This window comes from Acomys russatus, chromosome 25, assembly GCF_903995435.1.
Source record: "Acomys russatus chromosome 25, mAcoRus1.1, whole genome shotgun sequence".
Classification (NCBI taxonomy): Eukaryota; Metazoa; Chordata; class Mammalia; order Rodentia; family Muridae; genus Acomys; species Acomys russatus.
Window position 1 is genome coordinate 52,454,040 of NC_067161.1, and position 142,658 is coordinate 52,596,697.

The 142,658-nt window shown below is 50.3% G+C and overlaps 3 protein-coding genes and 1 non-coding gene across 5 annotated transcripts; 2 read left to right on the forward strand and 2 right to left on the reverse strand.

Moving 5' to 3' along the window:
* Positions 1 to 15,422: 15,422 nt before the first annotated feature.
* Positions 15,423 to 15,548, forward strand: LOC127208878 (U6atac minor spliceosomal RNA). Its single transcript, XR_007833142.1, has one exon. It is a non-coding gene; the product is annotated as a U6atac minor spliceosomal RNA (small nuclear RNA).
* A 7,719-nt stretch (positions 15,549 to 23,267) lies between these two features.
* On the reverse strand, positions 23,268 to 32,931 carry Aipl1 (aryl hydrocarbon receptor interacting protein like 1). The gene is made up of 6 exons (XM_051168076.1): positions 32,836 to 32,931; positions 31,612 to 31,791; positions 25,623 to 25,811; positions 24,631 to 24,807; positions 24,416 to 24,557; positions 23,268 to 23,474 (listed from the first exon to the last, which is right to left on the reverse strand). The coding sequence occupies exons 1-6, from the start codon at positions 32,929 to 32,931 to the stop codon at positions 23,272 to 23,274; spliced, it is 987 nt and encodes a 328-aa protein (XP_051024033.1). The 3' UTR covers positions 23,268 to 23,271.
* A 6,120-nt stretch (positions 32,932 to 39,051) lies between these two features.
* On the forward strand, positions 39,052 to 42,305 carry Pimreg (PICALM interacting mitotic regulator). The gene is given in 5 exon segments (XM_051167305.1): positions 39,052 to 39,367; positions 40,943 to 40,994; positions 40,997 to 41,222; positions 41,599 to 41,694; positions 42,272 to 42,305. Coding segments are annotated over 5 exon segments (693 nt in total). The 5' UTR covers positions 39,052 to 39,082.
* A 4,102-nt stretch (positions 42,306 to 46,407) lies between these two features.
* On the reverse strand, positions 46,408 to 117,289 carry Pitpnm3 (PITPNM family member 3). 2 transcript variants are annotated; one of them, XM_051167597.1, is made up of 20 exons: positions 117,170 to 117,289; positions 116,036 to 116,131; positions 107,262 to 107,369; positions 89,067 to 89,114; positions 71,407 to 71,483; positions 70,838 to 71,073; positions 67,792 to 67,981; positions 67,268 to 67,390; positions 66,702 to 66,886; positions 63,479 to 63,651; positions 61,841 to 62,011; positions 60,444 to 60,638; positions 59,522 to 59,670; positions 57,794 to 57,910; positions 55,136 to 55,252; positions 54,666 to 54,814; positions 54,300 to 54,449; positions 52,285 to 52,468; positions 47,932 to 48,060; positions 46,408 to 47,456 (listed from the first exon to the last, which is right to left on the reverse strand). In XM_051167597.1, exons 3-20 carry the CDS (start codon positions 107,329 to 107,331, stop codon positions 47,151 to 47,153), a joined length of 2,769 nt encoding a protein of 922 aa, XP_051023554.1. In that variant the 5' UTR covers positions 107,332 to 107,369; positions 116,036 to 116,131; positions 117,170 to 117,289; the 3' UTR covers positions 46,408 to 47,150. The 2 variants fall into 2 exon arrangements, with proteins under 2 accessions (XP_051023554.1, XP_051023555.1); XM_051167598.1 differs by lacking the exons at positions 116,036 to 116,131; positions 117,170 to 117,289 and adding an exon at positions 107,774 to 107,881.
* Positions 117,290 to 142,658: the final 25,369 nt, after the last annotated feature.

Below are 142,658 nucleotides of genomic sequence, written 5' to 3' on the forward strand. Positions count from 1 at the left end.
CTCTCTCTCTCTTCTCTCTCTTCTCTCTCTCTCTCTCTCTCTCTCTCTCTCTCTCTCTCTCTCTCTCTCTCTCTTTCTCTCTCTCTCTCTATGTGCCCAAAGTGGACTCGGTCATTTTAACAACAAACTGTCTCCCTGGTTGTCTTTTAGACACATATAATTCTAAGATTAGCAGAGTGGACGGGACTCTACTGCCTTGGAAAGAGAGGACTAGAGCCAAGAGTCTCTCTCCTACTCAAATGGGGGTGGAGGATGGCAGCTCTGAGACATCCCACTCCCTCTCTCCCCCTCCTCCTCCTCCTTCAACTAAGTCTTACTATGTGTTTATATCCAGCCTGGGAGTGGGGAGGAAGAGGGAGGAGGAAGGAAAAAATGAAAGAAGGAAGAAGGAGGGAAGGAAGGAACAGAAGGGAAAAGTGGGGGTGGGGGGTGAGGAAAGCCAGGTTGCTCTGAAAGAGAAAAGTACAAAAACACAGTCAGAGGGGGCAGGGCTTGTGGCCACCAGTGAAAGACGGTGGCTCTGCCCAGGATGGCTTTGAGGCAAGGAAGGGTGAACCGGCTTGTATCTGGAAGGAACATCACTCTGGGTTTTTCCAGAATCCGACACTGTCTGTGTAAATTTCAAAACATCAAGGAAGGACCGAAACGTTGGTCCTTCAGCCAGACTCCAGACCGGCCTGAGGAGTTCTAGTTCCCTTGAGAGCTAGGAGACCTAACTCTGTGTCAACAGTAGCCACAGGGCATTTGATATGATTCTCTATTGCTTTCCCGTGCGTCTGTGATCATAAGCTCATGTGAAACCTTGTGGATGATCCGAGGTAGACCAGACAGGTCCTCCGTGTTCATTGCTTTCACGTCACTGGGACCGCAATGCCTGAGAGAAACAACTTCGGGTTTATGGTTTCAAAGGAGCCCAGGTTCATCCTGGATGGCAAAGCGTGGTGGAGTTAGTGAGTGTGGAAGTGTGGGACCATGCAGGGCTAGGTCTATGTCAACTTGAGACAAGCTAGAGACATCTAGGTAGAAAGAACATCAGTTGAGAAAAGACCGCCACTAGACTGATGTACGGACAAGCCTGTGGTGCATTTTCTTGACTGGTGGTTGATGTGGGAGGGCCCTGCTCACTCTCAGGGTGCCACCCCCGGGGCTGGTGATCCTGAGTGCTGTAATAAAGTCGGCTGGGCAAGTTGGTAAGCAGTGTTCCTCCATGGCCACTGCATCAGCTCTCGCCTCCAGGGTTCTTGAGTTCCTGCCTTGACTTTACTGTATGCTGAACTACAAGCTGTAAGACAAAATAAACCCTTTCCTCCCCACTTTACAGTGAGGAAGCAGAGAATGCAACCCCCAAAGACCCACCCCTAGATATCTACTTCTACCAGGTAGTGAAGGAGAGAAAAACATGGTTTTTGTTTAGATCACAAGTGGGGGGGATGAGAAAAGACTTGTGAGAGAGCAGGTGATGTTTATCCCCTTAGAAATCAAACTACCATGTGGGGGAGATTGGTTATTAACCAGATGAAAAACATCCTTGAACAAATGCTGAGAGGAGGTATAAATGTGAGCCAAAAACAAGAAGCGGGGCCTTTGGAGACTTGGGATAGTTTTAGCTGTTCATTGCTCCACTTCGAGCTGCTCCTAGAGAGAACCGCTCGAGGGAAGGCTTCAGGGCTCCGGGGCTCTAGCTGAGGTTCCAGGTTCTGGTTGCTCTAAGTTCCAGCAGAAGAAATGCTGCTGACTACACCAGGAGAATTGTTCCTCAGAACCGATATCCTTACGGTTTCATAATTGTATTCTTTAATCTTCTTTTCCTATTGCTTAGGTTAGTCAGGTTATAAGTGAGGTACTCTCGGTTAATAAGTTTGTACTAAAATATGTTTGTTAAGAAAATTGAGCCTACCAGGTAAGCCCCGACATCCCAGAGAATCCTCAACCTCTCATAGCATCATCATTATCAGGGTGACTAATGTCCACACACATAAGCCTGTGGGGCACCTTTCACATTCAAGGCACCCACTGTCTCCACAGTACAGAACATAACCAGAGGTCTGAGACCTGGTGATCCCTCTAGATGGCACCACTAGAGGACGCTAGAACCAGACCTAGAGATCGGAGCTATTTTGAAATCAAGGAGATTTCAACTTTCCCCTGGCCTGTGGTGCTAGCGTGAGAACACTGCAGCCATTCAGTATGCATTTCTAGAATTTAACGCACATTGAACCAGTTTGTGCTTTCTCTAAAGAGACATGATATGAGGCATGTGTGGGTTTCGGGTAAAAAGCAGCTGCAGTTTTTCAGGATTTATGAAATGAAGTACCCTGAGGCATGTCTTGCAATGAGGTTGGATTTACAGAAAGCAGGCTGCCAGGGACAGGAGACACTCTCTTATCCCCTGACCTCTGGCAAGTCCCTTCCTCGCCCAATAGTTTATTCTTAGCTGTTACACACCGGAGTGAGATCAATGCTCGCTGGAGTCTCTCTCTACTCGAAGAAAAATGCTTTAATCAATTAGGTCTGGGCATTAGGCCAACATTTTCACATTCTCACCATAAACCATTCTGTAAGCTGTAAGAGAAGACAGGGGTATTCGGGGCCACTGAAAGGAGGCTGAAGTAATCTCCCTCTAGACTCTGGAGCCTTTGGATCACAAGGCCAGCAGGAGCCAAAAGATGGACAGGCTGCTGCCGTAACTTTGCAGGTGGTCAGAAGCCACCCCCTCCCCCCCGAAGATATCACACACTTCTCAGACCTACATGCTAAGGACTGCTGGTCCCCAACCCATCATTTCACAAGGGCACGCTAGCCCTGGACAGCATCTCTCTTCCTTCAGGGAGTGATCATAGCTGAGGCGATGAGCAGCTAGTACAACTTCCGTGAGAAGCCGGGGAGATGGCTCAGTGGATAAAGCACGTGACGCACAAGTGTGGAGAGCTGGGTTTGAATCTCCAGAGTCTCCATAAAATCCCGAGCGATAGGTCACATGTGTGACCCCAGCCCTCCTACAATGAGATGGGAACAGAGACAGGAGGGTCCTCAGAAGCCGGAGGACCAGAAAGCCTGGAACACACAGCACAGAACAAAAGAGAGACCCTGCCTCAAGCAAGACAGAAAGCAAAGTCCAACTCCCAAGGTTATCCTCCACACAGGTGCTGTGGCAAGCGCTTGCCTGTGCTCACACACTCACACACAGGTACACGACCATACACACTTAAAGGTAAAAATGTTAAACTAATGTCCACAACCTGGAGGAGCTACAGTAACCCCTTGCATCTCCATCACCCCTTGAGGGAAGCTGGGTAGCCAGTTCCTCACCAGCACTGGGTCCCCAGCCAGCCCAGCATCCACCCTGCTTGATGATGCTCGGAGTACATGGCAGAGCCACCTGGTTAAAGGGGAGGAAAGAGAGCATCAGAAATGAGGCTGGTGGGAATTTCAGAGCATGTGCTGGGAAGGAAGCAGTTTTTACGGAACTTCCTGGTTTGCTCTGAATAGTAATGAGTGGTGTACAGAAGTCAAGATTTTTATTTCTTGTTTTTCAAAAGCCACATTTGATGGGAGCCGGCTCACAATACAAACAGTGGTGATTGCAATCACTTGCCGTTCCCATGGCAACAGACAAGATTAAAAGGGCAAACAACAGAGCTGGAACTCTCTTCAGATTAAACTCTCCCGGATTTTAATTGCCAGGCAGCACGCTGACACATGAAATCCCAGACTCTGTTTAACAAAATCAAAACCTCCCCTCCATGACTGAATGGACTAATTCAGGATGACCGGACTAGTCCTCACTCTCCCCGCTCAGGGCTTGAAGGACCACAAAAAGTCAATCCTTGAATACCTCCAGCACAGAGACTTCATTACCTGCAGCAGAGAATCCCCCTGTGTTGTTCCAGTTGCTGGACTCCATTAACGGCCTCCTGCCCTCACAGCCACCAGCACCAAGCATGTGTGTGCTTCCTGCCTTGCAGGTGAGGGCACTGGAGCTTGGAGAGAGTTAAAGTTATATGCAGAACCAAAAAATGGCAATCAGTTCCGTCCCATCTGGACCCAAAACCCAGATACTTTGCCACCCCTCTGCCCCTCGAGGAAGGAACGAAAAAGCTTAGAGATGGTTGCCTTCCAGGGGTGACATAAAAATAGGAGGGTGAGAGACAGCTGGGCAGTAGACACCTGGTCCTGACCAAACAGTTCTCTGTTAGCCTGGGTCCCTCCCCAGAGAGGCTGGAGTCCTGACTCAGCTCTCCCTCAGCTCAGCTCTTCTTCAGAGCCGCTCAGCAGGACAGCATTGCTGCTGTGGTATTCTTGGGTTTTCTTGGGGGGGGGGGAGCTGGAGGGGGGAGGGAGAGGGGGTGCGGGTGGAGTGGGGGGAGGCTGTCTGTTTTCCCTGGCTACAGCTTCTTTCTCCCCTGGGCAATGAGTTTTCAACTCCACACAGCTGCTTGGAGTTTGATCAAGCTGGTTCAAAGCCACCTCCGCACATACCTAGGGATGAGCAGCCTTACAGAAAAACAATGCTGAAATAAAACAGCAAAGACCTCACTGGGAAATGACAGTTGAACAAGCCACACAGGGCATCCACTCCCCAGCTCCAGATAAACAAAGTCTATCTCTACACCACCACGCAGTCAGACGTTATTTACTGCTCAACTTCTTATTGGGTGCCTACTGTATTCAAAGGTAAATTGCAACATCATTCAGCCCAGAGTCATGCAGCGTGGGGGCCATGCAGCAGCTGCTGCCACCGGCAACCACATAGCAAGATACATAGTACATGGTGCTGGACCACTGATGCTGAGACATCATCCTAGAGGGCTTAGGAAAGGGGCCTTCCCATCACTCGCTCAGAGTAGCAACTTACTAAGCCTCCACAGACACTGCGAGGGTAAGTAGAAGCCAGCCTGGTGGAGGAGATAGTAAAAGATTAAATATATACCCCCCGTGTCACCCCAAACTCCCTGGAGGGGTAAGAAGAGGAGAAATAATACAACATGGAAAGTGAATAACATTGTTCTTTGGGGATAACACCTGAGCTAAGATGGAAGGAAGAAGGAGTCAGGAGGATAGAGGGTCACTGAGGGTGAGGGGGTCTCCCTCAGAAACAAATAGTCCAAGCAAAAGGGAGGCAACAGCCCCAGATCAGCATGCCTATACAAAGATGTGGGAGGGACTCCCCGCCAGTCAGTCCCAGGGGTTGCCCTTGCTTTCTTGATACTGGAAGAGAAAGAACATGGTGGCAACGGGTGAGGTGGGGAGAAGGGAGACAGGGCTGTAAGCCAAGCCAATAGATCCAACAGCTGGCCCAAGGCAATGAGGAGAAGAAGCTAATGGGCTGGGGGGGGGGGCGGGGCGGTGACCAAGCTTCTCTAGTTTCCACCTCTGAAAGCCTCGGTCTAGCCAAACCGGAAGTCAGAACGTCTTGGGACATAGAGAAAGGCAGCTAGTAAGGCAATCAGAAAGGCAACGACAGTCCAGCCTGGAGGGAAGTGTCTCAGGGACACACTTATCCCACAGAACCTTCCCTGCCGCCCCCCAAACCTGAAACCTGCGGGCAGTCCATGAGGAAGGTGACACTGAGAGAAGGCAGGCAGTTTGAAGCAGTAAGGTGGCTACGAGCTGCCCAGGAAGTAGGATGCAGATGGTGGGTGCCCCAGAGAGTGCATCAGGGGCACCCAGAACTAGGGACTGAGTGGGCTGCACACTATGCCCACACCCAAGAAGTTTCGGGAACTAGACACACTAGAGGACTTTGGTCATCTGAATCACCCTAGATCAGGCATGGGTAGTGGACAAGGTCAGGATGTCCAGGCCTACCAGGGCCCCCCTTTATCCGCAGGTAGGACTGGTTCGTTATGCACACAAAAGACCACCTGACCTAGGGACACCAGGAACAGCTGCTGGTCAGAGACTGGGAGGCCATTCAGTAAATGCCAAGCAAGGTCTTGTCCCACTGCCCCAATTGCTGCCAGCCACACACATGCTTTCAGGAAGGGCTCTGCATAAACTGAAAGGCCCAGGCAGGATGCCTCTGAGATGCAGACATTGGAGGACCCCCCAACTCTAACCCCATTCTATAGTTATTCTACGGCTAAGGCCCTGTTCCTGATTCTCTGGTCACTGTGAGCTTCCTGCATCTGCAGAGACATAGTCAATGGTTTAGACTTCATCCAGTGGCTGGAGCGATGGCTCGGTGGTGCATCACGCAGTGAGAGATGCTGCCCTTGTAGAGAATGTGGGTTTGATTCCAACCCCCCACACCAGGGGGTTCACAACTGCTTGTAACTCCAGCTCCGATGGATACAACACATTCTTCTGGCCTCTGCAGGCACTGCACTCACACTCACAGAGACAACAAATATACACACAGAATGAAAGAGGTTTTTAATATATATATATCGCACTCTTGGAGCTGGGGAAATAGCTTGGTGGCCAAGAGCACTGGCTGCTCTTCCAGGGGGCCCAGGTTCTATTCTCAGTACCCAAGCATCGGTTCACAACCGTCTGTAACTCTAGTTCCAGGGGATCTTGTTGGAGGTTGGTCTGGTGTGTTTTGATGCTAATTACTGCTTGCTGTCTCTGTGCCCCACCTGTACCTTGCGTAAGAGCCTAACCTGTTTGACCAATAAAAGGCCATCACACCTGGGCAGGGTAAATGGGATGGGCATGGCTAAGGTTCCAGGGCTTGGGAGAGACAAAGAAAATCTTAGGAAGAAGAGAGACCGGAGGAGAGAAGAGGAAGAAGAAGGCTGCGCCATCATGGGTTGGATGAAGGAGAAGCGCATGGCTGGCGTGGATGGAGACTTGGCCCAGACGATGATAGTTAACAAGTATTTGGGATTATGGATAGGAGGTAGCTTGACAGAAATTATTAGAGGCAGACAGCATGGGAGTGGGGCAGTTCCATACCTGTCCCACCATGGGAAGTAGTTTAGGGGATTACTATCTGCCCTGTCCCATGTTAACTAAGGCTATTTTAAAAGATATCAGGTGTCTGTGTCTTGATTGATTGCTAGTAGGTTAGAAAATACTGTCATAATAATCATTATAAGCCTAATAATAAACATTATTAGGTCATATGGTAAAATAACTGCAAAAGAATCTGATGCCCTTTTCTGGCTTCTGAGGGCATTGTACCCACAAGGTGCCAGACATACATGTAGGCAAAACACCCATGCACACAAATAAATAGAAATAAAATAAATCATATATGTGTGTGATTTATATATACATATATGCATATACATAATTATCAGACTCCATCATACATAAGTCGGGGGAATCTTTAGATAGCTAGGGGGTGCCCATTATATGAGAAAGAGAAAAAAGGGGACAGATGAAATAGAGCCAACACAGGGAGAAAAGGAAAGCCCTTATCGTTAAAATCACCAGGGAGATAAGAGCTGTCAGTTCCCATAAAAAGAGAAGAAACAAATTTTTAATGGATAGATTACTTAATTGCTGAATATGCTGGAAATCACATTGGGTTTTCTCAGTGTAGAGTATTTAGAAGTATTTGGTAAGAGTTGCCGATAGATTGTCTCCATGCTTGGGAAATCCTTTCTTGGCCATCATTTGCTGACTTCATCCTAGGTACGACAACATGGCAGTAAACAAAGCAAAAATGCCTCTATATCATGAGGAAACTGGGCAGTAATGGAAGCCAGCAAGATCTGCTGCATGTCAGAGCAGGGCACTTAACTTCTTCCTACACATGGCTCCTGTTCACCCAGGAAACTTTCATAAAACCCAGATACATAGGCATATAAACATTTACGCAAATTGAGCATTTAATGATAGTAAATTATAAAGAAATTTATTCTAAAACAGCTCACTGGTATCTACAATTTAACTACTTAGTGACTGACACAAAAGCAAGTTTGCACACTGAGATGGATGTGTGGCTTATTTTCAGACAAAGAAGTCTTAGCTGGGTGTTTGACAGTGCGGGACACAGAGCATCTTCAAGAGTCTCCAGAGTGAGTCAGTGTTTTACAGTCAACACTAAGAATGTCACGTTGCATAAATATATAGCCCAAAGTGGCAGAAATATGCTTAGGGCCACTTCAAAGACTGTTGGGAATTTTGTCCTAATTTGATGCCAATCTTCCTCTGGCAACTTCTTTTTAGCAGATTTCAACTCAACCACTCAGAGATTTTTTTTTTAAGTTAAGCATTCTAACTTCATACACAGTCATCTGCGTATGACCCTCCCCTTACACTGCCTCTGACCAGCACCGGGGTTCTTGAACTGTGGTTGTGCCATGTGGGGTCCCGTAACCAAATGTGGCTCAGGGGTTTCACCACACTGCTTTGACACATGCTGAGGAATGAGGACTGGAAAATGTGAAAAGCCTCTGTTCTATGAGCAAACCACTGTGTTTCTGTAAGAGCAAAACCTTTATTATGTACAGCTAAGACACTGAAGTCCAGAACATACCGTAGTCTCAAATCTGAGCCAAGGGTGCAGAAGAGTGTCGTGGGATGTGACCACACTGGAGTGTGAGCGGGCATCTTATATGTTCAGAGCCAGTGCTGCTGGGAAATCATGTGTTACAATGTGGCTGAGCACTGGCAGAAACACCTCAGATTCAATGAGCATTTGATTTTTAACTAATTTTGACCATTGGGTATTCAAAGAAATTTTTTTTATTGTCGCCAAATTCTTTGCAGACCCCGCTCGCATTCAGTTACAGGACCCCACTTGGCATGACCCACACAGTTCAGGAACCTGGGTGCTGGTTGGGGACAGTGTTAGGGGACAATCTTATACGGATGGACGTGCTTCGAGGAAGGTGCTCAGGAAAGACAGGACAGCTAGAAAAGTCCTGAAAGAGGGACGGGAACCCATGTGGGTGTCTGGGATCAGCAGGGCAGAATGACCGAGGAGGTTCTGAGAAGAAAAGTGCATATTTTGGACTTTTAAACAGTGCTTAGGCTGTGATAGACTGTATGAGTTTTTGAAGTCAAGCTGAGTGCATTTTTTGCATTCTGATATGGCTACAAGCCTACACGGGCCAGGGAGCAGAATATGATGGGTTGTACAGGAACGCCCCCGGCCCATAGGCTCATATATTTAAATACATGGGCATTGGGCAGTAGCACTATTTGAGAGGAGGTGAGGCCTTGATGGAGTAGGTGTGGCCTTGGGGCTTCAAATGCTCAAGCCAGACCTAGCGTCTCTCTCGCTGGCAGATCCATATGCTAACTCTCAGCTAGCTCTCCAGCAGCATGCCTACCTGTGGCCTGTGTGCCCGCCTGCCCGCGTGCCCGCCTGCCTGCCTGCCCGCGTGCCCGCCTCCCTGCGTGCCCGCCTCCCTGCGTGCCTGCCTGCCTGCACTCCCTGTCATGAAACTGTAAGCATACCCCTACTTGAATGCTCTCCTTTATAATAGTTGCTGTTGTCATGGTGTCTCTTCACAGCAATAGAAACCCTCACTAAGATAGGAGGGCACCCAGCGGGTCAGGAAGCCCCCTCTGGCCTTGTGTGTCAGCCTGGAGACTCACAGCCACAGAGACCTAAAGGAGCAGCTAAACTTGAACTCATAGTCAGAAAGAACTGCTCAGCTGCTGTCTTGACACAGAAGGTCAGGGAACAGTGGTGAAGGGAACAGTCAACTATGGGGCACACTATGACACCCTTTGAGGAGCCAATGGGACATGAACTGAGGGGCCAGCATGGAGAGGTTGTGACAGTCAGATCATTTGCAGATCATGTGTCAGGGTGGAGGGGGCAGTGAGGCGGTGGGGTGGGGGCGGCGAAGGTAGCAGGGGGAGGAGCAGGGGGTGGAGAAAGAGCCTCCCTCCTCCCCGCCATGCCTCTGTACAATCAACAAGTGGAGCCCTGGGAACCGGGGTGAGGAGAAACAATTTGGGGATGAAGGAGGATAAAGGGTTGTAGGAGTCTTGAGGTCGGGAACTGATTAGGTGGCCTGGAGGAAGATGATGATGGAAGAGACATGCAGTCTGGAGACAGGAGGAGGACCCCGGGATGGAGCAGGAATGTAGGAATCATCATTGTATCCCTGCTGTTCAAAGCCACAGACACACAATGAGATCAGACAAAACAGAAGAAAGCCCCAACACAGACAGGCAAAGGAGAAGGGTCACCCTGCATCTCAGGCCCGGCAATGAGTCCAAACGGCACAAACTGGAAGCACCAACAGACAAAATGGTGATTTAACTGTGCCAGGTGGATAGCAATGTGCAGGAGAAGCTAGGAAGTGAGATCTGGGAACAAAGTCCTTTCACAGCACGTGAAATCTGCAGCTCCAGGCTTAGTAAAGTGGACGTCTGGTTTGGAGTAGGCTAAAATGGTGCTCTGTAGGAAAGCTCTGACTCTTTACCCCCGTGTGCAGCTATATGGCCTGTGCAGCCCTTCTCACAGCATTAGTTGGCCGGAGCCCCAGGAGAAGCCTGGGAGCTTGAACCTGGCAATGAGTACGTTATTGGAGGTAGGGTGGCATGTACATCAACCCCTCAGCCAAGGCAGCCCTTGGCACGCTGTTCAACTAAACGCACAGAGAGATGGTGCTTCTTCTGTGGTCTGTAATCGCCACTGTGCCCACAGCGAAGCAATTAAGTTGGAATGTTTGAGTATCTGTTTACAGAGCTGCTTCGGTTTTTAAAACGCCCTTTCTTTTATTGCACGTTAATTGCCAGGTGGGATATTTTAGAAAGAAAAATAGTATTTATTTATTTATTTATTGCAATTCTGCGCTTTTTCAACAACAAAGATTTCTTGTGACTCTCTCTTTCTCTCTCTCTCTCTCTCTCTCTCTCTCTCTCTCTCTCTCTCTCTCTCCCCACTCCCTTTATCCCTCCCTGTGTGTGTGTGTGTGTGTGTGTGTGTCTGTGTGTGGCCACAAACCCCCCCAAAAAAACCCAGCGATTCTCCTATCTCCCCCTCCCCAACACTGGGGTTACAGACACATGCTGCCACACCTGACTTATTAGTGGCCTCTGAGGCCTGAACTCAGGGTTCAAGCCTTACACGGCAAGCCCATGTGTGGCTTCAGGTTCAGACGTCCAAAAGCATGCCTTGTAGGAATTTCTGCAGGAGACACAGACCTGTGATCTGCCAAGCTGTAACAAGCAGCAGGTAACCAGGTTCCTTCCTTCTGTTCCAGCTTCGCCTCGCTCTAAATGGTTTGCGCTGTACTTAGTCATTTCAGTTTTTCTTCACACAAAACCTGAATGCACATTCCCTCCCTGGGTGGATTTTTTTTAACATGGCTGCAGCAGACTGAGAGAGAAAAGCCCACTGGCGACGGATGCTCCCTTACAGAGAGATTGAAGCCAAAATTGAAAATTGAGGGCTGATCTTTATGTACCTTTGAAATGGATGTTTTTAAATTGGCAATTTGAAAAATAAAATCAGTCTGAACAATACAGCCCAAAGGCGAGCGAACTGGGGGGTGTCGTTACAATTCTAATTAGATGCTTCCTCCCTCTCCACTCAGACTTACTTACAGAGCATCTTGGTTTTAACCAGAAGGTGCCTTACTTCTCTAGAGGCTCTTCCTGCTGAGCCAACTCTCCCCAGGCCCTATAGCTATGAATAGCCTCAACAAACAAACTTTACAACCACACAATGCAAAAATCACTGGTATGGCTCTGACCTTCATCCAAACAAGAGGCCATGAACACTTCTGTGGAGTTTTGCTTACCTTGTGATGGTCTGCCAGGCCCTGGGAAGATGTCCTTTGACCCTGGGAGAGTAGGGGGCTTGGTGGAAGGTGATGTTCTTAAGTAACTTGGGTTAAAACCAGATGGAGGGGCTGAGTCAGAGGCCAGAATGCCACCAACTCACCACAGTGTATAGCATCCAAATTCACTCTTAGGAACCCAAGAGGCCTTCTCTTGGGTTCGCCCTCCTCAGAAGGGAGCACAATGGATGATGTTGGAAACCTGGTACTCCTCCAGGGCGGGGACTCAAGGCACTCACCTTGATCCTTCGCCAGGGCACCAGGGTCTGTGATGAGTCGAGGAAACACAGCTCACCCTTGTGGAGCCTGCAGGAGTCTGAGTCCAGCTGTACAGCGTTGTGGGGTGTTTGTCAGACTCTGAGGGGCCCCCTTGCATCTGTGTAAGCTCACTGTCCCTGGAGCGGTTGAATGCACCCCTTCAGAATCCAAGCACTGGCACTGAATGCCCAGCATCCCAGCACTAAGAGGTGCGACCTTCCGCAGGCAAGAGGTGCCTGACGTGGGCTTCTCCAGGCTGGAATTGGATGTCCCAAAGAGCTTGGCAGGGAATCACCCTTTCTCTATCTTCCCCAACAAGATCAGTGTTCTTTCTGGAGGACACAATGCTCAAGCCACCATTTTGGAAGAGGAGACAAGACCCTCAACAGACAGCCAACACCTTGACTTTAGGTCTTCTAGCCTCCAGAATTGAGAAAGAAGAAAAAAATTCACCTCTCCATAAGTTCCTGTCTGTGGTATTTTGTTATAGCAGCATACACAGGTGTGCCTGGTAGTTTTGCGTCAACTCAACACAGGCTTAGAGTCATTGGAGAGGACAGAACATCAATTAAGAAAATGTCTCCACAAGATCAGGCTGCAGGCAAGCCTGTAGGGCATTTTCTTTTTCCTTTTTTTTTTTTTTTTTTCCTTTTACTTTTTATTAATTTTTCTGTGAGTTTCATATCATGCACCTCAGTCCTTCTCATCTTCCCCGTCCCCTCATAGCTATCTTTTGCTCTTGCAACTTCCCTTCAACACACACACACACACACACACACACACACACACACACACACACACACACACCATAGAAAAACATCTCATAGTGAAAGCTGTAGTCTGTCAGTGTGCCCCATAGTATATCCCTCTGTTCAAACATCTTCACTCTTTACTTGCAAATGTTCATCGCAATGAGTCATTGGTCTGGTTCGATGTCTCTGGCTTCTCAGACACCGTCAATATCGGATCCTCACCTGGACTCCTCCCAGTTATCCTGTTGTTGCCCGGTGTCATGGAGATCCTACATCTTTGGATCAGCAAAACTGGCCTTTTCACACATCCCAACCATTCACAGATGATATAGATTTTGGGGTGGACCAGCTCAGAACCCTGGTTCTGACACTGGGTGGTAGCTCAGCTGGTCAGCAAGCCGCCTCTCCCTTACCTGCACCACCAGGACTAGTTAGTTCTCCAGCACTGCTCAGGCTACGCCACCCAATGTCACCATGGACAAGAGGCAGGGTCAGCTCCCCTGCTCGCATGCCCTTAGGGCCAGCTCACCCAGAGTCAGCTCCACTGTGCTGCCCAGTCACTGTCCTAAGTGCTGCAGCCTACCTGGGGCTAGGACAGCTCTCCTACTGTCACACCCTCAGGGCTGGCTCACCTGTGCTTTTGTCATCAGTGTCAGATCCACTGTGCTGCCCAGGCAGGTGCAGAGCCAGCTCTCTCCCAATTACTACAGCCAGTGAGGGGTCACACAGCAGGCAGGCCCCTGGGTGATGTCCTCAGTCTGAGCTGTGTGGCATGATGGCAAGTGGGTATCTACAACCTACGTCTGCTGTGCACCAGAGGGTAGGTCTGAGGGTGGCATGGCAGTCAGCAGGTCATTGGGTCTGTCTTCTTCCTCCCTCAATGCACTGCATAGTGGTAGGCAGGTCTCTGTGTGTCCATGGCCCTCCTGTGCCTTGGGGTGGAGGGCAGGTCTCTGGGCATCTTCCTCCACCAGCACTGTGTGGCATGGCTGAAAACAGGTGTCCATCTTTCTTTATTTGATTTGATTTTTACGTGTCCCAGGCATAAAACAGCTTTGGCCACCAAGCCAGGTGTCAAGCTAGGATGAACAAAGGACTGCCCTTAACTGATATAAGAGGCTTTTTTTTTAATTAGTGGTTGATGGGGGGGGGGGGGCACTTAGCCTATTGTGGGTGGTGCCATCTCTGGCCTGGTGGTCCTGGGGTCTATAAGAAAGCAGGCTGAGCAGCCATGAGGAGCAATCCAATAAGCAGCACCCTCCATGGCCTCTATATCAGCTCCTGCCTCCAAGTCCCTGTGCTGTGTGCGTTCCTGCCCTCACCACTTTTGATGGTGAACTGCTATATGGAACTGTGAGTCCAATAAACCCTCTCCTCTCCGCGTTGCTTTTGGCTGTGGTGTTTCATCACAGCAACAGAAACTCTAAGAAAGCAGACTGAAAACACCATGGTGTCCTCAATTTAAAAAAAAAAAAAAAAAAAAAAAAAAAGCCTGGGAAGACACAAGGCAAAGACGCCACGGGCGTATATCCGACAGTTGTAAGGAGCATCTTCCAGGCCTGGCTTTCTGTGCACCCAGGCTCCACCTCTCCCCAGGAGCCTCCTAGACACTGCTACCTTTTGGCGAGCAGAGAAGGCGTTTGTCTCATGAGGGTCCTCTAAGCCAAGGCTAGAAGTGGTTTGCATGCGTCCAAACTGTTCCACCAGCCAGGGTAAAGGTCATGGGAGCCAAAAGCACAGAGCAGCTGCCAGGGGTGAGGGGAACAGCTTTGTGGCCACCCACTCAGCCTCCCGTAGGTTTCTTTCCACCGGGGTTCTAGGTTCTCAATTTGCTTTCAACTCTCCCAGAAATAACCAAGTTCATTTACTCATCCTTAATAATGGAGACCCTCTCCAAAGAAAACGTCTTCGCACATAGACCTAGAATTCACACACACACACACACACACACACCTTCCTGTACCATCTACCGCATAGCCAGACACAGGTGCCCGCTGAGGGCAAGGTTGGGTGGGTTGGAAGAAGCAATTGTAGGGAGGTCTGCAGCTCAGTGGAATGAGGAAAGCCCCCTGCTGCTGTCACCAGCCTCCACCAAGCCTCCTACTCTCCCAGGGCCAAAGGACATCCTCCAGGATCTTCCCTCTGAACTTCAGGCCAGTTGCACACCCCAGGACAGCAGAGGGCAGCTCCTGCACAGCCTGGAGGGGTCAGTCAGAGAGCTTCGACTTCATAGGACAGGAAATAGTGGCATTTTTAAGAGACTGATGTGAAGTTACAAGCAGGACAAACACCAGGATAGGAGGCTGTGTCACTTGCCTTGCTTCGAATTCCTCGAAGGGATTCTTAAAAAAAAGAAGCTGTGAAAGAACTGAAGACTGCACTGGCCATTTAGAATATTTATCACAGAAAAGGAACACAAGTGAAAGGTTTACCCTAACAGAGCAGGCGGCAGCAGGCGGCAGCTGGATGTGCCTCACTACAGAGCTGGCAGAGCAGGGAAGCTGCCGTGTTTACTCCCAACTAAAGCTAGGGAGTAGGGAATACAGAGGCCACCTGGGACCATAGCGAGCTAGGATGCTGGGTGTGGCAGGGTGAGCTCACAAGTGACTCCAGGGTGTTGTGCATAACTGAAGCAGACACAGCTAACTGTAACATAAACTCGGGCAACCATTATGGACACTAATGTGAAAGTTTCAGGGGGGACTAAAAATATATGTCGTATGAAAGGAGAGAAGGTCAGCACGTCCCTTCACAAGGATGGAAGAGGCCGCTAGGCCTAATAACATGCATACAGCTAAGGCATTGCTAACTGCCTTGTGGCATCTAACCACTGTGTTTTGGAAGGAGAGAAGCAACCTCCACAAGTTGTCCTGGATGTCACATGTGTTTGTGGCAAATTCCTTCTCCCACCTTAAATAAATACATGGTTTTTTTTTTTTTAATGCTAAATATAGAACTATCTTAAGACCCAGCTATGCCACTGGGTAAACACACACCACAACACACTGCAAAGACCCCTACTCACTCGTGTTCATTACTGCTCTAGTCAAGAAAAGGAACCAACTTAGATGTGCATCAGCAGATGACTGGGTGGAGATAATGTGGCCCATATGCACCATGCAATTTTATCCGACTATAAAGAAAAACGAAATCACGACATTCTCGGAAAAATGGGTGGAACTAGAGGTCATTATGTTAACCAAAGTAAGCCAGACTTGGAAAGACAAACATCACATCATGCTCTTTCAGCTGCAGACTCTAGATTTAAAATTGTATGTATGGTGCGTGCGTGCGTGCGTGCGTGCGTGCGTGCGTGCGTGCGTGTGTGTGTGTGTAAACAGTCATACAGATTGTTTCAGACTGTCCAGAACTGGTTAGGAACCAAGGCCTGCCTGACTGTCCCTGGCCCCAGATGTGGAGACAGAAGGACAGGTGTCTCTGAGATGGCATCTGAGGGGGCTCCTGACTGGTCATTATCACCAGTGAGTTATAGCCAACATAACGTAGACCGGCAAAAGTGACCCCCATGGCAAGGGGACAGCAAAGGGAACCAAAAAGGAACAGTTACACATAGTTTTTGAAAATCACTGGTGTGTCACCATGCAAAGGGACAATGTTTCACAGAATGCTGCAGGTCAAGTTGTGAGATTGCAGGGACACCAGGAATGGCAGCTTAAGTCTGAAGCCAGTGAGTCCACTTGCTGTGAACTCTGGCTCTGGACATGTTACCCTCAATTTCTCTAACCATAATGTGGGAGATACATTGTAAAAATTGCTGAAAAGATTAAATCAGCTGAGCAAGGGACAGACAGTCTAGGATTCATAAAGGTCCAAAGCGACAGCATGCAACAGTGCCCTCTGCAGGCTACTTGAGGAACGTGGCGGGGGGAGGGGCCACTTAGCAGAAATAAAGCTCCAGAAACACAAACATCCCATGAACAAACAAGCTGCTGAAAAGAGGAACCTCGAATGGTCCATGACTATTGAAATGCGTTCAGCATCCTCAGCCACTAGGAAAACGATCATTAAAACTGCCTCCTCGAGAATCCTTGCCTCAGTCAGAATGACTGTCATCAACCAATGCTGGAAAGGGTGTGGAGAAAGGGGGCCCTTACTCACTCTTGGTGGGAGTTTAATAAAATATAAATAAGCTATAAAGAGGAGCAGGAACCTTTGATCCAGCTGAAAGATAAGACTCACCTTAGCCTACAAGACAGAACCGCAGGACACCTTGACAGATTCATCTGTCTAGGACACAGAGCATGAAAATACCTCAAAAAAAAAAAAAAAGAAAAAATAAATAAAATCCCTCCAAATCTTCAGGACAGCCAGCCCAGAGGACACTACCCCTAGTTCTACATTAACCAGCCCCTTTCTTTCATAAACTGCCTTAATGAGTGACGTTCAGCTGGTGAGAATGGTGCAGGGTCCCAGTATCATCTGGCTGTTGTGTCCAGTTTAGACTCTGCCCCCCTGGTGCTGTCTGGAGTCAGAACTGGAGTTCTTCCAACCCTCCCTGCCTTTCAAAACTAAAATCCATGGGCCAACTGCGCTGACCCGGTCAGTGTGGGAACTATGCAAATTAGACAGAAATGCCTTCTTCAGTCTCTTTCCTGCCATCTGCTGGGAACTGGGAAGCACTGCACGTCTCTAATGGAGATGCTGAAGTTATGGGTCGGGAGGGTAGGATTCTGCGGTGTATGCTGCTAGGCAACAGCCCTTTCCAAGCCTCGCTGGTGAGTTAGCTGCATCCACACCACCATCAGCATCTTTTATGAATCTCTTCCTCTCCACCAACATTTTCTTTTTTTTGCCTGAACTACTGCAGAAAGAGGGTGCTAACCGGTACCTTCCACCCACCAAGCTTTGTGTATCTTAATTACTCAAACCTCCACCTTCTTAGTAGTGGTGCACGCCTTTGATCCCACACTCGTGAGGCAGAGGCAGGTGGATCTCTGGGTTCACTGGCCAGCTTGGTCTACAGATGGAGTTCCAGGACAGCCAGGGCTACGCGGAGAAACTTTGTGTCAAAAACAAAAAATAAACCTCTGCCTTCCCTACCTAGAGACTGGGCAGAGTCGGCACGCCTGTTAGCTACATGCCAGGTGGAAACTGCGTCTCTCTTTTCCTTCCTAAGGGAGCCTGGGAGGTGGGGAGTTGACTGACAACAACCTGTCCTGGGAGGCTACAAGCCAGAGGCTTATAAGAAATGAAAAAGAGGAGCTAGAGAAATAGCTTAGCAGTTAAGAGCTGCTTTTGTAGAGGATTTGGGTTTTGGGTTCAGTTCACACATGGCAGCCAACAACCATCTATAACTCCAGTTCCAGGAGATCCAGTGCCCTCTTCTGGCATCTACGAGTACAAGGCACAAACAAGCACACAGACATACACACAGGCAAACATCCATATACATAAAATAAAAATAAATCTTAGAAAAAGAGAACAAAAGAACAAAAGAAAGGAAGGAAGGAAGGATTGAGAGAACAGGAGTGATGATTTTAAGAGAAGAAGAAATTAAGACAAAGTAAAATTTAAAAGGGGGAGCTTGAGAGATGGCTTAGCAGTCAAGAACATACAAATGCTGAGCACCTGAGTTTGATTCCCAGCGCCTATGCCAAGCAGCTCACAACTGCCTGTAACTCCAGCTCCAGGGGTGGTCTGACACCTCTGGCCTACAAGAATACCTGCACTCATGTGTACATACCCCCACACAGACACAGACACATAATTAAAAACAAAATTTTAAAAAGAAGAGGAAGTTCAGGCCACTGAGATGGCTCAATATGAAAAGGCCCTTGACGCCTGACAACCTGAGTTTGATCCCGAGGACCCACGAGGCAGAAGGAGAGAACTGTCTTCTGACATCCACACTAGTGTCACATGCATGCCCACACACATGCACACAGGCACACATAAATAACGAAAATAGTAATAGAAGAAAATTCTCAAATGCCACCAGAGCAGAGGAAAACGAGCTGCAACAGGAAGAAAAAAAAGGTGAGGCTATGGCTACAAATGGCCAACCACTCACCCGGCATAGACAAGGCCTGGATTTCATCCCCAGCATTGCAAGAACAAAACAATGACATCTGAAACTTAAATAAAAATGCTGTCATCTAAAAAAAAAAAAAAAAAAAGTTAAAAGAAAAAGCAACTAAAAATCAGGAGTGAGTTTATAGAGATGATGACACCAGACCAGATGCCAGTAAATATTCCAGCCCTGTCCTGCCACCTGCCGGACTTTCTACTTCCACCTTAGACTCTTGTTGCTGGGCCTCAGTTTCCCCCCTCTGCACGTCAGAGTGTTGAACTAATAAGTTTCTAGGGGTCTTTGCAACAGGCAGTACGGAGATGAGTTTTTCAAGGGTGCCCCCCATGGTTCTCACCCGGGGGAGACATGTCAATGACTCACACATGTACCCCACCTCTGCCCTGCAGTAGTGCTGACAATGGGAGCCAGCAGCCTTGACACTGCTGAGACAGCGCAAGCACTTGGTGGTGAGAGGGAAGGTGAGATTCCTTGCTCATCATAGTCCCTCACTAATGAGAACAGCGAAAGAGACGGAGCAGTCGAAATTAGGCCAGGAGCTGCGCAGACTCGGGGCATGGGAAATAAGCGTAAGTGCTTGCCTTCAGGGACGAGGTGGGAGGGAGAGGGCAGAGCTCCAAATGGCTTCCATGTGATGCCACCCTCACGGGCCAGTGGGTCAAGGTAAAGTTCGATATGGCACCTCCAGCTACAAAACCTGGCAAGTCTAGGGACGGAGAGTCCAGATGTCAGCTGTCAGAGAAAGCAATACTGGACACTGCTTCCTTAAGACCATCATGAAGCCACGATGACCCCAAGATTCCCTGACTTTGCGCTGGAAGAATCTAGAGGTCAGAGGAAATTCTGAGCATGCCACATGCACTGCCCACCTCCCTCCCTCCCTCTCTCTCTCTCTCTCTCTCTCTCTCTCTCTCTCTGTGTGTGTGTGTGTGTGTATGTACAGGACACAGCATGGTTGATGATGACGCTCACTGTGCTGAGATGGGTGATGCCCCCGATCATGCCCACGTTCCCATTTGCAGAGCCTGCATATGGTTTACACAGTACCACATGTGAAAGTATGGTCAGGGCAAGAGTGCCAAGGTGGAGACCATCTGCAGAGCTATCCAGGTAGGCCCAGCATCACACCAAATGTCCCATAAGGGGGAGACAGAAAGGTCAGAGACACAGGTGAGGACAAAGAGACTGGAAGATGCTCTCCTACTGGCTTAGACAGGGATGAGGGGGCCAGGAGCCAAGGAACACAGAAGTCTCTAGGAGCTGAAAAAGGCAGGACAGGTTCCCCCAGGAGAGTCTAGACAGAGGACTTCAGGCTGGCCCATCCCAGGACTTCTGCCCTCAGAACCAGAAGAGCTGTGTCATTTTCAGCCACTGTTCTGTAGTACCTCTCTGCAGCTATAGGGCCTAACATGCCAGCAAAGGATGAGAGAAACGCACATGACTCCCACAACCACTCTCTGGTCACTGGATCTTTGCCCACTCCGGTTTAGGAGGATTAATACGTGGCTGAGACACCCCCATGTAGGCCTCCCTAACTGTTCCCATGCGAAGGCTACTGATAAACTGACTTGAGTCACTGTGTGAGTTTTACAGTTGTTGTTGTTGTTGTTTTGAGGGGTTTTGGTTTTTGTTTTGGGTTGTTTGTTTTGTTTTGGGTGTGTGTGTGTGTTTTGTGTTGTTGTTGTTGTTTGGTTGGTTTTTCAAGACAGGGTCTCTCTGTGTTAACCTTGGCTGTCCTAGACTCGCTTTGTAGACCAGGCTGGCCTATAACTCACAGCCATCTGCCTGCCTCTGCCTCCCACCACGCCCGGCTGAGTTTTACAGTTTTCTTCTCTTCTTTCTCCCTTCTTAATGCATCAGTCCCAGCATGGACCAGCTGCTGAGCAGCCCAGAGTGGCACAAAAAGTTCTAGTAGGTAGCATGAAACCTTGAGTGCTCCCCTGGGATCTACCAGGTTTGATTCTGGCCAGTCTCTAAGCCTCCGTTCCCCAGCATGTCAAAGGCTCTCCCTGGGTCACTAGTCTTCCAGTGACCCCATCCTATGGTTCTAAGTGTCTCTCAGCTGTGACCACTCTGCAGGTATCAGGGGGTGGTCAAAGGAGACAGAGGATGCCATCAGACCCACCCCCACCTCCCAGGCACCTCAAGCTGCTTGTTATCTGCTGCCCCCTGCTGGGCTCTCGGAAAAGGCACCCTCTGGCTAGATTTTGGGAAAGGCACACTCTGAAGTCTACCTGTGAGACACACCCACCCCCCAAGTTCTTCCAGCCAGGACCTCATCGGAGACTGTTTCCAGAGCACTAAGAAGGCCCAGGCAAGCACCTGGACCGATAGATCTCTGCCACTTCCGCAGCATGACCTCTGCGCTAGTGAGCTAAAAAGGACTTCCATTGCCTCCTCATCTTCGGGTGCCAGTGACAATAGGACCTCCCACTGTAGCCCACAGGTGTTCTGGGCCCCCGGCCTTCTTTGTTTTGGGGTTCATGAATGTCCTGTGGCATCAGAAGAGACACTCTCCACTTAAGAGGGCCAGACAGGACCAAGCAGGGCCCTGGGATGCTTTGGGACATCGGTCATGTTGGGAAGCTATGAGCCGTAAATACTGACAAGCAAGGTGAGATCTTCTCAGTCTGCACAAGGAAAAGCAATGGAGGGGACACCACACACAGAAAAGCATGCTAGGCAGTCCCATGCCTGCTATCCCAGTAGAAGCAGGAGGTTTGCAAAGTTCCAAAAACAATGCCGGGAAGGAAAGAGAGAGTGTGTCGAAGAAAAGGGGAAGCACAGAGGAGAGATTGGGGGGCGAGTGAAGGAGGAGAGGCAAGGGCAGTCTGGGGCCATCGGTCCTTGTGTCTTGTCCGCTTCAGAGCGACTCGGGCGCTTTGGGGGTGTGTACCACCCAGGCTTCTCCAGGGGCAGCGCTGCTGGGGAGGTGGTGAAGGTCCTTTGTCCTTCCTACCGCTCTACAATTAAGGGCTCCGTGGCCTCAAGACACCACTCCCTGTGCTTCCGCAGGTCACGATGTCCCTGCCTCTGTCCTCTCCTGCCTCCTGCTCACCATGAACACAGGTGGTCTAGGAGACTCAGACCCTAGCGGATTAAAAATGAGCCACCTTGTCGCCTAGGCTAGGAGAGCTGACACTGAAACCCCTAGATTCCAGGAGCATCCTCCTCCTGGTGACCTGGGGGAGGTGCAATCAAAGCCCAGCAGGGGAAGACACTGGCACAGCCACAATCATGTAAATGTTGTTTATTGATTATTTTCTTTTTCAGATTTCCTAGTGAACCTGAGCACCAAGCAGAGACCTCATTTGTTCGCAGAGCTCAAGGTGGACGTTAACGATGAGCACAATGGGAAACGAAGTGCACACACCCCCTCGGGGAGAGAGGGGCACAGTGGGTGCTGGCACTGTCACCCTCTTCAGGGAGTGTACCCAGAGCCGTCAAGATCAATGACATTCTGAGGGGCTCTATGTCTCAAGACTATTAAGTGGCAAAAAAAAGAACCAAGAGAGTCAGAAATTCTAAAACACAGCTACCCAAGCCCAGGAAAAATTGGAGCGGGGGGGGGGGGGGGGGGCTCATTTGAAATCAACACTGGAGCATGACACAGCAAGAGGATGCAACAGAGACCAGAATAGAGGCAGAGGGGGAAAAAATACCAGGAAAAATAAAGCTGGGCGTGATGGAAAGAATGGGGCGAGAATTTAAAAACAAATAATTTTACTTGAAAGCAAATAATGAAAACTAATACTGTGAGTGCTAATTTATATATATATTTAGTCTGGGACTGGGGAGACGGTTCGGCAGTTAAGAGCACTTGCTACTGTTCCAGAGGCTCTCAGCACTCAGGTAGGGCAGCTCTTACCCACTTGCAACTCTAGCTTTATAGGATCACTGGCCCTCATCTGGCCTCCTTGGCTACCTGTACACACATGGTGTACACACACAGACACATATACACATACGTTAAAGGTAAATAAATCTTTTTAAATATTTTAATTTAAAACAAGTTTGGTTATTACACCTGAGCTAAGGAATGGTAACTATCTGGTGTCCTTTGTTTAACTTGGGGCTTTGGGGGTGCTTTTCACTCCCCATGGGCATCTATGACTTGGATCCCACAAAAAGCATTTACGTATGCTTGTGCCTACTTATGTATGCTGGTGATCAACCTCGGGGCCCCAGGTTTGCTAAACAAGCTTTCTACTACTAAGCTATATCTCCAGCCCTCAGATATTAGTCTTAATATAATTTAGTATCATATGTGCTAAAAAATAAAATAAAGTGACATCGAGGTCCTGGTGACCTACAGGCTATGGGCGCACGGAGGAGTCACTGGCAGCCTCCTGGTAGCCAAGGACACTGCACCTGGGGCGACCTGCAACAAGTGGAGCAGTGTCCAGGTCCATCACCCAGCCCTCAGACCAGCTCAGCCCACAGCTGCTAGGCAGTCTAGTAGCCCCGCCCAGCCCAGCCCCGCCCTGCTCCGCCCTGCCCAGTCCCGCCCCGCCTAGCCCAGCATGCTCCGGCAACGCTGCCTCTCCTCCTCCTGTTTGTCTGCCAGGCGGCTCTCCAGCAGCCGCAGTTCCCTGAGCACAGCCTTGCGCATGGATGGCTCCAACTCCAGCACTTTCTCCAGGTCCGCCTTGGCCTCCTCAGCGTTCCACACCTCTGCATGTGCTCGTGCGCGCACATAGTAGGCCTTCACGATCCCTGCGGGGAGGGGCGAGCTGCACCCACCTAGCCGGCCCCAGAGAGCCCTGGCATCGGAACCTCCCAGCCTTCATTCCTTCCCAAGTCCTGTGACCAGTTTCACTTCCACTGCGTGACCAAGCTTTGTGACCATCAGACCTTGTCCTCATACCTGACCAATCTGGGTGACTATGAGGCTCAGTGTGACAAGGGTGGAGGACTTAGTGCATGGAGCCAGCGTGTGCTGTTACTCTAGTCAGATGCCTTTTCAGATACTACCAGAGACAGTGTCGACTTCATAGTTTTCTCTAGATTGCTGGCCTCCTTTCAAAGCCTGGCTGCTACTCCCAGATTCATGGAATACATAGCCATATGCACATTTGAAAAACATAAAAATAAATAAGATTTTAAAAACCACCTCCCGACAGCCTGGTATTATACACCTCTAAAGCCCAGAGCTCTGGAGGCTGGGGCAAGCGAATCATAAGTTCCAAGTGAACCTTGACTAAATAGCCAGCCTCAGTCTGAAACAAACACCTCCCTAAACAAATACCGTATTTTTTGGACCATAAAACACACTTCCAGCCCAAAAAAGTGGGGGCGGACGGGGGAGGGGGATTAGGGTGCGCCTTATATTCCGATTGCTAGTTTTTACTGTTTATCTCGTTTTACTGCTCTGAAAACTGGGGGTGTCTTATGGTCAGGTGTGTCTTATAGTCCAAAAAATATGCTGTTACCCACCCAGAAGCACATGCAATGCAGTTGCAGACTTGGGGAAATCCACTGGGTGAAGACAAGGTTCCTTGCATGCCTCACAGGGTTGGGAAGGTCCGCTGAGGCCTTTGCAGGTGGCTGGGGCCTGGCTTGTCCCTATCCGCCCTACCCCTCTGCGGCTCCCCCACCCCCACTCCCACTCCTTCATCCCCGCCCCTACCCGATTCCCGCCCCCGCCAGGGCTGTACCTGGGTGGTGTCGCAGAATGTCACTGGTGTGCTCCAGCACCTCATAATACTCCTCCTTCCGCAGCAGGCATTGGCAGTAGTTGAGGACCAGGGTGTTGATCATCTTTTCCAACTTCAGCCACTCGACCTCCCAGGGCTTCTCCTGTGGGGCAGAAGCTCAGCCACCAGCTGCTTAAGGCTCATGCCAGGCCACCCAGCCAGAGGCAGCCCCACACCTTGGTCTGAAGGTTCCTCAGGCACACGATGGCTTCCTGGTATTTGGTGGCGGCCTGGTCATAGCGGCCCAGCTTGTAGAGCCTGTTGCCTTCCCCATGAAGGAGAGGCACAGCCTGCATCTTCTCTTCGTTACTCAGGCTCCAGGTCTCCCTCTGGTACTCATTCGGGGCCTCCACCTAGGCCAGGAGCTCCATGTTAGCCAGTCGAGGACCAGACAAGATGGCCCCAATGTCCTTCTGAGAGCGGTTTGCCATGTCGCACAGGCAGGCACCACACCAGAGTCAGGCTTGCTGGTCAAGACCAAGCAAGGAAGCAACAAGCTCAGAAGCCCTGCTCTGAGCAAGTCAGTACCTTGGGGGTAAATTATGAAAAGGCTCCTTTCTGTAGGAGAGTTTACTTTCAATGGCTGGGAAATTGTCATGAGTACTCACTGCGTTAGCACAAGACACTTTTATTGCCATCTGGCGGGAATTTGTCATCATAAAGCACAAACAGGTAGTATCTACAAAGAGCATCTTGGAAGGAATGTTCCTGCTCAGCGCACAGACACAGCTGTTCTTTTTTAGTTTTGCTTCCCCATACAGGCCTCAAAGTTGAGCCTCAGCCTTCGTCATAAGCTGAGTTCTGACCTGGCCTTGACCTTGAGCATGGCTCTTCTAGATCAGCGCAGGATCTATCACTGTGCCAGACCCCAAACCCAAACCCACAGACCGCAGGAACCAAGGAAGAGGCTGCAAAGCTCTGCATCTTGCGGAAATGGAAGCAGATGACCAATTGAATAAAAATGCTTCAAAAATGAAATTAAAGCTCCGTTTTCAAACATGGGCTTTTCCTTTGGTTGGAGTGGGGAGTTGTGTCTGCAACTTTCAATTCTGCTGGGGTCCCCGACCAACCTCTTGTTTTCTAGACAAACATGTGGTGTGGACGTGGGATAGGAAACCTGCAGCATCCCTCCTGACCTCGGCCAGCCCTTCCCCCTCCTGGCTCCCACCTGCAGCAGCTCAATCAGGAAGATGAGAGGCTGTGGCTCTTTCTGCAGTTCGTCCAGGTCCTCGTAGCCCAGAGTATGGTACGCAAACATGTTGGCCAACCCACACGTGTGCACATGCCAGTTCGTGGGGTCCTTGCCCTCAGCCACTTGCCGCAGGCTGCGGGACAACATGGGGTAGACCCCTGTGTGCTGTAGAAGACAGAGAGGGGCAGTGTCTTGGCTGTCTGTTCAGAGCTGGCCAGGTCACACCCTGCCCATGCTGTACTCCTCACACCAGAGACCTGCTCTCCCCGGACACCCATCAGAATAACTCTATTTCTCAATGTACCAACTGCTTTGTGCCTGCCAGTACCTCTGGTCCTTGTGACCACCCATCAAAAGAGCCACCGTGACTATCCCTGGGCTACCGGTGAAAAACAGGAGCCCAGAGAGGTTAAGAGGCTTGCTCAAGGCTACACAGCTAGGCATGATGCAGACAGGATCCAAATCTGCCTCCCCAAGCTGTGCCTTTAGCCACATATTGCCTCTTTCAGCCTTATGCTTAGTACAGCATGTTTCTTCCCCTCAAGGAACCCTTGAGCCCCATAAGCCCAAGGCTCCCAGCATGCAGCAGTGGAGGGAGGCATGTGCCAGATCAGAGAGAGCCATCAAATGTGACAGTGTGTATGGCTGGTCTGATTCAACGGAATCCAGTATGGAGTTGGAACATAGGGTTCAGCGGGGCCTGCACCATGCTGGGCTTTGGCTTTACAGTTGAGCCTCAGAGCCCATCTCCACAGAGGTGAAGTTGCCCAGCTCAGACCCCTACAAAGCAATTCCAGTCCCTTCCGATGCTAGTGGAGAAGACAGAAGCTGAAGGCTGAAGGTCACCTTCCCCACCCCCACTGGCCTGGATTAGCCCAGTTGCCCTGGGCTGACTTCTGAGAGGCAAGTCCAGATGGCAGATGCCTGAAGAATTAAGGCTAGGATAAGGGAGGGAGCACCCACCTCCCACCAACTTGCTTCCAGAACGAAGCCGGTGAGGCCATTTGAGCAGGACCTCAGACACAGGCTGTACTCTGCTAGACACCTGCCGACCTGGCAGGCCTAGTGTCACATCCCTTGCCCAGGGTTGTAGACTCAGGAGCAGCATAGAATCCAGGAGAGAGAGCCAATGTTGCAGGCAGGGCAGGTCTTCAGTCGCCTAGCAACAACTTTGCTACCAGGACACAGGTTATAAGGACAGCCCACTGTCACCCATGGGCTCTAGACATCTGAGAACTCAGCCGGCCAGAGAACCCAGCATCTGAGAACTCAGCCGGCCAGGGAACCCAGCGCCATGGTTTCCTCTTTGCTCTGAGCCCAGAGTCTGGTGTGGGGCAAGGCCCTGTCTGCATTGGAAGATGTCCCCTGTCGTGTCACAGACCACATCCACTGATCCCAGCTTGATTCTCACTTTCCTTCACAGTGTGTTGAGTGTGAGGATCTGGTTTTTAAATTTGTTACCAGTGGTTTTGGTTTTGTCTTCAGGTTTTTGTTTTTGTTTTGTTTTGTTTGAGACAGAGTTTCTCTGGGTAGCTCTGGCTGTCCTTGAACTTGCTATATAGGCCAGGCTGGCCTTGAACTCAAAAGATCTGCCTGCCTCTGCCTCCCTCGTGCTGGGATTAAAGGCATGCACCACCACATCCAGCTATATTGCCAGGGTTTAAACACAGGGTATTAACAGGTGACTGCAGAGCTGTACTGGAATTCAAAGCCCAATATCCTGCCACTGCCAACCCAGTGGAGGCACCATCTAGGTCTTCCCAAAACAATCATCAATTGTGAAAATGCCTCCACAGGTCAGTTTTCTCGATTGAGGTCCCCTCTTCCAAACTGACTCTAGCTTGTGTCGAGTTGTCATAAAACTAGTCAGCACACCATGTGATCTCCAACTTACTCTTCAAGACCCAACTCAATGTCACCTTCTTGAAGAAGTCCCCAAAGACTCTAAAGCAGTTAGCTTTCAACCCTTTGTGACCCCCAAAGCACTCTGCCCTCGTTTCTTATGTCTTGCCCTGGATGCCTGACACTCTAAAGGGCTAAAAGTCTGCTCCTCCAGAATTCAGTTCCTCCAGGGTTGGAGACCAACCTGTACCATTCCTAACACAGAGAACAGGCCAAATCACATGCCCAGTAAAGGCTTGATAATGTAAGGAAGAGAGAGAGGGGGGAGGAAGAAGAGATCATAGGTAGATAAGAGGAAATAAGATAAGGTATAGAGATAGTGGTTAAAAAAAAAAAGTATAATATGGGTGCTAGGGAGATGGTAGGCAGGTGAAAGTGCTTGTTGCATAGGTGTGAGGACCCAAGTTTAGATCCCTGGAACCCACATAAAGTAGGCACAGCAGGTAGTGCATCTATAATCCTGGCGGTCCTGCAGGCAGACAAAGGCAGAGACAGGAGAATCCCTGGAAGTTCACAGGCCAGCTAGCCTGGTTTACTCAGCAGGGAGCAGAAAGAGACTCTGTCTCAAACAAAGTGGAAGGTGAGGATGATGGCCATTCAAGATTGGTCATGACCTCTGACCTCTACACATGCACAGACACACAGACAAAAACAAAAATGAAGAATCTTGATTGTGAGTGAACATGGAGTTGAGACCTGGGTAGAACTAGTGAGTGGATGGGTGGATGGATGCACTGTTTGGGGTTGGTCTTGAACACTGTGAGTTCAGGTGCTGATTTCTGTGCCCAGAGATCAGTTTGCAGTCCAGACATGGGCATTGTCATGATTGTTGAAGAATTTCCTGTATCAATATTGTGTAAAGAATGCTCCCCAATTATCTCTGATTGGTTAATAGAGAAGCTAAAGAGCCAATGACTGGGCACAGGAGACAGTAGGCAGAACTTCCATTCTTAGTCTGGGAAGACCCAGGTGGCGGGGATGAGAAGAAGACAGGAGAGAAAGCCATGCGGAGTTGCCATGAGTTCAAAGATGGAGGAGGAACAGAGAAGGCGAGAATAGAGGGCAGGTAACAGGGCACAGGGCTGGGAAGCAGGCCAGGCTAGCATAGTCTGCGTAGAAGAGACTATATATAGCCCAGTTACAGTGCTTTGAAGCTTAGTAATAAAAGTAATGGGTCTCAGCCTCATTATTTGGGAGCAAGAGGGGGCACAGAAAAAATAACCTTAATTCAGCAATGGATAGATGGATGGATGAGAGAGTGGATGGATGAATGGATGGATGGATGGATGGATGGATGAGAGAGTGGATGGATGGATGGATGGATGGATGGATGAATGAGAGAGTGGATGGATGGATGGATGGATGGATGGATGAGAGAGTAGATGGATGGATGGATGGATAGATGAGAGAGTGGATGGATGGATGGATGGATGGATGGATGGATGGATGGATGTGCAGGAGGTTTAGTGATGAAAGACTAGATTTTGACATTGGTTGAAGAGAAGGATGAATAAACCCATGCCAGATTAGATGGGTAGGTGGGTGGACACACAGATGGATAAAGTATGGCTATGTAGGGAGACAAGCGGCTCACGTGCACATTCATGAACGCCAACAGTCACTAAGACTTACCAACTATGAGATGCATATCTCGCATGACTTCTAAAGTGTCCAAAAGACCACAGAGTCGTGGGACAGCTCCTGGAGGGAGCAGCAGCGTGGGGCTTTGCAAACAACAGATCAATCACCTAATCAAGACTGTATTGACAGCCTCCTGTTCATGCAGCCTACCACATTAGCAAATAGGCAAACCCGAGGAGGTGGGAGGCTCTTGCTGGTGACAAAGCCTTGTAGAAAACAAAAAGCCTGAAGTAGGTACACAGGACTCTCACAAGGTGAGGAATGCCTCACCGAGACCAAAGGCAAGAGGGGTAGTTCTAAACTAACATATCACAGAAGAAGCCAACTGGATGAATTCCTGAACTGACAGAAATGTGTTTGTTTTTTTGTTTTGTTTTGTTTGTTTGTTTGTTTGTTAAAGGACATTAAGATAAAAAAAATTATAGCACTGGGACTGTTGCAAAGAAAAGATACAGGGCACCTGTGTACTGAGGCACACACAGGAGTAAGGAGTTGTATGCTGTCCCCTACTGGTATAGGGTGGGACTGCAGTCTGGCCCTATTAAAAGATGCATGACCCAAAAAGAAGGCTAAGGATCCCACTTGGAGCCTTCCCTTCAAATTATTGGACCAGAGCAGGTTACTACCTCTTGCAGAATCTTTCTCAGAGTAAGGCTCCCCAGTAAAATAAAGGGGTGAGTCTTTAACATTCTTCTAGCTCAAGATAATGGCTTCAGCCTTTTCATCGCCTTATACATACTACGACTTCTGCTCATTTGTGTCATATCCTGTGACTTCCAAAATAGCCTTCAACGTGCCATTTGTTCATTTACAGATGAGAAGACAGGGTCGCAAGAGAAGAGAGACTCTCTCCAGGTCACTCCACACTAATAGAATTCATCTCAAATGCAATCCATCTCTCTACCAAACTGCTCTTTCAAAAAGGTCATTAGCTCCCCATGAAATAAGAAGTATCTATCCACCAGCCGCTGTGAAAATCCAGGGGGAGCTTCGTGATGGACAGCTCGGCTTGTCAACACCTGAGCTCACCCATCAATCTCAATCTTGCATGAGATAGGCAGGCACAGTGGGGCCCTCGGAGAGAAGATCATAGAGATATCCGTGACTTTAAACAAAGGCTGGGGGTGGGACTCCATTGGCAGAGTGCTTGCCTGATGTGCACAAATCCCCGGATTTGATCCCTAGTAGCACATAAGCCAGATGTGGTGGTACACACCTGTAACCCTCAAATCTGGGTGGTAGAGGCAGGAGGATCATAACTTCAAAGTCACTCTCAGCTACACAGGGAGTTTGAGGCCAGCCTGGGCCACATGAGGCCCTGCACAAAAATAAAGGGGTTAGAAGGAGAAGGGAAAGAAAGAACTAGAATTGTTTCAAGCCCCTTAGGCTAAAAGCCTGATTGTTGGGTCATGCATCTTTTAATAGGGCCAGACTGCAGTCCCACCCTATACCAGTAGGGGGCGGCATGCCACTCCTTACTCCTGTGTGTTCCTCAGTGCACAGGAGCCCAGTTTCTTTTCTTTGCAACAGTCCCAGTGTTATAATTTTTTTTTTTTATCTTAATGTCCTTTAACTTAAAAAATGCATTTCTGTTAGTTCAGAAATTCATCCAGTTGGCTTCTTCTGTGATATGTTAGTTTAGAACTACCCCTCTTGCCTTTGGTCTCCATGAGCCATTCCTGACCTTGTGAGAACTCTATGCACCTGCACTCATGTGAACGGATGCACACAGAGACACAAACATGTGCACACATACTTTTAAAAAGGCAGTAAATGGGTTTTCTGAAGATTTAACTATGATACCGTGATTGTGTTTTTTTTAATGTCCGATAGTTTTAAAGTCTCAAATTCTAGTGTTCCCGTATGAGTTGGTACGATGTCTGGAAGGTTCCAGTATCATGTGGGATGAGGAAGGGAAGTGCCCTGGAGGGCAGAGGTTACAAGATAGGGCCGTGAGTTGATAATGGCAGGCCTAGGTGGCAGGAGCGTCACAAGTTTTTCCTTGACATGCACACATTTGGAAGTTTCTCTAGGAAGCACTTGTCTCTCCGAATCACAAAACAAGATGCCGTAAAGACGGCTTATGACTGATGTAAATAGGAACTGAGCCACAGAGCTGGCAGAAGTAGGGAGAGGGCAAAAAAAAGTGCCCAATGGCACAAGTCTCCAGGATCTACAGCCTTGACCAGAAAAGGAAAGAGGGGCCTTCTCCACATGCGTCTGTGGCCCAGAGCCATGGTGGAGCCACGTCACTTTGGGGCCTGCCTTGTCTGAAGGGCTGGGTGCCATGTTTGTCACGACAGAGAACAGGGATTGAGGCTTCGCCTGCAGAGACTTGTTTTATACTAACCCTCCTGAACCTGGACAAGCTCTGGGGAAAATGAGGGGACTGAATGGAGAAAGAGCCGTGCAGCCTACTTACGATGGTGTCGCACCAGAACTCAGCCACCTCCCCAAGCCGCATGGACGTCAGCAGGGTTTCCCACACTTCCAGCTTGAACATGTTGCCAATGACGATGTTCATGGGCTGGCCCACCTGCCTGCTGTCGTCGATCACCGTGCGTTCCTCATCGCACTTCATGGTTCGGAAATGGAAGGTCACCTTGTGCCCAGAACAGAGGGCCTCATTATAGACTTTACCTCCCAAGTTTCAGCAGCTGCCACTACAGTCTCCCGTAGGCTCAATTTCCTTAACAAATATATTTTATTATGAACTTATTAACCGAGAGTATCTCACTTATAACCCAACTAACCTAAAGAATAGGAAAAGAGGATTAAAGAATACAATTATGAAACAATAAGGATATCAGTTCTGAGGAACAATTCTCCTGGCGTAGTCATCAGGATTTCTTCTGCTGGAACCTGGCTCAACCAGAACCCGGAACCTCAGCCAGAGTCAGGAGCCCCGAAGCCTTCCCTCGAGCGGTTCTCTCTAGGAGTGTCTCACAGTGGAGCGATGAAGAGTCCTACAAGTCTCCAAAGGCCCCGCCTCTTGTTTTTGGTTCATTTTTATACCTCCTCTCAGAATTTGTTCAAGGATGTTTTTCAGCTGGTTAACAACCAATCTCCCCCATATGGTAGTTTGACTTCTAAGGGGATAAACATCACCTGCTTTCTCACAAATCTTTTCTCATCCCCCTACTTGTGATCTAAACAAACAAACAAAAAAAGTTTATCTCTCCTTCAGGCTCCCAGGGCTGTCCTCAGTGTCAGCTCACCCACACCTGATAAGCTAAGATGCCTCAGACTATCCCCTTGTACAATCCTTTCTAGCAGACGCCACCACCCCCACCCATTTCTCATAGCCAAGGGTCAGGAATTCTTTCCCTAATAAGTTCAAATGTCCAGGGATGTGTTCACCCACCCTGGGAAACCCACCAAACACAAGGAGACAAATACCACAACTCCTGAGACTCCTTCCTACTCAACATTTATGTCTCTGGAAAATTCCCCCAAACCCTTCCTCTTAGCCCACACTAAAGTCACCCTGAAAACTGAAAAGGCCTGTTTATAAACTGCAACACAAAACAGCCTGGTTGCCTGGGTGGATTAGGGCAGAGCTGAAAGCTATTTGCAATGCACTGGGAGCACAGAACACATCTGTAACACAGAAACGGGCTGTGGGGGCCTATCTGGGGGTACTCACTCGGGAGCCAGTGATGAAGTTGGGGAGCTCTCCCACTCCCCCATGCAGAATGGTCTTCTTGACACCCTCCACATTGAGGAGTAGAGAGACATCCATGGTGCAGGTAGGGGAAGAGGTTTGTGCGGACCTAGATAATCCTACCAAAGCAGGGGACAGTCTTGCGGCTGACACCCAGGAAGAGAGGCCTGTTCGAGCCTGGATAATCCTATCGGAGTGGAGGACAGCAGCTGACACCCAGAGGATTTCCAGGCAGGGAGGGAAGACAGGAGGAAGGTCTACAGACTTCAACTTACACAATCCACTTTACTCAGGATCCCTCAGTTGACACCTAACGTCCACAGTGGCTTTGCTTTTGTGCCACCTCAACAAAAGAGGTACCTGGATGTTTCTGTGAAGAGGAAGGGGAGAAAGCAGGCAGCAGGAGAGGCTTGGGACCACCTGAGGGGAAAAAGAGGGAGGCCCAAAGCCACCATTGCCCCTCCTGTGCCTACGGTGATGACCTTGTCCCAGTCTCTGCCTTTTAGCGCCTCTGTATTTCTCTGCTCCTCTCCTCCTGGGGTCTAGGAGAAGTGGCCAGAGGGTAGCAGCGGGTTTCTAGCATTGGGGTAACTAAGAGAGGTTGGGAGTTCTGGGACGTTGAGCTTCTGCCTCCACTCTAAGGTCTGGCTAGAGGACGGGACTCCCCCAGCCCTTTGGAGTGCCTCAGCCCTGTGTCCTGAGAGGCAGGTAGACCTTATCTGGCTCCCCAAGAACCCACTTTGGGCACTAGAAAAGAAAATGTAATGAGTCAGCTTGGCGTTTGGCGCCACCTTATGGCCAGCTCAAATTCTGGTGCTTCTCTCCCAGAGGCTTAAGGCTGATGAAGGATTCTGAGCACAAAACCAGTTCCTTCCTGACGCTGACTTGTGACCAAGAGAGAAAACCTTGCCACAGGGAGGCATTATAACTGTCTAGAAACCAACAAAAGCTTCCTACATCAGCGCTAATGGCTTCATGGCATCAGGTGTCTCTAATCCACCCTTCCTCAGTTCCCTTCTCCAGGAAGGCCAGGACCCTGGGGCTATCCAGCACCCTCAAAAGTCTTGATTTCCATGAGAAGCTCTTGGTTAAAAGGACCACAAACCTAGGCTAGCTGGTCAGAAACAGGATGTAGCCTAAATCTGGATTCCAGGAAGCCTTCCCTTCGTGCCAGCTCCCCCACTTGGAGCTTATTTCCATCCTAGTCTTAGAGGGGTGTAGAGACAGTTTTCCCTTCTGTCTCTCTCCAGCCACATAGCAGCCTAAAGGGGCATGTTGCTGAGGAGGCAGAAGGGATAGTTAGGGAAATCAAAGTGTCTGCCATGACCACATAGGAGGGGAGAAAGAACACACACCAGGGCCGGGTGCTGACCCTGAGCTTCCTGCAGTGTCCACCCCTGACCTGGAGGGTGGCCTTGTGAATTGCTTTATAATGACTCATCATAAGACAGTTTCTCTTTGGGAATTTCTCATCCTGACCAGATGCACAACCACAACAGGAGGAAAGAGCCTCCCCGCCCCATCTCACAGTGCTTCATGCTTTGCTACTGTTTCCATATCTTACTTTGCAGAGAGTCAATGAACACAGGGCAAAGGGGAGGGGCAAAGGATTCCAGGGGCCAGGCTTCACTGCCTTGGGTTGGGGGATGGGGAATGGGGGTGGGCGTTGGGGGATGAGGGTGGGGTAGGGGGTGGGGACGAGAGTGGAGTGAGGGGTGGGGGATGAGGGTGGGGTAGGAGGTGGGGACAAGAGTGGAGTGAGGGGTGGGGGATGGGGGTGGGGTAGGGGGCAGGGGATGGGGGCGGGGGTAGGGGGTAGGGCATGGGGGTGGGGTAGGGGGTGGGGATGGGAGTGGAGTGAGGGGTGGGGAATGGGGGTGGGGTGGGGGATGGGGGTGGGGTAGGGGGTGGGGCATGGGGGTGGGGTAGGGGGTGGGGGATGGGGGTGAGGTAGGGGGTGGGGGATGAGGGTGGGGTAGGGAGTGGGGGATGAGGGTGCAGTAGGGGGTGGGGATGAGGGTGAGGTAGGGGGTGGGGATGAGGGTGGAGTGAGGGGTGGGGGATGAGGGTGGGGTAGGGGGTGAGGATGAGGGTGGAGTGAGGGGTGGGGGATGGGGTAGTAGTCCATTGCTTGTTCAGGCCACAGCCTCCAATCTTTTCAAAGCCTTATTGGAATGCAACTCCAGTCACCTGCTCCTCTCTTCAAATCCAACTGACTTCCTGCTCTCTTCAGATCCATTCTAAGCTCCTGCCCTACGCTGCTCCTGGCCCCCACCCTAGGCATGCTCTCTCAGCCTTACTCCAGTCAGTCCTGAAATGTGGCAATGTTCCTGACATCCCCACCCACCCACCCAATGCCTCCCAACCTCCATACAAGTGAGGTCCCAGTGCCCGGCTCATTTCCCATGGTCCCTGGCTCTTCACGTGCGTGCCGTTCTGCACATAGTAACTGTTGGATGTCAGTTATTTCTGTGAGATGTGATAATTCTGGGGATGTTGAGAGCTAGTGAAAGCTTTGTGGCTGAAGAGGAAGCTGGGGGAGAGGGGGCTGCAGAGGGACCCCTCCACTTCCTCCCTCCTCCACAGAGGGAAAGGTAGAGCTGAGAGTGACTTGTACTGCTTGCTGTGAAGCCCTCCTCCAGCCGAGCACCGGCCCTGCACCTGCCCTCCATCAAAGAGCTGCGCCTGTGCGGAGCCCCGCCCCCACTCTCTATGCAAGGCTGAAGGGAGCATCTTCCCATTCAGAAGATACTTCTTCTGCCTTCTTCTGTTGCCATGGAGACTTTTCCTTCATTAACCTGGTCTGCAAGTTACGTCTCCGGGCGGCAAAATGGTAGCGGGCTGCAAGCATTGAGAATGCTCTGCACGCACATGTGTGCATGCGCTTAGCATGGATGTGTGGCCCAAAGAGAGGAACCCAGGCTCAGAGTCAGAAACCCAGGACCTCGCCCGTCTGAACCTCCGGCTTCTTCGTCGTCATCAGCAATGAAAATAAAAATAGATCTCACTTCCCAGAGCTGCCATGAGTACTGAGGAGGAAGAATGTTGGTGCACTTAGCTGAGTGTCTGACACGTGGTAAGGGCTTAGAAAGCATAAGCTATTGTTATGGATGCCCTGACATGCCAGGCACTGCGGCAAGAGCAGAGGAGATGACATTATTTGAGAGATTCATTTCCCAGTGTTTCGTCTTCACTGAGTCATACCCACACTTTGAATTCTGTCTTCATAGAAACCACTCTCTTCTTCCTCCGTCTGAGTCACTGCGTGCGTTGCTTGACTATGATCACAAGCACAGGCGGCCTGACATAAGCAGAGTGAGAAACAAGCATTTGTGATTCCTGATAAACAGTCGGGTGGAGGAGAGGCTAGCGGGCAGAGTCAGTGAGAGCAGTGGTGCGCAAACTTCAGCCGATACCCATTGTCACTGGGGTGCAGTAAAGCCTCTCCGAGCACACTTCATGCTCACTTCACAAATAAATCTGTGGCTTATCTGGGGTTGCGTGTGGGGGGGGGGGTTCTTTCAGAGAGCGGCCTTGAACGTACTATGCCCTAGCTGGTAGAGGGGTTGGGACCACAAACACACAAACATACATGCACTCTGCATGGACAGCTCACTCCCTGGGTCTCAGGTGTAGATAACACACAGTCTCTCTGATTATTGAAGATTTAATCTGGAAATACTCCTCCCTCCACACACGCCGAACTTGAGACCCATAGGCATAAGAAAGAATTGGACCTTTCCAGCCTATTTTTAGCACAGTGTTTAATAAATCACAAAATCCCACTGGTAAGATTAGGGAGATCCTGGTGGGGGATGGGGCAACCGGAGTGTCTTCACCTTGGGCCCCTTGGCTTTCTGTAGCCAGCAGGAAGTGATAGGACCCAAAAGAGTCCTCGCTTCAGCAGTCTGGGAAGAGAGCCAGACTGAGGAAGGAAGTGTGAGGGCTGAGAAGCAGCAGCGAGGGGGTCAAGCCTGGTCACATAGACCCTGCTCCTGCACAGATGGCATTTGGATCCTTCACCCTCCTGCACATTCAGACTGAGTGAAGTACATGGCCAGTCTAATCTCTCTATAACTCAGCTACCTCATAGAGTTGTATGGCATTGGGGGTAAAATGGGTTCACGGATACACAGGGGGGACTTGAAAGTGCTATAAACGGATTAATTATTATTATGGTGGGGTTTTGGGAAGTGATCACAGAGGTTTAAAGATAGGGTCAGACAATCCTTAAACCAGGAGGAGGCCTGAGGAGTCTCTAGAGTCCTACTCCAGGCCTAGGCAAGGGAAGGAGTGATGCCTCTTTGACAAGCAGGTAAGAGGACCCCACTGTGGTGGCCTACCCGGTCTCAACCACCTCCCTAGCCCCCCACTCCCAACCCCACCCCCACCCTGGCCTTGATTTCAATGTCAGGGAGGCTGAACCAAGATAGTAGCCAGCCAGAGCCCATCCTGAGCTATAGGGAGGCCGTGCTTATTTGGTTTTTGGTTTTGTGTGTATGTGTGTGGTTTTTGTTGGTTGGTTGGTTGGGGTTTTTTTGTTTTGTTTTGTTGTTGTTGTTTTGTTTTTTTAAGGAAAAGAAAGAGAAGAAAGAGAAAGAAAAAAAAAGCACCTACATGGGCTGCCTCACATCCACCACTAACTCCAGCTCCAGAGGATCTGACTTCCTCTTCTGAGTCCCCTCCACCCCCACCCTGCAGGCACTCACATACACAAATCCACACAGAGCCACATAGTTAAAAGCAATTTATTTATTTATTTATTTATTTACTTATTTATTTATTTATTTACTTATTTGGTTTTTCGAGACAGGGTTTCTCTGTGTAGCCTTGGCCATCCTGGACTCACTTTGTAGTCCAGGCTTGCCTCGAACTCACAGTGATCCGCCTGCCTCTGCCTCCGGAGTGCTGGGACTAAAGGCGTGCACCATCATGCCTGGCCATCTTGTTGTTTTTGTTTGTTTGTTTGTTTGTTTGTTTTGTAAGCTTGCTGAGAGACTAGGGCAAAGATGGAAAGATGGTGTGGGCAAGACCCGGCAGAGGAACTGATCTAACGAGTGGAAAGGGTGGTCAACAGTCTGTCCCTTCATCTGAGATGTGCTTTCTTGGGCGCCAACCGGGTGGTGAGTTTGAGGAACAGAGAGGGGCAGAGCCACTGCTCAGGAAGGAAGAGGATCTGGCGCGGAATTTGAAAGAAAACTTCCCAGAGAACGCAGAGTCCCAGCCTATATAGTTCTGACAAAACTACTGGACCCGAGAGAGAAAAAGTGGTAAAGGACAGGAAGGGTTGGCCTGGGTGGTTGTGTCCCGCCCCCCCCCCCCCCCCCCGCAACATCCAGCATAGCACCCTGATTGGCAGGCTCGAGGGAGAGCCTAGGCGAGAGACGGACGAGGCGTGGCCGCCTGGAACCGGGATGCAGGGGACGGGACCTGGGCGGTGACAGCGGCCGGGTGGCAATCCCTGCGTCCGCTGGACCGTCTGTAGCGAGCCGGGCGGGGGTCCCCAGCGATGTATGGGCTTGGGTCCGACCAATCTCAAAGCAGGATTTGCGGCCGCGCGAGAAAGAGACCAATCGGAATCCAGGGGCGGCGGCGGCGAAGCGTTGATAGGGCCAATAGGCAGCGACCGCTGGGCCAGGGCGGGGCCGCGCGGAGTTTCAAATCGGCGGCGGTGGGCGAGGAGCGGGTGTTGATCTTCGGATCTCCAGTATCAAGAAAGGAGGTGAGCGTGCTGGGGACACCGAGAGGCTTGGGGAAGGGGTCCCACGGTCATCTCCGAACGGGAAGCGGGCCATGGGGCTCTGGATAGGATCCACAAAGAAAAGGAGGTGTCTGGGGATGCAAGCGCCCCATCGGATCCCAGGTCCTGGCTGGTTGAGCAGAATCTTCTCCAGAGAGGAGAGCAAATTTGTGAAAGAGCCCTTGTTTGTGGCCCTCTGTATAAGCCCCGAGGCTCAGTGACCTCTGTGCCTCTTTGCTGAGGCTCTGGGAAGGAGGCCTGGATAGAAGATAGACAATTTGCTGCCTCGCAACCGAGGCAGCTGATGACCATGACGCCATGGTCATCTTTCTGGCATCCACAATTGCCCAACAGACCTACCCGAGAGGTTTCACGTCATCTCTCCCCCAGTTCCCAGGGTCTCTGGCGCCTGGGAATAGGCCAGGGAGTACTTTGGTGACCTTTTGATCTCCCCAGGATCTAGCGGTCGGCGGAGACTGGACCAAGCACATGGCGTCTCAGTGGCAGGGCATGACGGCCTCCGTGCACAGACGATCACTCCTGAAGAAGGAACAACTGGAAAAGGAAGCAACGAGGTCTGCTGGGGGCCATCTGGAGACTGGTCCCTTGGGTTCCCTGTGCAGACAATTCCAAAGGAGGCTGCCACTGAGAGCAGTCAGCCTCAACTTCGGGAATGGACCTTCCTGGAAACGCCTGGAAACCGCAGAGCCAGAGCAGCAGGGTTTTCAAGCTGCAGCACGCTCAGCCAAAAGCACCTTGGGTGCCATGTCCCAGGTAACAATGACACCACTAGCCATCTGTTTACAGACGTGTCCTTGGTGTGGCTAGTTCCTGTCCTCAGAGAGGCCCTAAGAACATAGACTCGGTGGGGTTTTGGAGTTTGATTAGGTCCTTGCTAGTGCCCCCCATCACCCCAATTGTTCTGGCACATAATAGTTTCCCAACAAATCAGTGAGAAAGTGAGAAAGGTCATGGAAGAAATTGATACTCTCCATGCAAGAGGACCTTCCATGTCCCATGACAGGAAACTGCAAGAAATGGCTACCTATAAAGAGATTATCGGCCTCGAGCTGAGTGGATAGGCTTCCTAAAATAGGTGACTCTTCCAAGCTCCCTCAGGAAAGGGGAGGTATATGCAGGCACATGGTCAGTGGGATGGTGTCAGTCCAGCCTGGATGCTGAAGAGAAGCCACCTCAGTGTGAGGACGAAGCAGTCTGCACAGGGGGCGAGGAGACCCCTGGCCTGACCCCTGATTAAATTCCCGCAGTCAGAGTATTACACCCCAGCTGTTGGCTACTTGGAAGGAAAAGACAGAGGGGCTGGGCTTTCAGAAGGGTACAACTTCCCGAGTGGTCCAGAAGGCAGATTTGAGGGGTGGTGTTTGAGTGCGGCTTACCCAGGAGCCCTCCAGGCAAATATATTTTTTAACACTTATTCAAATGTTTATATTTATGTACAGGGGAGGGTGCGAGCGTTCGTCCGGTGTTACTCATCTGGAGGTCAGAGGACAGTGTGCAGGAGTAGATTCTATCTCACTCGCCCCACATAGGTCTTTAAACCTGGAGCTGGAGATGTGGGCAGGTGTTCCCTGAAAAGAGAGGAAACTATGAGAATGAACAGACCTCCAAGGAGAGGAGGGGAAGTGGGCTTCCTCAGCATCTTGCTGGGCATTCTGACGGTGTGGAGAGAGAACAGAAGCTTCTGGTGACTCCACAGAGAGGTGTAGCCAAAGTCTAGCCCTGACTTGGAAGCGCCCTAAGAGTGCTTTCAACATCTATGGCTCAGAACAATGAAATGTGACATCTTGCCTAAGGTCACCCACCTCATCAAGCTTACCTTGGGCCTTGCTCCAAGTTCTGGACTCTGGCTTGCCAAGCAAAGACAGTCTGGCAGAACTGTTTGATCCTGCCACACGTAAGAGATCCAAGAGCTGGGACTCGGCCCTGTAGGTTATAGGGAGCCACAGAAGGGGCTGAAGCAATTAGATGTTATAATCAGAAGTGTCGTTGAAGGATCTGTGTAGACTTAAGATGGAGGCAGGAAGAGAAGGAATGAGACCAGGGTGGACTGGCAGATGAGCCAGGACCCAGGAAACTGAGCCTCCCTTACTCTGGGTTCATCTCTGCCTAGAGGCTCAGATGAGGAGTGATCTTTCTGTTACCTTCTGTGTCCCTACACTGGGCCTCTGGAAGGGTCTTGCAGCAGAGTATGTCACAGGGAGTCATACTGTTGCTCTTAAGACTTGACAGCAGTGTTTTGGGAGAGGCCCTGGGCTGGAGGGCTGGCTGGAGGCTGGTAGCCCATACCGGTCCTATCTATGCTAACCTTCTCACATGCACCCATCACAGAGGATCCAGGAGTCCTGCCAAAGTGGCACCAAGTGGCTGATGGGAACACAGGTGTGAAAGTGAGGAGGAAGCGAGGAGCCCAGAAAGACAGAGGGTCCCCACCACCCAGTCTGAGCCAGAAGAACACTCGGCTACGCAGGGTCAACCGGGATGCCAGAGTTGGGGGACACCCTTGCCTCTCTGGCCAGATGGGTCTACATGCTCATCGACGGCAGCGGCTAAGGAGGGAGTCTGCCCTCCGGAGCCCCTGTTCCTCCACAGAACCTCTCTGTTCTCCCAGGCAAGTACTCTCTGAGCCAAGAGTGATTTCACACTGATCTGACACATTCTTGTTCTGGCCCAGGTCTGCCCCAAAGCTAGTGAGGACCTGAGAGAGGTGGTGGTGGGTTTCTCTGGGCCTCAGTTTCCCTACCTGTAAAAGGAATAGGTGATGAGTACCATCCCCTTCTAGGTGGGAGACATCCAGAGATGGAGGCACAGGTGCAAGGTCAACATCAGCCCCAACTGACTGTAAAATAATTGCCTATGGCTCAGCCTCACAGGCTTGTATGCCACACCCTAAAGTAGGGATCTGCTAAAGCTTTCCTAGTCCTTCAGGGTCACCTGGGCCCCACTCAGAGCTCCTGCTAATCTCTGCGGTGACATCTTGTGTTCAGTGAGTCTGACAGTGACCTAGAGCCTGTGGGAGCTGGAATCCACCATCTGCAGAAGCTGTCACAGAAGCTGGACAAAGCCATCAAGGCTGAAGAGAGGTGAGCTGCGTCCTAGGGTCAGGGTGAAATGGCCATGGGCCCCTTGAGCCACACTGTACTTCCAGAGAGCGTGCTGGTTCCAACACCAACCTGCCACATGACCAAGGCCATCCCCTGTCCCTCTGTGTATCAGCTTTCTGGGATGATGGTGGTGAAGGATGCACTGTGAATCCTTCAGGCCTTGGATTCCCACCTTCACCCATCACCTTGAACCTCCTATGTTTCTGGGCACCTGTTTCCTGAGAGACCTTCCCTTCCTCCGATACCTTTCATGACTCCTCTATACCATGTGTATCCCTGAATTTGGCAAAAGAGACACGGTTGCCATGGAGTCCCTGATCCGTCTGTTCAGGACCCCAACTTGGGGCCAGAGCCTTGGCTCTGGATCTGCCCTAACTCGGAAACTATTTTCCAATTTTTATGATGGCCACAAAGGGTCTTAAGGCCATATGTCCCCTGTGGCCATGTTCCCATCATGCCCTTGGGTTCTGATCTTGTCTAGTCTGTGCTGGGATGCCTTCAGAACATGAAGCACCCCAGATAATCAGCCGCTCTCGTCCCCTTTCTCTGTCCCTAGTGGTGACATGACTGTCTCCCTTATCCGTGAATGAGGACAACAAACACCCTACAGGTAATGCCCCCTCCCTCTTTTTAAGTCTCTCCCTCCTCTTTCTCCTTCTCCATCTCTGCATGTCAGTATGCATGCACACTTGTAGGAGTGCTAAGGAAGCGAGTGGGTTGAGAAAACCACAGGGGAGGTGGGCACAAAACAGAGAAGGAAGTGTGTCTGAGCCTTGTACTTCCCCTCAGCCAAAGCTGCTGCTCAGTGATCACATCAGCTCCCTGTGATATCAAAGGACCAAAAGCCACCTTCCAGCCTCTCAGTTTGGAGAGGAGAGCCATAGTATCCTACATCCCCCGACTTGAGAATAGGAAGATGCACAATGGAACTCTGTCTTACAGGAAAACATGCTCTGTCCAGCCACCAAGCCACCAGGATGTCCGTGCCACCTACTCCATGAACTTCCAGGATGGCGCTGGGCACATCAGCATCCCAGGCCACCTACTAACAAGGACTTGACAAACCTGAGGTCCAGAACCCTTCTGCTTCAGCCATATCTGGGCCCACTGGTAATCACTGGCCACAGCCTGAGAATGATTCAGGAAGACCTTGAGAGGTGGTGAAAATTGCCCATGATCCTCCTGGACACACTCATCTTTCTCTCCAGCCTCACGGTTGCCCACCCGTATTAAGAATGTACCAGAAGATGCTAGATAGTTCTGAGCCTTGTCACTAGGACCAAAGTCCTGCAGGAGTCATCCCATGAAACCTTGCCCTGTATTCCCAGATCAGGGATTCTGAGGGTCCCACTTTCACCCCTATTCCCCACCAGGAAGAGAGAGATGATATTTGCAGACTGCGGACCTAGACTCATAGAGCCTACTTATAATCCCATTGTGAGGACACTGGGTTGCAGCGAAGGGAACACTGTTCAAAAGCAGTTCCTGCCCTTTGTAAATTATTTAAGAAATCTGCTGTGTCATTTTATTAAAAAGATGCTATTGTGTCAGTTTCCTAGATCACATTGCTTTTTCATAATAAAAATCTCTTTTGATGCTTGGCGCTTTTTATATCTCCAAATGTTCTGACACTACACTGAGTGACACAGCCAAGATTTGGACCTCAGCTTTGTGTCCCCGTCACCTCTTTTCCTGTCCTCTTAGAGGAAACTAGAGAAAAAGAAAAGCTTTTTTTTAACTCAGCCCAAAACAAAGCATATCTTAAAGGCAAATAAGGTTTTTATTTAAGTGACAACATTTCAGAGTTAGAAACAGCTCACATCAAAATCGACCAATTGTAAAAATCTTTTAACTCCATAATGCTGTTTTTGTCTTGTTAGAAATTGAATATTTTACATTTTCTTTTCTAACGGATTTTGTACAAGGCAGCCATGAGGACTAATAATAAGCCTTTTCTACCACAGAACCATCCATCACAGAGAGTACTGAAAGTTACACACAGGGACAGGCCGACCGCAGACAAGGTCAGACCGGCTGCCACCACTGAGTAAACAAAGAGAAAAGGACAGTGGGTCTGGGTCTGAGGGGACATGTTCCACACTAGCCACCCTTCTGTGGCCTGCCTCTCCTTGCTGTCCCCCACCTCTCCCTTGGCCCCAGAGGGGTGGCCTCAAACTCTGATTTTCTTCCCAACCTCCCTGTTAGTTTCCCAGCAAGATCAGAACTCAGCAGGGTCTTGATACCTGTACTAAACACTTAACTTGGGTGTATAAGAAATTCCTCCCAAGCTCAGAAGGAAAGAAAAGGGAATTTTTTTTTTTTTTTTTTTTTAATTTTCCAGAGCACTTGGAATGGAACCCCGGGGACTCCAGTGGAAAGTTAGTTGTTTAAGGCGGGGGTCAACTGCAAGGCTCCTACAGTCAGGGCGCCCCTCCCGGGTGGGGCTTCACCTGAGCTGGATGGGCACCTCCTCCAGACCTGGTTGGGTGCACTGGTCTGGCAGGGTCCAGTCATCTATTAAAGATAGGTGCCATGTTTTGTCTGCAGGACACTTCCGGGGCACAGCTCTGTTGTAAAGGACCAGAAGTACAGTTTTAAACCGTTATATACAGTCTCCCCTCCAGAAGATCACCCGAGCAATCTCAGGAATATTGGGGTTCAGATACATTTGTTGTAGCCCAGCACCCAGGCAGGAAGGCTGTTCGTCTGAATGCATGAAAATAATTTACTTTTTAAAAAATATCTTGTGGTGCTTCGGGGAAGGGTCAGTCTTGGTTGGCGGAGGTGGGGGCATGGGGGGTTCGGGGGGATGAGGCTAGAAGAGGAGACTCCAGCAACCCACAACAGGACAAGGGGTAAAAGGAGGTATCAGGCATCCCTCAGCCAGGTTGGGACAGCCACCACACAGGAAGAACAAACATGCCACTCAGATATGGGGGAACTTTGGTCAAGCAGGAACATGTTTCCAGCAGCTGGAGAGCAGGCACACCAGGAGCTAGAGGTCGCTAGAAAACAGCTGGGAGTTGGTGGGGAGGGAGTCACAAAACCACTGAAGGAGGCCACAGCACTCCTCTCTGGGGAAGACTAGGAATCAGCTCCTAGTTTAACCGAACAACGCCATACTAGAAAGTGCGCGCGTGGAGTAGTTGCCAGGAAGCAATACTGAGGTGTTCACTCAACAGGGCAAGCGCATACTTCGCACACACACCCGGTGGCGGTAGTTCCCAGGGTGGTGCTCACAACACCTGTACACGCCAGCAGTATCTCACAGAGGGGGTCATCCAAGCCCCAAAGTGGAGCTGTAGCAAAAGAGGGGTGGTGCCTCTGCCTGGCTCTGACCCACAGAGCCCTGTCACCTCCAGTCTCCCTGGGGGGGTCCCCACTTACACATACTCAGCCTGGGGTTCTCAGAAAGAAAAGGAATATAGGCTAAACATTTATCATTTGAGAGTTAGACTCAGTGGCTCCTGCTGAGAGGAGAGGAAGGGCTGTGAGAGAAATCAGTCAGGGCTGACCAAGCTCAAATCACAGCATTTAGGAGAAAGAACTGAGATTAAGGTGGCTATGCCATATGAGCTGGTGCCAAAAAGATAGGCAAGAATGACTTGGGGGGGGGGAGGGGCAGGTATGAACTTGTAGGAGGGATGGGGGCTGGAGACATGGGTATGAACTTCTAGGAGGTGGGATAGGAGCAAGCTGAAGCTGGTCCCACGCCTCCTTGCCCTCTCGGCAGCCCCCTCGCAGTGCTGGGTTTGGTTTGCAAAGTGCAGTGCTGACGGTGCAGTGGGAGAGCTGGCAGATGGGGCAGGATGGGCAGAGGGAACAGGAACTGGCAGGCTGGAGACTTTCAAGTGGGAAGAACGGGGTGGGTACTGAGAACCCATACCTCCTCCAGCCGCAGGGAGGCACCCAGTTTGCTGGGCAACTCACAACAGGGTGCCAGTCACCCCCATCAGCAGCCACTGAGGGCCGCATGGGAGCTGCAAGAGGTAGACATTGAGCCGAAGCGACACTGGGCGGACAGGTGCCAGCTCTGTACACAGAGATTTGGCCCTGGCCTCAGTGGCAGCCCAGAGGGCCCCAAGCCACCCAGGCGGCCATGCAACAGATATCAGCCTGGGCCAGGGAGCAACGGGAGGCCTGTGACAAGGCCAGGGGCTTGGCAGCAAGGAGAGCCCCCTTGCCACCACCCTAAAGGGTCTGCCTAACCTAGAGGAGGTCCTAGGCTCAAACCAAACTGAGTGACCAGGGAGAGGAAGAGAATACAACAGTTTGAGCCAATATTCCATGAACCTCCAGAACCCGAGATTTCAGCTCTTGCGTTCCAGAAACCTAAAGGAGAAAAGTTAGTCTGAGCAGAGCTATGGGAAGGGCAGCCATGTTGTCCCCTTTTGTTAGCAGAGGGAAGCAGTTTTTGTTCCCCTCCATGTGACACAAACCAGCATGCTCCCGCATGAAGTAGTGCCATCCTTCCCCTGAGGTGCCGGGCTCCCTTTCAGCCCCACCCCAAGAACCCCTCTCCCAGGATCCGGGAGGAACGGGATGAGGAGAAGGTCCACTGGGCATTCTGAAAATCCCCAGAGAGGAGAAAAGCTGGACAGCCTAGGAGGCAAACTCAGTGTCCATCTCAGCCAGGAGCCCCCTTCTAGTCACAGGAAAAAACGCAGGGCCCAAAGAGTAGTTACACTACAGGCAGGGGAGCACACAGCCAGCCCAGCTGCAGCCTGTTGAGTCCACGGCTGCACAAGGCAAGACCCAAGGAGGAAGAGGACTGTCTCCAGGGGCCACAGGAGAACAAAAGGGGACACAAAGGACAACTGCAAGACAGACAGTCAGCACCAGGCCCAGTCCCCAGGGTTGTGGACAGACTCCACATACATAGATTGGACCCAGGGAATTTCCTCTCCCGTAAAGTGATCTCCTGTGTCACAAGACAGCCAGACCCAAAGTGATGTCCTGGATGTCACAAGGAGGGCAGGCACAAATGCCATTCACTACTCTATAGATAGTCAAGTTGCTGTACCTGCAACCAGCTGCTTGCCCGGCAGTCTGCCCAGCCCTGGGGGCTTCTCTTTTTAGAACCTGCCTAGTGCGGCTACAGAAACCTCAGGACAAGATGGTCGTCTTTACCCAAACACTAGGCACAGGCAGCCTTGGCCCCAGGGTCACACACGCACACACACTACCCCTGACTCCAGCTTGCCGGCACAGGCGTGGGGAGGCGGTGGCTTCACTGAGACACCCCAGAATTCACCCCATCGCAGCTCAGAGAGCTCTCCAATGCCAGGGCAAGGTTCCTCCCTGCTCTGGTCGGACACTGCTGGACAGACACGGGAGGGGAAAAGCAGGAAAATGCCTGTGTCGGGGAGAAGACAATGCTTCCCGTCCCTGCAGGATGCCTAGCTGTGCCCACTGTTCTGAGCACCGCCCACCTCTCAGGGCACCGACTCGAACTTGGGGGGCCCACGAGCCCAGCTAAGCGCAGGCAGTGGCCGCTCATGGTCCTTGTCGGACTCGGGCTGGCTCTGCGCCCGCTCGGGCTTGGGGTTGGTGGCCGGTGGGTCCGGCTGCTGCACCGACATGGTCCTACGCAGGTGGTTGCGCTTGCGCAGAAACTCAGGCTGGGCATGCAGCCCGAAGCTGCCCTTGCGCAGGATCATTCGTGAGTTGTTCTTCTTAGGGCGAGAGCGGTGGCTGGCCTCCAGTGCCGCCAGGTGTGCAGCGTAGCCTTCACTCAGGAACTGTGAGGGGAACAAGCGTCAGGCTAGCCCCTGACCCTGTCTCCCGACACCGCCACTTCCCTGGGGCAACCCCCAAGAGAGTCTGCAGCCTCTCCAGGACCCCAAAAGCAGTAGCAGGGAGGTTTATGGGTCTGCCCCAGCACTCTGACGCAACCCCAGGCTCTTCCTGACTGTCCCTTGTCCCGACTCCACCCCCTTTCCCGAGAAGCTAGCTTTGCCTGGAGTCTAAGTTTGCGGCTCATCTCCAGGGCCCCATCATTCTGTCTTTCAGAATGGCACTTGCTATGCAAGATAAGTCATTGTTTTCTCTTTCCCTAGATGCCATTACATCTGCCTCCATTGGGATTCTCCCCTGCGTCCAGTAGGGGGCCTGGCCCAAGGCATTGCCCGGTAGAGATAAATGAATGAGCAAATGAAGGGATAAGCACTGAATGATTAGGAGCCGCCCAGTCCCCTTCTCCCAGTCCTCACACACCTGGCACTGGGTTTGGTACTTCTTGGTGGGCCGGCCCACAATGAAGATCTGGGATGCGGGGAGACCCAGCACGCTATAGACAGAGATGTCCTTCGTGGAGCCGTAGGCAGCAGTGATTTTGATGAAGCACTGAAACACAAAGCAAGCTGATTAAGAGGGAGAGAGGCCCAGGGAGCCCCTACTAGGGATCCTTTCATCTTCACTCAGACGCCAAGGCATCATCCCGCCTTTGCTAAGAGCTGCCCATCAGACGACCACCCCACTCTGCCCCAGTTTTTCACATTAGGTCTGAGACAGGGCTCTATGGCTCTACCAGGGAATGGCCACATTACTTGCTAACACCATTGCCTATCCCCACCCCCACCCTCCCACGCCACAAACCTCCCACAATGGGGCCAAGTGTCCCTTTAGTTCTATGTCAGTGCACTTATGGTCCCTAAACTGGAGGCAAGCTCCAGGCTGACCATGTACCTCCTGCCTCCTGATAGCTGGCCTGATGAACTCTCCAAAAGTCCAGACCCAATTTGGCGGTTGGCCGTCTCTGTCTTAGGGGTGCTTTCTTTTAGTTAATCACCCTAACCTCCTATCTCCCCAGCTGGTGGTGCTCACCACCCTACCACTCTCACTGTGTGCCTACTGTCAGTGTCACCCTTTGTCCTACCATGGTCACTGAGGATGTGCTGGCTAGTTGTATGTCAACCTGACACAAGCTAGTGTCGTCTGAAAGGAGGGAACCTCAATCGGGAAAATGCCTCCATAAGATCTGGCTGCAGGGCATTTTCTTAATTAATGATTGATGGGGAGGGCTCAGCCCATTGTGGGTGGTGCTATCTCTGGGATGGTGGTCCTGGGTTCTATAAGAAAGCAGGCCAAGCAAGCCATGAGGAGCAAGCAAGTAAGCAACACCCCTCCATGGCCTCTGCATCAGTCCCTGCCTCCAGGCTCCTGCCCTGACTCCCTGCAGTGATGAACCCCGATGTCAAAGTGTGAGATAAATAAATCTGCCCCACCCCACCCCACCCCTGCAACTTGCTTTTGGTAACAGTGTCTCATCATAGCAGTAGTGACTCTAACTAAAAGAGTGGACTTAAGTCTGAGCTGCAGTTCCCTTCCTTCTAAATGCACTGTCATCACTGGGATGGCTGTTAGCTGCGGTGAGAATATGAAGTGTACCCTACAGCACATGTGCAGTAAGCCTGGTCTCCAGTTGGCGGTGCCAATGAGAGATGGTGAGTTGATGGGCCCTGACTTTATCAATGGGGCTGACCCATTGATGAGTTCATGGCTGAATGGACTTCGGTAAGGAAGCAGCCTTCCTCTGGCTAGTTCTGTCTCATGGCCACCACGAGGCTTGAAGCTTTTTTTCTGCCACACACTGCAGGTCTACAGCAACGGAGCCAGTGGACCACACACTGACACTTCTGAAACCATAAGGCGAATAAGCCTTTCCTCCCTCAAGCCAATCTCTCAAGTGTCTGTCACAAGCACAGAAAAAAAGGTGTCCACCTGGAGAGCCTGGTGCCTTCCATCCTAACCACCTGACCCAGGATGAGACCCACCTTCACTCTACTCCCTAGTGCTCTATCCCCTTGGCCTTTAGGGGTGTCCTTTCCTCACTGAGGTCATCCACTGGCTAGTCTTCAGCTGGCAAACACCTGTCATTGTCCCACTTTCACAAGAAAGGACTTGTCTGCTTGAATCCCTCTCTGGCCTGGTCCTTTTCCTCTCCAGTGTCCCCCCTGTTCTCAGCCAGCTTTTCACCCTCCTCTCAAAAGCCCAGCATAGCTTCACCTGGCTCCAACCACTCCTGAGCTCCAGCCTCAGCCTGCAGCCCAGGCTGCTGCCCTGATCCACATGCTGGGACTCATACGGCTCGTGATCCATGTTCCTAGCAGCCTTCTCAGGTCCACATCTGATCTCATCTTCTCCCTGCCTGGTCCCCCTCCTGTATCCCTTCGTGTTTCATCCCTTTACTCCCTTTTGTATTCATTGTACCAGCACTTATTGGGCACCTACTGTGTGTCATCATTACCCCAGGTCCTGGAGGTACCTTGAGCAATGCAAATAAACTCAACGGCACCTTTGATCACTCCTGGGCGTGCAACGGGACATCCGAGAGCTCCTTGCCCACCCATAGTCAACCAGTCCCAAGACCTGACAATGCCACCAACTGATTCTCCTTGCTGAGTCTCTCTCTCCATCTCATACTTGCTGTTTGGATTCTAGTTCTCTGTCTCTTGCTGGAGTAACAGCCTCCTAACTACCCTCTCTGCTTCCCTTTCAACCATGCAATCTCTAGTAAGCTGCCAGAGGGATTTTCCTACAACCCACATTCGATGCTGAGAGTGCCCCAGTTCAGACTCACCCTCTGCTCCACGCTGGCCTCAGCAGAGAGCCCAAGATCTTGATCTGGTTCCCAGGGTTTCTCTAATCTACCAAGCTTGGGTCCCTCGTGATATCTAGGGCCTCAGCTCTCACCTGTCCTTTATCTGACCGTGCCTGAACACACCCCCATTCTGTATTCCTGCCGCCCCAAGAACACCCCAGGCCAGCCAGGCTGCTTCTCACCCTTGCACCTTTGTATCTGTTAAGAGTTGTCAAAAATCAAAATAGAATCACTTGGGGCATCAACCCCATCAAAACCACAAAGCCAAGAGATTAAGAAGGAAGTATTCTCAGTCATGATGGCCTGATAACTCTCCCTCCCTCCCTCCCTCTCTCCCTCCCTCCCTTCCTCCCTCCCTCCCTCTCTCCCTCCCTCCCTCCCTCCCTCCCTCCTTCCCTCCCTCCCTCCTTCCCTCCCTCCTTCCCTCCCTCCCCCCTCTCTTTCTCTCTCTCACACACACACACACACACATACACACACGAGTCTTCCAGGACCACAGCCTGATACAAAAGCCTATGCTGTCCAGGCATGGTAGCACATAGCTTTAATCCCAGCAAGCACTTGGGTAGTAGAGGCAGATGGATCTCTGTGAGTTTGAGGCTAGCCCAGTCTACATAGGCAGTCCTAGGCAAGCCATGGTTACACAGTGAGACATGGTCTAAAGCTGTGTGCCCAAGTGTGCCCACTCACCCTCACGCTGAGGCCCTCATTGTTATCACTTGATTCAGACAAACATATTGTCTTGGGATATATCTTGGCATCCTTCTTTTCTGCCTTTAAATATTCCCCTTGCCTCAATCTCTTTGATAGCCCATAAACCACTATGGCGCACAGAGCTTTTCCCAAATAAAGCTTGATTTCACTTCCACCTTAACCTCTTTGTTATTTCCCCAGGTCCAGCACATGCCGTCTCATTGTCTACCTGACAATGCACACTCGTGTGTCAAGACGAAGCCCAGAAGTTATTACCTACTAGAAGCCACTTGAGTTTTCCCAGGCGAACCTAAGTCCTTTCTCCTCTGTTTGCCAATATTGCCCTTTCTCTGCCACACACCAGTAATTGTCAATTTACATGCCTTTCTTTCTCTAGATCAGGGTTTGGCAGACTTTTTCTTTGAAAAGCCAAATAGTAAATATTTTAGGCTTTGAGCTCTGACACAGCAACTCGACTAGGCTCTTCACTGTTTCGCAAAAGCAGCCACAGACAATACATAAACAGATGAGCTTGGCTGTGTGCCAATAAAACTTTATTTATGGACACCAAAATTTGAAGTCATGTAGTATTTGTCTGCTCCTCTCCATTTGTAAGTCAGTCTCAGTCTCTCTCTCTCCTCTCTCTCTCTCTCTCTCTCTCTCTCTCTCTCTCTCTCTCTCTCCTCTTCCCTCCTCACTCTCCCTAACCCCCAGCCACACCCACACCCACACCCCCAAACCATCAGAATCCCCTGCAGACTTTTCACAAAGATATCCTTCCTGGCCTCTTCCCAGAGTTTCTGCTGCCTGGCTGAACCCAGGAATTTGCCTTTCTAATGACTTGCAGGTGCGGCTATGAGAATTACAGCTCTGGGTGACGGATTCAAGAAAACAGGATGGAGGTGCCAGCACCAGGCATTTCAGCACAAGGGGCCCCAAATGTTTCAATAGGCACCGAGATATCTACTGAAGGAATAGCCAGATGTGGAGACAAGAATCTAGGCCCCGGAGTCAGGAAACAATAAAGCACGAATGAATACCTGTCAGTGAAGAGGACCCCTGCCTCCTAGGTCTGTTAAGATGTCCCTGTGAGAGCCAAGCACTCTACCAACAAAATGTTGCTTTCCCTCCCCTACACCAGCAGCGGGCCTCCATGCCCAGCCCCTTGGGATTGAAGGAGAAGGAGCTTGGAGAGTTCTAAGTTAACGCCTCTGCCGCGAAGGCCCCTCCTTCGCGTGGGTGTGGCCACGGTCCTGCCCCACTCCTACACTCACCTCCTGCATGAGGTTGCGAAGGAAGATGGCCTTCTGCCTCAGCGGGTCGTGTACCAGTCCGTCCGAGAAGAAGATCATGCCCTGTGGGAAGTTGTGCTGGGACAGCCACGACACCACTCGCTGCTTCTGCATGTCCGGCCGCCCCGTGATGTAAAGAATCATGTAGCCCAGGTCCTGCCAATGCCTGGCGAGATGACATCGCTGGGTCCAGCTCGGCCCCACCCCCGACTCCCGCAGGCGGCCCCTGCCCAAGTGTTTGCCCTGACTGCTGCTGCCCTCCAGAGGAGAAGCCAGCGGTAATGGTAAGGGTGCTCCCAAGTCCTCGCCTCTGGGGAGTGGTGGATATTTGGACGGCACCCTGAGGAATGCCCCCCCACCTGGTTCCTCCCCCTTTCCCTCTCCTGCTTCCTCCTCCACTGACAAGAAAGCTTCCAATATTCCCAGGCCAAAGGCTTTGCCCCAAACTTCAAAGTCCTTAGTTCTGCCCCCATCTTTCCCATGGGTGACTACAAAGTCCTTGGTGGCCATTTGCCCTCTGGTCTTCCCACTTAGGTCTGACCTTGTGCAACCTTGAACTAGTCTGTCTGTCTGTCTGTCTGTCTGTCTGTCTGTCTGTCTCTCTCTCTCTCTCTCTCTCTCTCTCTCTCTCTCTCTCTCTCTCTCTCTCTCTCACACACACACATACACACACACATGAGTGCGCACACGCGCACACACACACACACTCAGTTTCCCCATCTATAAGATGGGGGCAATCACTCCAACACCCCCATGGATTTAGGCACGAATCCCAAAGCAGCTTGACATGGTCTGTATGGCAGAGTTGGTTCTATTATCACCCTTGACTGTTTCCATAGAGATTTCAACAAACCACAAACCCAACCCTGTTGGTCCTCTGCTTAAAACCATGCCTGGCTTCCTAGTGCTGAGGTAGTATTTCAAGGCTTCCCTGCACTCTTGGACTTTGCCCTGGTGAGTGGGATCTCCCTCTTCACACAGGGGTGCTCTGCCACCCCTGTCATAGCCCGGTGCTCCTGGCACAGGACCCTCCTCTAGACAATCAATATGTCTACATCTTCATCCTTCAAGATCCCTCTTCCAGGTAACTCTCCCCACTTCCCAGGCAGACTCAGTTCTTTACTCTGTTTTCCATGGATGGCCCAAGGTACAGAGAAGACCAGAACTGGGCATTTACTTTTATGGCACTAGCCACCAACTAGCTGCCATCGATTGGACTTTCTAAAGCCAGGCAGTGATCTGACCATCTAGGAAGCTCTGAAGATGCAGAGTGCAGGTGTCACAGGGATGCTGGGAGTTCCCTGAGGGATCCCCAGGGCAGGCAGGGTTTGTGTTGGGTTCCTAAAACAGCTTCTGGGGACCAGCAGCACTGTGGTGAAGGAGGCAGGAGCCACAGAGCAAGAGAGCACAGCCCCCATCCCTACTGTGGGATAAACCAGCCAATCCTCCCAGTGGGCTGTCCAGGACCTCACCCGTGAACCAGAAAGCAGCTGCAGGACAACTGTCCCAGGAGCCCAGAAGTCAGCCCAGCTTCTCTCCCCAAGCAAGGCAGGGCAAGCCCCCAGCCCAGCTGCCACAAACTCCCATTCCTGTCCATGCTTTGGGTCCGTGCCTCTATTGTCACTGTTGGCCATTTCTCATCCCTGTGACTTATTTTCTTCACTGGTCTGATTCTCCTGCCAGTAGCAATCTTTACAGCAGAACCCAAACCAGAGCCTGGTCTGGAGTTAACCTCAAGGAAAAGGTAAAGAGATGCCCAGAGGAAGAGAAGAGGAGCGAGGAACCTCCTACAAAAAGGATTGGTCTCCCTAAAGGCCCCAGTGAATTGGAAGTAAAGGCAGAACTTTGCAATCCCTAGGGCCAGAGACCCACAGAGGTCTTAGAGAAAGCTAGGCAGGGGGTGGGGAGTGGGGTGGGAGGGGAAACTAATGCACTTCTCCCAGAGCTTCTGGCTTCTGCCCAGAGGAGACACCTTCCTTAGGGGAGGTTACACTCACCGCACAACATCCACTGCACCTGGCCGGACCTTGGGGTCACTTCCCATGATAGACACACTGGCCGCAAAGGACCCATCAATGCTGAACACAACACACTCCATGCCTCGGGGCAGCACCGTGAGGTAGCTCATTGCACAGGTCTGGTCACCCCTGAAAGGTATCAGCCTGAGGTCAGCCTCCAGCTGAAATCGGTCAGTCTGGGATCAGGATCCTGGTGGTGCCTCCTGATACCATGACTGGTGGCCGCCTCCCCTTTCCTCTCTTCGTGTAAACAGAAATAAGTTCTGTCTTCCAGCCAATCATGAATGGGAGAGCCACCCCCAAAAGTCCACCGTGAGAATGTCCTCACACAGATCCTGGTCCTACCTGACCACCATCTTTACAGGGTAGACACCAACCCCTAGGCGCCGGGGCCGGGGCACACTGTATGTGACTCTGCCACTGTTGTTGGTGATCTCTGTGTCTAGGTGGACCCAGCGGCCTGATGATGGCTCTGTCATCACCAGGATGTCCACCTGCAGCAGTGAAGGGAACAAGGGGCCAGCTGAAGGTGGAATGACTACAGGCTTAGCAGCCGAGACAACATACTCCTGGGCACAGATCCCCGCCTGCTGTATCCTAGAGTTTCCTACCACCCTCCCTCCATGCAGCAGCCACACTGTCTTCCCCACCGTTTTGGAGGTACCAAGTTCCCCTTGTTGATTTGCTGGGCAGGGAAAGTGCTCCCTATGCTGTGCTCCACCACAGATGCTTCCATCGCCCTTTCTGCCCCATGGTGCTATGCGTCATGTGGGGTGGGTGAGCCAAGGAGGGGATAGATGCTCAACCCTTGGTACCTTCTCTCCAGTCAGAGCCACCATGTCAAGAGGGCCATACATGAAGCGCCCCACCAGGACCTGGGGGCCATCTTCAGCAGCAATTACGTCATTGGCACGGTGGTTCGCAGTAACATTCTGCAAGAACAGAAGGAAACAACCAGATCAGCCTTTGCAGACAGGGCCCACTCTTGACTTTGTTAATGCCTTGTAAGGATGCCTTCCAGGGTATGGCCCAACTGAATCAGCCATCACATGAGCTTCCTACACTAGAATTCCAGAAATAGACTGTGAGTTATCAAACTGCTTCCTAGGCTGCCCACAGAGGTGCACTTCATGCTTTTAATGTCACACCTTCCGAAGTGACAACTGGCCTTTATAGCCTGACACTCACTTTTAAGGTTCCTGGACTGGAAACTGCCCGGTCACCTTTGGTTCTTCCTCCTGCATAAACAGCCGTTTACCAAAGGTCCCTTTTAATGGAAAATTTCAAATGTACAAGAATAGAAAGAATGATCTAGACAAGCTTGTGAGCCTGACCAGAGCATTGCACTGATCTGCTGACTGCCGTCCAGGTCTGCTTTCTCTGAAGCCTCAGCCCCTCACAGGACTCAGGACGTCCTTCCCTCCCTCACTACCTCAGTGCCCTTGTCTTTCAGTTCTGTGCCATTCATTCTGCAGCTCCAAGTCCTGTGTTGGCCCCAACTTTCTACCACTCCCAGGCTGGCCTTTGAGACCTCAGCCCCTCAATCTGGTGACTTCACACTGGTCAACTCTCTGTGTGTGCCATGCCCACAAGTGTCTCATTTGGGCTCTGCTCAAAGCATCCTAATGGATCTCCATATTTCAGAGCTGCCTCCTGACAGATGCTTTGTCTTTGTAAGGCACAGGACTGACCCTACCTAGCCAGCATCCCACACCTTCCACTGACGTCCAAACCCTGAGTGTGGCACACTGAGCCAAGCCTTGCAGAAGCACCTCTGTATTCTGCCTTCCCCTCCTCCAGCCTCTTGTTCTGACATCCCTTTGTTCCCAAACTCCATCCCATCCCCTACTAACAGATTCAACTCCATCCCCCTACTCCTATTGGCTCCCCCAAGATGTGATCATCACCTCCTTCTCTGCTTGTAAGGCCATATGATTCACCCCAACAAACCTCTGCAGAACTCATTGGCACAAGTCCTTGAGAGAAACCCTGTCATGGGACCTGAGGTGGCATGGGATTGGAGGCTCCTTTAAGATGGGAGCAGTACCGAGGATGGGCAGGTGCTTGGAAATAGGCAAGTGCAATGGGATCATCACACAATAAGATGGCCAGAGTCAAAGAAACGGACAACATTGGATGCTGTGAAGAGGATGTGCCAAAATCAGAACCCTCAGACTGGTGGGAATAAAATGGAGCAGCCACTGTGGAAAGCAGCAGGGTGGTTCCTCAAGAGATTAACTGTGGAATTACCACTCTTTAACTACGCCCAAGGAAAATGAAACTATATGCCCACATAAGATGTGTAGATAAAGCCGGGCATGATGACGCATACCTTTAATCCCAGCACTCGGGAGGCAGAGGCAGGCGGATTGCTTTGAGTTCGAGGTCAGCCTGGTCTACAAAGTGAGTCCAGGACAGCCAGGGCTACACAGAGAGACCCTGTCTCAAAAAATGAAAAGAAAAAAAGATGTGTAGATGACTATGTAAAGCAGTATTATTAGAAACAGCCAACAGGTAGAAACCACCCAAATGCCCATCAACTGGCAACTGGATGGAGAGAATACATGGATACCATAGAGTAGTGTCCAGTCAGGAACAGGAGACAAGTTCCTCTACATGACACATCATGGGTGAATCTTGCTAAGCGAAAGAAGGTCGACACAAACACACATGTGGCCTCATTTACATGAAATGCTGAGAGTAGGTGAGGCTGCAGAGGCTGACAACAGGTTTGTTACTCAGGGAGGGGCCGGAGGGCAGCAGGGAAGGGAAGAGAGAGCTTCCTTTCCATGGTGACAAAACTGTTCTAGAACTGACTGTGGAGTGGGGGTTAGGGGCCGAATACAACTGACACCGGAAATGTCTGAATATCTCAGTAAGTATGCTCATGCCCCAAAAAACGTTGATTCATGAAGCGTTAGTCACTCTGCCTTTCAGGACTGTTTTCAGGAGCCATACTCGACGTTCTTTCTCACCAAAGCAATGCTGTGTCACGATCATCTCAGACTGCACATCATCCCAGCAGAGGGACTGGGACAGACTGGGTACTGATGGCAGTTTGCTGAGAGAATAAAAGGGTATATGCTTTGCAGATTCCTCTTTGTCCCCCAATGCCCTACAGAGGAACCCCTATCTTTAGGGAAGCCCAGTCTGACCTATCCTGGCAATCCTAACCCATTTCCATCCTGGTGTGTGCATTCCTGTCGTGGCAAGGATTGCCCTAAGCCTTACTCAATGGCTAACAGACCTGGGTCACAGGCAAGATAATCTGTCAGAAGCCTGGCATGGCACAGTCATTCCACAACAGCCCTGCTCTCACCATCCCCAGGCCCTGCAGCTCACAGCTGCTCCCTCATACAAGCACTCACCACAGCTTTGGTGGGAACAAGCTCTACCATGCAAACCAAGGTTCTCCTTATCTGGCACATGGCTGCCCACATTCTCAAGGTCAAACATGACTGCAGTGAGCTTACCCGCAACTTGACCTGGGTCCGCTTGCGTAGCCACTTCTCTCGGGGGTTGGCGGGGCTCAGAGCCGTGGGGTCCAGGCCAGTGTTCTCCTTCACGCTTGCACTCTCATAACGCATCACCTAGCCAAAAGCAAGGAGGGGCTCGGCAGCATGGTCTCACAAGTTGGCCTCTTGCTGTAGTCTCACCTATTCTCAACACTTCACATAAATAAAGTCCTTCTGCCTCCCCAGACTGTAGCCAGCTAGCCCCTGCTTCTGACCTCCCTACGGCATTGCCTGTATCCTGCTGGGACCCTAGGAGCTGTTTCCCTTCCTGCATGTGTGGACAGCTGGAGCCAGAGGACTATCCACCCTCTTGGTGGCTCTGTTTGGGGGCAGCCTCTGATCTTCATGCCTGGGTCCTGCAGCTACCTAACTAGCATTTGTTTGTTTTCTGCTTTTCCCTCCTGTATTCCAGGTGACCTTTGCCTAAGGCTAGCTGGAGCCCTGACTTAGCCCTGTCCCCTTCTCAAGGCCTTTGCTTCAGCCAGCAGCACTCCTTTCCTCCAGTCTAGACCTTTCCTGCTTGGCCATTCTCTTCAACAACTAAAATGCCTACCACTGCTCATTTTATGTAAAAATGGCCTCTCGTTGGAGGCCCTTGTGCCTCTTAGCTCCCATGGCACCCAGTCCCCCGTGAGACTTCTGCACTTCATCTCTGCCTCCTCACCCGCGTCCTCTCCTCTGTCTACCCCATCAGATTCTGTCCCCAGAACTTCACTGAAGCCAGTGTTGCTGTCCCTGGGACGTCCATAGCTCCTGTCTACTTGTTCCAGGTCCTCCTCCAGCCTATGAAGAGGATCTCAAGCGTCCGTCCCTTCACATGGATCTCCCCCCCATCTCCCTGCGTGGCTCCAGACTTGTCTACGAGCTGCTTGCTGTGGTGACCTCATTGGTATCCTTATGGATTTTCAAGAACACTGCCAAGGTCTGATGACAACCACATTTTCATCTCTAGTCCTCAAATCTTCGCCGAGCTCCAAACTCACTGCCCCAGCACCTACCGTGTGTCTCACCCTTCAGAAGCACAGCTTTGACCCTCTAGCCCAGCCCTGCTCTGCCAAGGTGCTAGGAAGTAGCTCCCATGGTTACTAACGGGGAGACTGGATCAGATATCTGGCTCCTTCCCTCTGCTCAGATCTCAGTAAATACTGCCACTAGAATCCATGTGCCATTCCCCTTGGCATCTAGTTCAATCTGCCAAGTCCTGGCGGGGCTCTCATACTATCTCTGCTTCCCAGGAATCCCAAGGCTCCTTTCCTGGACCCCCTACCAGCAGCCCCAAACCTTCCTTCTCCAAGCAAAGATCAGCCAAAAACCCTCACATCCCTGCCATACCCAGATTAAACCACACCAGACCTTCAGAACTGCCCTCAACTCTCTGCGCTCCAATCTCCAGGGTTTGGCCTTCCTGACACTCATTTTTAAAGACAAAGGCACTGAGACCCAGAGGGACTAGGCATGCATTGCTCCGGCTCCTCCATGTTAATGCACAGACATGGCTTCATCTGCAGGTTTGACTCAATTATCTGGAAATTCGGTGTTCTTAAGGGAACCCTTCTCTAGCCTGTCACTTTCTCTTGGCACCAGTGCCCCAGGGCTTTCCCAGCACTGTCAGATAGAGGCCACAGGAGAAGCCTGGGATTCCCTAGAGGGTCCAACAGGCTGGGCCCAATAAAGGAGCCACAATACCTGTCTCAAGATGAAGGCAACCACATCAGTAGACTCCCAGTAGCTGGCGTGGAAGAGATGGGGCAGGGCCACAGTGGGGAAGGCGGTGAGGACATCAGGACAGTACAGGGCATAGTCAATCCTCTTGGTTCCCCACCATTTGGCTGTGACTGTGGGGCCAAGAGAGAAGTGAGGGCAGCATGGCCAAAAGCCACAAGGCATAGACTCACTGGAAATGTGCCAACAAGCTTGGAGCCACAGCAGCTGCTCTGCGTGAGCTGGATGGGGAGGGGACCCCTACACTTTCACCAGCCCTTCCGATTACCCTCCACTAAGACATGGGCTCCCAACTAGTCACAAGGGGGAGGACCAGGCCCATGGAGACAGCCATAGCTGCACCTCAGGGTGCAGTTCCACAGTGATTTCCCAGGGCCTCTCTCCAAGGTCAGGAATCAGTCTGCCTGCAAAGGTCAGGGCATAGTGCATGATCAGAGATCAGAGGCTTGTATAGGGTCAGAGGTCAAAACTACATATGAGGTCAAAGCACCATTCAAGATCAGAACTCAGACTCAAAGGTTGGAAATAAGGCTAAGCTGGTAGTGTTTGCCCAGCATGTGTGAGGGCCTTGGGCTTAATACCTAGTATTGAGTTTGGGGAGAGCAGGAAAAACATAGTCCTAGATGGTACATTCAGGGCTCTGTTCTAGGTCAGAGCTTAGCCTAGGAAATCAACGAAGACTCGGAGGAAAGCCAGATCAGTCCTCCACCCACCACCAAGCCCCCAACCCCACTACATTTCCCAAAGACAAGAATGTCATCATGGCTTCTTTCACAACTCTTCCCAACCCAAAGGCCTGCCCACAATAGCCCTGCTGTGGACCCACCACCCTCAGGGAAGGTCCCTGTCCCTCAATGCAGCTGGGCCCCAGAAGGACCTCACTCACTGCGGGAGGCACCCATAGGTGCCAGGCTGTCCGAGGACTCTGAACTGTCGCTATGGGAGCTGCCTTCGCTTAGTCTCCGTCCTGGGCGTTGGAATCTTGGGGCATGAAGGGGCGAAGCAGGGGCGTCCAGAAGCGGGGGGCTCCCCCTGGAGCTGCCCTCCAGGAAGAGGGGGCTGTGGGTGTGCAGGGCATCAGCTGGAGGGGGAATTGCAAGGTCAGGGCAAGCAATGAGTCTCCAACAGAGTGCCTTACTTAGCGCCAGCCCCATGCTGGGCAAGAGACTGGGAATGCAGAGAAGCTAGGCCAGGTCTAGCAGGCTACTGGTGCCCCATACCCACCCACACACCAGCATAGTCCAAGCTGCGAGGGATATAGACATGAGTGGTGATCTCAGCATCACCCTATCTCCCTAAGCCACCGGGAAGCCTGCCTGAGCTACTGGCTCTAAGGCCTAGCTGAGGTCATGATGTAATGTTCGCTCTCTCATCAAATTCTTCCCCTGATCCACGGAGGCAAATGGCTGAGGTGGAAGTAGACGGAGATGACTTCAGCCTGCAAGCTGGAGGTGGGGGACCTCTAAGATTGGGGGAGCCCCTTTTTGGAGGGAACATCAAAGCAGCAGAAGCAAGCTTTGAGCCTTGCTTCCTCATAGTTATTGACAAATGTATCCCTTTGAGGAGAGGAGCAAGGAGGGGTAAGTTTTAACCCTGAAATGAGTCACAGGTGTAGCACCCCCCGCCCCAATCTCTGGCCAAAACCTCTGAAAACCATTAGGCTGGAGTTCCTCGATGGTGATATGGAGCTATGGAGGCAAGACTCTGGTTGCCAAGTGCCTGACTGTCCACTTCGGGCCTGCCTTTGGCCATATCCCCAGTCACGTATGTATCCTTTTGAACTCAGAATGCACTGGTCCTTCACTAAACTACTCCAAACCAAGCTACTCCAATTATCCCTCCAATGCCTCTCTACCTATCAAAATACACCCCTCCTCCAGGCCTTGTCCGTGATTCCCAGCAGGACTACACACTCTCTGCTGTGCCTGTGCAGGGTCTGGGATGGGTGCTGGGAAACAGCACTGGGCACACTCCTTTGACTTGCCCTCAGGCCAACAACTCCACTGTTATTCCAGCTTTAGCCATAGAAGCTCAAACGGAAGCCTGCCAGTGGGTGGGGTGGGCAAAGCCCTGGCACCAAGATGCCTGGCAGAGAAGGTCGTTGGCCAAAGCAGCTACTCTAGAGCAATGAAGCCTTCTAGCTTCCTGCCCTCTCCTCTATCAGCACAGCCCTGCTCCCATGAGCCACCCCATAGATGACAGCTTGAGAGACTGAGCCAGAAAGAGCATTCCTAGAACCTACCAGCCACCAACTCGGCTCATTCTCACAGCCCCAGGACCTACCAAGCAGGAGAGACTGTCCGTCGCCCAGGGGAAACCTCTGGTATCGAGGCACGCTGACAGGAGGCACCAGGTGGAACTTGGGCTCCAACAGTGGCTCGAGCCGTGAGGCAGAGGGATCTGCACAGTGGAAGAAGCTGTAGACCTGGCTACAGGCAGGACGCATCTGGAACCCTGGGGGGCGGGGGGTGGGAAGAAGACACATGCAGAAGCATCTTTCTAATGCCTCTAAATTCCTCCCTAGAATGCAGCCTTGAGTGGCTCACTCTCTCTCCTGCTCAAACACATGCAAAGCCCCTTTCTAATGGCTCTACACAGCTCCCTGGAATGACGCTTGAGTGGCCTCCTCTCCTGCTCAAGAACCTCCCCTGGGTCCTTGTTACCAGTCTTAGTCTTAGGGTCTGTATTTCTGTACTAAAACACCATGACCAAAAGCAACTCAGGGAGGAAAGAGTTTATTTCATCTTACAACTCTCAGGTCACACTCCATCACTGGGGGAAGTCAGGGCAGGAACTCAAGGCAGGAACCTAGAGGCAGGAACTGAAGCAGAGGCCATGGGGGAGCGCTGCTTGCTGGCTTACTCGGTTCGATTTCTTATACACCCCAGGACCGCCCACCCAGGGACAGGACCACCCACAATGGGTTGGGCCTTTCAGGCCTTTCCACATCAATCATCAGTTATGAAAATGCCCCCACAGTCCTGCCTAAGGGCCAGTCTTATGGAGACATTTTTCTCAATTGTGGTTCCCTCCTCTCAGATGAGTCTAGCTTGTGTCAAGTTGACAGAAAACTAGCCATCACACTATCCATCCAGTTTGGCACTGAAGGCCTTGTCAATCTGCTGCCTGGAGGGGCACCATGATTGACGTCCAGCACTGCAGCCCTGGTGAGCACCTGCAGGCTTCCTGCCTGCCTTCCTCTGTGCTCAGGCAGTACTTTCTTCAGACTACAAGGGCCCCCTTCCACTGTTGACACTGCGATACCTCTTTAAGTTCACCTAACTAACCACTACGGTGAGACCAGGTGAAGCACTTCCTACACTGGCCAGCAGGTGTCTCCAGGGAGGCCTTTGCCTCCCAGCAATCCTGGGTCAGGAAGCTTAGATCTGCTGGACTCAGAGTGCCTTAAGTCTCCTCTGCAACGCTGAAGTCATGTGTTCTGCCTCTCCTCCATCCAGCTCCTCACTTGAGAGCCTCAGCAGAGGCTCAGCAGCACCCCTATGCTCAGACTCTCTGTAATGCGCATGCTGGTCAAATGGCATCATGTCTCTGCTTTATAAGAGCTGGAAAGAGCTTTCAGGCTTCAGGTGCTACATGGCAAAGGCACCCAGGGCTAGTTTGGGTAGGGAGGTTCTAAGACCCATCTGGCTTCAGGAACTGTGCTGGGCACAGGGAGGGAGGGTTTGCTGTGATAGAGGGAATGTTTGTGGTCTACATCCTCTTGGGGGCATGACCACAGGACACATGGAAGGAACAGTGAAGTCCACCAGGCTGCCTCACGTTGGTCTAAGCTGGAGAGGCTGCCAGTCCTCTCCCCCAGTTTCTATCATTTCTCTGTATCTACCTTGCCTCCATCACTCTGTCTACCCTCCCACCCGCCCCCAGGTTGATCCCCTGAGCCGTTGGCTAACCCATACCCACCATCTATCCCAGGCAGCACTGTCCTCCGCATGGCCAGGACCAGGCCCAGGGGTGAGCCGAAGAGGAAGAAGTCAGACACGTCAAAGTCAAAGCGACCCAGGCTGACCTCAGAGAGCTGGGGTGTGCGAGCTGCAGGAGCCTCAGCCTCGTCCTTCAGCACACTGGAGTGGATGCTGCCAGGGGAAAGACGGCAGATCAGAGGGGGGCCAGGCCCATGGGAGCACAGCTGCATTCTGAGAGCAGGGTGCCCAATCCTCTATCACCGGAATGGGACTCAGAACCAGAGACCACTGTTGACACCATCCACACAGACTGGTGACTCCCGCATTGGCCACCCAGACCCAGCCAATATTTGTCTGGAGCTGAGTTCAGCAAACGTTTTCCACACAGGGCCAAGTGGTGAGTCTGAAAGACTTCGTGGGCCATCTGCATCCACAGCCTGGACTTATTCTGCCATGTCAGAGAGCCACAAAAAAAAATGTTTAAGCAATCTGTGTAGCTGGGCTCTGCTACAACTTTTCTTATGAAACCTGGCTAAGCACCTGAGAGCAACCGAGCATCCTGCACAGGCAGGTCTGCCCCTCCATGCTGTTTGTAACAGCCACCCTGAAAATCCCTGCACTTCCCACGGGAGGCCATCCTGGCCAGCACATGGTCCAGCTGGCTGCTGCTGGTGATGCTGTCAGCACCAGGGGTTTTTTGTTTTTTGTTTTTTAACCATAACTCATATTTCAGGCCACAGGCAGTCATAGGTGCAAACAGCCTGGCCTCCCCGCCCCCCTCCTCTTGACATATGCCTGAAAGCAGGACACCACATTCTCATCCCATGAGCCCAATATACCCCAAAACTTCAAAGTTGGGGTTAGCCACAGATGTAGAGCTGGGTGCTGAAGGTGAGCAGAGGCTAAGGCTGCCTCCCTGGGACAGTATAGGGTTAAACCATGCCAGGGGTATTTCATGATGTGTCAACTTCTGAAAGCAAATTAATCTAAAATACTCCAGTTGGAGAAAAACCTTTCAAAGTTAACAGTTAAATGCTACAGGTGAGGGGTCCACCCTCAGGAATGAGCCAGCGTGCAGACGGGTACCCAGTCTTCACACACTGCCTCCTGTTCTCAGCCAATGGTGACGGAGTTTAACAGCATATATTTCATGTGCAGCACGGTCCCTAAACACATGCCAGCTACTTAATTGCCAGAGCAGCAGCCATCTGTTCCTTCACCAGAGGGAGAAGCTGGCTGTCTTGGGCTCACCACTGAAAGTCGCAGATATCTGATTGCTCTTCAGATTTGAGATTTCCTATAGGATGTTTCAAGGATGAACCAGAAATGTTGAGTTTTTCACCTCACAACCCCCATTTGTACATGGATGCTGCTCCAGAGGCTGACTTGATAGAGGAGCCTTAACATTCAAAGCTCAGCACTACAGAACCTGCAGCCCCCTATCCCGCCTCCAGGAATCCATCTCCAGCCACAGAGATGTATCCCAGGACCTCAGTAAATGTGATAAACCTTTTACATATGGCGCTTTTCCTGTAGTTAATGTGCCTGAGATAAAGTTTAATTTACACATTAAGCACATTAAGAGAACAATTAATAAAATATAACAATTGTAACAAATATTGTGATGTAAGCTACATAGGTGTCTCTTGCAAAGTATTGTAAATTTATATTTTCTCTTAGAGAGGATGCCCGCAGCTTTTCTGGGTCAGATCTAAAATTTCCAGCATCATTATTTACTCTCACCCTTTAGGACCTTTACAAAGTAAAGCAAGGACCATGTGAACACAAGCACTGTGGTACCGTGACAGTGGATCTGATACCTGAGATGGCAGCCAAGTGATCAGCAGGTAAGCAGCATACACGGAGCAGACACCCTAGACGAAGGAGTGATCCGTAGCCAGAGCAAGACAGCACGAGAGCGCATCGCACCTACTTATAGTTTAGAGTTGATTTACTTCTGGAACTTTGTGTTTAAGATCATCAGATCATGGGTGGCCACAACTAAGTGGAAGCCACAGTATACAAAACCACAGATAAGGCGAGACTACTCTAAGTCCAGCATATACATTAATGTTTATGCACAAAGGTCTCCAGCATAGGGCAGAGAGAGACAACTGCTTCCCCCACCCACCGTCAGGGGCCTCACAGCCACCTGTAACTCCAGCTCCAGCGGATCCACTACTCTCTTCTGCCTCTGCAGGTTCTTATGCATACATACACAGAAACACATACACATAAGTGAAACTAAAACTAATCTTTTTTAAAATGTATATATATATCTCCAGTATAGCGTTTTTTGTAATAGCAAAGCACTGGAAAAAAACTCAGAATATCCATTAGGAAATAGTTATTAATCCAAATTTATATTGCATTAAGGATACTTGCCAAGTATTTTTAATTATATGGGGGAAAGGTCACAGTGTAAGATACTTTGGGTTCTTTGTTATTTAGTAAAACTACATACAAATTATGTAAAAAAAAAAAAAAAAAGAACACACACACACACAAACACACACACTGTTCTGATGACCCCATGATACTTGTCACTTAGGAAGCAAGTGAGGGAAAGTGGAGAGGGGCAGAAAGGGGGAAATTGAAGAGAAATGAGGAGGAAAAGACGCCCCCACCCCCACCAGTGTGGGTCCATGTTCAGTGCTCATTTCTCTCCTGAATCAATGTGCAGATGGTTCATTTAGCTGCTCATTAGCCACCTTTTCCAGAAAGTGCAAGGATGGTTTACGGCATTTGTCATGTCCAGGACACTGAGGTGAGGACAGGGAGAGCAGGATGCTGGCCCCTGGTCTTCAGGATCCAGTGGTATGACATTTCCTTCTCTGAGAAACAATTAGTACAAACCCTGGGGTAGTCCACTGAGCACGCCCCCTATCTGTGACCTCAACAGACTCTCCGAGCTTACAAGAAGCCGCTAGGCAGCCCTGTTCTTTCACAGAGAGGAAGCCAAAGCCCAGAGAGGTGGAACAGACAGTCCCCAGTGTCTGTAGGTTTGAACAGAGACGAGACAAACAGAAGAAGATTCCCTGGTGTGGATGCAGGGCCAATGACAAACGGCTCCGGTTCCAGAAATCTTCTGCTATGTATGAGGCCCTGTGGGAGGGTCTAGGATGACTGGCTGGCCACAGGCCCGGCTGGTGACTCTGAGTCAGCATCCTTGCTCTCATGGATACCCTGAGCTGTGAAGGCAGCAGCTGGGAAAGGCTTACCTTGAGAGGAAGGCGTGATGCTGGGTGATGGCCTCGCAGTCGTAAGTGGAGGAGTCACTCTGTTTCCGTGCCGGTGGCCTCTTGGGGTCCTCATCCTCCACTCCACTAGAGACATCAATGTTGCTCCTGCTGAGCCGCTTGCTGCTGGCCAGATTGCAGTCCTCCTCCACCACCAGAGGGGAGTCCTTGAGCAGAAAGCGTAGCAACCCTAAGGGTTCTGGGACTCTGCCTCCTCCCCTTGGCATAAGTGAACCTCTCTTTTTCCGAACATGTACTCATGGCAGTAGGTGGTGGTGTAGGCACACAGCACATAGGCTGTCTCCTATAGCCACAGGGATGGACAACCTTGTCAGGACACTGGACAGCTTTCTAGGGAGACGAGCATTAGCAGGCATCCTCTGGGCCCATTTCTTGGTCTGCGTTAACATGCTTTTGCTGTTCCCATACACTTTGTTTCACAGACGCCATAATGCCAACACGAACGCCCAGCCCCACTTTCCCCTGGGAAGCCACCTGCTCCTGAGATACACACATGCCCCCTCTCCCATCCCCCAGCCTGACCACACCTGGGTACTGCTGATGCTCCCCTTCCGACTGCTGCTTCCAGGGCTGTCCCCTGAGGGCCCCGCACTGTAGCAGATGGCATCGAAAGCCAGGAGGCCGCCCACACAGTCCCCGATGAGACACACCTGCAGAGGCACAGCTGGGCTGCAGGCTTGCCTGCCGCAGCCCTCTCACCCAACATCCAGTTGGAGTAGGGGCATGTCCCCATAAGAGAATAAATAATCTGTCCTAATGAGTTGCTTAGGGCCCAAATGGAGGGTAGGCTCATCCTGACAGCAAATTTCCTTCGGGGTCAGCCAGAGGCCTATGGTCAGGCCATACTTAGGACTCGGACTAGCTAAGGGTCAGCATGGACTCCAAATCAGGGCAGTTTTTCTGTCTGTAATATGGGGATGGTTCCTCCCCATCAAAGGCCTCCTTCAGTCTCAGATGCTACAATTCTAGCCTGCCTTGATCCTTGCAACACACCCCAGCCCCTCTTTTAGGTAGCAGTTGACACAGAGTGAGAAAAAGTAAGATGTCCTACCTGCCCACTGAAGCCAGTCCCATCAGAGGACTTGAGAAACTCGCCGTAGATGTGGTTGGCTCGCTCAATGACAGTGGCAACAGCATCCTGGTACTGTGGGGAGGAGATGGCCAGCAGGGGTAGGGCAGCCAGGGGAACGTGGTCCTGGCTGGTGCTGAGGCAGCCCTCGTCGTGGCTATAGGGGTTCAGGCTGCAGACAGGGGGCCCAAAGTCAGCCTAGCCAGGACCAAGAAACGGGTGGCACGGGCCTTTAGGCTCTTTGCACCATGCCCAGCTTCAGAAAAATTTAAAGACCCAGGATAAGGTCTCATGATGCAAATCACAAACAATGGGGTGGGGCAGGTGGTGGGTGGGGGTGGGGCATGAGGGCTCAAGGCTGGGCTGACTCTATTTATGCTAGCCTATGCTAGCCTGTGGTGTAGCATGGCCACGCTGTCTGGCAGGAGCCTGAAAACCACCCTAATTCTGAAAGAAGTTGGAGAATCTAACTTCTAACGTAGAACAGGGAGGGTAGACAGCACCCTGGTAGACTTCCTGGAGGAGGAAGCCGCTGGTCGGGAACCCTGAGAAGGGAGCAGTGAGGGAAGAAATTGATCGTGGAGCTGGGACAACTGCTCCAGTGTAAAGGTGGCACCTAGCTGCAAGTATGATGGTATGTTCTAATGTTCAGGGGACAGACCCTCTGCTGTGATGCCTAGGAGCCTCCCGTACAGAATTCCACCAGAGGACACTGCATCCCTCCATCTCCCTCCTAGGAAGTCCCTCATCCCTCCCTGGGCAGCCCAGACTTAACAGGACTTCCCATCCCTACCCAGATTGCCTCTGTGTCGCACACCGCCGCCCCCCCCCCTGCCCATGTCTCACGCAACCCTAATGTTTTACTGGGCCCAGCTGCACAGACGCAGAGGGAGTCTGAGAACGTCTTACTTCAGGCCAACAGCCGGCCCTTACCCCACATGCCTAGCTCCAGAGCGCCTAAGGCTGGGAGCAGACTGGATGAGAACCAACAGAATCTAGGACAGGTGACGAGATTCAGGCACCCTCAGCACATGGCAGAGTCCTAGTAGTGTGTGAGGCAGGCCCCACCAACCATTTCTCATCTCTAAAGAACACAAATTAGAGGAAACAGGCCTCGATTGCAGCCGGAGAGATTTTAATTAGCCGAGAAGGAGCTCCCTCCCAGCAGTGATTACGGGTGATTAATGGCCCTGGCAAGGGCTGCTGGCGGGGGGGGGGGGGAGTAAGCTCCCTCCTGCTGTCCCCTCAAAGGGCCTGACCATCCGTCTTCCTGAGATAGGGATGACCCAGCTCTGGAGATCAGCTATCCTGGGGGTGGGTGAGAGGCAGGGGTCTTGAGATGGATTGTGGACCAACAAGATTAACTCTGGGACTACTGTGAGTGTGAGGGACTACAGCCTTGCCTCAGGCTCAGCTGCTCCTTAATCCTACAACAGAAGAACAGCAGCAAGCCTTTGTCTAAGGAGCAGAGTCCAGGGCTCCACCCCCTCAGCTGCTGCACCTCCTGCATTTGACATGGGGTGCAGGAGAAACTGGGGCAGTTGGCTAAGCTGGGAAGCCACAGATTTCCTTCCTGTCTTCTATCTCTGATGAAGATCCACCTGAGGGCATCCTAGGAACCCAGGAAAACCAGCCTCTGAGCACCATTCAGGGAGCCTGCAGGGAAACGAATGGTCCCTCTCTTGCTAGATCTGAGCCAATGAAAGTGGAAGACAGGGCTCTAGGGCCCATCCCACACTGGAGCCCCTGGGCTCAGAGCCCCATCTGGCTACAGCTAAGATTATAAGCTCCCTTCTCTCGGTACCTTGAGTGTGCCCCCAAAGAAGAAAGCCTGGGGGAGGGGTTTGAAGGAGGGACTATCTGAGGCCATTATGAGGGGGGCATGAGACAAGGGTGCCAACAGCTCCCTTTCACCCCACCTGCAGGGAAGTCTGGCCTCCTTGCTTCAGTCTTGACAATTTACTTTTTGTCCAGGCCACCTGGCCCTGCAGGTGCACAAAGCCTGTTTTGCAGACAATTGGAAAGAAAACAGGTGTCCTACTGGCTCCAAGCACCCACCTTCAGCTACTTCAACACTGACACCTAGAGCAGTGGAGCCCTCAAGTCCTGGTACAGCGGATAGAATGTCTCCATAGGACCCCATTCCCACAGAGCCCTTGGTCCCTCAGTCTGTCCCTCACTGGTACATAGGTCCACATTAAGAGGCATGTACTGGAATTTGCAGAAAGTGGCCTCATGTTCAGCCTCTGCTTCTGTCAGACCATCTTTTCCCTCCCAGATTCTACCAGTTGGCTCTCAGCTATGAGCTAGGGCAGGGCATTCTCCACCAATAGGAAAGAGAGGCCCAAGTGTAGCCCTGGACCTAGAAAGAGGTCAGTGCCACAGCCAGTGACAGTACAGATCTGTGTGGGCACCTCGCGTGTGCTGTGGTGTGTTTAGACCCACCCGCACCCCAGCACCAGTACCCTTATCCTCTAGAAATCAGTCAATAACATTATCATCTCCATTCTACAGACAGGGGGGACCTGAGGCAGGAAAAGGTTACACGATTCCCCAGGGTCACAGAGCCAGAATCAAGTCCAGGCTGACTGTATGGGACATACACTTAGCCTCACTGTGACATTCAAGTTAACTTCTCTGGGAGGTTTTTCTTGACTGAGTGCCAGCCATGCCTTGGTCTGCTGCCTCCATTAGAACACCCATGCCTATGGGGCCGTCCTCTAGTGTGAGACTGCCTTGGTATGATTCCTGGCTCCATTCTCTGGATAACTGGTAGAAATGGATAAAACTTCCAAGGCCCATTTCTTGTGTGATTCAAACTGAAGCATAGGAAGTAGAACTGGGCTAGCGCTGGGACCTTGGCACTCCCAGGTTCCTGGCAGATGACTCTTAATGACCATATCCCACTAGAGACACTCTCAGCAACTCTGACATGACACCCAGCAGGTGCCCCCAAGGCAGGGGTATCCCGTCCACTTACACCTCCCACACCAAACTCAGACAGTGGAAACAAGCCAGAATAACTCACTTAGAGACGAGCGAGAAAGCCTCCGAGCAGATGGCAGGACAAGGGACGAATTTGATGAGGATGTGGCCCAGGGCAGCAGGGAAGTGGGCGCGCATGACCTTCTCCAGCACTGAGCTGAAGGTGTGAATGTCGGCCGCCTTGCAGGAAGGGTCACCAGAGCCAGTGTCCAGGACGTTGCCCCCATGCAGCACCAGCAGGAGGACATGCGTCTTGCAGGAGCGCTGTGAGCAGCCTTCCTGAGGAGGACACGGCAGAGATAGAGACGGGCAGGCAGCAGAAATCCAGGACGAACAAGGACAGACACAGGGACAATGGCTGACACTCCATGACCACTGTGGGACTCTGGACCATCCAAAAGGCTACCAAGAGGGCCAGGTCCTCAATGGGCACCACAGAAAGATGAGTCTAAAGTGACTCTTCTTGTGCCTATGGGAGCCTGAAGCCCAGAGAACAACTCAAAGGCCATACAGCAAAGAACAGGATGGAAGCTAGGCAGCCTGTCTACCATCCTAGGGCTCTTCTGAGGATGCTGGCCACAGATGGACCGGATGCCTCCAAACCCAGCGCACCTCGCCATCTTCATGGATCTCGATGCTTCCTTGGGCTGGGAACCGCTGCCTTCTAAGGGACACTCGGTACAGTTCTCCTGCAGAAAGGACAGAGGAAGAATGCAGCAGGTTCCCACTGCACTAGTGTCCCCTAGGTCAGCCCTGGGTTATTTGGACGCTAGGAGTACAGAAAAGAGCTAGGGATTGTCCCGAGTCCAGGCCCTCACCTCTGGAGCCTATACAATGCAAAATGGCTTAGCCCTTCTAAGAAAAAGAAGCCCAGCTGAGGACAGCCATCTTAGATGAGACAGGATGTCCTAAGAAAGAGCCATCCTGCTTACTTTACCAGTAGTAGCGGCAGTTGTGATAGAGTCCTGTGACATCCAGGAATTCGGCCCCTGAAAACAGCTGGAGAGTGTGACCAGGCTAAGATCCCCTGTGCCTCCTGGGCGTGCATCTGAGGAGCTTCCAGGAGGTTTAGCTCTGAACCCAGGAGCTGAGTTGAGAGGCTCAGTCCCTGGGTCTAGTGCCAGACCTTCTGCTGAGGCCAGGACAGAGCAAAGGGCTGGGATGGTCACGGTGTCAGCCTTGGGATATTATGTTTCTGAGTCTCCACCTTTTGGCTGGAGTTACCCTCTGGCCTCCACTATATTCATGTGCTTTGTGTGGCCGGGCAGGTCACAGGGCTTCTCAGCCTTTACCACAATGCAAGCCCAGCACTCATTAGAAAATATTTATTTTTCATTTTTGTTTTCCTGCTTTGGTTGACTGGGGCTTGTTGCTTATTTTTCTTTTATTGCATTACTTATTTGTTTGTGTGTTTGTATAATGTGTGTGTGCTCACATACACACATGCAGAGGACAACCCACAGCAGTCAAGTCTTTCCTTTGATCATGTGGGCCCCAAGGATTGGACTTGGCTTATCAGACTTAACGGCAAGTGCCCTTATCTGCCGAGCCACTTTACCAGCCTGCTGTTGAGTGTTTGCCTTAATGTGTATCTGTGTAACACGTGTGCCACTGTTTGCCACGAAGGTCAGAGAGAATCCAGGACATTGGATCCCCTGGGACTGGAGTTACAAACGGTTGTGAGCTACCATGTGGGTGTTAATAGTTGAACCCAGATCCTCTGCAAGAACATGTGCTCTTAACTGTGGTGTCAACTTTCCACGTTGGCCCATCAGCCTCTGCAGCACCCGCCTCCTCTGCCCGGTAATTATAATTTTTAAAATATCTGCTTGGGACTGGGAGTGTACCTCAGAGGTAGAACACAATTGCCTAACATGCACAAGGCCTGGGTTCCATTCCCACCCCAAATAAATAAAATAATCAAACCTGGATGCTCATAGGGGGATAGCAGGGCTTTGAACTATATGGCCCAGGCGGGGGAAGGAGACCACTCAGAAAAGGAAGGCCATCACATAGGATGACACTGACATCAACTAGGAGCTTTGAGGTCATTCAGGAGTGTGCTGCCAGCTGCCTAACCCAACACCTCCAGGAATGATTTCTTGGAGCCCCTGAGCTCTATAGCCAAGAAAGAACCTGCCACTTGTTTTGTAAATGAAGTTTCCTTAGAAAACAGACAGGTCATCCCTTTACGTATCATCCATGGCTGTTTTCACACCACAGCGTCCAACTTCAGCTGTGGCAACAGACGCACAGCCTTCAAACCCTTAGATATCTATTCTCTGGACTATTCCAGAATAATGTGCCAACGCTTGATCTAAGACACATGATCTGAATTCTGCCAGTCTAAGTCAAATTCTTATATGGAAAGAGATCTGAGGTATGCCCCAGCCACCCTTTACTTAAACAATGCCTGCCACCCCAAGAGTCCTTCCTTCATCCATCCCACCAAGCTCTGAGCCACTTCTGTGTAGATGAAAATTGTTTCCCGAATGGGGGACAGTTTGGCCTGTCTGTTTCTGTCACTGTTCATATAGGGTGAGTGAGTGCTTGCGTGCGTGCGTGTGTGTGTGTGTGTGTGTGTGTGTGTGTGTGTGTGTGTGTGTGTACACGTGCACCTGTGCTTGTGTGTGGTGTGTATGCCACAGCCTGCATGTGGAGGTCTGAAGATAACCTCAGGCATTGGTCCTCACCTCTCACCTTGTTTGAGACAGGGTCACCTGCAAGCTTCTGGGAATTCTGTCTCAACTTCCCAGCTTGCAGTAGGAGCATTGGAATTGTCAACACGTGGTCTACTGTGTCCAGCTTTATGAGTTTCTAGGGATTTGAATTCAGGAGCTCACAGTTGCACGGCATGGAGCCATCTTTTTGACCACTGCTTCTTGTTTTTGCTTTGTACTGTCATTAAGACAAGGTCTACCTGGGAAGCCTGGGCTGGCATGGAATTCACCATCCTCCTGCCCCTGCCTCCTGAATGCTGAGATGGAAGGCCAGGGCCACTCTTTCCCCTAGCCCTTCTGTCTTTTTCTAACTACAAAAGACCTGGCTCTGAGCCTGAAGAGAGGAAGCCTAGGTTCCGCACTCAGAACAGAGCAACAGTAAAAGACAGTAGGAGTGGGCTCACTTCGTTGAGCCCTTATTATGGGTTGGCATGTGTCAACTCATCATCTTCCCAACTGCCTTCTCAGTTTAGATGGCTCTTGTCCTTAGTCCCATTTTACAGATGAGTATACTCTTTAAGATGTGGCTTACACATCCCAGGTCATTTGGGTCAGCCACGGAACAAATAAGACCAAGAAATCCCCACTAGAGGGCTCCACCTCCACTGAAGATGGCACTCAGCCAGGCGGTGGTGCCCTGCCCTTCTGAGCTGCAAGCTGCAGACTGTCCCTCCCTGCAGAAGCAAAATGCAAAGAGCGTCCGATAAATTGAGTCCAGGTCTGCTGCCCAAGTCCTCTTTCTAGAACATGAAACCATTTGTCACTGGGGAGAGTGTGTCTGGGAAAGAAGCCAAAGCCAACACAAAGTAAAAAGTAGTCTTGTGATGTGCATGGGGCCTCTTGAGCATGCCCCTGGAGCAGGTGCAGGGAGGAACCCAGAGTGTCAGTAGGGGGTGAAGAGCAGGGGTGGGGAGCAGGGTAGATGGGACATCTCCAGCTCTGAGACTATGGTCTCCAAAACCATGGGCTTTGAAACAATAAGGCCCTGAGTTCAAGACATGGCTCTTATCAGCTTTGTGACCTAAGCCTGTGTTCTCACCTGGTGTACAGGAATGCCACAATAATAATAAAACTCACCTGTAGAGGAGCAGTGAGGATAAGTGAGCTCCTTTGGGGGAGGGCCTTTAGAGCAACCTGTGAAACATGTTAGCTGCTATTGTTATTATCCGGGGCGCAGGGGGTGGGGCATGGCTGACAAGATGGGATGGAGGCCTATAGGGACATAACCGCCTCCACATCCCTGTCCTGCCGCCAAGTCCCTTCCTGATGAGCCCTGGCAGGCTCACCGACCTCCCTGGGCTGGGTGCCTGCTTGCAGTGTGATTACAGGATTAAATGCTGTGATTGCCACAAATTACCATCGCATGGCTATAAATAGCTTGCAGGGAAGACATGAGGGCCCTGCTGTCTCCTAGGAACTGTGCCCTCTGCTAGGTAGGAGCTAGATCCTGAGTCTTCACTGGTGACATGAACCTAGGAGTTCCTACAGCCTCCATCTGCCTGGTGTCAGCTCCCTGGGGCCTATTCGGTACTCGTGGAATCAATGGGTGCACTTGGCATCGTGGCCATAAATGATGCTGGAGCACTTTCCAATCAGTAGGGATGAGGGATAGAGGCTGGGCAGGGGCATCTGCAGCACCACTTCCCCCTGCCTCTCCCCCCAGGAAGTATCTCACTCCCTCTGCAGTTTGTGGACAGAGCCTTGCTTCCTTGAATGCACAGAGCTATAGATGTGCTCTTAGCCAGGGAGGACAGGAAACATTGCCTGGTAGATGCAGACTCTGGTGCCTGAACTACTTCCTGCCAGGACCAGAGTCACCTGCAGGATAGCGGAGGCCTCCGTGAACAAGTGGAAAACTAGCCTTAAGATTGCTCTGTCTGCCTGTCGTCTGTCTGTCTGTACCCCCTAAGGCTTTGCTTTGTTGCTATCGTTGCTGTTGTTGATGCTGCCGCTGCTGTTTTGAGACTAAATCTTATTATGTGTTCCAGGCTGGCTTCCAATCCTTGGCAACCCTCCTGCCTCAGCCTTTTTGTTTTCCTGAGACAAGGTTTCTCTGTGTAGTTCTGGCTGTTCTGGAATTTGTTTTGTAGACCAGGCTGGCCTCAAACTCAGAGATCCACTTGCCTCTTGGGGTGTTGGGATTAAAGGCCTGCCTCTGCCTTTTGCATACTAAGCTTATAGCATGTACCCCGACACCCAGCAAAGCCTCGTCCTTTTAAGAAACTCCCACAATAGTCAAGGTCACTGGGTCTGATTCTCCCACAGGACGGGATTCTCCTACTCCTGTCACCCTTTGCTTCGCGCTTCTGAGCCTTTCCTCCCTTTGCAAACTCAAAAACTCCTGTGTGTTCTGCAAAACCCTACTCAAAATAGCCACCCCTTCTGGCAAGTTTCCTCAGATCTACCTAGGCCACAGTGGTTATCTCACAGCTTGCTGAATGAAGTATGGCCTGCTAGGGTTACTTTATTTTCCCTCAAACTAGGGGCCTCATAAAAGCAGAAGTTAATCAACTTTCAGCCTCTGGTACTTTTGTAAAAATTACTTAGAAGTAATGGTCCCAGGTGCTCACAGCTACACAGCCTCTCTGAGCTGCTCAAGCCCCAAGAGACACCAGGTTCAGGAAAGAGCCCCTCTTCATCTAGGAAGCATAATTCCCTGAGCAAGTCCTTGGAGGAGCTAGGATAAGATACTCTGGAATATGAGCGCCTGGCCTGTGTATTGTTCCACATCTAGAGGATTCCCAGGCTTTTGCTGATGAGATGCTAGCAAAGGATCCTGGGTGGTGGAAAGCCACCTGCAAGGGGCCCCAGACCTTGGTCATCAGGCCACCTGTTTCTCTCCACCACCTGTTTATTTCTGTTTGCATGGCCTTGTTCAGGCTGGGTTCCTGCTAGGCCCAGACTTAGGGCAGGTAGGCTGGGTTTGTGGCAATGTTTTGTGATGGGCTTCGGGGCAAGCCAGCTCTCCCAGTGCCTGCTCCCAGCACCCTGCCAGCTCCAACTCCAGGGTGGTGACCATCTTGCTCACCATGGCTCCTTCTACCGACAGAAGAATAGAGGCTATTTTTGCTTAATCACAGCCTTGGAAATCACAGATCATGATCAGCCCTTCTAATTACCATGCACCACACTGTTCCAGAGACAAAAGCCAAGGTCAGCACCCATGTGCTTGGTTCCCTAAGCAAAACATTATCCTAGCCTGGCAGAAGAGCCCAATTCTCCCACTCCCTTGCCACACTCTGATGGGACCCAGTGGGAGGGAATGCTCACTTCTCAGTTTCGTTATCCACCCTGCCAGTCCCCCTCAGGCAGTGACCATCACCTCTACCAGCTAGCCATGGGGTGAACTGAATGGAGCCAGCCCAGCCTAGAACCATGCAACGTGTCCTGAAAGGGACCTGAATGTTTGAAAGATCTAGAACTACACACGTTGGTAGAAGCACAGTTTGGCACCAGTCCGATGGCTTTGTTCTCTTGCTCTGAACTGGATCTTGAATGTCCCACCAGTGCCCACGTGTTGAAGATTTGGTCCCCAAGCTGCAGTTCTACTGGGAAATGGGGTCTGTTGGGAGGAAGGGGTGTGGCCTTGAGTGTCTCTAGGGTGTCCAGGCCCTTCCTGTCTCTCCTATTGCTTCCTGGTCAGCAGGAGGTGAGCCGGTTCCTTCACTACACACTCCCAGCACTGTGCCACCCAGGCTGCAAGCAACTGTAGACGGACACCTATGAGACTCTGAGGCAAAAGACTAGGTGGAGACTGATAACCAGTAGCAGACAGCAGTGACACCAACAGAAACCAGAGAAAGTAGCAGGCCTTTTCCAGAAGGTTCCTGGGCTGTCATAAAAGAGGGAAATTTCCTATCCAGCAAACTTTTCCCTGGAGGCTATTGAAAAGTGAAAATGAACATTGAATGTTCAGCCTATCTTTCTTTAAAGTTAATTGAATCAAGCAGGTTTGGGGGGTGTTGCTTTGGGGGGGTTGTTTGTTTGTTTGTTCACCAGAAAGTTGACTAACATGGGCCTACTTCCTTACTCTAGCCCAGTCTTGCTGCTAGGCAGACCCTGACGGTTCCTCAGAGTTGAACTAAAAAGCCCCTGTTTCAGTCATCAGCCAGACCCAGAGCACCCTCCTGCAGGTTGCAGGGCTCCCAGCCTCCAGCCTCATGAAACAACATTCTAGGTGGGTAGAAGGGATGGGATGGGACCTTGAGCCTTGTACACAAAGGAAATCACCTAAATGTTGTAAATTTTTCTGCATGCTGTGACAGTGGACTGGTCTCACCCCATTCTCTGCTTTCCTTTTATTACATTCTTTTAGCTAGCCCATCTTTATTTTGGTCTCACAGTGTTTATAAATATGTACATTTGCTGGACACTACAAGCATGTTTTGTCACATTTACAAGCTGATCACAAACTTAGATCTTCTCTTTGGATTTAGCACATAACTCAGGATCCCTTCCTGATCTCTACCCCACTGGTTATCATCCAATTTGGGTCAGGGCTGAAAACACCCAAACAAATCCAGCTACAAAGATGGTCTTGGTTTGAAGGATCATGTGAACAAAACCAGGGCATGTGACCAAGTCCAAGTCACATGTCTAAAATTTATCTAGGCCATGTGACCAAGTCTAGTCACATATTCCAGGGCTGAAAACTAAGATTGCCCAAACCAGAATTACAGTTCAAAATGAGGACCTTGGGCTATGCCCAGGACAAATTTGGAGCCTGATAACTTGACGGGAAAGCTGTAGAAAGTCTAGGGGCCCAGTTTACAGAAAAGTAGACCTGCAGATCCACGCTGCAGATCCTCTCTGCAGATCCACACTGCATACCCCGGCTGCAGAATATACACTGTAGATCCATGCCACAGATCCACACTGCATGCCAGGCTACATAATCCACGCTGCAGATCCACACTGTATGCCCACGCTGCAGAAACCACACCACAGATCCATGCTGTAAAACTCATGCTATTTCCACAGCAGATTCACAACACAAATTAATGCTGCTGATGCACACTGTAGACCCATGCTGTAGATTCCTCACCACAGACCTATTTACTCTATGGAATCACCCTGCAGATCCACACCATAGATCCATGCCACAGACCCACTGCACAGATCCATTCTACAGATCGCTCAGTAAGTATGCACTGTAGCTCCACACCACAGATCTACACTGCAGATCCAGCTATAGAAGCATGCTGAACCATGTCTGAGCCATGGGAGTAGAGGGAGGACAACAGCGTGGCATGGTGGGGTGAGTATCTCTGGGCTGAGCACACTTTGGAAGTGTTTAAAGCTGTCCACAGTGGCCTGTGCTGGCCTGCAGGCAGGGAGTTCTCCTTCCCCCAGGTTACGCAAGCAAGTTATGCAATCTCCACTTGGTAGGGATGCTGGGGTGGAATTTTCACCCGGGGTTAGGAGGATCTACAAACTGAGATTCCTCTTGTGCCTTGTTAACTCAAAATCCAATCGTATCCGCCTGGCTTTGCCTAGCTACCTCATAGAGGTCTTATGTCTAGACCTTCAGAGAATCAGTGGCTTTAAAGGAACACCAGTCAGAGGAAAGCCTGACCCTTGACCCTGACTAGGGCCTGGGCCCTGGACCCTACCTCTTGAGAACATACTGTTGGGTACCAAATGAGCATGGAAACAGCTTGGAGACGTAGCCCAGCTAAGGTTGAAACCCATGTCAGGGAGAGGAAGCCACCATCCTGAGATGGCCAGAAGGGTGGGGTGTCCCCAACCCTGGTGTCCCCACTGAGCCCGCTGTACTGAACACAGGTCCCTTCACCTGTGTCTCAAGTGCCCAGTCCTCACCCAGTGTCTAGGGCGATCTTCACAATATCCTAAGAAGCCAGGATGGCCTAACCATCTCACAGAGGAGCTAAGGGACTTTTCTCTGGGTAGAAGACTGGAGTATAAAATGTTCCCACAGGGAGTGTGTCCCCAGCTGGTGGTATTACTGTTTTGTGGAGGTTGGGGACATGGGGTCTAGGTGGCAGATACCAGCCTCTAGAAGCAAGGCCTTCCTTTGTGGCTAGGCCTTCCCCACATAATAAACTGAAACTGTAAATTAAAAAGCCCTTTACCCTTTGAGTCCCTGACAGATATTTTGTCACTGTAATGAGAAAAGCTAAGTGACAATGCACAAAGATTTGAGCCCAGGCCACAGGTCAGGCTCTTTCTCCCTAAAGTCAGGGAGTAGGAAAAGGGGTGATCTCTTCCATCTTTAAATGCCTCCTCCTCCACAGCAGGGTCCCCTCACAAAGAGCCAGGGCTGGGAGGCAGAGCAGGCAGTCCCTGCCACTGGGTACAGGAGCTTGCTGGGCCAGTGGGGCCTGACTTGCCTCCCAGACTTGCCTGCCTGGAAATCCACACTCTCACGACAGAACACAGAACACGCCTCATGCAGCCCAAGCCCGAGTCATCCTTTCCAATCTCAGTGGCTCCCAGCCAAGGGACAGGAAATGACTCTCACACACAAAAAGGTGTGCCAAGAACCCTAAAGTTTACTGAAATTACCCACAACTCCTTGCTTGTGTTTCTCAGATCAGTCTCTATCAACACACTGTGAGAAAACAGGTTTTCATCCTTCATTGTGGTTGGGAGCGAAAGCCAGTACAGCTTCTCAGGAGGGCCATCTGGCAGTAAAATTACAAAACACACATGACCCAGCAAGGCCAAGTCCATACGATGAACACGTTACATGTACCTCATCAATCACAGCTGTGCTGTTGACCACACTGAATGGCAAGAGGCAATCTATAGGGGACAAGCTAAATAAAATAGATCACAGAGATCGAGCACACACTCAAGGCCACGATCAATGAACCTGAGCATTGTAAATTTTCTGAGACAGGAAGGGAAGCGTGGTTTATTATCCACAGAAGGCAGGGGGGAGATGCACACCAAGTGCTCCCATCTGTGTAGGGTATATATAAAAATATATATGGAAGTGAATATTTATGGATATGTTCATGTTTTCACAGTCTGGATTGGCACATGAGACACTCGTCATCCTCTTCACGTCTGGGAAGAAGGGTTGGGTGAGCCAAGCTGGGCAGAGAGGGAGAGAGGGAGATACGTGCGTCATCGTTCATGCCTTTTGAGTTTTTACCTTGTTCATGCACGGCCTACTCAAAGAAGAAGAAGAAGAAGAAGAAGAAGAAGAAGAAGAAGAAGAAGAAGAAGAAGAAGAAGAAGAAGAAGAAGAAGAAGAAGAAGAAGAAGAAGAAAAACAGATCAAAACTAAGAATATTTTCAAAGTGCATGTAACAAGGTGATTTTTTTTTCCTTTCTGAGATATGACTTTATATTTTCTGCCTGTTCCAACTCCTTTGCCTCAAGGTTTGTGGCAAAGCTCCCTGGCTCTTGTTTTCCCTTTGTTACCAGGAAAAGAAACTTTGAAGACACAAGAGATTCCTTCAAGTTGAAAAAAAAAAGGTTTCCACCTCACCACGCCAGCTGAGGGGAGGACAGAGACCTGGGCTGGGGCCTTGACAAGCCCGTCGGGGAGGGGAACTCACAAGGCCCTGGCTAACCCTGAGACCCAGGAATCCACTGGGCGCTACAGATGGAGACAAGTAAGAAACCAGGGACTGGGTTAAAGGTCATTGTGTGGACACGGGACCCTGCCAATCTGTGTGAGGCACAGGTCTGTACACACCAACCAGTGTTGGGGGGAGACACAGATCCTCAGGGATAGCAACAGGAAAATTAGGGAAAGAGATTCCTGTGCACTCACGGAGAGGGATCCTTCCTTTGCTCAGCCAGTCCGGAACCCAAACTCATGCTGGCTTTCAGAGGATAGATAGTGTGCTTCCTCCGCTTCAAGTCAGTGGTCTGCACCAAATGGCCTCCTCGCGCCAGCCACACACCCTGGGCCCTGCCCCTGAATGGGAGGCCCCATGGCTTCTGGCAAGGTTGAACGATGGGAGGGGCTATAGGAGAACTAGGAAGAGGAGGGCTCCCCCAGCCCGCCCCCAGTGCCAGGCACTCTCTAGGAAGCTGCCCTTATGGATGCCAGCCAGGTCACCTGTCAGCTGGGTCCCTTTGCAAGGCGTTCCTCCCGCCTTGTGGTTTGTGAGCCTTCTCCCTGGCAGACCTCTGACTGAGTCCCAGGCCACACTACATCTCTGTGACTCTAGGGTCACCTTTCCTCTTACGTCACCTCTTTGCTAGCCCCCATCTTGTCCACAGCCCCCACTTCGCCTACCTCTACCTCTGTTTCCTCTTTCCTTTCAAACTCAGCCATCTTTGCCTTCCAGACAGTTGGCAACATACCCTTGCCCCTCTTACCCCAGGGCCCTTGCACCTTTGATTCTTTGTTTGTTTGTTTGTTATACAGGGTTTCTCTGTGTAAAAGCCCCAGCTGTCCTGGACTTGCTTTGTAGACCAGGCTGGCCTCGAACTCACAGAAATTCACCTCCCCAAGTGCTGGGATTATAGGTATGCACCACTGCACCCAGCTCTGTCTTTAGTTTTTTAAATATTTATTTTATGTGTATAGGTGTGTCTGTGCACTACTGCAAGCTTTGTGCCTGTGGAGGCCAGAAGAAGGTATTGGATCACCTGGGCCTGGAGTTAGAGATGGTTGTTAGCTGCCATGTGGGTGCTGGGAAGAAAACCCAGGTCTTCTGGGGGTGGGGGGGAGCCAGTCCTCGTAAATTCTAAGACAACTCTATAGCCCAGAAATCCTTACAATTGTGTGTGTGTGTGTGTGTGTGTGTGTGTGTGAGAGAGAGAGAGAGAGAGAGAGAGAGAGAGACAGAGAGACAGAGAGAGAGAGAGACAGAGACAGAGAGACAGAGAGAGACAGAGAGAGAGAGAGACAGAGAGAGAGAGAGAGACAGAGAGAGAGACAGAGAGAGAGAGAGAGAGAGAGAGAGACAGAGACAGAGAGAGAGAGAGAGAGACAAGAGGAGAGAGAGAGAGAGAGAGAGAGAGAGAGAGAGAGAGAGAGAGAGAACACATGTTCGTACACACACGTGCATGAGCATGCACATCCACAGCAGGCAAATTTCAGCACTCATTGCCATGACACACATGTGGAGAACAGAAGAGAACCTGTGGGAATTGATTCTCTCCTCCTGTTCTGTTTTCAGGGATAAAATTCAGGTTGGCAGCCTTGGCAGCAAGCACCATTATCTGCTGAGCTATCTCTTCAGCCCACAATTGTAATTTTATAGTTATTTGAGGACTCTCTTCGCCAGCTCCCAGACATAAAGCCTTTAAGAGATAGACTGTGTTCATTTGGCTCTGCTCTGTTTTATCCCCAGAGACTATGATGGCCCTGGCTAATAAAAGTATTCATCATTAAATATTTCTTCAACAAACAAGTGAACAAACTAATGATTTGTTCCCATCCTGCACCACAAGCATCAGAACTGTGCACAAGCCCAACACAACAGAGATGCTATGGGGAGAGACTTTCATCTGTGCACACAGCACACACTAGCCCCAGGTAAACGAACACATAGATGCACTGTCACAACCACAGGGGTGGGGGAAACGCATCCATGCACAAGCACAAAGGGAAGGAAGCATGCCAGGCCCAAACATACGCACACATGCAAGAAAAAAAGTGCTCCCAAGGCGGACGTCTGCCACCCTGAGCTCATTAAAGCCAGCTAAATATAGCCTGTCTGCAGCTGTGCTCAGCAAGCTGCCCACACAGGCCAGGAAAAGATACCAGTTACCAAGCGGAGGAGGGGAGGCCAGCTGTGGGCAAGGGGCTTTGTACACTGTGCTTGGGGGTCATCCCAGGTGGACTATGATCTGAAGGTTTGTAGGAGAAAGCCTAGGCAATGGGGTACGATAGCAACCTTGTCCAGTGGAAAGGTGATGCCAAGATGCCCTCATCATCTCCATCTGAATTGAGGATCCAAGCTCAGACCAGAGCCAGGGGCTGGAGTCTGGACTCAGCCACCCTCCCACCCCATCCCCCCACTCCCCACCCCCCACCCCGATTCTTTAGGCTCAGACAGAGGTTAGGATAAGGATGAAGATGCAGAGTCAGTCTGGGGCAGAAAACAGGAGCTTAGTATTGGTCACTGTCAGGTTCCGGTCTGAGAACTAAAGGAAGTTAGTGGAAACACCCCACCCTGATCTGCAAATATAGCCGGTTAGCTGTTCCACATGCACTGGGCCTTAGAAAAGCCAGTTGACAGCCAGCAGCCATGCAGGCCAGGCCCAACCCTGAGGGCCACAGCAGGTAAACATTTTCCGTGCAGAGGACGTTCCAGATGTCCTCTGCACCCCTATCCTATGCATAGTCTGGACCCAAAGAGATCGGGGAGGGGGTAGGGAGGTTTGATGGGTGGTAATGAAACTGGTCCTTCAGAAAGTAGCTTTGTGACATGGTGGACAGAGTACTTCCCCAGGTCCCTGGGGCATCTGGGAAGGAGAAACTGCAGGAGAGGAGGGGACTTAAACTACTGACCAGGCGTGGTTAAGCTCTGAGGCTGGTGGGGTGGAGAGTGTATGGCTTCCTTAGAAGCTAACTGCTCCTGGCCATCTTTGTTTTCACACTGTGACCCCGAAACCATGGTTTCAACCCTTCCAAGATCCAGGTTTAATGAGTATCAGAGGGGAGAGCCTGAACAGCTCCTGCCACACCGAGCAGCTACTAAGCCAGAGTGACAGGGTAGGCCTTTGGGGAAGTATATCTCATATCCTCCCGTGACACTTGTGTGGGGTGTGGGTATAGGCAGTGTACTTCCTGTCCTATAGGCAATGCAGGCCGGGACAGCAAGGACAAGACAGCTTTCTACACGCAGCATGCCTTCTAGTCCCTGCAACCATGAAAGGGAAAGTGAGGGGAGGGTCCCCAGGGACCTTTAGATGAGGGATGAAGGCCAAGAGAACTGTTGGAGGCAGTGTGCCACCCTAGGGTGGTGGTGGACACGGTGGGGGTGATGTCTAGAACAAGGCCAGGTTTGAACTTTGGGTTTGTGGAGAACAGTACTTTTCTCTCCAAAGGGAAGGACAGAGCAGTGAGCTTTGGTCCCTCGGGACCCACATCAGGGGAAGGCTCACTCAGGCATATGGGAAGGATATGAAAATGTCCCTGTGATCACCAGGCAGCGACAGGCAGAAATACAAAGAGATATGGACAAATGGAAACAGGAGACAAAGAGCCGGCAGCAGAAACACCAAGAATAACAGACACACGGGGACTCTATGTGCCACCAGAAGAGAAGCCTGGGCCCCGGTCCTGGCCATGACTACAAGGCAAACTGAAAGGGATGGCCCAGGGCCCCTGCTCCCAGACCAAGCTTCCATACCTGTCCCCATACCTGAGTTTGTCCCAGTTTCTTCCCACCTGGTTCTAAAGAGCACAAGTGGTCGTGGGCCAGGCCATCTGTCCAATTGCAGACAAATGAAGGACTGTGTGGAAGCCATCAGCCATCAGAGAGTCCCAAACACACAAGTCCCTTAGCTACTAAACATAAGGCCTGGCAACCTCCTACCAGTTAGCTAGCTTTTTATCAATGTGACCAAATGTCAAAGAGAAACTGTGTAAAGGGGTAAGGGTTTATTGGGACTAAGGTATGTCTGTGATGTGGCAAGGCAGAACATCATGGTAGAAAGATTACAAAGCTGTTCACCTCAAGGTGTCCAGGAAGGAGAGAGAGAGAGAGAGAGAGAGAGAGAGAGAGAGAGAGAGAGAGAGAGAGAGAGAGAGAGAGAGAGAGAGAGAGGAGGGGCAAAGAGTTAGGGATAGAATGCCTAAGAACATGACTCCAGTAATTGCTGTCACTTCTAATGACAACATCAAATTATGAATCCATCACTTCTCAGTGATTGGACCCTCCAGCTGGAGCCCAAGCCTTCTTCCTGTGATCCTGTGGCCAGGGGACTTGCGGGGGGGTTAGGGAGGTAGGGGGGATGGAGAGGTGGGGGGTGGGAGGGTAGGGGGAGCAGTGGGGGGTATTGTGGGAGATACTTCATAGCCTAATTGTAACGGAGAAGAAACACTATTTCCAGAAACACTGTTTCCATGATAGCAAGCCCTGTAGCAATAGGATGAGCAGAGAGCAACTGAGCAACTGAGCACCACAAGATGCTCCCTCACATCTGGTCTAGGGGTTCCAGCTGTGAAGACTTATGCAAAGGCAAGGTATAATTGAGGACCATAGGACCTTTGTGTGCATCTGTTAGACAGCCTCTGATACCCTCAGCTGACCTAGAAAGCAGAGAGTTAGGCCATCTTTCTACATACAAAAAATATAACGAGGCTTTGAGAGGCTAAGTAACTTGCCCAAAGCGTCACAGTAACTAAATAGAAACACTAAGCTTCAAAACATAAACCTTTATAGCCCAGACATCACAGCGCCACTCCCAGGTGGCAGGGATCCGATTCCTCACCCAGAGAAATATCTTATTTTCAGAGAGTTTTAAAATAACCAGTGGTGGTGGTGGAGAGGGGACAAATTCTAAACATAAATCGTGAATAGAGCCTTTTTAAATTCAGGTCACAAACTTTTATTTTGCCCATTTAGGATTAAAAATAAACAAACACATTACCATCAATTACCACCATCATTTCATAAAAGAAAAATGATTTTAATGTCTGAAATTGTAGGCAGGACATAATTGCAGAGTTATGTGAAAAGCATTGCTCTCAACTAAAGACTTTTGCCATCCCAGAAAAGCATGGTACAGTGTAAGTTTCCTCCCTGCCTAACATACTGGGTTTTAACTTGGGTAGCACCCGCCCAAACAGTCTCTGAGACATAGACTTTATGGCTCTAAAATTCTTCTGCTCATCAACTGATATTCTTTGCTTCATAAAAATATCCTCAAGGAGCAGGGTACAATGACAGCTTTCAGCAATATAATTTTGACAAAAATCTATAACCATGAAATAAAAAAGATTTTGCTGCTACTGAAATGCAATTTTTTCCCAGGGAGGCTCAGGGGACACTAAGCATTCTATCAATTCAATTGTGTATGTGGGGATGTGGGGGAAGGGAGCTGTGGCCCACCTCCAGGGGACAAAGCCTGTTGCAGGTGGCTAGCTTTCACTCCAGGCTATTGCAAAAAGTCCAGCAACAGCAAGTCATAATGGTACATGCCTGTACTTCCAGCACTCAAGAGGCTGAGGCAGGAGGATTATCAAAAGTTAGAGGCCATCTTGGACTGTACAGTAAGACTATGTCTCTAAAATAAATATAAAATAAACAAACAAGAAATCCCAGTACAGTTTATCAGAGCTCTTCCCTCCCTCGGTATTTACATTGGGCTTTTTTGGGGGGGGAGTGGGGAGAGGGGAGTTGTTTTGTTTCATTTTACTTCTTGGCGGTTCTTTATGTTGAGGACTTCCTGGTCAGTGAGATTCTGGCAATCCTACATGGGCTAATTCAGACAGAAATCAAACTTGCCCATGAATATGCCTTTCAAAACCAGCCAACCACACCTCGATCCACACCCAGCCACCTATTACAGCCAACATGCACCCACCAAGCCTGTCTTCCTCTGCCCTGAGGCACCCAGGGCCAGGTGCTAGGTAACAAGGGATCAACAGAGTGAAAACCCTGTCATTATTTAAACCACCAGTCCTGAGCTGTTCCCCTGCCCTCCTCCTCCAAAGAACTTCCAACCAGCCACCCAAAACACAAACACACAAGCTACAGCCAGGGCCTCCCTTACTCCCTGCTTCCTACCTGTAGTGGCTCAGCTCTTGCAAACCCTGTGACCAGTTCTTTTCATTAATGGCCTTAGTCTCTGTGTCGCCACTCTGCCACCTGGGCAAATTAAGATTCTGCAAGAATAAATGTATCTACCCCTCATTTCTGACACCCTGTCCTTTCTGTTTGCCAGGATGATGGAGGACGCGAAGGCTGGAGGCTGCTCTTGACAGAGGGACTCATAGCCCCAGCTCTTCAGGGCAGTAGTGCATTAGTCTGTGCATTGTGACAGCAGAGACCAGGAAGCTGTGCTAAAGGCCTGGACAGTGGGGTTTGTGGATGCTGGTGTTGACACACCCTCCACAGAAGCTCAGCTGAGAAGTGGAGAGCAAGAAGGAAGGCCTCAAGTTGGGGCCTGGAGAGCTAGGAAGCAAAACGGGTTGAGCCTCCCTAAAGCTATAGCCACAAGCATAACAGCAGGCAGGAAAATGAGGGGAGTCCTGAGCTCTTGCCCCAAACTCAGCCTTATATGGGAGTCAACATTGCTATAGTGAAGACAAGATTTGGCACAGGTGCTGCCCACTAGATCCACCCAGTGTCTACGGGACATGTGGCCAGCATGCTCACAACCATCGCCACACACAAATGCACACACACACACACACACACACACACACACACACACACTTGCGCGCGCACACACACACACACACACACACACACTCATTTAGGGAATTCTCTGTGCCTGACACTAACAACACCCCCCCCCCAACCCTGTGACTAGATACCTTCCCCAAGCTAAGGGGAGCCCACTGCCCCATCCCCAGTTCTTCAGCCCAGAGTGCCTAATACTATCACCATTCCCAAGAGCTATGTAGCCCTTAAGCGTTGGGCCACTAAAATTTAAAGTGGCTCGATGCCAGTCCTCTTCCCCTCAGGGCAGTCACTCCCTCCCACCCTGGGGCTGTGGAGGTGGAAGACAAAATAGCACCAGAGATCCTGCTGTTGGTGCCTCAGCGGGAGCTGTCCATGGTGACTATTCCTGCTTCAGCCAACTGCACAGTGAAAACCGTACACCTTTCCTGCCTCAGAAAGCTTGCTGCGGCCACCGTGGGAGCTGTCCCTGATCAGACAATCTTTCCTGCCTCGGCCTACTGCCTTCACAATGGACTATGACACATTGTAAACTTTATTACCCCTCAAGGCCTGGCCTCTGCCTGAGAAAGCTCCCTCAGAGGGGCTGCACCTGGGATGAGAAGTCTGGACAAAACCCACCAATCCCTGAGCGTCCTCCAGCTCACCAGAAAGCTCCGCCCCCTAAGAAACCCTATATAAAGGCTGTATCTGCCCAGTTCTCTGCTCCAAGGCTCTTCCTTGAAGCAGTCAGCCACTCTTGGATCTGTCCCTTCAATAAATCTCTTGTAAGAGATTTACTGCCTGCTGTGACTCTTTCACCAAAGGAGGAGGAAGAGGAGGAGGAGGAGGAGGAGGAGGAGGAGGAGGAGGAGGAGGAGGAGGAGGAGAAACAAAGAAAGAGCAGTGCTCAGGCTCCTCAGTTGCTCAGGGTTTAGGGGCAACCCTCCCCTGGGAGCTACTGCACTGTCTCTGTTGAGGAGGCCTCCTCTCAGAGCCGTGAGGTTCTTGGACCCCCATGTGTCAGGGTACCCTTGGGACACTGTCCCACCTCGGGGCAGCTCTCCGGAGTTGTGCACACACCCTTCCACTAGAGTCCCAGAAGGCAGGCCACACAGGAGAGCTGCCTAAACCCAAGGTGAGTAGCCCTAAGCCTTCTGTTCCTACCCGGGATCAAGATAAGAGAGATCCCTCTACCCTTGGAGTGCTAAGCCACAGAGGGGACGCAGGGGCCACCACTCATCTAATGGAAGGAAAAGGCTCTGTGAGGCCAGGCATAACTCACGCTGCTTCTCCTGCAAGACGCTGGACGTGCATGCTGTGGCCCCGTCTCCTGTGGAAACAAGAAGGACATGAACAGTTGGGTCCCTTTGTATACTACCCAGCCCTGAACCCCCACATGATGTCACTGCTGAGTGTCCTTGACCTTAGTCTTCCCAGGGTTATCTTCGCTGGCTCCTCTCCTGCCTTGTGGGGTAGCTGCTGACAGATGCTGCCCTCTTTCCCCCTCACCGTGTCCTATGAAGGCCTGAGATGGGCATTGTGTTTAGGAGACAGTATTAACCCTCTCTCCACTAAGACGTTTCTCCTCACTTTTTGACCTGTGCGTCCTGTTGCCACCTCTGTGCGTCCTGCTGCCGCTTCTGTAGACATTTCCCAGACACCTCACATTCTTTATGACTAGGATTTTCCGAGTAAGTCTGAGTTACTCCCCCAAAACAATGCATCTGAAGCCACCCTGGTTCTCTAAGCAAGTGTTCAAGGCACGGTGAGACCCCCCCCCCCCCGCCAGGATCTCTTAGACCATGTGAGGCTGCCCTGTCCCCTCCCCACAGGACTCCAGAGCAGTGCTGTCAGAATGCTTCTGTCTTCCCAGCCAGTCTTGCTGTGACTCCTTTCCCAAATGTGTCTGACTGTACATTCGCGATCTGAGACGCCGCCATCAGAGCCCCTGTTGCCACAGCCTCTCCCTGCCACAGCTGGATGCCTATCCATTCATAGACTCCTGTTCTGAGGAGGAGTGAAACAAAGACTTGGACCCAGATGACTTTTCATCTCATCACAACACAAGGTAGAGCCAGATGAACAAAGCTGATGGATACAGTGTGAGAGCTCCCGGTACTCCCAGTATCAGTATCTGTGTCCAGGAAGACTTCAGTTGGAGAAGAGAGGCCTGGACCTTCATGGAGTGGCCTTTACTCAGCATGATGAGGTGACCACAAACTGTCCCAGGAATGAGAGTGCCACAGATGTGGACAGAAACCAGAGAAGAACCAGCAACAGATGCCAATGGCAGGTATCTCTCTTTGGTATCATCTGAAGCCACAGAGCACAGGTGCATCTGGGCAAAGTCACTTTCTCTAACGCAGAAAATGAGATCACACATTCAAAACACACATTCTGATTCCTGCTCATGGTGCCAAGGCCTGTGAGTAATACAGAGATGAAGAGCAAGTGTGTACAGGGCAAGAAACACTCCACATGGGGCATGGTGCTGAGTGCAGTCAGCCGTGATGGATGGGAATGGGGGGCCATTTTCAGCAGAAACCCCAGGAAGCATTCAGCAGAGCCATAATTTGAGCTTTCAGAGAGAGAGAGAGAGAGAGAGAGAGAGAGAGAGAGAGAGAGAGATGAGAGGGTGTTGCAAGCAGTGAGCAAATATCGTGCTCAAGGCATGCCGAGTCCAGGGGAGGCAGGATGCAGGGGCAGGTGATGCTGAGCAGAAAGCCCATTTACATGAACATAATAGGTAGGAAAGCCAAGTTTTGGTGCAACAGCAACTCATAGTGTCCCCCCACCCCAAGTTCCTGCTGCCTCTGTTGCGCTCAGAAACCAGCTATGCGCTTACCTGGGTCTGGGCCAGGAAGCAAGAAAAGAATCAGAGGTGCCAACTTCATTCTGAAGACTCTCGACCTAGGCCTACCAAATGTCGGCGTGTGCTCCCTTATGCTCAGGGTTCCTTGTGAGCACAGCAGTGACTCTCAGTGGCCTGGGGCTCCCACTCTCTGACTTAGAACACACTCTGGGAGCCCACCATCTCCCAAGTCCTTCACTGCTAGCCTCTGCCAGCCACTGTACACAACGGACAGCTAGAGACTGGAGTGATACACCTGCTGCCCCATCCTGGACTGACAAGAGTCCTCACGCTCTCGGAAGGGAGCAAGTGCTTGCTTCCTGGATAGGATGGGTAATAGTTTACTCTCTCTGAGTTACACCCAGAGTATCTGTGACACTGCCAGCCTAGGGAGACGGGTGGTGGCTTCTAGGGCTCAGGTGGTAAGAAGAGAGTCTTTGAGGCAGAGAGGCCGAGAGTGGGTAGGAAGAGAGCAGAGAAGGGACTTTTAGCAAAGATTGAGACTGGCCAGTGGTTCCTGCAGACTCAATCCCCCTACAGTGATGCTGGAGCCAGGTATCCAGTGAGACTGACGGGGGTGCTGAGGTGGGCCTGGGTGGGTCTGCTTTTTGTTGTCGTCAATTGGTTCTGTTGTTGTTTGGTTTTTTTTAATCAATTTTTGTTCTTTGATATTTTATAGCTATATACAATGCACTTTGATTATTTTTGCCGCCTCCCCTACCTTGTCTCCCACCAACCTGATCAACCCCTTGTTTTGTGAAAGAGGGTCTCACTATGTGGCCTAGGCTGGCCTGGAATTCAAATCCTACTGCTCAGCCACCCCACTGCCATCACCTCCCAGTGTGCTAGGAGTACACAACTGTCACCATGGTAGGCCTACTAGCCACAATATAAATGATACATGGGGGTGTTGGGGGGGCAGCAACAGCAGCAAACTGGCCTTGCCTGCTCAGCCCGGACCAGCTTTACCTCCCCTCAGAGCCACCACCAGTGATGGACGAATCTTCTAAGCTGTGAAGCCCGGTTTCCTGATTAGTGGCTCCCAGGACGTGGGCCATTAACCAAATGTGCAGCTGGCTCAGCATTGCCTAAATGAGACCCCACTTGGCCTGGAACTTTCCAGGGCCCCTGGGCCCAACCACTTTGCCTCAGCTTAAGCTTGCTTATGTCACAGGAGCTGCCAGAAGCTCTAATAAGTAGGATAATTATGCTGGGGGCTGGGGCCTGTCTTAGCGTTTAGGGCTAAGGGTTGGAGATTGGGGGCTGGGAGCTAGGAGCTAGGGGTCACCACTGCTCTAGGCCGTTGTCCCATAGCTCTGCCTTTCTCAAGTTCATACATTCTGGGGAGTTTGGATGCAGCATATCTCCAAAGACAACACTTCCAACCCTGGCTAGTGACTTCCCAAGTGATCTTTTTCTTCTTCGCACCAGTCTTCCAGAAAGCTCTCTCCAGCAGAGAAGCAAACCATGTCACTATGAACTGATCTCTTTCAGTGAACACGCAGAACAAGAGACGCTGCTCACCCTGCATTCAAAGATTCCAAGGGAGGTTGGCTCTGTTCAGTTGGTATGTGGGGGGGGGGGACTCCCCTTTCCTGAGGAGAAGGGGAGAGGAGAAGGAGGAAGGGGGTGGGAGGGTGGGGTTGGGAGGAGAGGAGGAAGGGGCTTTGATCAGGATGTAAAGTGAATAAATAAATAAATTAATTAATTAAAAAAAAAAAAAAGAAAACAAGCACAGGAAGGCTGGGTGACTGCTGGCGTAGAATTTCGGACCCCAGGGAAAGATCTGGGAATTCTCTTCCTGTTCTATCATCAGCTGCTGAAGCCCCTAGGTGCTCTATACTCTCCTGGTCCTGGCTCTGGGAGCCCTAAACAGGCTCAGGCCAGCCATCAGTCCAGTTAGTAAAGGAGGCTGGTGTGGAAAGACATACCTGCGCCTCCTCAGCAGGTTACTCCTCAAGTGATGAGCACTGCTGAGCCGCAGGTTAGTGAAGTTCACTCCCTCCAGTCTCCAGCTCACAGTGGTGAGGCCTGGGCTCCTCCTTTGGTCTTCCACATTGCTTTTTTATAACGAGCTCCACCAAGACTAGCTTCTCACCACGCTGCTTAGGACATTTCATGGACCCAAAGCCATTCCCAAGAAAGGCCCTGCTTCCTCAGCCTACACACGAGACCTCCAGTCTCAGTTCCCTTCCCTGCCTCTGTACTCCCTATCCCTTCTTATTCTAATGCCTTGTATTCCAACTTCAGCGAGAATGAACTCTGTAGGCCAGGCACGGTGGTACACACCTGTAATCTTAGCACGCAAGAAACTCAGGCAGGGAGGGTCTCCAGCTCACAGCTAGACTGAACTAACGAGTGAGACCCCATCTCGAAAGGCAGGAAAAAATAAGACAAAATTCATGTACTTCCTAAACCTCCCTGCCCCTCATAACTTCCTCCTCGCCTTTACACTTGCTCTCCCTACCTGCTCTGTCCTCCTTGGTCTGTCTTGACCCCAGAAAAGCTTCCTTATACTCTGGGGTCCCCACTCTGGCTCTGTGTCCCCCATCCTAGCACTGGGTCTGACACAAAGTAACATGTGAGTGACTGAAGGGATGTGTGAGTGCATGGAGACACCTGGCTGACTGCTCTGGGGTCACGATGACATAAATGGCAGGGGCTGTGGGACAAAAGTGCAAGCCCAGAAAGATGCAGCTGAGTTCAGATGCGTGGGTGAGGGGCAGATGAGCTGTGCTGGGCAGGAGAGATGGGGAGAGGCTGGGGTCTCTGGGCAACTTCCTAGAGAAAGGGCCCAGGATAGTGAGAACTAGAGATGAAGTGGGTAAGGATGAAGGCAGAGGTGCTCTGCAAACCAAAACTGTGCATAAGTAACCTCCCCAAAAAAGGTGAAAGGCCGAGAGTTCTGAAGGATGGTGCTAGGGATGGCTACAGAATAGGCAGGGCCAGGGGCAAGATGGCAGCTCACAGCCCGAGCCCCTTATTCTAAATCATTAAGGATTTCAAAGTGACAACAGCAGAGCCTAACATGGACTGTGGGCCCTTCTCAGCACAGAGCCTTGTGTAACTACAAAAGCCAAATGCCCAGAAATCCAGCTCAACAGAAAGAAGGGTCTGAGCTCAGCTCTGCAGGGGAAGAACTGAGGCATGGGGAAGCTCAGAGAACACAGCAGGCTCAGGAGGAGGCACCAGAGGCCCCAAAATTCTGCAAGAATTTGGACACCCATAGTGCATGAGCCAGGGCAACGAGCCTTCCCCTGACTCCCGAGTGTGGAAAGCAAAGACATCCATCCCCATTTGTGTGTGAGAAAAGGTGGACACTGAGGGAGAGGACACCCCCAAGAAGCTGGAAGCACGCAGGAGGAATAACTCAGGAGCTGAGCAACTCACCCCGTAGGTTTCCTAGCTCTCCCTAATAATCACATGACAGCAGGTTGTGCTAGATAAACAGATTCCATCACTCGGAGCTCTGCTAACAGGCAGCTACAAACAACGTGGAACACAAAGCCAAATATTGCTAAACATGAAAGGGAAGCCAAAGCTGTGCAAGAAAGATATCAAACTCAGTAACTGAAGCCAGGTGAGTAGAGAGAAATGGGGGGCTGTGCATCCCCAGAACCAGCTCAGCATCATAACCCTTAATCACTCTCAAGTTTGAGCCCTTAGAGGACTAGTTAAAACAGCTTCTGAGCTCTTCGAGAATTTGGCTGGCTCCATATGGTTCAGTGGGACGCCCTCCCTCACATTTCCCACAAGTCCCCAGGTGATGCTAATGCCATTGGCCCAGGGACAACTCTTTGGAAACCATGTACTTAGATGCAGGAACATAAATCAAAGTTGGGAGCGAACAGCTAGGGAGCAGTGCTCTTTGTAAAGCCAGAGGCAAAGAAATTGATCAGGGATACCTAGGCACTGGCTGCTTCTTTGCTGTCAGTGATGATGTGATTGTTTAGGAAGGAAAAGAGCTCAGATCGTAGATGGCGCTTAAGGGGTAGCTCATAGACTATTAGTATAAATAGATTTCGAAAGATATGGACCCTGAGCATAAGAGGTTAGCAATATGGCAGACGCTGTCAAGGAACTCAAAAGATTACTGAATGCATAAAAATCAAGTATACCAAAGAGACAGAACAAAAGATGAAAAAAAAAAACCCCACCACATAAGCCTCTCAATAGATGGACAGAAACAGGCATTTAGCAAGACCCAACACCATCAGATAATAATAATCCCTAACAATCTGGGGGTGTGAGGGAACTTTCTCAATCAGATAAAAGACACCTTCCAAAACCCCAAAACTGGGGCTAAAGAGATGGCTCAGCAGTTAAGAACACTTGCTGCTCTTGCCAAGGACCTAGGTCCAATTCCAGCTCCCTCTTCTGACCTCTGCAGGTACCAGGCACAAATGTGGTACAAAGACATACATGTAAGAAAACACAAAACACAAAAATAAATAAATCTTTAAAACAAAACAAAACAAAACTGTAATTAACATGCAATGATAAGAAGCTGAAGACATCCCCAAGTGATCAAGACTAAGATCCCACTTCTATTCAACATTAGTCATAAAATGTAACCAGACTGGAGAGAAATATGTGAAACTATCTCTATTTGGAGGTGACATGATCTTTTTTTTTAATTAAATTTTATTAATTTATTCATATTAATCTCGATTGTTAGCCCTTCCCCTGTTTCCTCCCATTCTTCCCTCCCTCCCACTTCTCCCCTTCTCCCCTCCCCTATGTCTGTGACTGAGGGAGACCTCCTCCCCCTATATATGCTCTTAGAATATCAAGTCTCTTCTTGGTAACTTGCTATCCTTCCTCTGAGTGCCGCCAGGCCTCCCCATCCAGGGGACGTGGTCAGAAAAGGGGCACCAGAGTTCGTGTAAGAGTCAGATCTCACTCTCCACTCAACTGTGGAGAATATCCTGTTCGTCGGCTAGGTCTTGGTAGGGGTTTGAAGCTTACTACCTATATTCTCCTTGGCTGGTGCCTTAGTTTGAGGAGGACCCCAGGACCCAGATCTGCCTGTCATAAAGTTCTTCTTGTAGGTTTCCAGGACCCTGTGGGTCCTACTATTTCCCCATTCTTCCATGCTACTCTCGCCTAAAGTCTCAATAGGATGTCCTCTCCTCTGACCCACTTTCTTGGTAAGTAAAGATTTTCATGGTACATATCCCTTGGACTAGTGTTTAGATATAAGTAAGTATATACCGTTTGTCTCTTTTTGCTTCTGGGTGAACTCACTCATTATGATAATTTCTAGATCAATCCATTGAGGTGACATGATCTTATGCATAGGAAATTCTAAGAAATACTTCTGCTCTTACATACACACACACACACACACACACACACACACACTCACGTGAGTCTATCAGGGTTTCAGAAAACACGATCAACATACAAGATCCATTGCATTGCCACATATTTGTTACGAGCAGCCTGAAAATGAACTTAAGGAACAATTCCAGGTACAATAAAAGAAAATATTGAGGAGCAAATTTAATTAAAAAAAAAAACCACAAGTGTTCAGATTTGTTCATTGAAAACTATAAAACATCATTGGAAGAAATTAACGAAGAGGGAGCTGGGGAGATGGCTCAGTAGGTAAGAGAACTTGCTGCACAAGCAGACGGACTATATTTCACATTCTGGGACCATGTAAAAAGCAGAGTGGTTGTACTTGCTTGTGCCCCATGCTGCAGGAGGCAGACACAGGAGGGATCTGGGCTTGTTGGTAATCAGCCTAGCTCCGGGTTCAGTGGGAGACCCTGCAGACTAGTTCCGGGTTCAGTGGGAGACCCTGCAGCCTAGTTCCAGGTTCAGTGGGAGACCCTACAGCCTAGCTCCACGTTCAGTGGGAGACCCTGCAGCCTAGCTCCACGTTCAGTGGGAGACCCTGCAGCCTAGCTCCACGTTCAGTGGGAGACCCTGCAGCCTAGCTCCGGGTTCAATGGGACATCCTGCAGCCTAGCTCCGGGTTCAGTGGGACTCCCTGCAGCCTAGCTCCAGGTTCAGTGGGACACCCTGCAGCCTAGCTCCGGGTTCAGTGGGACACCCTGCAGCCTAGCTCCGGGTTCAGTGGGACTCCCTGCAGCCTAGCTCCGGGTTCAGTGGGACACCCTGCAGCCTAGCTCCGGGTTCAGTGGGAGACCCTGCAGCCTAGCTCCGGGTTCAGTGGGAGACCCTGCAGCCTAGCTCCACGTTCAGTGGGAGACCCTGCAGCCTAGCTCCGGGTTCAGTGGGACACCCTGCAGCCTAGCTCCGGGTTCAGTGGGACTCCCTGCAGCCTAGCTCCGGGTTCAGTGGGACACCCTGCAGCCTAGCTCCGGGTTCAGTGGGACACCCTGCAGCCTAGCTCCGGGTTCAGTGGGACTCCCTGCAGCCTAGCTCCGGGTTCAGTGGGACACCCTGCAGCCTAGCTCCGGGTTCAGTGGGACACCCTGCAGCCTAGCTCCGGGTTCAGTGGGACACCCTGCAGCCTAGCTCCGGGTTCAGTGGGAGACCCTGCAGCCTAGCTCCGGGTTCAGTGGGACACCTTGCCTCAGCGGAAAAGAGGAAAATATTCAAGCAGAACACCTGGCATCCTCTACCAGCCTCTGTACACATACATGGGCACATGCCACACTCTCACATACACATGTGCCTGCACAAACACATATACACACATTAGATTTAGAGAAATAAATACATTGAAGAAGACCTAGGTAAACGTAAATACATTCCACAGAGATGGGTTAGGACCATTTATGCCGTGAAGGTAAGATTCCAGCTGTTCTCTGGGTTTGGCACAGTGCCAGCTGGCCCCTTTGCAGAAATGAGCAACCTCACCTTAAGTTTCATAGGAGTACAGACTAGTCAGAGCAATCTTGCAAAAGAAATACAAAGTGGTTGGTTTCCCGCATCTGATTTCAAACGCATTGTAAAGACATAGAACTCCCTGGCACGTTCATATACACAGTGTAAGAAGGAACATCTGGAAACAAATTCACACGTGTATCACCAGCCAACTTTGACAAGGATGCCCAAGCAATTCAAGATGTAGGAAAGTCCTTTCAATACATGGTGTTGGGACAACTGGTTACCTATATGCAAAAACAATACAGCCGAGGGGCAGGAGAGACACTCGGTGTTTAAGAGTGCTTGCTGTTTCAGGACCTGAGCTTGGGTGTCAACAGCCATGCCAGACAGCTCACAAGCACTGTAATTTCATCTCCAGGGGAGTTGATGCCTCCAGCCTCCTTCACACACAGACATGCAGACACATATAAAACTTTTTTTTAAAATCTAAGAATAAAATTGAATCTCTACCTCATATCACACACAAAAACAAATTCCAAGTACATTGTTTTTTTGTTTTAAAAAAAACTAAACATAAGATCTAAAACTATAAAATTCTTAAAGCATGCTCTTGGGTTGAGCACTGGTTTCTTGGATACAAGACCAAAAGCACAGACAATGAAAATGGATTAGTTGGGCTTTAAGACATTTTTAAATGTTTGTGCCTCAAAAGACAATGTTGAGGGGAATGAAACAACAACCAGTAAATGGGGAATATCTAAGATCCCAGTGTGGGGGGCATCAAGAGCTCTTACAGCTCAATAGTATAAAGACAGCTAGCAGTCAAAGAATTTGAGTATAAAGTTCTCCAAAAGAAAAGCAAATGACCAATAAACACATGAAAAAGAGGCTAACCTAACTAGTCATTAGGGAAGTGAAATATTCAAAGTGATCACTAGGAGGCTGTAACCTAACAGGCAGAGGACACGCACATCAGGCACTGATGAGGACCTGGAGAAGGTGGGGGAGGGGCGTTCACGCCACCAGAGGGAATGTGAACCGCGAGCTGCTTTGGAAGACTCTGGCCATTCTTTAAAGAGTTAAACAAGGGCTGGAGAGATGGCTCAGTGGTTAAGAGCACCACCTGCTCTTCCAGAGGTCCTGAGACCAATTCCCAGCAACCACATGGTGGCTCAAAACCATCTATAATGTGATCTGATGCCCTCTTCTGCAGATAAAGCACTCATGTACAATAAATAAATATTTTTTTAAAATGTTAAACAAAATTACAACGTTGTATAAAAGTTCTAACTCCTAGGTATTTATCAAGAGAGTTGATTGTATGCACACACACACACACACACACACACACACACACACACACGGGGGGGGGGGTGATGATAGAGGCACACACACACACACACACACACACACACACACACACACACACACACAGGAACGGTTATCCACAATAGGCAAAAAGTGGAAACCATTTCAATGCTCATCAACTGATGATATGTGGATAAACAGGATGTGGCATGTCTGTACCACGGAGTAGCACACAGAGTGTGACATGTCTGTACCACGGAGTAGCACACAGAGTGTGACATGTCTGTACCACGGAGTAGCACACAGAGTGTGACATGTCTGTACCACGGAGTAGCACACAGAGTGTGGCATGTCTGTACCACGGAGTAGCACACAGAGTGTGACATGTTCTGTACCACGGAGTAGCACACAGAGTGTGACATGTCTGTACCACGATTAGCACCAGAATGTGACTGGTCTGTAACCACAGAGTAGAACACAGAGTGTGGCATGTCTGTACCACGGAGTAGCACACAGAGTGTGGCATGTCTGTACCACGGAGTAGCACACAGAATGTGACATGTCTGTACCACGGAGTAGCACACAGAATGTGACATGTCTGTACCACGGAGTAGCACACAGAGTGTGACATGTCTGTACCACGGAGTAGCACACAGAATGTGACATGTCTGTACCACGGAGTAGCACACAGAGTGTGGCATTTCTGTAGCATGGAGTAGCACGCAGCCATATGATGCAATGGAGTACTGGTATGTGCTACAATATAGATGAGGCTCAGAAACATTACAAGGAAAAGAAGTCACACAAAGGGCCACATCTGCTGGAGTCCACTGACAAGGGTGGGAGTGATTCCTGATCTGAGTGGGGTTTCTTTGGGGGGAACAATGTTCTGGAACTGGGCAACAGTGGGCTATGCAGAGACATATGAAAGCCACTGAGATGTATGCTTTGAAAGAGTGAATTGTACGGCATATTATACCTTGATTTAAAAATAGAATTTGGCAAGAGGAATTTTGCTTGGATGGTGTTCACAGCAGCTGCAAGTTCCTTAGAAAATAGCATCAGATAGCCACTGCCCTGCGCTGCAATCTCACTTTCAATCCTTGGTTAATCAATTCTGCCTTAAGTATGTGGTCTGTTCTCACCCATCTCCAGTCAACAGAAAACTTTGAAATTTAATAGAGCAGGCAAAAGGGAACTTCAGAAAACATAGAATGAACCTGTGGTCTCTATGACTCAATGCCAGGCTGTTAGCCAAAAAAATTGGCATAAGAAAGTGGAAAGATGATTGCTGGGGGGTGGGGGGGGGAACAGCTCCACAGATGCCAGCCAGCAAAACAGAAAGCGCTGATGAGAAGAAAATGGACAAGCTGTTGTTTTGAGTGGAGGAAAAAAAAATCCAGAACCCAAACAGAACCAAGAAATAAGAATACAGACAAGTTAGCCAGGTGTGATGGTGCATGCCTTTAATCCTAGCGCTTGGGAGGCAGAGAAAGGCAGACCTGTGAGTTCGAGGCCAGTCTGGTTTGTATAATAAGCTTTAAGAAAGCCAGAGATACATAGTGAAACTCTTGTCTCAAGAAAGGGTGGCAAGGGTGGAGGGGAGGGCAGATAAAAACAAGTCGAAATGCGGCTACAGAGATTCCTGCTTTAATCTGGCATAAGCACAGGAAGGAAAAATGTGCTTGAATGAGGCAACAAAGGAAAGGAAACGTCCCAGCAATGATGAGTCCATCCAGGTGCCAGCACGGAAACAATGCCCGCGAACCTCACTTGGAAGCCGCGCAAGCAGAGTGCAAAGAAGACACGCTGCTTCGGGGACAGAACTCCCAGGAGTGCACCCACCTCCAACTGCTCATCAGAGATACAGCATGCCCAGCACAATGGACACATCTTTAATCCCAGCACTAGGGAGGCAGGGCAGGTGGGCCTCTGTGAGTTCAAGACCAGCCTGCTCTACATAACAAGTTCCAGGACTGTCAGAGCTAGACAGAGAGACCCTGTCTCAAAAAACAAAAATTGTACGGAATATGCAGAGAGAAAAAATGTGTTGAAGAAGAAAGGACTTCAAAGGAATAATTCTTAAAAGTCAAACATTTTAATCACAAGGACTAAAAATCACAAATTAACGATAAAAATAATCTGTTCACCAAGATTTGTATAAATGGTTCTGAATACTCATTTGATCAAAAAGAAAAATGGCAGTTCTGAATGCCCTGAGTATGACAGAGTAAAGAACTCTCCGAGTTCAAGGCCAGCCTGGTCTACAGAGTGAGTTCCAGGACAGCCAAAGCTACACATAGAAAAGCCCTGTCTTGAAAAAAAAATGTTTTATGGTTGCAAAATTAATCTCCTGCTGAAAAGTATCCTCAGAAAGGACCAGTGAATGTCTTCTGCTCTCTCTCTAAATTGCATCACATGGAGAGCGAGAAGGGGAAAGTCATGAAATAAAGGCAACATCAATTTATGTAAATTAAATAGAAAAAAAAGAGTTGACAGTAGAGCTGATTAAAAAATAAAACTAACAACCTTTTTTTTTTAAAGTTAAAATTAGTCTTTGGTTTAAAAAAGGGGGGGTTAAGAATTAAGAATAACAAAGCAAACAGGGAAAGACATAATTTTATCTAGAAAGGTTTTTTTTCCCAATCCGATAGTGGACATTTCTGAAACCCTAAGTCAAGGACTGTACTTACGGGCAGAGTGGGTGACCGTTGTTACATCAATGGAGTCAGAATCCAACAAGAGCCAGCCATCACTTCTGCTGCGAGATGCTGACCTAGGGACGCTGAACAACTCAGCCACCTATTGTACCCATACGCAATATTTCTATTGTAAATTGTGACTTTGGCACTAAACATGTATCACTAGGGCCGGAAAGATGGCTTAGTGATTAAGATCACGTGTTGCTCTTCCAGAGGACCCAGCACCCACATGGCAGCTTGCGGCCACCTGCAACCCCAGTTCCATGTTATCTGATGCCCTTTTCTGGTCCCTTAAGCACCTGCATGCACATGATACACATTAATTCACGTAGCCACATATACACATAAATAAAAATAAATAAATCACTTTTTATGTTATGGAGATGAGAGTAAATATAGAGGCAAAATTCTAAGATATCTATGCGATACAATTTAAAAAGAAAAATAAGTAGCATAAATATTGGCAAGAATATAACTGCTACGATTTTTAAATGATATGGCACACTGAAAAAACCCAAAAGAATCAGCTGACAAACTGTTAGTGCTGGTACAAGATTTCAAAGAAAGCGATATTTCAAATACACAGCTGTGGTGGTTAATTTTGATTGTCAGTTTTATTGCACTACCGAAAGCCTAGTCCATTAGTGAGGCACAATTTTGGATCTGCAAGTGTCTCTGTGAAGGTTCTCTAAAGGGGATCAACTGAGGCTTAGAAGACCTGCCCCAAATGTGGACAAGCATCCCATAAGGGTTCCAGACTAAATGAAGAGGAAAAAAGGAGAGGCTGGGGTGACGGCTCATACACAGCCCTCACTCGCAAGTATGAGGACCTGTGTTCTGACCCTCAGCACTCACAGAAATGTGGGTGAGTGTGGCAGCCTGCCTGCAATATCGGTCCCCAACAAGCTAGCTAGCCAGACTCAGCAAGTGAGTAAACTCCAAGAACCATTGCCCTCAATAAATACAGTAGAAAATGGTTGAGGAAGACACCTATGTCAAACCCTGGTCTCTCACATGCACGTGTGCATGCACACATGTGAACATGCAGATGCACATACCATACACATAGACACCTGTTTAAAAAAAAAAAAAAAAAAAAAAAAAAAAAAGGAACAGAAAGAAAAAAGCCAGCCAAATCCAGGCATGTTCCTTTTTCTGTTTCTTGATTCAGGAAGATGTGGTCCCTTCTCAGACATGAAAGGTTGTATCCCCGAGACAAAAGAAATCCTTCCTCCTTTAAGTTGCTTCCTGTCAGGTACTGAGTCACAGTCATGAGAAAAGAAACTAATTTGGTAATAGGAAATGAATTATATCCAGAATATGTAAAGATTTCCTCATAAATAAAAGCAAAGGGCAAGCAGTGAGTTCAAGTCCAACCTGGTCTATATAGTAAGTACTGGTACAGCCAGGGCCACATAGAGAGATCCTGTTTCAAGACACACAATAATAATAATAATAATAATAACAACAACAACAACAACAACCTTATTGTTGTTGTTATTCAGAAGAGGGCCTATAGAGTGAGCTCAGCAGCTAAGAGTGCACACGGCTCTTGCAGAGGACCTCAGTTTTGTTCCCAGCACCCATGTCAGGAAGCTCACAACCACCTATATCTCCAGCTCCAGGAGGCCTAATGCCCTCTTCTGGTCTCTATGAGCATCTGCACTCATGTGCCTATAACCACACAGACACACACACGTGTAAACATTCCTTTAATAATGAGGTGTGTCAATGTCTGTCACTACAGCTTATGCAAGTGATAACATATCTATTATGCAATAGTGCAGGTAAAAATAGGATAAATCTGTTTCCCATATGAAGAGCTCTTCAAAACTACTGTTTCTTTTTAAGTCATTTGCAACACTAATGTGTAATTGGGGCCATTGAACTATGCACACTGGGAAGCAATGAGTTCTGCAGTGGAAAGTACCAGGAAGGAAAACTTTGGCTGGTTTTTTTTTTAATTGTTTGCTTTTCTTCCAACAATAATGTATTCAAGAAAGAAGGTGGATATTTGTACACTATTGTTCACAGCCACATTAAGTCAGAATAGGTAAGAAACGGAAGCAACCTGAACATCCACCAACAGACGATAAACACAATGGGTGTGTGCAGTGGAAAATTATTCAGCCACAAAGTGGAATAAGGTCCTGATTTGTGCTACAACATGGATGAATCTCAAAACATTATGCTAATGAAAAAGCCAGGCACAAAACAAGGCAGACGCTGTGTGATCTTACTGTTGAGGGACCTGGAGAAGAAAGCCGCCTGCTACTTTTCAGGGGCTGAGGGGTGGGGCTGGCGCTCAATACCGGGGTTCAGTCTGGAAGGGCAACAAAGTTTCCAAGCTGCATGGTGATTCAGACAGCAGTGTGCGTGAGTGCCACTGAACCAGATGCCTGACATTTTAAACAGTGGCTTTTACTACAGTAAAAAATACTAAGTAAAAATAGGACAAGCAATGGTCAAATAATAACTAAAGTGCACAGGGCTAATGCTGAAGGGTCTTTTTTTAGCGAAATACACATCACCCAATATGTGACTATATAGCCAGGTCTACAATAAAGAGTGATGGCAAAGGACAGAAACAAAAACAGAAGTGCACTGAAGAGGAAGACAAGAGCTGCACAGAGCAGACCCAGGGTCCTGGAATCCTAGGGGTGGGGGTTTCCAGGCTAAGGGCTGATACAAACTGCCAACTCCAGATTTGACCCCAGTCAGTGGATAGTGAAGAGCTAAAGTGTATCCTTGAAGGGATGTGACATCCATAAAGGAGCCTTCACACATATGCACACACACACACAAACATACATGCATACAAACACTTGCACACAAGAACACATAAATGCACATATACACACATACATATACATACATTTAAGCATACACATACATATGCATAAATGCACACAACATAAAAATAAACACAAATACATACATAAGCACATACACATATACACATACATACACACAAACCCACAAAAACATACACACACACTTAGACACCATTCCTTTGGGGCAGCAGAAAAAAAAAACATTCACAGATAGTGAGAAAGAAAAAGTCACACATGAGTAATTAACACCCTAAGCCTGTGTCACATATGGGTGTGGGGTCTAAATTTACACCATCCATGGGGAATAGAAACCATGAACTGTAAATTTAACATAAAAAAAATTCAAGGTTAGTGAAACCTTTCAGTTCAGAGAAAGAAAAACAAGACCAGCTAGACATGACAGTGCGTGCCATTAATTCCAGCACTTAGGAGGTAGAGGCAGGAGGATTTCTGTAAGTTCGAGCCAGTCTTGTCTACATAGTGAGTCCCAATAAAGGACAACACACAGAGAGAGAGAGAGAGAGGGAGAGAGAGAGAGAGAGAGAGAGAGAGAGAGAGAGAGAGAGAGAGAGAGAGAGAGAGAGAGAGAGAGAGAGAGAGAGAGAGAGAGAGAGACCTTGCCTCAAAAAAATAAAAAATAAAAAATAAAAATAAAGAAAAAGAAAAGAAGGAAAGAAGGGGAAAACCAGTCTCTCTGGTGACATGAGCACAATCTAGAAAACAGAGAAACCCACAGAACAAAGAATGAGGTGACAAGATGTCAGTGAGCATAGCCCAGGAGCATGTCCACATAAGATGCACTCTCCCCAGAGCCAGCACCCTCAAGGGCTGGACTTCCAGATGACCAAGAAGTGCCTGTGTGGCATGATAAAGATGGAGAGAGAAAAATGGAATGCAAAGGATAATTCAAGGGGCAGAGGAAGGTCAGCTGCATCCCAAAGCTGCAGAGCTTGAAGGGTCTTTGCGTCATCCAGACAGAGTGCCACCAACAAACAGGACTCTGGGGCTCCTACAAGGTCTTAGCTGGAGGTAAGATGACCAGCCAGGGCACTATGGTGAAAGGGGTCCCTGGGATGAAAGGTAGGACGCTTAGAGCAGGCAGGAGCATCAGCCTGTTTGGATCATCAGTTCTGCCTGGAATAGTCCCCAGAGCCTCCCTCTTCAGCCTCACTGCACAGGATCCCGCCACTGTGCTGCAGGGTCCAAGGATGGAGATACAGTCTTGTCCATCTTTGTTTCCCCTGCACCTAGCATGAGGCTAGGCTCCTGCAGAGGCCCCACAACTGATCTCTGAAGCAAAATTTCTTAAGCTTGTTCCCTTGTGTTACGGCAACTCACATTATGAGCCAATAGGAAGGCGGGATTCTGACAGCAGGAGCCTGGAATGCAGCTGGCCTGCCCTTTAGAAAAACCACTTCTTTCCCTGCTCCTGGTCACACGTTCTGTACCGGGGGTGGGGGTGGGGTGGTTACCAGCCCTTGCAATCAGACCACTCACTGCCCTCGCTTGATCATATACCACCACAAGGAGTTTGCTATGCCTGTGCACGAGTGTCTACTCCGTCATTACAACGGGCTGTGACTACGCACATTTTTTGCAAGTATTATCTCCCAATTCTCACACCCTTGTTACTTTTACCCCACACCACAGCTGAAGAAAGCAAGGTTCAGAGAGGCGCTGTAATACAGCAGGGCTGAGGCTCCTGTGCAGACCTCTGCCTTCCCGTGGACCTTCCTTCGGCTTCCTTACACCCTCTCCCCCACCACCACCACCACACCATACCACCCTCACCCCTGCTGAGCTCACACAGGGCTCTGAGTCACACAAGCTTTAGCAGACAGGTGGGGGTGGAAGTAAAGCGGGAAGGCCAGCTGAGTGGTGAGTACAAACCTGGCTTTGTCTTTGTGTGTGTGTGTGTGTGTGTGTGTGTGTGTGTGTGTGTGTGTGTGTGTGTGTGTGTGTGTACCAAGCATGGTTGGAGAGGATGATCCCGAATGTGTGACCTATTCTGGATCCCTTCTGAGCTCTTGGGGTGAAGCGAAGAACAGACTGAGGACCCATCTGGGAATACGTGGCTGGGGCACTGTCTCCCAGACCACACGTCAGGCTAGTAGGACGCAGTCTTTAAATGTTCCCTAGACCAGGTTCACATTCAAAGAAGGATGGATCCAGTCTGCATTTGGCCCCTAAGGACAATTTAGAAATGGTGTCCTAGACTAGAAGACTCGGACCCAGCTTCTCATAGCTTCTCCATTTATAAAATGAAAACAGCCTGAGCCTACCCAACTCTCAGGATGAGCACCTCTGCACGGGACAAGCTCTGACCCAAAAGTGAAGGGATGTAAGGTAGAAAAGGAGTGGGTGCTGGGATAAGATGGCCGTTCTGTTGGGCTGAGCCAACACCGCCTTCACTAGACAGGTCCTGGTGGAATGGCTATGACCACTTAGCAACTCTGGCTCAGACTAAAACTGTCTCTGTCAAGACCAAGAAATGATGGGGGAGAAGGCAAGGAATGCTAGAGATTGGATGTGTTTCTCCACCCCCAAAGCTTCATATGCTTGGAGCTTAGTCCCCATTGTCCTAGATGGAGCCTGGTAGGAAGTGATTGAGCTATGACTGCCTTGGGAAGGGATTTGTACAGGTCTTGTGAGTGAGTTAGTTCCTGGGAACCTATCTTATCTAAACGACTCAACCCCGTAGACCTGGGACTCTATCAGTTCCACCTATACTGCCAGTAATTACCTATGCTCCTGAGTGCCACTATATGAACAAAAGAAGCATCCTGTGGAAGTGCCCTGGAGTTTTGCCCCAGGCAGCCCCACAGATAAGCCTTCACACCACCTCCCTGTCCCCCCCGCTACCGCCACAGAGTTCCTGTAGGCCCCAGGCACTATAGGCAGCACTCCTTCCCCCCCCCCCCGCCCCAACCCTGTAACACACAAGGCGCAGCCAGGTCTTGGGAGAGGCAGAGGCTCACCTTGATGCTCATCCAGTTTTCCCATAGTCTCAATCTGCTCCACCAGGTCATTGGAGCTCCACTGGCTCATTCCAATAAGAATGGCGTTCTTCCCTTCAGCCACCTCCTCTGTGGGGAAGGGGAGAGTCAGATGTTAGCAGAGAGGGCTGGGTATAGGGAACCCTCACCAGGGTCTGAGGGGGTCCTCATTTCACCCATAAGTTGAAATAGACTTCAACATTTTTTTTTTTTTTTTTTTTTTTTTTTTTTTTGCAGTGCTTAAGATGGAACCCAGGGCCTTGCACACACCAGACAAATGCTCTATCACCAAGCTGCATCCTCCACCCAATACGTTTGCTACTGAAAGTTTCAGTAACAGGACTAAACTATTGAGGAATTTGTCATCATGGCAATAACCTTGATGCTTGTGACTCACCAGAGCCCTATGTGCTACAGCAAAAGAAAGTGACGAGGAGGCAGTCATCCACTCTTAACATTGAAACTAGCATTTCTTGGAAAGAAAGGACCCAAACCTCATTATTTGCCCATCGTTTTTCTTCAGGACTGTGACTGGACTTCTATGTACCACCATTTCCCCCATCAGTAAAATGAAAAAGGCAACGTCCAACTCACAGAGTTCTGGGAAAGACCAGATGAGTTGGAGGGTGTCAGAACCTCAGTGCACAGAGGGTGTCTGGAGATAAGAGCCACTGGGCTCATTCCTTCTTCTGACAAGTACTTCACCAGCAGGGCATAGACTGGTTGGAGCTGGATGGGTACAGGAGCAGCTCTGAGGTGAGGGTAGGGGCAGTTTATGATTCTAGGCTGTACAAGCTGTGTAGAGACCTTAGCTTTCATCTCAACTGCAGGAACCTTTTACAGTCTCCATTCCCTGCTCACCTTCCCTTAGCCCTTAGTCTGGAAAGAATTGGTGGTGCCATATCCCTTGTCCACACTGTACACAAGCCTCTGGGTCTCTGATCTCCAACAACACACATGTGACACAGTCCCTAACCCTGTGAAAGGGCATTCCTGCTAGAACACACTTGCAGGAGTGAGCACGCTTTTCCATGCCACCTTCCACCCCACGATGAGACCTCACGGTGAAGAGCTCTGTGCATTCCTCCATGTCACAGACAGCAAGGGTGTTGAGAAGAGTCCCTGGGTTCAGGATAATGAAGAATAAAGGTTGATATCTGCCTCTCTGGCAGAAGGTTTCTGTAACAACCAATATGGTGGACCAAACGCACTGGGAGCTGTCCAGCAATCTTATTCTTCCCAGAGCTCAGTCATCCAGAGACTATCTCTGACAACACCTCTGCCTTACTCTGCTATTTATTTGATTGGTTTAATGGTCCTGATGAAACTTTTACTAGTGAGATCAGTATAGGTGGTTTACAAATATTAATTCATAAGCCAGACACGGCAGTGCATGTCTAGCCCTCAGGAGGTGGAGACAGGAGATCAGAAGTTCAAGGCAGCATTGGTTACATAGTGAATCCAGGACCAGCCTGGATTACAGAAAACCCTCTCTCAAACCACATAAAGCAAACAAAAAGAAAAGTACTTCTATTCTCATAAAAATGGGGTAAGCAGTGGGGCTAGGGATGGCTCTGTCAGTCAAGTCCTGCTGCCCAAGAATGGAGACCTGAGTTGAGATCTCTAGAACCTACAAAAAGGATGACTAACAGAACATGTCTGTAGCCCCGGTGCTGCCAGCTGTGGGACAGAGACAAGTGGATTCCTGGAACTGTTTAACCAGACAGCCTCGCCAAATGGAGTTTCAGGCATAGTGAGAGACTTCAAAAAATAAAGATGGACAATTACCAAAGAAGACACCCAACATCAACCTCTGGCCTTCACATGAGCACGTATGCACAAACCCACAACGACAAGTATATACACCCCACAAACACAACACAACACACACACACACCACGGAACAATGATTACTATATTTTGTAGACAAGAAAATTGAGGCAAACAGTAGTTGAATAATCCTTGCTCAAGAGTTCTGCTTAACAACAGGATTCAAAACCAGATATACTGGACACTTGGGTAAACTCAGATGCCCCTAAGCCTGCCATTGTGGTATACATCTGTAATCTTAGCACTTGGGAGGCTGTGGTGGGAGGACCATTATTAAGTTTGGGGCCAACCTAGGTTGTATAAGAAGAACCAGTTTCACCAAAAAAGAGTACAGAAAGTCCTGACATTCTACCATCCCAGTTCCCTGCCCTGGACATTCTGTGTTGGTGGGCCTCACATGCCTGGACAGCTTCCTCAGCCACATATGCTCCCACTGGGTACTAGTGCACACCTGTAAGTGGCATCCAATACTGGGCAGATTGTACAAGCTGTGAGCTATGTTTTTGGCATGCATGCCCCCTCCCTCAACTGATGTTTCTGTTTTCTTGTCCCTTAATTGACAATAAAACATCTAGCTCTCTAACTCCTCTAGAAAGCTGCCACAGGGACAAATAATACAATAAATTTTAAAGAACTACACAAGCTAAAAACGCTGTGCAATCTATAAGATGGCATTATCCTTGAAGAAGCAAAATCACAGAGAGGTTAAAGCCAGGCATAGTGAGTGGCACATGCCTTAATTCTGTCTCTTGGCTCAATTGGTTACCCAAGCAAGCAGGTATTTATTTGCCCAACAACCATCCTGCAGCGAACAGACTCCTAAGCAAGTATTATGTGGGTGAGATGTGACCTCTGATCCACAGGAAGCCACGGATGTGAAGGCCACCATCATAAAACCCTCCAGTGTGGGAAGACCAGAGAACGGGGTGGCAGGTCTGGCACCAGGCAGGCAGTAGGTGATCAGTACAAGCTACTCAGTACAAGTGTTTCCTACAATGCAGGAAGTTCCATCCCAGAGCCCTTGGGGTCTGCCTGGGCAAAGGAGTAGCTCTGAGTATGCTAATTTCTTCTCTCTCTGCCTCTGTCTCTCTGTCTCTGTCTGTCTCTCTGTCTCTGTCTCTGTCTCTCTGTCTCTCTTTGTCTGTCTCTCTCTGTGTATGTGTCTGTCTGTCTGTTTCTCTCTCTCTCTCTCTCTCTCTCTCTCTCTCTCTCTCTCTCTCTCTCTCTGTCTGTCTCTGTCTCTCTGTGTCTGTCTGTCTCTCTCTCTCTCTCTCTCTCTCTCTCTCCATGTGTGGATCACTTCCCTTTGCTTTTGGTCTCTTGTCTGGTTTCCTATAATATACCTCTTTCACTCACAAACCCAGCATGACCCCTCCTGCCTGTTTTCTAGTTGCTGGCCCCAAAGATTGGCTCTCTCTCTGGATCTTCTCCTGTGAGCTTCTACCTCTCCTGGTCCTGGAATTTGCCTCTGTCTCTCTCAGACTCCCTGTGCACTCACTCGAGATCTCCCTCTCCACCCCCCCCCCCCCCCAACCCCGCCACCCACCCGCACCTCTCTTCCTCCCTCCCTCCCTCCCTCCTGCTTCCTTTCCCTCTGCTATCCTGAACCTCTCCTGGGTTATTCCCTCACCCAGTCACTCTCTCTGTTCTCCCTCTCCACTTGCTCTAACCCATCCCTCCAAAATGTTGTGTCTCTTGCCTCTCCCTCCCTCCCAGCCTGTTTCCACTCTTCACATTTATCCTTCAGATCTGCACTCTGGAAACAATGGGCTTTGTCCTTTATAAGGCACAGAGAACGCGCGCACGCACGCACGCTCACACACACACACACACACACACACACTGGTGGAGGGGGGAATGCACAGCATGAAATGGCTCCTTTCGGAGTGTTTTCTAACAGAGGGGCCACAAGGCTCACCTCTAGCCTCCCTTCACTTTCTCTCCCAGAAGTGCTGCCTCCCCACAGCACCCACAGAAGTCCAGGGAGGACTTCTGACTGCCCTGGGTAATGTTTGTGCTCTTGCATGCTAGGTCCCATAGCCAGGTGGCCTTTGGCACAGACATGGCTGTGGCATCTCTATCACGCGGTGGCTTTGAAACCCTCTCATGCCAAGTTCCATGTGGAGCCTCTCTCCCCACCAGTACAACTCTGACCTTAACCTCAGCATGACGCTGCCCCTGGCTGTGCTCCTAGCCAAAGCCTGGGAGTGCCCTGTAAGCCCAGCCCCCAGGGCTATCTGTCAGGGAGCCTGTCTTCCTTCCCAGGCCTCAGGGACTCTCCTTTGCCTCCAGCTCATGGAGCAGATTATTTGTCACCTCAACCAGTCTTTCCAAGAACCTTTCCAAAGACGCTTGTTGCTTGGCCCTCATCTTCTCCTTGTCCTAGAATAGAGCCCGTCTCTTGGCCTTCTCTCTACTCTGCTAATTCTCACTCACATTGGTCTCCACTCCATCCACCCCCAGAAACTCTAGGCACTCCTCTCTCCTCTCCCGCAATGTGACATGAGGCAGGACCCTAGAGACCCCTGTGGGCTGCATCTATAAGAGCTCTTGTGCCAGCAATCACCACTCTATGCCCCTTGGCCTCCTCATGCTTTATCCATGGGCTAAATGGCTACATCCCTATTGTCTTCCAAAGGAGGCCTCCAGCCAGGACCTTGCCATAGAGTCTTCTGTAAAACAGAGTTCTTAATGCCAGCACCATCTTCTCCTAGTTGCTATGGAAGGCAGGGAGTTACGGCCATGAGTGGACCATGCAGCCCAGCATCCGGTTCTGCAGGCTCCAGCCTTTAATGAAGCAGAGATGGAGGGGTGGGGGACTATCCTAACTCTAGGCATCAAGAAAAAGAGAACAGGGGGCTGGAGAGATGGCTCAGAGGTTGAGAACACTGACTGCTCTTCCAGAGGTCCTGAGTTCAATTCCCAGCAACCACATGGTGGCTCACAACCATCCATAATGTAATTGACTACCCTCTTCTGGCCTACAAGCATACATGGCAGGGCACTGCATATATAATAAATAAATATGAAAAAAAGAAAGAAAAAGAGAACAGGGATGGAGAGAGGACAGAAGGTTATCGTCCTGTGAGGCGAGAGGCTGTCCTTTTGCTTTGTTCTTCAGACTTCCCAGCGCCAGTGTACCTAAATATAATCAGGCCAGATCCCTCATCTCCCCAGCCACTGGCTCTGTAAAGGCCAAGCCCAGCTTGTCCATGCATATTCATTGAAAGAGGGTGAGTGTTTAGACTCCGGAGAGGAGACCCAAAGGAACAGGCACTTCCCATCTCAGCGAGGGAATGAATTTACCTGGACATCACAGGCCACAAGAACAGCAATTCCTAGCAATCTTCATTTTGATCCTGATTAGTTTATATTGTGTAAATTTAAATCTCCTAATAAAAAATCTGAGGGAAATTAATGAATGAATAAATGAATTAAATAAATAAAACAGGCAGTGTAATGTTTTGACAACTGCAGATACTGCAAGGCAGCAATTGCAAACCCATCACACTCATTTTTCTCCTATTGTTTTCACCCTCCTTGCCATTGATTTGCTCCTGTCCCTGTGGACCCCTTGGTGTTTCCGAGATTTTTTTTTTTTGGTCAGGGCAGTCACCTGGTGCGCTCCGCTTCAGTCGGACTTGTTTTCTGTCAGGGTGACTGACTCTGATACTGTCCACACTGCCGCATGCCTTAGCTTACTCCTCTCTTCTAGGCCAGACTCTGTTTACCCCTTCACTCACTGGCTCTCATTTGGGATGTTTTCAGATTGCGGCGAGGGTAAATTAAGCTGGCATAATATTTCCCTTAACTTGAACAAACACCTAGCAGTAAAAGGGTTACAGGCTTGGGGATCAAGTCCAAGCCCTTGTGCATGCTGGGAGACTCAACACTGAGCTACATTCCCCACCCTTCTTTAGCAGTTGCCATCAAATTTCTGAAATTGTCCATTCCCCCTAAGAATAGTTCGAAAGAACCTGTTCCTCCACATTCCAACCAGTTATTTTAATAAACCATTCTAGTAGGTACATAGAAGTATTACTGCAGTTTAAACAATTCACCATATTTATATTTGTTTATCTTGTACGTGTATGGAGGAGGGGTACTCTTGTACCACAAAACACATGTGGAGGTCAGAGGGCAACTGCTTCCACCACCTTGGTTCCCAGGACCAAACTCAGGCCATGAAGCTTGGCAACATTTACCTGCTGAGCCATCCCACCGACCCACCTTTGCAGTTTTGGGGTTGTTTTTTAATGTGTGCGTGTATACTCATGTGCATGTAAAGACCAGAGGACAGCCTCAGGAATGCCATCCATCCACTTTCTTGAAACAGAGTCTCTCACTGGCCCAGAGCTCATCTATTAGACTAGGCTAGCTGGCCAGTGGGCACCGAGGACTCTCCTGTTGGCCTTCCTAGTTCTGGGATTACAACAATGCCCAGTGTCTTCAGGAGTGCTGGGAGCCGAACTCAGGTCACTGGGCTTGGAAGGCAAATGCTTTTCCAGCTGAGCCACCCTCTTTGCAGTTTTGATTTGCCTTCCCTTGATGACTGATAGTACTGAGCAACTTTTCACGTGTTTGTCAGCCATTCACACATCCTCTGGAGTGAAGTGTCTATTGCTTTGCGTTGTTTTTACAGCAATTCTCAACACACTTTACTTGCTTGGGCATCATCTCCTCCCTTTCCACCTGTCATCCCAGCCGTAGCTCCATGAAGACTGGCATGGGATGGGTTCTGTCTTTAATCTCTACACTGAGGATGGGGCCTAACACTCACTGGACAGATACTCAATAAATACTTGTGAAAGAAGAGAGAAATCTGGTGGGATTATATCCCCAGGGTCTGCTACAGTCTGTGGCCCTAAATGAAAGCCCTACCTGAGTGTCTCACCTTGTAAAGTGGTCTTGAGCCAGGGACGTGGGTTCGCTAGTAAAGTGCTTGCTGTGTAATCATGAAGACTTGGTTTCATCCCCAACACTCATGTAAAATGCTGGGTCATTTGTACTTGCAGAGCTTGGGAGATAGAGACAAGTCGGTCTCTGGGGCTCTTTGCTAGCCTGGCTAGCCTAGTTGGTGTGCTTCAGGCCAATGAAAGACCTTGTCTCCAAAATCAATTTGGATGGCACCCAGTTGGCTTCTATTGTTCACACACACACACACACACACACACACACACACACACACACACACAATCTTGAAAGGCATTTCAGCTCTTATATGATCTGGGTTTGAGGTTACCCCCTGAGGAAGACTCTAGGATGCGGGAGGGGGGGCGGAGAAGAAGATGATGACAAGGCAAATGGAGGGAGGAACAGACAGCTGTGCCATGGAGACAGGGGAGCACATCATAAGACCAAATTCACTGAGACTGAGGAGGGGAAGACAGGCAGACAATGGTCCCAGGGACAGGGGCAGGAAGGCTCCTCAGCTGCTCACAGGGAAGACGGGTCATCAGGCCCAAGACAGACTTGACCCGATGCCACCCACAGCTGCTTGCTTCCTGCAGCACGCCATCACAGCAGCTTTGGGACATACAGCCCTGATGAACTGCAGAAATATTGAAATGAAACTCTTCTGCATATCAAAACACTGAAGCCGTGTTGTCACACTGTGGGCTAGTTGCTATGGAGAAACGCAGCCCTGGCAGCCACTCCAATCAGACACCAAGGGAAGATGGAAAATGAGCCCCCGATGGGCTGGCTGGTTTAGGGACAGCACTGGGGAGAGGCTCCTCTGCCCATAGCCAAGGATCCGGAAAGCTTGAGACGGGATAGCCCCAAGGCATCCAGCCAGGCTTCTGAAGAAATCCTCTGGACCCCAATATTTTGGAAATATTCCCCAACTGGAGACATATGGAGCCCACAGGGAAGCCCTGTGGCCACAGTGCAGTGTTCAGACCAGTCTCTGCTGTCCTGTTCTAGGCCTACATGCTGTCTAGGGCCATTTGTTTGTCCTCAAGATCATGCTTACCAGGCATCTCAAAGTAGCCCCATCTCAAATAAGTCAGCACCATAACCTCGGAGATGTCCCACAAGGCTAGAAGGCACCGGGACCCTCTGAGGTCAGGGTCAGGCTAACAGCCCAGCTGAGCATGGCTACACAGTCTTCTCTCCTAATTCCAAGTGGGCTCACCACCCATCCCTGATCTGCCTGGCATAATCACACCTCAGCTCCTGTGTTCTCTCTACCTGAAATGCCACTCTTAAGTGTCCCTATGACTACCATTTAGATGCCCACTGCCTGTCGCAGCTCTCCTGAGTATCACTGGTGGCTCTCCCCATACCTGGGAGGCCTGTTTTAGAAGCCACATAGATACTGAGGGCATCCTGGACCAGTTTCATCTATCGCTTCTTCTCCCCTGATATGTTGCAACCCCCATCTCCCTCCCCGCCCATGGCCACCACACAGGCTTCCCTTCAGAGACTCAAATATTCTCCAGCCTTGGCTAGCTCAGAGCCACCATATCTACTGTCCCACCTTTCTGGAAGGCTCTTTCTTCTCTTCACCTGGCAAGCTCCTACTTCTTCTTCACGCTGAGGAAAGGAGATCCTGCCCACATCAAAGCCAGTGCCCTGGCTGCATTCTCTCATGTCAGCTGTTTTTTTTTTTTTAAATAGATGACATCACTCTCACCAGTGAGTGTGTTTCTCTTTGTCTCATCTTGTGATGTTTGCCTCTTGAGAGCAGCAAACAAAACCCACTGGATTCCATGGTATCCTGGGCACCTGGCACACCTTAGGAGCTTTCAAAATATTCCAAAGAGTAAACAGGTGGGTACTGAGCCGCTGTTCCACCCAGTCGTCTAAGTATGAAACTACAAGTGTGGGTGGAGAAGGCTCTAATCCTTAGCAGGGATCCACTTTTTAGGACTTCTAGAAAGGTTACCCAGGCAGTGGTGTGGAAATGGAGTTGCCTGGCTTACCTCTAGCATCAAAGAATTCATCGTCTGAACTCTCCACTGAGTCACTGAGGACATTCCGAAGGTGCCAGGGGGCACCGCCACCCGGAGAAGGGCCACCTACCAAAGAAAACATGTATGTTAGTCAAGACTGAAAGGGTGCCCCAATATGATGGGGACAGTCCCACGCCCCTCAGACAAAAGTCAGCCACATCCTCTATATCTGAGTTCTACCCTTCTGAAGCCTCAAGCCACACTAACCCCTCGCTCCACAGGGAAAGAGTTGGGGTAGCCAAGGAGATGGTGTTTCAGTCAGCAGAAGTTGAGCTGAAGTAAGAAATTATCTCAGCTGCTTATAGCAACAGTGATTCACTTCCCCTTCGTGGGTCAGACAGGCTCTTTTTTTTAATCATGCTCGCTCAGAGGGGGCCACCACCTTATGATGTCACCATCTCAAGATGAGATATCGAGGTCTTGTGAAGCAAGGGAACAGAAAAAAAATCATGCCCGAAATGGCATGCTCTGTTCACATTTCATTGGCCAAAGCAAGTCACATGGGAAGACCAGACATCCTGAAGGGCCCCAGAGATGTCAGCCACACACAGCACATGCAGGCCAGGGCAGGACTCAGCATTACACACATCCAAGGGAAGAGGGACACGATTGAGGATGTGCCCTGTCTCTGCCATTAGCAATCAGAAAAGCCACTCCCTTTCCATCCCGGCCTCAGTCTCCCCCTAAAGAAAAGCAATCTCCAGCTGAATAGATAAGAAGTTATGTAATTAGTGCCTGAGTCTCAGGAGGCTCAGAAACGGCAGCAGCTACAATATTAGTCTCCTCGGAGCTCAGCATGCTGGGCTAAGGGCCCTCCAGAGCAGGCAGGAAACCTGGACATTGTGAGGGACCCCTTACATCAAACTCTGCCCCCAACTTACTCCCTGCTCTGGGACCAAAGGGAGATAGGCCAGGAACACAGCTGGTACCCACAAGCCTCTCCCTAGCCCTCCCTATTCAGCACTTTGGGGGCTCACATGGGAGCAGCATGCATGTGAAATCCTCTGCATGCACACTCCAAGGTGTGTGAGGTGCAAGAGATTGCGGGTAGATTGCAATCTTATTATAGAATGAAAGCCATGGAAGAGGTAGAAGAAAATGAACCTGGTAATTTTCCCCGGGAAGTTCCCAAAGACAGAGGTGTAAACTGATGATCATAGCATTCCGGTGATACCTATACTGCAAGAGAAACCCGTGTTCGTCTGCAGGAGATGAACTCCACACGTCTACATACAGCACGAGAAGGCGCCCACAGAGCTGCTGCAGGAAGAAGCAGTGCTCTGGGCGTTGACAGGGGAAGATGCCCATGGAGTATGGTTAGCAGAAATATACACAAGAAGGTTCCAGAATATTTTTTTACTTTAAAAAAATTACATATACCTGCATACTGAGGGATATGTTCGGCATGTTGGTTAAGAGCTCAGGCCTAGGTTCAAGCTCAGGCCTTGCCTCCTAGAAGCTGTGTGACATCAGGTGGGTTGCCTCTCCTCCCTGTGCCTCAGTTTCCTCATCTATGCTGTGAGGCTAGCCCATGCCAGCCTTATGAGCTTGTTGCAAAGATTAAACAAAATGCGTTTAAAAGCTTTAGGATAGTGTCTTGCGAATATACTGTGTTTGCAACAGTAATTATTACATAAATAGTCTTCCAGAGGTGTTAAAATGTTTGGGAGGACACACAACAAGATGCTATTTATAAACATTATCTCTATGGAGTGGAGTTTGATAAGAGGAGGCAGAGGAAAGAGGAGACTCAGCTTTGATAATGCTGCACAGATAACTTTTTATGACTACCAAGATTTTTGTCTAATTTATCAGTTCTACGAGGTACCTTCGCCACACTAGCATCTGTGGAGGCAGGTGGTGACTTAGGTGATGGTACACCATGACCAAAGTAGCATCATTTATTCCTCCTCCTCACTGATATGTAAAATAAGTCTGCACCCTGCAGTCAGTGCATGTTCGATGAAAAACAGTAAAAGTCATCATGCACACGGGACATGAAACTTTGGCTGCCAGACTCTCACATCCTGTCCCTACAGTGGCCTGGGTGCTAGAATCAACAATGCTCCTGCCACAACTTCCCCATCTGTACGATGAGAAACCTGATAGAGGTTCCCCCATAGGAAAAAAAATTGACTCTGAATCTTAAGGGAGTCCATCCGTTACATAGTAGGTACCAAGAACTGGTGGACAGCTCCCCAGCCTCAGGGGCACTCAGGGTGCAGTCTGTGGAGAGCCTACTACAGCCCCAGCTCACCTCACCCCCCCAACCTGCAGGGTGCTAGCACTGCCCCCCACCCTGTGCAGGCACAGTTTCTGGAGAGGCCAGCCCTCCTGCCCTGCCCAGCACAAACTCCCAGACACATACCCAGGTTATGCTCTATGGTTTGCAGCCAAGAGAGAGAACGTTCTGAAACACAAAAGGGCAGAGGTCACAGGAAGCACCAGTATGGAATCACCTCCAGATGCGAACGTGTTTCCACCCCACACACCAGCAGGACAGGGCCCTGGATTTACTGGAAATGGGGTCTTAATATAGGTGTACCACAACTGCGAATTTCTACCATGGATATGAGACTGTTTTCCAAATGGGCGTGGAAGCTTTTAGCTAGTGCAATAAGGCAATTTAAAAAATGGGATATACAAACTGAAAAAAAAAAAAAAAACCAAGAAGCAACCCTGAGGTCACATGATCATCTATACATGAAGCCCAAACACTACAGAAAGAAAACCTATTAGAACTAATTTCTGAGTATAGCATGATGCCAGGAATTGAGATTAATGTGCAAGAATTCACTGCGTTCCTATACACTAATAACAAGCAGCTAGAATTTGGTTTGTACCTAAATAGTTTTGTGATATGGTAAACCCTATTGTCTTTTCATCTTCAAATATGACTCCAAAACACAACCAACAGGGCTAGAGAGATGCATCAGAAGTTAAAAACACATACTGCTCTTCCAAAGGACCCAACTTCCATTCCCATACCAGGAGGCTACCAGCTGTCTCTAACTCCAGCTCAGGGGGACCTGACTCCGTTGCCCTGGACTTATGTGCACACACACACACACACACACACACACACACACACACACACACACACACACACAAATAAATCTGAAAAAAAATTTTAAGTCATTTAAAATTAGTCTCAACCTTATATTAACCTAATTAATACAACTTTCTCGAGAAACAGATGTCAGTTATTAAAATTATCATAAACTCTATATGAATACATGCCATATATTGACATATAAACATCCCTTATTATCCAAGTCTATTTTCTTCCTAAAAAGCAAGAGCTTTCTTGGATGGTAAGAAAAGTGTTGTCATCCTTGTCTATTCAGCTCCGGCACTTGAACAGTAAGTAGTGATATAACCATCTGGAGAGCTGCTAGGGTCTGTGTGGCTCCCGAGTCTGAATAGCCAGGGATGAGTGACAGGCCTCTGCACATGAAGGCTCTCATACACATACCATATGCACAAGTGCGAAGGCATGGGCCGTCCTGCCAACCTCCTGCTTCCAGTGTGTGCTACAGCCTGAGATTGAAAAGAAGAGAAGAGGGTTCATCCTCCTCACAGCAGCCCCCAGGACCAGCCATATCATCTGGGAGCACTGCCACATATTGAGGGTCTCCAGAGAGCACCGGAGCGGGGTCAGGCAGGGAGGCTCTGTCAGGGAAAGCAAGTTCTCCCAGCTGAAACAGAGCAATGAAGAGGCTAGTGAGCATCAGAGGAAGCCCCCACGCCACAGGCTCTGCACGGAGTGCTGGAGGCACTGTGGTGAGTAAAAGAGACAAAGTGGGACCTTCGCCATGCTTACACCCTACAGGGGATGCTGAAAGGCCACCTGGATCACCTACAGAACAAAAATCACCCCAGTGGGACAAGGTGGTTCAAACTTAGACCCTTTCAACCTCTTTCTATATCTAGCCGTGTCATCATTGCCTGAAAAACAGGCAGGCGCATCCAGCCTTGCTCGTCGAAGGCACTTGGTGGCACATGCTAGCTTTACATGTGAACCAAGCTGGCAGCTCCCTTCTTCTGCAGCTCACAGCAACTCTCCTCCATGATGAGTTCTTCACCTCCTCTGTGTTCAAAATCATCTGTCTTTGAATTTACTATCAATTGCACGTGTTGGCTTACTTATGACTACCTTCCTTGCTTTCAAACTACATGCCTGCCCCCCCCCTTTTTTTAATGTGTGCTGTAAATTTGGTTGAAGAAACCAGGTCATTCTTTTCTCCCATTGGGTATCTATCCAAAATAACCTCTGTATGTAGCAGGGAACCCCAGCTACAGATACATAGTATAAAAAGAGCCTGTAGCTAAGTATGATGGCATCCCTTTAATCCCCAGTACTCAGAGGCAGGCGGATCTCTGTCAGGTTTTGGCCAATTTGGTGTGCATAGTGAGTTCCAGGCCAGCCAGAGCCACATAGTAAGATCCTGTCTTTATAAACAAACAAACAAACAAACACGCCGGGCAGTGGTGGCATACACCTTTAATCCCAGCATTTGGGACACAGAGTCAGGTGAGTTCAGGCCAGATTGGTCTACAGAGGGAGTTACAGTACAGCCAAGCTGCACAGAGAGACCCTATCTCAAAAAAGCTAATCATCTTCTTCTTCTTCTTCTTCTTCTTCTTCTTCTTCTTCTTCTTCTTCTTCTTCTTCTTCTTCTAACAATGGACTTGTTAAGGAGCAGCTGTCAAGGCAAGCAAGATGGCTCAGGAGGTAAGGGTGATTGCCATCAAGCTTGAAGACTCCATTCAATAGAAGAGACTCAATTCCCTGAAAGTTGTGGCAAATGCATGCCTACACACATGCATGTGTATGTGTATGTGTACACACACACACACACAAATAAATAAATGTATACACATTATATATATTATGTATGTGTGTGTATATATATATATGAGAAGCAACTGACTTCTGGATGGGAAGGACAGGCTATTGATAGACCCTCCAATATGCTGATTCCTAGCAAATGGCAAAGATGATATTTCAAAGAAGGAAAAGAGCTCAGGAGAAGAAGACTGTTTAGAAAAGATATCAGGTAAGCTGGAAACTGAATGATGAGAGAGATCAGACACATGAAGTAAGTGCCTGCGTGTGTGTGTGTGTGTGTGTGTGTGTGTGTACGTACGCATGTGCGTGTGTATGTGTCCCTTGGGGGGGGGCGTGAACTCCTACTCTGCCTTTCTAGGATTATTCCTATATTACAGGTGGTCAGTCGCCAGGCACAGGCAAAATTAATGCACAGAGCTTGGGACATAGGCTTTTCAGTAACATGACCTTGCATTCACTCAGTTCTTTGTATTCAAAGCAAATTAACTTCTCCAAGTCTTGGTTTGTCTCATCTCTAAAATGGGTTAATGAGCTTTACCTTGCCATTATAAGGTTTAAATTTAATATCAGCCACCAGAGTTCTTTGTCCATTGCCTGGAGGGGGCCTTTGGCATCCATAGAACCAAGGCTCGAGGAAAGAAAAGTATACCTAAGAAGCTTCTAGCTGCTGCCAGGGAACTCCCTCAGGCTTATGTCTGCCAAGGCTCAGCTTGCCTCTGCCTGAGGACCACAATTACCTAAACCCCAAAATCAGCATCAAGGTTCCCGGACCTGCATGAGGAGGCTGTTAGAGTCACCCCCATTCTGCCTCCAGATCCATCAGCCCCCTACTTCAGACCCAACATCATCTTCAAGAACTTGTGACAGGCCTGGGTTTCTCCCGCATGAGTGAAGCCAGACACCAGCTCAGATCACTGGCTCCATCTCAGGTCTCACATCCATAATATACAGAAAGGCACACACACACACACACACAGCCAGACAGGGGCTTTCTGGTCTGTCCTATGGACCTCAGGTCAGCTCTGCCTGAGGGCAGAAGCTCCTTTCTAAGGATACAGTGCCCTGTACTTAGAAGCCCTGTCCAAAGCGGAAGCCACCTCACAGGAAGGAGGCCGAAGTTTAGGCCAATGCTTCCTGGACCAGACCTTAGGCCAGATGGTGCCTGGGGTGAGGAAGGGGAACAGAGAGTAACTAGAACCATCCTGGCCGTTGGGAGTGCTGGCTCAGGGATCCTCCGTGCTCTGCCCTGCTTGGAGCAAAGGACAAGGAGCTTGGTCCTTGGGCCAGATTCCATATAAACTGTCCAGGCACGGTCACACAGGGGTGGACTACACCCCAAGGACAGACCTAGTCCTCAAGCTGAGCCTCAAAGGAAGAAGTGAGCAGGGGTGACCAGCCTGAGTCAGAATAGGGCCATGGAAAAGCTTGGCCATTGTGACAGCCATTTCTAGGCAAAGAGGACATACAACTCCCCCCCCCCCCCAGCTAGTAACTCAAAATGTTGAAACAAGGGAAGGACCATGGACATTTGCTGGGAGCCATGACTCTAGGATATCCAAATAACACACATGATTCCTAGATGTCAGGGATGAAGCCAGTGCCTCTGAGCACAACCTGGGTTACAGCCCTGGGCCTGTCTATACCACCACACCTGGATGCCTGGCAGTGACTACTGCCCCACTGCATCTGTAACTGTCCTGGTGACACAGATATGCTGGAACTTCAGTGAGTCAGCAGAGAAGGTGGCAGGGAAGTGAGACTACTGTCCTTAGACGCCCACCCCTACCAACCACCATGCTCACACTGACGGCTGGGCTCTATCAGCCAGTGATATGGTTTAACTCCTAGCCATCAGTAAGGCTGAAATGATCAGGCCTGGGAACACACACACACACACACACACACACACACACACACACACACACACACCATACACATATCACACACCATACACACACATGCACACCACACACACACACACACACACATCACACACCATATACACACATCACACACCATACACACACACACATCACACACCACACACACACACACATCACACACCACACTACACACCTACGTCATACACCACACACACATACACACACACACATCTCACACACATGCACATCACACCACTGATTCTGCAGCCATATCCTTCCTCCTCCTCCCCCTCCTCCTCCTCCCCCTCCTCCTTCCCCTCCTCCTCCCCGTTCTTCTCCTCCCTCCAGGGAACCTGCCACTTCCATTGGCCTGATTCCCAATCACTCTGTACCTCAGTTTCCCCTCTGTAAAACAGAGACAATGGCCATACTTGCATGACAGATAATAGAGAAGGTAAATGAATGAGTATTTTGAGAAAGGTTCAGCACAGTACCCAGTCTCCACTGTTGCCACAACAGGACTTGTTAAGGGATTGTCAAGATGGCTCAGTGAGTAAAGGCATTTACTGTGCAAGCCTGGTGTCCCTTGATGATCCCCAGAACCTACAGAGTGGAATGAGAGAGCCAGATCCTGCAAATCGTCTCCTGATCTTCTCCATAGCACCCCCCTTCTCTCTCTCACACACACACACACACACACTCACACACATACTCACACATGCATGTGCAATAAATAAAGTAAAAAATAAATAGTAAGTAAAGGAGCTTGCTAAATGGAATAAGAAGCCATGATTACCCCAGGGCTTTTCTTTGCTTATTTCTTAAACGGAAACTTCTAAGCACAGGCCCACTCTCCTGGGGCCCCTGGAATGGGAGCTGCTCGTCTCCTCTCTCCCCCTCATTCCAATTGCTCCTTGCCCATCCTCCCACCATCTGGCCTCAGCCAGAACCTTTCATGCGGCTCCTTCTTCCTTCAGGCCTTTATCGGGGCTTCCATTCTCCACCTCATTTCTGCTAGAAAAAGGGGTGGGACTTCCCTGCTTCCAGGCCAGACTGGTGCCTAATTTCTCACCAGTATCCCACCACAGTCAATGTCTGCTTCTCTGTCATCCTGCCCTCTGGATCATGGATTCTCCCTATGCAGACCACTAGCAGGAAGCCTCTCCAGGCCCATAGCCTCTCCTTGCACAGGGCTGTGTGGTAAGAGTTCTCTTGGGGCTTCACACGGAATAGCACAGGACAGACCTGAGGAGGGTTGCTCTCTAGGGAGTATACCCCAAGGTGTACCCTCAGGTCCCCTTTGTGGGTCAAGGTAAAAATGAAGACCAGACAATCCAGAGCCAACTAACTCATGCTTGGCCTTGAAGGGGCTGTTTGGTCACCCAGGGAGAGATGAGAGGCCAGGAGAAGCTGCTTCCAGAAAAAGGCATTATTGAAGGAAACCAGTGCTGGTCGGGGGTTGGTTGCTATAGAAACAGTCCTAACTATCTCCTAAAATGCTAGATGTGCCACTGATGAGCTGTGTGCTGATCTCTTTCAGGGGACTGTCAGGAACCCCGAAGGGGCTGTCTGCTATGGTACCCAGCCTCAGGAGCCAGCATCCTGAAGGACCAAGTGGAGGATCAGTTTTCAGGACAACCAACTAGATTCAGTCCATGGGGATCACACTCAAGAACCAGAGCTGAGCCCTCAGGATGCAGATCATTCTGACAGTAACTGAGGTCCTTAAACCAGCCATGGCCTAAACCTTGACCTCACCCATATCCTAACCCTCACGCTCAACCATTAGCACAGACTAGCCTCAAACTAGACCAAGAGTCTGACCACATCCCCAGACTTAATCCAGTCACGTGACAAGCGGCAGGCATAGGCACAGGAGGAACCCAGCCCTGACCACACATAGCACTCAGTCTAAACCCAGGGCCACATCAAATAATTTGTAGGTATATCCAACCTGTAGCCTATAGACCACAAATGGCCAAGGAGAGCTATGATTGTGAGCTAACAGAAATGTGTGAGATTATTCAATGTATTAGGAGACTTTAATTTCGTACCTCCATTATACAGATCTCAAACACTGACTCTGTAGGTGACAACACCATGTCACAGTGTCATAAGGTTGGACAAGCATAGAGAATCCTTTTGCAGAACGCTCTAGGTGCTGCACTGCTTTTATATACTGCAGGGGTTTCTGTGCCCTGTGGCTTTCCTCCAGTGCAGAGATATCCCTGCAGCGGGCTTAGGATCCCTAAAGTTCAGGAGGAAGCGGAAGAGTGGGTACAATGTGGGACTAGAACTTTGGTCTCCATGCCTGGCCTAGTTGGCCAAACCAATTGCTTTGGGAACGATGTGCTTTTGAAGACCTGCTGGTATCTTACAAATATGCCATTTAAATACCCCTTAATTACCTTATTTAGGAGATAATGAGTGATTAATGGCTTTGGCTATCTATTGTACTTTCATTTGCTCTGCCAATTAGACTCCCAACAGTTCTGAATCCTTTGGAACAATTTCCCCAAGGCCCAGATGTCTTCCCCATGTCCCTCCAGACTTTTGCTCCAGAAGGCAGAGCTGTCTCCCTTACCCCATAGGGAACTCCCCATAGCACCTGCCATGTGCTGAATGTGGGAGAACATGGGGCAGCCCGGAGTGTTAAGGCAGAAGACAGCATTCTCCCGAATCATCCCAAGACCCCTTTGTGGAGGCCAGAGAATAAGAATTTAACATCTCTGCATCAAGCCAGTGAGCAAGGAAGCCAAAGCAGAGCCAGAGACTCCTCAAAAGATGCTGTATATTCTTGCAGGGACCACCCACTCCCTCAATGAGATAGCCAGCTTTTGGTTAGGGCATCAAAGGCTGCCCTCAACAGGAAGCAAACAGCAGGAGAGAACAGCTGACGGCCACACTCCAGCAACGGCCAGTGTGACCTCACGTGGACACCCTGTTCCACCTGCAACTCCCAGATTGTAAAGATGGACCTCAAGGTGGTCTCTGCCCTCAGGTCCCTCCATCTGGTGCCGAATCACGGTGCCAGAAATTGCCAGTGAGCCAGGGAAACCCCCAAAAGCGGGCTGGATAATGTTGCCATCGCTGCCCCAGATTATACTACACAAGAAGAAAACAAAACACAGCAAAGGATAAACACATCTCCACACTAGGCCCTAATAGGAGGCTCAAAATAGCTCCCTACGCTGCCAGGGGTGACTCCAGAATTGCTTAGCTCAGACCAGGCTCATGAGGGGAAGGGAGCTCTGATCCAGGAGGGTGGCACTTGGGACCAATCTGGAACAATCTGGGAAAGGTCAAATGTGTGACCAACGTATGCATGAAGACAGGCTCCTAGAATGTGCTCAGAGCCTTCCAGCTGCCAGCTCGCCCACCTTGAGCTCATGATCACAAAGTCTGTAGACCTAAGTCTGTCCCTGAGGAGGGCAGGAGGGCAGTGACGTACTCTGTAAATACCCAGAGCCGAACAAACACAGCGTCAGCAGCAGCCGGCTCAGAAGAGGCCTCTCCATCCACCAGAACTTAGAGCCCCTCCCAGACGGAGCCCAGTGTGTTTCTATTTTTGCTTTCAACCCTTGTTTGGCATCCCCAGCCAACAGACGGATTATTTCTCCTTCCTCCAGAATAATGGGTCGTGAGGAGGTGGCACACCTCCTCACTGGCCTCGCCCACCCCAATACACCTAGCCCAGGCCCGTTTGACATCAGGAGACCTTCATCAACCTCTCACAGAAAGCTACATAGGCCAAGCTCTTGCCCCTGGTGCCTCAGATGCACCCATACTGTGACCCACTTCAGCCACAAACAGCCCCACCATGCCACCAAACACACCTCACCAGCCTCAAACTGAATGCTGATTGCCACATTGGCTCAATGCCTGGCCCCATCTGGGGTATACTGGAGGAATCAGCCAGCTGACGAGGTTCCCCTGCAGGGACCCAGCTCCCACCCAGAGCCAAGACAAGCAAAAGGTCCCTATCACCCTAGCACATGTGTACCCCAGTTGGGGGCTGTGACCACACAGCTGTGCAGGCCTCCGCAGGCACACGTGGGACCTTGGAGGTGGCATTTACCTCCGGAGTGACTCACTAAGGCTCCCATTCCTTGGGAAAGGGGGTGCAATTTAGCATTTTCTTTCTCTTTAGAAAACAAGAATTTTAAAAGAGAGCGAGTAGAGAGATTTGAGGGAGTGGGTGGGGAGCTCAGATCTCATTTGATTTCCAAACTTATTTGCTATGCATTCTCTCCTACCCTGCTCCCACCCTCAAACCTCTCCCTAAGGCGGGGGTGGGGGCCTGGCCACCCCCTTCATTGAGGCTTTGGTGACAAGCTAGAGTCAGGGACCTCTATAAGGCTTAGGCTGTGCATGTCCCTGACTCCCCAGGGATCCTCAATCCTCAACTCCCCCAAATCCCATCCACCTGAGGTGAGATGTGAGAGGCGAGCCCTTGTCTACAGCAGTAAAGATAGACCCCAGGGAGATGGTGGGTAGAGAAGAAAGAGCTTGTGTAGACCTTCCAGCCCCTCCCAAGCCCACGCTCTTCTTCCCTTCTTACTCACGCAAAAGCTAAGTCTCAGAGAGGGCAGTTCAAGGTCAACCCATTCCAGGTTAGACAATAAAATGTTAGATGCAAGAATGGAAGAGTTCTACTCATTGGTTCCAGTCTGCCTCCAAGTCCACGGGTTAGTCTACAACCAAATACTCAATCTGGTGTTCAGTTTCCCCATCTACAAAATAGGAGCAACACTGTGGTTTAATGTGTGTCCATTCCCCAGCCTGTACCTCTCCTAACCCGCTGACCTCACCCCTGCAAAGAGGTGCTGTCAGGCCATCAAAAGGAAAATAATGCTAAGGGCTTCCATTAAAAGGAGCCAGTTGCAAACCCCTAGTCCTAGTTGGGTGTGCTGGTGCATGCCTTTAATCCCCAGCACTCGGGAGGCAGAGGCAGGTGGATCAATGTGAGTTCGAGGCCAGCCTGGTCTACAAAGCGAGTCCAGGACAGCCAAGGCTACACAGAGAAACCCTGTCTCGAAAAAACAAAACAAACCAAACAAACAAACAAACAAGCAAGCAAACCCCTAGTACTGTCCTCACTTCTGCAAGCTGGCATCTCAGAGCATTCCTGGTAAGTCGCAGGTTCTTTCTCAGAAGCCTCCAATTCCCAAAGCCTTGGTTTCTGGAGTTCACGTTCCTGCCCTTGATTCCAGGACCCTTTGCCTGTCTGGACTCTGCATCCCATCATAAAGTTTTAAATTAGATTTATTCATATTAGTGTGTGTGCGCTTAGTGCCCCTGGAAGTTAGAAGAAGGCAGAAGGCATGAGATCTCCTGGACCCGGAGCAGCAGATGGTGGCGAGTCCATATGCAGGTGCTGGGAATTGAACTTGGGTCCATTTCAAGAGCAACAAGTGCCCTTAACCACTGAGCCATCTCTTCAGCCCCCGCCCCCCCTTATGAGTTTTTAACCAGCGAACTAGAACTACCATAGTTTGCTGTGGCGCACCCTAACCATCAGCTGCAGACACAGCCCCAGAGAGCAATGGGGAAGGCATCAAATCATCTTTAGTACGTCTCCCCAACACAGACCAAGGCACAGGGACCCCCAGGCCCGGGGTCACATGCTAAAAGCAGAGCCAGGACCAAGACATTGTGGAGGGTCTCAAACTTCAGCCATTGTGTGTCAGCCACTGGGACAGGTGATTTTACACAGACCACATTTTCACACAAGGGCCCACGTGCTGCCTAGCTTCAGCAAGTCCAGGAAGGTTTCCTGGAGGCCGAGTTTCAGGAGGCCTTGGAGTCTGACATTGCAAATGGGGTGGGGGTGGGCTCACTTCCGCAGTCCACCCTTGCAGAGGTGATGGCCTCTCCAGAATATACAGGGACTTTATTTTGGTGCCCTCAGCCTAGGAGTTTCTCAGATGCACCTCCATTCGCCAGCCATCTCCCCCAACGTGCAGGGAATCCCAGCCCTGGTCCCCTCCCCAAACGTTTGGTTGTTTCTTCTCCTGGGCCACTGGTCCCTGGGCCCTGCCAGAGGGAGCAGGTGTGAGAACAGATACCCACTTTCTAGGGCACTCATGCCTACTATTACCTTTTCCTGTCACCTTGAGCACACACCTAAGCCTCGGTGTCCTCTTATTAATCAGAACTTTGAACTCGAGTCTCTGCAAGCAAGCCCCCTGCCCAGCCCCCAATCTCAAATAGTTTTGTTTTGTTTTATTTATTTATTTGTTTGTTTGTTTGTTTTTATGCCTGTTGGTGGATAGGTTTGCCATCCCTCATCTGCCAGCTCCTCCTCTTTAGAGCAGAGGCCAACACCTAGAAATGGCATAAACTGGTTCCTCCGGCCGGGGATGTCTGCCCGGCCCTGTGGCATGGGGCTGTAGGCTCTCCAAACATTCTCCTAGAGCCTCCCAACCCTACGAGCTACCTGCTGTGCTTCTGCATAGCCTAAGAACCCAGGCCTCCCACTTGCACGTGGCTGGGTACAAACCTGTGCTGTGTCCCACTGGGGTACAGAGTGTGTGGGGGCCATAGAAAGGTTTACAGGAAGGGAGGGGCGGAACTGCTGGCAGAGGCAGCCCTTCCCAACAGAGGCAGCTCCCATGCTGGCAGCCCTCCAGCCCCCAGGGCTCTCACACTGTGCCAGAGGGATTTGTCCACATGCACAAGTCTTACCACCTCTCTGCTGGGCCCCATGCTCTCTCTGGAGTTCCTTCTGAGCTTTGCACCAAGCCTCTAGGAAGCTGGCACCCCAGCCAGCTGGTTTTCTTTGTGGCGGCCCCTGAACACTTGTTCTTTTCCCTTTTATCCAGCCTCCCAGCCTTTGTTCAAGCTTCTACAGAACCAGGAAGCTTGGCCCTTGCCACCATTCTGTCCAAACTCTGCTAGCCTTGAAGATCCAGCTAGGGAACCAGCCTTTGCCCACTGCTCCAGCCTGCTGCCTCCTCTGGCCCACGGGTGGCTCTATATGGAGAATTATCACTTCTGTTATAGAGCCCCAGTCCTGTCCGCTTCTCCACTTGCTTCTCCCAAACACTAGTTTTCATCCTGTCTCTTTTTGTCCACAGAACAAGACCACCAAGTGTTCTTCCTTTCCCGAGTATTGGAGATAGCCAACTATAATGACTCCTGTGTGCTGAGATTGCCCCAGAGGTTGGAAACTGGTATTAATCAAGTTGGATCCACTCTCTGCTGAGTAACCGCATCCTTTCCGGGATCTGGTTACATTTTCTCTCATGCCTGAGTTCTCCTAGCTACACGGAAAAGTCCTTGAACTGTCTTCCTTCCACGCCTGTCACAGCTGGCACAGCCACGGCTGGCTGCTCGGGCTACACGCTGTACAACTCTAACGTCACCGCCATTCACCATGATGCGATGACCTGGAGTCAGGTACCACGACAGCCCCATCCTCCCTCAGCAGCTGGGCCACACACAGCAGCTGTGCAGAAAGTCCGCACAGATCGGGAAGGAGCCCCTCACTCATGGGCAAGATTTCCCTCAACCTCTACTCCAGGTCTACACAGCCTCCCTTTATTCTAGTCTCACCTCTCAGAGCAGAGGCCTGATGCTTCTGCCTTTTGGTCTGAGGATGGCACTGAACTGCCACCTTTCTCTCTTATGCATCCTTCCTTGGGCCTCAGTTTCCCCAGCTATGAATAGAAGGTCTTGGCTCCCTCTGTTCTAATAATTAAACATAAATGTGGTTGGTGAGAGAAACTAAACTTTCCTCCATACTGTGCATTTTCGAGTCTCTGGGTTTAGGCAGCTAAAGAAGAGAAGGGATTGTTTGCAAGCTGCCAAGTTGCCTGGAAGAGGTGAGAGGGGAAGAGTAGTCAAATCTTGCCAGGGGTCATCTGCAGAGCTCCTTGGGGTAGGACAGAGGCACCAAGAAGGTGGGTCACAGAGGAGGGTAGTCTGGCTTGCCCTGAGGGAAAAGACTGAGTGTGAAAGCACAAAGTTGTAGAGCAGCAGCTCCAGGCAGCAGTGCTGGGTGGCCTGGCAATTTCCTCCCCTTCCACTGGGTACTGGTCCCCATGGACCTCAGCCAGGGACCAAAAGACCCACAAGCCAATGCACAGGACCTGGGGCTGGCCCACTTCCGGAATGGGGAGGGGAACAGGAAGATTCCTTAGCATCCAAAACACTTGGTCTTGTATCCAGGCTCTGTCCTGACCCTCCCAGCTACCTTGAGGGAGCAATTTGCTTCCAAAGGTTTTAAAAAGGGGGAGTGCCTTCCTACTTCTCAGGATCCTGGGGCAGTAAAGGGCTTTAGCATATGACTTGGTGCACCGGTGGTGGTTCAAAAGGGTTTGCTCTAACTGCTGTTGCTACTGTGGTGCCCTAGAGAGCAAAAGACCTGAATCCAGGCGTTCAGACCTGTGCACACGCACGAGCACACACAGAGTGGCCAGCGGAGAGACACATGCTCTCCCTTTGTGAAGAGCAAGGGTGGGGAGGGACCAAGGCAGGAGAAAGAAGGGAACAGAGAGCATTTTCCAACCTCCGAATGTCATCTCACTGTGCCTCCCTCAGGAGGGGAGGGGAGGGAAGTGGGAAAGGGGGTGTTTAGATGCATTTGGCTCTTGCTGTCTCACACAACCAGCCTCTCCCTGACAGGATTCCTCTGTACCAGCAGGGAATGTAGTCTCAAGCATCTAAGTCACAAGGCCAGTGCATGCCCAAGGACTGGGACCCATCCATCCGAGGGTGGCAAGTAGCTCAGTGACACTCACTTCTAGAGTGTGGACAGGTGACCACGTTCATCCCATCTTTGCCATGCCTAGGGGTGGAGAACTGGGGTTCACACCAGGCCCCACAGGGATGGCATGGCACCTGCCAACGTCACAGACTGCGTGTGAGTTCATGGAAGATTCTCAGACGCCAAGCTCCCACCCATGTGTGGCAAGCCCTATGAACACAAGCTTTCCTCAACTTAGCCTTCCAGGGCATCCTGAGTCCCTCGGGCGCAGAGTGGGGAGTTGGGGGCTGAATCACTCAGGGCCTGGCACCAGAGCAGATGCTGGTGAATGAACGCCTGGATGGATGGATGAATGAAGGAACGACTAACACCCACTCCTGCGAACCTCGGGCTAGAGCGCTGAGCTTGCCGGAGAGCCGAGCCCACGGGACCCCAGCAGAGGCCCGCCTGCTTAGCTTGGCACCTGAGGCTCTGCCTCTGGGTCGAGTGGGGGGCGGGGCGGCTCCCCAGCCTTGAAGTACCCCTCCAGCGACCTGACAAGGAATCTGGGTCTCCTGATCCAGCTGGTGCCAGGGGCCGGGGGGCGGGGGGGACGACTGTCGCATCCAAGGATCCAGAGTGACAGGACAAGGGGGCGCGTCCTGGTTTGCGTGGCGGGGCGTAGGATGGATCGGCGGCAGCGGGACAGCCCCTTTGGGTCCCAGTGCCGGGGTCTACTCCCCGGCCTCCTAGAGGCAGCGACAGCTCCCAACTGCCAGACTGGACGAGGGAGCCGCAAACCTGACTCTCTGCAGCGGGGCGAACGGGATGCGGTGTCCCGCGAGGTGACAAGGGGCGCGAGAAGGACGCGGGGCGCGCGGAGCCCCTTACGCACGCCCAGGGGTCCTGCCCGGTCGCCGAGGTTCCTGCGCCTTCGCCCACCTGGCAAGGGGCTCACCTGGGCCGCTCGATCCCTCCCGCCACCCGCCGCGCGCCGGTCGCCGCGCTCACCTGCGCCGCCCGCCTTGGCCATGTCCCGGGAGGCGGGCTCCGCTGCGCTGCCGGCTCTGGTTGCTCCTGGCCCGGCCACGGCGCCTCCGGCCAGAGCGGACTCCCTGGGCGCCGCGCCCCGCGCCCCGCGCCCCCGCCCGGATCCCTCGGCCGCCGCCACCGCAGCCGCCGCCGCCTCGCCGCTCCCTCCCGCTCCCTTAAAGGCGCCGAGCGGCGGCCGCGCCGCCCCCCCCCCCCCTCCGCGCCGCCAGGGAGGGACTGACGACGGAAGGCGCCCGACACCGCCCCCGCGGGCCCGCACCCCCGCCCGAGCCGCGCGGCCACCGCAGCGCCCGGGAGGCGCAGCCCACGGGCTGCGGCCACCGAGACCACGACCCGAGGGGAACGGCCAACGTAGGCAGACTCGGGATCAGAGCTCGGAGACGCTGGGCAGAGATGGAGACGAGGACTGCAAGCTTGGGGCGCAGTGACCCTGAGACAAGGCGCCAGAAAGAGACACTCCTAGGGCAGAAACACCCTTGGGAGAGAGAGAAATTCAAGGAAATCCGAGCTGGCTAGAGTCAGTGAGAGAGGGACAGGGTGAGAGGCAAGGAAGACCAGGACCCAAGACACGCAGAAACCTAAAACTAAGTCTCGCAGGGATGAGAAGCAGCACGGACTTCTCCATCAGATCAGACTTCAGGGGTGCTGGATACTTGGGTTTGCTCTAGCCTCAAAAGAGAAGGGCTTTTGTCCTTTAACAGCAAGGGACCTGTTAAAACTGCAAACCCCACCTGCTGGTCCAGGCTGAGCAGGGTTTAAGGGGAACCTGGCAGGAAGCAGTGTCCCCTAACAGTTTTCTCATGGAAGTGCAGGCATTCTAATTAACAGGCCTCCTGAGACATTTAAATTGTGGCTTCTGCCCAATGCACTCAGAGGAGCCACAGGAGATGATGGGGCCTAGAAGGTAGGGTCCAGGAGAGAATAGTCCCCTCCCTAGCCCAGTTTTCTAGGCCACTTCCATAAACCCGGAGGGTATTGGATCAGATTTCTGCCGATCTCCCTGCTGCTGGTCAGGGTGAGGGATAGGCTCTTCAGAGTACTACTGTTGTTGGGTCTCCCCTGAACCCTGCTTTGCTCCCACATTCTGCAGCCAAGCATCCGTCCTGTGCGCCAGAGGATTCCACCACCCCTGGGCCAGTCAGGGCTCTACTTTAGTGTCCCATCCTCTGCTCCATAGAAATAGCGCACAGGAGCCTCCGTGGACACCATGCCCATCATGCACACACTCAGTCCTGGCCTTTGGCTGCCCCAGTTTATCCTCGTTAATCGGCCCTTTACCCACTCTTGGTTCCATCAAAGGCAGGGGTACCTCAGGCAAGAGCCTGTCCAAAACTTTCCCACAGAGCTAGCAAAAACCACGTTCTTCACCTGAGTATAAATCTGCATCCTGTACCACATACTCATGGTGTCCGTCTGTGTCTGTCTGTTTTTCCATCCCCCGTCTCCCCTCCCCCCTTCCCTGCTTCCTCTCTACCTTCTAATGCTTTATCCACCAATCCAGGATTTCCCAGAATCCTCTCTGCAGACTTAGTGTGGCTTCACTCAGGACAGCTAGCCACCATGCTTTGACAAAGACTGCCTGCCCTAGTTTTACCTGTGAATGTCCCACCTCTCAAGTCCTAAGACCTCCAGAGTCTGACAGCAACACAGACTCCTGTACACATGGAAGTTTAGAAGCCCCAAAGGCACGAATTCAAAGCTCTTCACCAGCTCATGCCACTGGCTACTAGCAGGGAGGACATAGAACTCCCTTCCCACCTCTAACTGAAAGAGCAGTCTGTGTGTGTCTTTCTGTATGAACTTCTGTTAGGTCTTGGTGTGCCCTCTAGGGCATAATGTGTCACCCCCAGTGTATGGAGAGGAAACAGGGTAAGAAAATTCACTGTCCTGCAGAATTCCATTTCAGGCTGAGCTCTGTCCCTCTGGGTCTCCTTGTCCTCACACTCTCCTTAGGCTGTAGGAGTTTCCGCGGCCTGGCAGCTTGTACAGTGTCTCAATTTGGTTGCATGGGTGGTAACAGCACTGACTACAGAAGACATAATGAACCTGTCACAGAAGGGACACAGCTGGACCTAAGCACCACCCCAGGTCTTGACTCACAGCAGGACAGTGACCACAGGCTGACAGAAGCCCTGCTTTCTGGCACAGCCTCATTGTGTGTGTGTGTGTGTGTGTGTGTGTGTGTGTGTGTGTACATGAATATATGTGTGTATGAAGGCCGTGTCATATCCACATGCACATAGACCCTGCAAGACACATCTGTTTACAGGTGATAGGAGCCCCTAAGGGTCTAGTCATCCCATACCCTAGACTAGTGACCTTGGGAGGGGGTGGGTGGACCATACAGGTGAGGTGCCAAGCAGATAGGTACTTGCAAGGCCATCTCAGTCTACCCTTCCATTTTCCATTCTTCAGATGGAATGACAAGGGATCAGATTGAACAGGTGAGAAAACAGACTAACTGACTCCCCTCTAAGCCTCCGGCAACCACAGCTTCCCTGAGAGGTGGGCGTGGAGCCCAGCAAGGCTTGGACGGCCTGGTCTCCCAGGCAGCTTCTGTGCACAGACCTGGAATGGCCACCAAAGCAGTTTCAGCCCTGCATTCAGACAGAGAAAACACACCGGGGACTCAAGGCCTTTAGATTAGCTGGTGGGAGTTAACTTCCTGCATCAGAAGAATTGGCCTTAATTGAAGAAAAGAGTAACTAGCAATTTGCAGCAGCTGACCTTGCTCTCTAGTGAAGGGAGGAGCTGGAGCTGGTGGTGTCTCCTAGGCCTCCAGCTCCTAGTGGGAGGGTGACCATGTCAGGGCTTCCTTCTCTGAATGCACAGTACTTCTGCCATCAAGGTGGCAGCCCAGGCAAACACTAAAACCTGGAGAACTGGGGAAAGGGAACAGGGCCCAGGCCAAGTTTGGCATAGATGTGGCCCAAAGTTAGATCTCCAGGCAGATGGGCAGGGGCATATGGTGTCAGGATGGTTCTCCGCTAGCCAGACCCTGGGCATGATGAATACCAGTCCTGGAGAAATGGTATTCAAACCTTTGGAATGACAAGCAAGAGCTGGGAGCCAGCGTGACCGCAAGGAAAGCCAGCCAGGCTGGGCCCAGCTCATTTTCTTCCTGGACTTGGTTGTAAAGGCTAATAGAGTTGGGCATTACCACACCATCTGGGCTTGGGCACAGCTTCCGCTCAACTCTCCAGTGGCAACTTCGAGAACAACACAGTGAGCCACGGGCAAGACGATGACCTGATCATATGATGTGTCTCTGTCACTCTGGGATGGACTCCAGTGGAGGGTGGCCTTGAGCTCCACCATGCCTGTTAGTGAAAGCGTGCCCGACCAAGAGGCAGAGAGCCATCTGGCAGGTGCATGGCGACTCACAGTGGCCTTCACAGCCAAGAGGATGAGACAAGCAAGGACAGACAAACACAACTGAGGCCGGATCCCCGTTCTCCAAGTCTCTCCCAAGCTCCCAACCATGTTCCTACTTCCAAGTTTCCTCAGCCCCATTTCTCTTCTCCCCCTATGACCTCGCCATGAGCATATCATTATCCTTGGAGCACTGGCAGCTTCCTTCCTTCAGGGGTCTTCTGGCTGGCTTTGGCCCTTGTCAGACTCTCCTTACTGGTTCTCACACTCCCAAGTTCCTCAGTCACCATCCATGCTTGTGGGGACCACCTGCCCACACTGAGCTGCTCTCAGGGACTCCTAGGACAGCTCTGGGAGTAGCTAGTTTGTTTGTTCTCATCCTCACTTTCTCACTCTAGGCTGCCCCGGTTCTGCCTGGAGTCTAGGACACAGTGTAGTGCATTCTATTCTTGTGCCCTCCCTCCCTCTCCTCCTTAGCATCTAGGACTTAGTGTGTGTGTTCACCTTCATGCCAAGAAGGGTAGAACCATGTCTATACCAGTCTCCATGGTGAGGGACATCTCCCTAGTAATGTGGGCATCCATGGCCTTACCCTCAAAAACAGATGCTATAAGAAAGGTCTTGTGGCACCCAGGGTCTCTTGAAGAGGCAAGAAGAATCCCTTTATGTCAACCTGAGCTCCTGGTGTGTGAGGATTGCAGGCAAGGCAGACCCTTACCTTACAGACAAGCCAAAAGCACTTTCTCATCAGTGCTCTTCACACTGTTTCTCTACATTGTGCCCACCAGAGAGGGCTACAGACACGAGAAGCTACAAGTGCGCCCGTGTGTTCAAAAGATGCTGGGGACAGCCTGCTAAGCCTGTGGTCACCATCCTAAAGGGCTTAAGGACAGCTGGACCATGGCACCAGCCAACGACAATACGTGCAGTAAACTTCGAGCCCCTACTCAGATCTAGCCAATGGACAGGACATTCTCCACAGTCGAGTGGAGAGTGGGAACTGACTTTCACAGGAACTCTGGTGCCCCATATTTGACCACGTCCCCTGAATGGGGAGGCCTGGTGGCACTCAGAGGAAGGATAGCAGGCTACCAAGAAGAGACTTGATACCCTATGAGCATACACAGGGGGAGGAGGTCCCCTCAGGAACAGACATAGGGGAGGGGAGTAGGGGGAAAGCGGGAGGGAGGGAGGAATGGGAGGATAAAAGGGATGGGATAATTGAGATGTAATATGAATAAATTAATAATATATATATTTAAAAGGACAGCTGGAAAGAAGGAAGGAAGAAAGGAAGTGAGCAAGGGAGGGGAGGGGCAGAGGGAGAGAAAAGGGAGGAAGAAGAAAGAAGGACCCCACTGAACTGAACATTGTCAGGGTTTTAAATATACGTATATTATTGTTTGTGGGGCTGGGGAGATGGCTTAACAGTTAAAAGCACTTGTTCTATCAGAGGACCCAGGTTAGATTCCCAGCACCCACATAGCAACTCACAACTGTCCATAACTCCAGTTCCAGTGAATCTGATGCCCTCTTCTGATCTTTGTGAGCACTTACGCCTATGCATGGTGCACATACATACATGCAAACAAAACACTCATACTCATGAGATAAATGAAAACAACTTCAAAATACTCTTTATCAATATGGCATATGCCACACACAGCACGGCAAGCATGGGCAGGCAGTTCTCTCCTGACGCCTTCATGCAGGGTCCAAGGATCAAACTGAGGCTGCCCACTGCTTTGTCAGGGTTTGACTTCGGAAAGTGTGATTTGTTTTCCACTTTAAGTGGTCTTCCATCTTACTGAGTAGGTGGTGTTGGCAGATAAGATTTTGGAGAGGAGGTCTTAAGAGGTGATGGGTAAGGTTTTTTGTTTGTTTGTTTGTTTTGTTTTTTGAAGAGGGTGTCGGGGAAGGCAGAGGGCAGGCCAGTGCAGCAGCCCTAAGCTGAAGGATGGTAGGAGGGAGCTTACTTCATGCAGCTCTCCAGTTGGCTCTGCCAGGACCCCTCTTCCCTGCCCATGGAAATCACACCCACACTTTTTTTTATATAATTTTATTAATTTATTCTTATTACATCTCGATTATTAGCCCTTCCCCTGTTTCCTCCCATTCTTCCCTCCCTCCCATTTCTCTCCTTCTCCCCTCCCCTATGTTTGTGACTGAGGGAGACCTCCTCCCCCTATATATGCTCTTAGAATATCAAGTCTCTTCTTGGTAACTTGCTATCCTTCCTCTGAGTGCCACCAGGTCTCCCCATCCAGGGGACATGGTCAGAAAAGGGGCGCCAGAGTTCATGTGAGAGTCAGATCTCACTCTCCACTCAACGGTGGAGAATATCCTGTTCGTCGGCTAGGTCTTGGTAGGGGTTCGAAGCTTACTGCCTATATTCTCCTTGGCTGCACACCCACACTTTTACCCCACCATGTTCTTCTGCATGTGGGCCCTGTGCTTTGCATTTGTTTGAGGTCCAGACTGTCAAAACTGGCCCCAGGCAAGTCCTGTTGTTTTCAAATTGTATCTGGTGCTGGGTGAGAATCTAAAACTCCCAGCAGCGTTGGCTTTCTACTCTGCACTCCTGAAAGTGCCAGGCAGCACAGAGTCAGGGACCCAGCACTTCCAGGTGCTCTGATGATACACTTCCACAACTCTTGCTTCAAAACACACACACACACACACACACACACACACACACACACACACACACACACACACACACACACCTTATGGATTCCAGAATGCAGAAAATCAAACACAGTTGTAATGATAAGGTGGTGAAGAAGCGATACATAAGTGGGGGGAGGGTTTGCTTACTGACACAGCACTACCAGCCATGGTAGAATAAACTGTCAGGCTGTGTAAATGCATTGCACAACAGATGGGGCTTTATCAGCATGTAGTATGCTATCTACACATATCATGGCGCCCATCCACCTGCCTCAGGTAAGGCTTGCCTCTCTGGCTCTGCTGTTCTGGAATCCTTGTTTCTAGCTCTTGGTGCTCTTGACAAAGACAGGGGCATGCAGGATGGAGGAACTCAGAGGATTGTGGAGACCCAAAGAACTGTTACTCATTTATTTGTTTACCCAAGATGAGCATGGTTGGTTAGAATGGGGGCTTTTGTGCTTTCTGGCAGCCTGGCATCTCCCACCTGTCTGGTCATGCTCTTTTATTTACCTCCAAAACCCCACCCGGCTTCTGAGGATCCTCTCTGAAATGTGCAGTTTTTTTCTAGTCTGACTTCAAAAGTTTTCCTCATATACGTGCATGCAAAGACACTCTACAATCAAGTGTTAAGACAATACATAGACATGCTGGGACAGACATGGGGCATGCTGGGAGATGCAGCAGTCCTAAGCTCATTCATTCATATTACATCTCAATGGTTATCCCATCCCTTGTATCCTCCCATTCTTCCCTCCCTCCCATTTCCCCTTTACTCCCCTCCCCTATGACTGTGACTGAGGGGTCCTCCTCCCCCTGTATATGCTCATAGGATATCAAGACTCTTCTTGGGAGCCTGCTATCCTTTCTCTGAGTGCCACCAGGCCTCCCCATCCAGGGGACATGGTCAAATATGGGGCACCAGAGTTCCTGTGAAAGTCAGTCCCCACTCTCCACTCATCTGTAGAGAATGTCCTGTCCATTGGCTTTGCCAGGACCCCCCTTCCCTGCCCAGCTCCAGAAGAGTCAGAGGCAGGCAGAGTTCCAGGCCAGCCAGAGATATACAGTGAGACCGTCTCAAATAAATAAATAAATAAATAAATAAATAAATAAAAGCATTTTGTAGGGATATCACATTGGGTAGTGTCTGCCTCTTTTCCTTTTAGGGCTATTAGTATAGTTTTAGTTAGTGTGTGTAAATATGTACATGCTTGCATGCTATATTCAGAGTGTGGAGGTCAGAAGGCAAGTTTCCAGGCTTTGTTCTCTCCTCCCACTATGTGGGTCTTGAGGAATAAATTCAAACAGACAGGCTTGCTGGCAAACTCCTTTAATCACTGAGCTATCTCACCAGCCCTCCTTTTTAATATCATCTTTAAGGTATTCTTTTTTTTTTTTTGACAGACATTTATATAATGTTTTGAGACATGTATACATTATTCAGTGATTAAGTCAGGAAAGTTAGCATATTCATCACCTTAACCACGTAGCATTTCTTTGTAGTGAGAATCATCAGCAGCTTCTCTTGTGGCTAACTTGAGACATGCCAACACTATTTAAGGTCACCATGCTGTGTAATAGAACGCCAGTCACATGGACATTTGATTTGTCTTATTCCTTTTGCCCTCTGCATACTATCTGGTTGCACGATATATAATTCATTTTATCTCTCTAACTTCCTCTAAGTAATCTTTGGGGATTCCACACGGTAGCATAACAAGGACAGCAATCTAATCTAGTGCCCACTCCTTCTCACTAGATGGGTAAGGAAACCGAGGCACAGAAAGATCAGGATGGCCTCCATTTCATACACGCGCTACTGAAAAACATACCTACTGCACTTAGCTGTTCCCATGTGAAAGAACTCAGATGTGCATGGTTTATTTCCACAAGCCCCTGGGGCATTCTCCCAATGTCTGCCTTTGATCTTAAGATGTTAAGACCAGTGGTTCTCAAGCTCCCTAATACTTTGACCCTTTAATACAGTTCCTAGTGTTGGGGTGACCCCCTCACCCATAAAACTATTTTGTTGCTACTTTATTGCTGTAATTTCGCTACTGTTATGAGTAGTAATGTAAATATCTGACATGCAGGATATCTGATATGTGATCTCCATAGGGGGGGAACCACTGGGTAAGAACGAGATCCGAGATGTTTTGACATGTAGCTCCAGACCCTGCTGCCCTTCCCTGGAGCCGGAGTGTCCTGCAGGCCTAGCTACAGCTGCAGCCTCATTGATCCCTGAGTTAGAAATGCCTCCCTTCTCTATCTCGGAGCATGTTATCCACTACAGACCTTTATGGGAAGAGGGAGAAGCACAGAGGTCTGAGCAGGAGTCGTAACGCACACAGCCTCTACAACAGAAATGAAAACAGCTGGCAGAGTGCCTGCCTAGCATGCGTGACGGCCCCGGGGTGCAATCCCACAAGTAGGGGCAGGAGGATCAGACGTTCAAAATCATCCTCCACTACCTGTTAAATTCAAGGCCAACCTAAGATACATAAGACTCTTGACTCGGAATAAAAATAAAACAAAACCAAACATAAATCTCAAGGCTGTGTGAGGAGAGTTTGTGGCTGAGCCTTGCCCTGGTGTGCACTCAATAGAGATGAGAGAGAGGCCACCTTAATGCTTATTGGGGAAGAAATCCCTTTACCTGTAGGGAGACTATCCCGGTTCCCTGACTTTGCCATCTAGGAAGCTCTTGGCCCTGCTTGTTCTATAGTCTCTACTGTCACAACACATCTTTATTTAATAAAAATAGCAAGAGTAACAGGTGTCTGGGTTATGAGACCCTGCTTTAGGAGTGTCGTTACTGGGACAGGCCTTCTGACACCGATCATTTTATAATCAAGGCTTAGAGAGAGGTTCAACATCTTTCTTGAGACCCCGCAGCTTGTGATAAGTGACAAAGCAACAAAGCAAACCTGAAGCTTCTAAAGCCCACTCTTCTTCTAACCACAGAAGAGAAGAAGACAGAGGATCAGTGAGGTGGCTTGGCAAGTGAACATGCTTGTAGCACACTTATTCAAACCTGAGTTCCATCCTCAGAATCTGAGACGGAAAATTGCCCTCTGATCTCCACACCTTTGCCACACCTACACAGACACAGACAGACACCACACACACACACACACACACACACACACACACACACACACACACCCCATATACACACACACTCTCTACACAGAAAACCGAGGAAACCGAGAAGCTGGTCTTCTGACGCCACCTTGGCTGCAGCCTCAGCTGTCCTTTGTGTCCGTGTGCTTCCTTGTCTGTGCTTACTGCAAGCCCACTGGTCCCATGGGGTTCTCAGAGCCTTGGCAGCTCAGACACAATCCTGTGGTTTTCCAAATCCCCAAGGGAGGTGCCCTGGCAGGTAGAGGCTCTGAGTCAGCAGGATTCTCTGGAGCACAGATGTGAGCGCCTTTGTCTGGGCAGAGGCCTCCCAGGGCTATCAGTACAACTGCCACGCTGGTCTCCCAGGCAGGTCTTCCAGGCTGCAGAGCTATCTAGTCACACTCAATTTGAATGCTTCTGGTCAGAATGACTAAAAGGCTGGATTTTACAAGGGTTTTGAAAGTGAATTGACTCCACTTATTAAAGATATACTAGATTACATGCCGAGGCCAAGGACACCCCAGGGACTGCCGGTATCACGGAGATGGAAAGATCCCTTTCCCAGCCACTCTGCCAGCCTCGGTGGGAGATATTTCGCCAAACAGGTGCCAACTAAATTGCAAGCTGAAGGATGGCAGTCCATCAAGGAAATGTCTTGGCCCAGAAAGGCTACCGGGGAATAGAAATGTGGTTCTAGAAACACCCCCTGGTTATTTTATATAAATCTGTCTCTAAGGGCAGGAAACAAAGGCTAAAAGGAAAGTATTCTCGGGTGCTTTCGATTTCAGTCACAGAATTTACAAGGGGCACAGAGAGGGGTGTTGACAGACAGGCTCAGAGCACCCAGTGAATGAATCCCGTTCACACTAATGAGGGAGCTCACTAGTTAGAAGGATAGATAACTTGACTCTACCCATGGTATCCTACCCAAGCCCAGGGCCCTGCACCACACTG

What these genes read in the sequence shown, in the direction of transcription:
- Pitpnm3 (XM_051167597.1), bottom strand. Translation starts at nt 107,331, where the DNA reads ATGAGCCAGTGGAGCTCCAATGACCTGGTGGAGCAGATTGAGACTATG. An exon ending in AGTGCTGCCTGGGATAGATG is followed by an intron (nt 62,012 to 63,478) that starts GTGGGTATGGGT and finishes CCCGCCCCCCAG; the next exon opens with GGTTCCAGATGCGTCCTGCC. An exon ending in CCTGTAAAGATGGTGGTCAG is followed by an intron (nt 54,450 to 54,665) that starts GTAGGACCAGGA and finishes GATACCTTTCAG; the next exon opens with GGGTGACCAGACCTGTGCAA.
- Aipl1 (XM_051168076.1), bottom strand. Translation starts at nt 32,931, where the DNA reads ATGGATGTCTCTCTACTCCTCAATGTGGAGGGTGTCAAGAAGACCATT. An exon ending in ACTTCATCACTGGCTCCCGA is followed by an intron (nt 31,792 to 32,835) that starts GTGAGTACCCCC and finishes TCTGGGCACAAG; the next exon opens with GTGACCTTCCATTTCCGAAC. An exon ending in TGAGGAACCTTCAGACCAAG is followed by an intron (nt 24,558 to 24,630) that starts GTGTGGGGCTGC and finishes TCTGCCCCACAG; the next exon opens with GAGAAGCCCTGGGAGGTCGA.